A 144,179-nucleotide genomic window follows, 5' to 3' on the forward strand; every position below is an offset into this window, starting at 1 on the left:
ACTCACCTGGGATATTTCAGAGGACTTAAGGCCTCTCTGAAATGAGCAGAACATGGACTACGTTAATCACAAAACTGCATCGAAGTTGCATCAATGTGTCTTGGGAGAAGGGCACCCAAACCAGGTCAGCGATAGCTCCAGAGAGTATTTCCCCTCTGAGAACCCCCAGGTGGAAGCACCTCCCTCCATCTTTTAATTAATGCACTAAAGATCTCGTTAGCACATTACTTAACCTGGGCAGCTCCCTACTCAGGGTGCTGCCCTCTGTCCATCCTACTCCTTGGAGCCAGTGCTCCCTGAGCACAGAAGCACAGGTGGCTTGTGGGGAGGAACCGCAGAAGGAGAGTTTTTATCCAGACACCTCAAATAAAGCACTTTTGTCTCAACAAGTCCAAGTTCTCCATCTAAACTGTTTCAGTAGAAAAGTCACGACTACCTCCAGGCACGCTGCCGTTAGAAGTCAGATGTTTTAATAAATTGCATTGCAGAGAGAAAGGTCCAGCTTCAAAGGTACTTGGCAGGTAATTCGGACTGAAAAATCCCCCTCTGCGACTTACCCAGGCTTTCTTCCAGCTGCTGGAGCCATGAAAAAGTAAAATCCAGGCCCCGGGGCAATAACGGCTGAGCCAGTTTGATGCAGAGCACCTGGGTCCAACTCCACCTTTCCCCACTGCCCTCACTATGCGTGCATTGACCCAGCTGGCATTGCCTGCCCTAGTTTCCACCAAACCCCAGCTCACCATAACTGGGAACAAGCAGTGCTAATTAAAGCAGAAAGAAGATCCTCTAAGGATTGAAGCATACCCCTCTTCCTAATTATTTAGACAAGCTCTGTAAAGAGAAATCTGTTAGAGGCTGTTAATTCAAGGATGCTATCCTTGGCTCAGGCTGTCGATAAATCAGAAGTTATTAAGGGCCCTGAGAGCATTCTGGCAGAGCAGCACCATACAGATGCCCTATTCTTACATCTTCCCCCAGCTCCTTGGTTTTAGTCACTGATAGAAATAGGCTAAGAGATCAGGTGGAGCTTTTATCCAACCAGATACACACTTACATGGTTTTGATTTTTTGTTTTTTAACTTGGCTAATATTTTGCACAGATGTTTTGCAGGGAAGATGAAAGAGAAGCTGTGGATGCCCCATCCCTGGAAGCACTCAAAGCCAGGCTGGATGGGGCCCTGGGCAGCCGGATCTGGTAGGGGCAGCCCTGCCCATGGCACAGGGTGGGGTGGGCTTTCGGGTCCCTTCCAGCCCAAGCCATTCTGCGATTCTATGATTCTAAGTATGCAGATCCAAGGAAGACAAGGAGTTGTCATAGGCAGAGTCTTCCTCATTGTTTCCACTTCCTAGAGCTCAGTGCGTGCTGTGGTGAGCAGGGGAGAACTGGTGGTGACATACTCTGGCTGATGCGGTGACTGTAAGAGCCGTTTGTTTGCTCGAGGAGTTCTTGAAGACCTGGAAAACCTTAACCCCAGCGCACAAGCAGCACTACAAATAAGTTCATCTACTTCAGGGCACTGAGTGGCTTTTAAAGCAACAGTTAACACAGCAGATAGATGACTTTTTTGTAAACTAAAAAGCAATTAATAATAGCAATTTACCCACATCCCTCCCTCATTGAAGCCTAATACTTCAACGCTCCTGCAATTACTTCTCTAGATGAGTTCTAGGGGCCTTGGCAATTGCTGCTGCTGCTGCTTCACTTTTGTGCCCTAGGAGCATCAGCTCAGCTGTGCAAACTCCATCTGAGTCCATTTAACAAACTGCATGAATCAGAGCCCTGAAATAAAGCCCAATTAGCAACGAGAGCAAAGGGAATATTGATCCACTTAAAACCTTTTAGACATTTCCCAGCTCTCAGAATCTGCTTGGTTGCTCATAGCTGTAGCAGGCACTGTAGCCTCCCTTTCATGAGCTTGCTGGGATTATGGTCCAATTGAGCTCTGATTGCAGAGATCAGCTGACATGGGCCTCAGGGTACGAGGAGTGCCCCCACATAACCCTTCCCACACATGCTCACAGCTTCTGGGATGGCTTTTATCTAATTCAGTTGAAACATCTACAGCAGCTCTTGCTTCTGCTCCGAGCAACACGAAAAGCCTTTGAGGTTATCCAGGCCATTCTATCAACGCTGTGTAGGGCACCAGGCTTTGCAGTAGCTGGACAACAGCATCACCATGTGCAGCACACACACAGAAGGGTCTCCTGAGCTCTGCTAACTCCAGATGTTCATAGTACATTGCAGTACAAAGAGCCCCTGTGGTAATGAAGCACACATTATTCAAATGAGGCATTTGATTAAGACTTTCAAGGAGCGTGCATTAAAATATATGAGGAATATATGGCATCTAATCCAAAATACAGGGCTCAGCATCAGACGATTTCTCAATTTCTTCACCAGGGGGAAGGGAGCTCTCCCCCCACAGACTGCCCTATCTCACCCAGTTACGCAGCTGCCCTGGGGCTGGCAGGAGGAATTAGGGGGCAAAACACCAAACGTCCTCTTGTAAGGCTCTTCTGAAATATTTTGCATGAAATACCTGCAGATGACCCTCACCAGAGGGAAAGCAAATGCGAGGTGCTTCCCAGAAACTGAGATCCCCTCTTGTAGGACGAAGGATCTGTGCTTCAGCTGAGGCCCAGCACTTGCAGACAGCTGACAAACACCCATCAAGAAAGTTTAGAGCAAGCCTAGGTGACGTCTGACAGGTTAAATATTGCTAATGAGCATCAGGTGTTTGCAGGGGAAAATGGCTCCTCATCTCAGATATGGTAATTACTGTAAAGATCTATTTAGCATTTAGATTGCTGAGGGGAAAAGGAGCTTGGAGCAGCTGATTCCCTTGGAAAGTGCTCCAGTGCTAAGTGGGGCTCCTTGAGCACTGCTTTCATCTGCAGAGACAGAAAGCAGACGTGATGCTTCAGTGCGGGATAATGAGAAGGACTTTGACATCATTTGGTTGTCCTTGTCAACAGCATTATTGCCTGCAGCCTCTAGCTAAAAAACACGCACAACAAACCTCACACAACAGCACTGAAGAGAATTAGAACCCTAAATATGGGCCTCGCTGCAGTGAAGCCTCGAGAGGATTTGTGGAAGAACCATCCCAAACATCTACACCATACCCTCACCTGAGGATCAGAGCCCTTTGCTTGCGCTTGCAGACCCAGCCACATCGCAGTGCATGTTCTCTCCAGTGGGCATCTATGGCTGCAGCACTCCGTCAGTGTAGAGAGGCCCTTGGGGTCAGTGACCCCATGGTGTTTGGTTCACGCTCACAAATCCAAGTGTCCCCGGGCAGTCCACTGCCCAGCACGCCATGGCAGCGACTGCTGCCAAGCACAGCCCTGCCGTGGGCAGCGGTGAGCAGCGCTGCTCTATCAGTTTCCATGGAAATGGCAGCCAGAGCAGCTGGTTTCCACCAAAATCATATTAAAACACAATTTTGTCCCAAGTGGATTATTTTGTTATCTTTTCTCTCATTCTTCCTTTTGTACTATGCAGTACACAGATGACGTTGGACCTGTTTTAATGACTTGGATTTGTTAAGCAGAATTTCCGCCGAGATGTCAAGCAGAAGCCACTGTTTCCATTTGGATGGGATGTCCCTGACACAGAGAACACTCACCCAGTGCCATTTGTGCCATTTCCAGCACCCCCTGGCTCTGCCCTGCTTTTGATCACTGTTCAGGCACCAGTGGGATCTAAGCAGAAGGGGCAGCACCTCCAGCCATGCACAGGCAGAGATCTCCACAGTTCTCCAAGACTCCATTGCTGCTGTGTAAAATGCTCACAAGTAAGGAGCTAAGCCCCTTGCAGGGCGGGAGATACACAAACTCTTTCACTGGGAACCTCCAAATTGGCACCGTTGGCTGTTTTTGTCCATTTGTTTCAGGGTGCAGGCAGGTTTTACCAGCCCACTTGCAATCACAGCACCTGAGCCCTGCAGCACAGTGCTAGCAAGCTGTTCTGCTCCCTCCCCTGGAGCTGTAGGCAACAGAAAGGCCTTTGGGAAGTTTATAAGGAGCAGGAAAGCCAATAGCATGGAGAGATCAAGAAAGGGAGTAAGGGAAGAATTAACATCCCCCACGCAAAAGGCTGGGGCACAGCTGGGAACATAAACCTGGTAAGAGACAGGGACCAGGCATGAGAAGGTGGGGGGGGCTCTTCTTCAACGGGAAGCCAGGGGAGCAAGAACAGGCTGACACACGCTTGTCTCAAAGTGGGTTTTATTCCAGGCATTAGACAGATTCTGGAACATGCTTTCTTCAAGAAAAGGAAAAACAAATCTGGGTTCCACATGAATTACATCTGGCAAAGTGCAACTTACAACTGAGTGGAGGAAAATAAACCTTCTGAATTGATTTCTGTACAACAGCAGCTTCAGCTCCTCTTAAAGAAACCACTGGTTGGTAGCACATGAAGTCACGCTGGGCGATCTGAAACAGTACCAGCTTTCTCATTACCAATGCAAACCTCTGTCTTCACAGTCTCAGGCCCATTTAAAAGAAACAGGAAAACAAGGGCAAGCAGCTGCTGATCTGAGTGTCAGAGATACAAACCACCAGGCTGAACCTGAGGGCTCCGCCAGTTTTCTTCCAAAAACCCTACTGGAGTCATTCCAAACTGCTGGTCCTTGGGGGAAAAGCACAATGACATTCCTCCTCCTTCCCTTCCCTGCTAGGGAAGTGGAAAGAAAACCAGCAATGAGTATGGTCGGCCTTTGTTTATCATGAGGAGAAGTTTAGTTGCCCCCCTTTAAAAGTAGCCTTTTGTAATGCATCTACTTCTCAGCAATTGCTAGGAGTCCTAGGACCTGGAAAAGGTGACATAGGAGAGGCCTACAGGAAGGCCCCTTGGGCTGCGCCTTGGCTGGCAGCAGAGAACAGCAGCAGGGAGGTGACCGTCGGATAAAATGTCCAAAACCTGGTAGATTTGAGGCTCTGGGAGCCCCTATGTCCAGGGACAATTTTAGTTACTGGTATCTAGCACCTGCCCAGCCTTTCCTCTTTCTTCCCCAGGCCAGAGCACTTAAATGAAAGCATCCAGTCCTCTCCTGTCCCAGCCCGCAGCCCCACATGGATGCCAGCTCGCTCAGCCAGGTGGAGAGCAGCAATGAGAGGTGCAAACCAACACAACCAGCCCAGGTACCGCTGCCCAGGGAGCTATCAGGAACCTGGATCAGCACTGGAGCCAAGCACGAAGTCAGGGCAGCAGCCCGCATGCCTTTGTCTGAATCTAACCGGAGCCCTTTGAAGCAGGGCTGGCCTGGAGCTTGCAGGCTGTACATAAGCAGAGATCCTGCGGTCTGCAGCAGAATTGTTTGCCGAGGAGCCAGGACCTGGTCCCAGTCTGGTTATGAAGAAGGAACTGCAAGAAAGCTGCACACATACAGTGGAATAAAGAAGGAAGGAAGAAGTACCTGCTGGAGGAGTGAACATACCATTAGCTGCAACCCAAGCTACTGGAGAGTGAGATGGGGGAAGATCAAATAGTTCACCTAGGATACATTTTGATGAAAATAACTGATCATGTAGCACTTAACTGTACACAGAGCTCACATACGATACCTGCTCAATGGCTTTTCACCTGTCTTTGCATCATTTTTTTTCAAGCCAGGTGTCTGAGAACTTGACCATTCATGTCTTCTACTGCCTAATGCTGTTTTCTGGAAGTAGCATAGTTCTGGTTTAAAAATGCAGTTGTTAGTAGGATAGCTTCTCTTCCCCTAATGGGTCTGTTGGCCTTTCCTCTTTCCTTTCCTCCTCCTTTGTTTGCTCTTTCTTGCTTCTTAAAGTTGTGGCCTCAGTGGTTTGGGCCCGAAAGCATCTCCACAGGGAAAGAGAAGTCTCTGCAGTCAGTATCCCTGCTCCCACACACAAATGCAGCTGCAGCATGCCGCAAGCTCAGGGCCAAAGGAACTACCTCCTGAGCGTTCCCCATGCAGGCAGGTCATTCAGCCAGCTAACCGGTGTCAAGATGCTGAGCTGATGTCAAAGTGGAGGAGGAAACGGGAAAAATACTCCTGGCACCTGACTGACGTCATTTTCTAAATAAAAGAACAACTGAGAAGAGAAAAAAAAATCCTTCGGTTCTCACACAAGCATTTCTGAGCACATGCAAACATATGTATGAAGAACAGTACCTGTTCTTCTGTCAACTGTTTGGGGTAATACCAAACTACAAGAAAGAATTAGAAAGGGATACAAACATGATCAAAATGCTGTTGTTCAGAATGCAAACGATCCTCCTCTTCTTCTTTTATACCTGACTAGAAAGGACACAGATAAACAAACATATTCTGAAGATGGCCCCTGTATGGCCCTTGGAGGATGGAGGTTTGGCTTACAAAACTGAGCTCCAAAGCAATGTTGTGGAGATTTATTTATTTGTATCCCATTCTTTGCATTGGTAGGCATCCCAGCTGAATGGTAACTGGGAACAGGAGTGGGATGTGAGCTAGACACACCACTGCCATCAGTATTTCTAGCATACAGAGGAGAGACCTCACAGGGCAGACCTATACTGTGGCAGTATTTGTGCAGAGGCAGTTTCAGCTTCACCAACCAACCTCACAGGGTACCCCCTGGGAGGAAATCCAGGCCTTGCAAATGGAACAGCTCTGGGTCTTTTCGGCTCCTCTTCCAGAGAGAGGGGGAAAAGCAAGCGGACAAAAGGGCTGGATGGCTTGTCACACAGGGCCATCCCCCACAAGGACCACACATTGCCTTTGGTGTGAGGTGCTGTGGGCAGAAAAAGCAGTCAGGGAACAGCCCTGGCTTGCCTGGTATCCCAGAACACCAGTACACATTCTGACCATCAAGGGGCAGCTCCTCAGGAGTGTGGTGCCCCCAGCCCAGGTCCTGCTGGGTTCAGAGAGGCAGGGCTGGTCTGCCACCCATAGAAAACTGGAAGCAAGAATTCAGCAGGGAATAGTCCCCTCCAAAATCCCTGGTTATGCTGCTAAAACAGGCTGGCCCTTTTCCAGCTGGCTGGTCAGCCTTGTGTCCCATTTCCCAAGCTCAGCGCATCCGGCTGAAGGGCAGCTGCTGATGGTAGAGGAAGGTGCAGGCCTTCCACAGAGATATAACAAACCTCCCCCAGGGCCTGCTAGTTCCTTCCCTGCACCTCCACTCATCACAACGGCTCCTCTTCTGGCCAGTCCTCACTGCGGCACGCCAGCACACATGCACGAATGATGCAGGATGTTAAAGTGAAATGCCAGGGAAGACAAAGAGCTACCCATGTTTGTACAAGCATTGTCCAAGCTGTTGGACTGAAGGTCATGGACCTTGGACACAGAGAAAGGACCAGAAAGGAGGAGAGCTGCAAGACAGTTCTGGTCACTTCGAGTATTAGGCTAGGTGCTCTCCCCTCTCTGGGTACCGTTGTACATGGACATCAGCTGCAAAGGAGAACTTAAAACAACAGATGGCTGATTTCAACAACTCTCCAAATTCCTCTCTCACCCACAGCTTCTTCTCTAAAAGCTCAAAAACACCAAGTGCTCAGCTGAAATGGTGGCTTGCTGATGGGCACAATGAAAACATTTAGTGTCAGACAAACAAAACCATTCCTCTCTGTTCCCAAAGTCTCATGCACAAAGAAACAAGGAGATCTCTGTGCTACCATCATGTTGCTTGCAGCAGCTCCCACTGTTGGCCGGGTACATCTGCTTGGCAAGGGTTGGTCACCACTCTCCCAGTCTGGTTTTCCAGGCAGAGACCACTGACAAAATGCTGAATGAAACTGCCTTTCATCTTCCACTTCTGTGAGGAGAGAAGAAGTACACTGTTACTTCCTCTTCATTAGGTAACCGTGCATTCATGCTAAAAGAGCATAAACCTCAAGTACACCTCAACAAGTAGGGAAACTGGAAAATCTGGATATTGGCAGCATCTCCAAAGCACTGCTTTCTTGTATTAATAATATCTCGAGTTTGAGTTCATCTGGTTTATGGGACCAGATATACAGAAGCATCTAGAAGGCAGACAACACAAAATAATCAATTAGTGGCATTTCCTAAAGCATATCATATTCACAATTTCCCTGCTGTTCTTTGCCCTGCATCTCTAGGCACCAAGACCACTTTGAAAACCTGAAACCCTTCTACAGTTTCTTTCCAATGCACAGAAAGCAAACCATCCACAGAAAGCAAAAATCACACTTCTTGCTGTTTCACTAGATTGTATCTCTCCTCTCTTCAAATCCAAGATTTTAATCAGAAATACACTGAAAACTCATCACACCTTTGCATCCTCATCAGCTCATTCTTCATATTATCATCTGCCCTGCAAACATTTCTGCTTGTAAGTACCCATCCAACAGCTGCTCAGCACATACCACTTTGCTTTCTGCAGTGCTGTCCTCTGGGTCTGTTCCCATCAGAGCATTTCCGCATGGTCCCCCACACAACCCTTTCCTGAAGACCTACTTTCTTTGTGCTGCTTTCCAGGAAACAAAACGTATCTCCTAACCTTGCATTGCCAATTCTGCTGGGAAAAGGCAGTACCCTCCATCTCTGCTGGAAGAACCAGGACCACTGTGGCTAATAGCATAGAGAAAAACAATAGAAATGAGTCTGTGGACTTGGGATCTCCCACGTGAGGCTGTGCCATTTCCCTCCAGTGGGGCACAGCTAGGACCAGCAGGTTATTGGATTGCGAGCTATAGGCTCCTGGCATTTTTCCCATCACTCAGTCACAGGTGACTCGGTCAGTCAGCAGCTGAGGGGTATTGTGAGGATGTTTTGGCTGACTCCTGTGACTGATGAAGATAAAAAAAAAAAACACCTTGGCAGCAGTGGCGGACCTGAAGTTTGTTGCAGAAATGCTACACAAAAAAGAGCAAAAAAAGTCCTGTGATATCCGGACAATGTCAAAACCTACTGACATTTCAATTCCTGGCTAAGTAATGCAGCAAGCAGCTTAGATTGCCACATGCTGTGTGTTTTAAGACAACCAGGTATGTTCACAAATTGCTGGCAGCTCCCCTTTTGATCTGCGCGCTGGTCCAGCTTCTTGGAGGGCAGGGCAGTTGCAAATCCCAGAGAAATGTCACTTCTGTATCACATATTATTTAATCTTGAAAAAGGAACATGTGGAAGATCACTTTGCCATGGCTGCTAGCCCTGAATGATAAGATACTACTAAAGGAGAATCGTTTGTACAGCAGGAAGAAGCTGATTTTAACAGGCATACAGAGGTAGTGATGATGCAGAGGAAGACCCAAAACAGTCTGTGCTCACAGAGGAGCCTGCAATACCCTCACCAGCTGCTGTGTCCCAGTGTCTACACAGATCCCAGAGCCATCTGGCTTTCATATGGCAGAAGTTTCCCTGCAAGGAGCTGAGGAAGAGTTAATACCATAAAGCAACATGCTGCCTAGTGGGTGTTCTCTCTGTGCAATGCCACCCTGCCCATCACCATTTTCCAGGGTCACAGACGCCTCTGTAAAGAACCTTTTGCCCTTCTCCAACTCCCTGCTTCAAAGTGTACCTACTGTGCTGAGGGAAACTCTTCCTTGCCCTCCATCCTCATCCCTGCCTCTGTAGTTTTACAGTAGGCACTTTTTTCTTCTTTCTCCTAGCCACACAGGAGAAACCTGGCAGCACTGGGAGACTCTCACATGTTGTTCCTCCAGATCAGAGACCCGCTGCTGTGTGATCTCTCCACGCTGAGCAGGCACCCTCTGTGCTGCCTGCAGGTAGAGTCTACAGCAACAGACACAGCAAGACACCAGCAAATACCCAACAGAGCACAATTTCAGCTGCTAATGAACTATACCAAATCAATCAGCTTCTAGTGAGTAGCACAGTTCCAGTCATCCTAGGTCCTTCTGTTTCAGCAGAGGGTGGTAAGGATGGGGAAGAGGGGACAAACACTGAGAAGATGGCAGAGTTGAATGTGAGCCTCATCCAGGCTCTGGCAGGTGCCATGCACGAAGCTATTATAAAGCATACTGACAGTCAAAGCTAAAGTAGGTCTCCTTCATTTCTCATAGGTGGTATTTTCAAAATGATGGACTCTGCCCACTCTGCTTAGAAACTGTTTTGCGCAAGAGCTGACCCCAGGGGGACATATTTCACCTCACACTCTTAAGGAAGACGGGCAGTAGGAATGGGTGGAAACAGGAGATTAGTTGTTTGCCTCTCCCCTTCAGTCCCCTCAGAGCTGGGCACCGAAGTCTAAATTAGTCAGCTAGTGATATACTTATGGAGAGGCCCTAAGCACAGCCACTTTCTGGGAGGGCTCAGTTTTCTCCAAAGGCCACAGACGGAGCCTGGACAGCTAGCTTATAAATTGCAGTGATGGTCTCCATCTTTAGGGAAAATGGGAAGAAGTATAAACAATAGTTAATTCCTGCATACACAGCCAAACATTACAGGGAGTCTTTTCTCCTCTTATCCACAGATGGCTTTGACTGGCCTGTACTTGGACCAAGGGAAGCTCTTGGGAGAGCTGGGAAAAGTTTTGGCTTGAAAATATTCCTCAGTCTCCTTTTTGATTGAAAAATTGTCCCTCTCTCTGCTCTCCCTACTTTCTGTAAAGTTCCTTGAGCATGTTGGATAGAAGCATTCCGTGCACAGTCACTAAGAGAAAAGCCAGAAACAGCAAGTTCTCACCCACCAGTCAGTGAAATACAGCCCAATACATAGAGGAGATGAAAGTGTTTACAGTGGTGTAATTTCTCACGATAATCAAAAGTTTTTTTAACCCACAGCAGTCCAATCAGTCCAAGGTTTATTTCAAATTCCTGACAACAGCCATGTAACCCTGGAAATGTACTGGAGTTGACCAAGCTCAGGAAACACAGCTGGGAAGAGCAGATGTTGCTGATTAGGACTGAGATGCCTCAGACAGAAACGTACGGAGAACCAATAACTGAATGTATTTGCAGAGCCATGGGCAACCCGAAGCTGGTGCTGAAGACAACAAACTAATTTTTAAAACATGTGAGCAGAGAGAGTATGATAAAAAAGCTCATGCCAGCATCCAGAACGTACTATCTCCAACTTTGAGCTCTTAAATTTGCATAACTGAGAGAAAATCTTGTTTCCTGAAAATTGCTTTCAAGCTACGGCATATTGCAAGGAACATTTTATCTCCTTATTATCATGAAGTTGCTGAGTAAGTTGCTTCCAGAACAGAAGGTCTTCACTCCTCTTCTCTGAAAGTCTGTGTAAAGCTGCATTTGTTTGCACCCAGGTAATAGGAGACACGGAGAAGCAAGGTGGGAAAAATTTCCCAATCATGTTGAAAGGTACACAGCACTTCACATCCTGGGTGTCTCACCAGAAAATTGAACATCCTTATGTTCAGGCAGGGGTCGCATTACTTCAGCATGTTTTCACGAAATATGGCTGTTTAATAAGGTCTCTCAGAATGCTTCTTGTCCTGTTGGGAAATACCATGCCAATGTTTCTCATTTTTATTCCGTTGTTTTAGTGTCTGACTCTCACTTTGCCTTCTATTTGTCCTCACCATAATGCAAATTAAAATACCACTCCCACCGTCAGTCAGAGCCAAAACAAAAGCAAAAGGCAATAATTTACTGTGCATTCAAGTAAAAAAATGCCATTCTCCAGATAATATTATGGATGACATCCATCTGCTTTGAAATCTAGTTCTGATTATGCACAATAGCTCTTGGCTGGTCTTGTGCTAGCAGTGCCGGCTGTTGCTGCTGAATGATCAACAGGATCGTGGCGCCAAATAGGTTTTGTTGCTAGTTTCTTTCAGTCCAAGGAAGGAGCCTAACAGAATCAAAAATCATCTACATTTGGAGCAGTGTCTATAGCATCATTCTGCCTGTAAGGCTGTAGAGTTATTTTGAGGTAATAACCTACAGATACAGTTCATAATACTTTAAAGCCTTTAAAGCCTCTGCTAGAGAACTATATACGTCAGATGGACATGAGATTGTTGTTAGCGCTCAAGAAAAAACAACAAAATTCTCTTCCCTGTGGACAGGCTTAATGTACAACAGCTGTGTAGCATGGGCACAGATTCAGTACGTTTGAGAGCAGAAAGCAGTATTAGGAGCTCTATGGTGCTGTTGTAAAGATCTAAACAACCTACTATGGTGACACCAACAAACAAAGCTATCACTTGTCCTACCTTTCGTCATAGATCTTGGCTTCTGAGTGACTCAGCCATAAACATGACATCTAAATCCAGGAAAGCTTGAATGCCTTCCACCAACAACCTCTGATGACAGTGACATCAGAGATGATCAAATCTGAGCTTTCATCATGCTGCCATCTCCTCCTGGGATAACACATATATGCTCGCTCTCTTCCACTTAGGGTTCCCTCTTGCCACTTCCACTTCTCTGAGGTAGCTCAGCTCCTTTCCTTGATCCACAGTCAGTGATTTTCTGAGAAGTTGGCTTGAACTCAGGAACGGCTACACCTATGTGTAGTTTGAAAAGACTGCTATGCCCCCAACACTGACACCTCACACCCGTGGGGACACAGCCACGCTGTAAACCAGGGGAATTTGTTTCATTTAGCACTTTGAAGTTTCCATAGTCGTTGATGTCACCCTGAAATTGAACTTTGTAAATACTGCGAGCTGGGCTTGGGTGACATGCTAGGCAGGGTTCTGTAAGCTGCCAGCTCAGGAAGAACAAACTCCCTGTCTTGCCTCTTTGTAGCCAGAATCCTGCCTTGCTAACCCACATGCCCCCTGTACAAGCCATTAGTTTCACCTCCCACTCTAGATGGTAGTTGGCAAAGAAAGTCAGTTCCCAAAATGAGCAGAGAGCATTGCATTAGATGCATGTGGTCCTCCTAGAAGTGAGGCAGAGGACAGAGAATGCATCAGTTTGCAAAGATGACTGGTTTCTAACTAATTAAAATCCAGTATCAGTATTAACAGTTATTTCTGTTGTGTTTATGGAAGAAAGATACCATAGCAACATTCCCTAAGAATGCAACAAACCTGAGCACAGTATGTGGATCTGGCTTTCTAAGCAGAAATCTGAAATGGGATTTTCTGACTTCCAAAGCAACCCCAAAATTTCAGAGCATGTTAACCCTAATTAGATTAAAAATTCACATGCTGTTCTTCCACTTCATCCCCACCTCATCTGTTCAGCCACAGCAGGATTTGGAATGGCAGCTGTGATTCAAATCAGTCTCTAATTGTTTGAAATGCTTAAACAAAATCCTTGCTTACAGTCAGTTGGTTAAATCATCTGCTAGGTCAAGTCCTTGATTTAAGTGCAGTTTGTTCACATAAGGTAATGGCAAACAACAGATCACATCCTTAAGAGTGCATGCATGTCTTTATAATGAGCCTGTATATAATCAACACACCAAGGCTCCATAAATCCTACACTCCAGCAGCAGAATGAACCTGCATGTATTAATGTGAATTAATCTCTCTTCTGGCTAACAGGGCCTGGACTCCACATCTCTCCAGGGGGCCCTTGTCCTTCCATGACACAGGAGGTGGGGAAAGAGCTGATTTTGGCAGCTGCTAGAGTCCTCTTTGCTGCCAGGGAGGAAAATGCTGCAAGGCACCTAAGAGGAAGCTAAGTGACCTAATTACATAGCAAGAGGGCGAATGGTTATCAACAAGAAAAAAGGAATAAGGAGCAAGCAAGCACAGCCCACCTAGGATATCCTTGCAAGGCTAATCCAAACTAAGAGTCTTCCCATTATATTCATGCTGACAACTCTTCAAGACCTTTCTGTATTAACCAGATCTCCAGGGGAAGGTCTACACAGGCATTCCACTCATGGGCAAGACTGGATTTCAGTGCTTTCTTTCAGGAAGAACTAAAATCAGAAATTACATACAGCATTAAAAAATACGGACAAAAGAGATGCTGCTGAAGACTAGTAGCAAGCTGAGCAGTCTCCTATTTTTGGGTTACCAAAACAATAGGTGTGTTGGAAAACACAGAGCCAGAATAGCCCTATACGATGGAGAATTTGTTCTCTCTTGGTGTAGAGGGAAGCATAAAACTGGGGATGAAGCAAGCCCTGTCCATTCACTGTCTGCCAGTGCTGTGTTTTCACATGTTGCGTTTTGACCAGTTCTGATAAAAAGGCATATAATATATCTGTGAGAGCAACCTGCCCATCTCAGACACAGTCTCTTACCTTGTACTGTAAGGCAAAATGCATTAGGTGTCCTGACAGATCAGAGATGCACACCTGCATTTTGTTGGGAACACTGCAAAGCCAACACTGCTGCTGTGTATTTTTCCAGAACGTACATTGTTTTATGCTAGTTGATATTTCTCAAATGAGTTGCACACACTCAGTTTTAAATGTCTGTTCACACATCCAAAGAAAGCACAAAGAACACAGTTCTCTCACTTCTAAATGGATAATGCCCTCATTAATATGCTTTAACATTTGATTATCCCTGAAGTAGCTGGGCAGTTGACCAGCCGATCTTTGAAGGGCATTTCCAACTGGACTATTCTATTCTATTAAGTGAGCAAACAAATGATAACAAACCCTGCTGTTATGATACTCTTTTCTCAGGTCTCTCAAAGTGTTTGCTGCTTATCTACCCCACCCCGATGCTGTGCTTCATCTATGAACTGACCTTCCAGAATATGAATGTATCCACGGAGTGAGGTGGGTGCCACTGGGCTGGAGCTAACCACAACACGAACAGCCCAGGCAGGGCAGATAACCACACACTGGTGTAGTCTGCACTCTCTCTTTGGTCACAGCTAATCTCATACATCCAAGCTTATGAAGCACACCAGTGAGGGAAATGCAGAGATGGCAGGGACTTTGACACACTTTGATAGTACTGGATTTGCACCTGCAGGATGCACTGATGTAGGAACACTGGTATGTGACAATGAAGGGATTAACAAAGGTGCACAGTTACCTGTCTGCCATCTTTTTGATTGCAGGCTTCCAGTGTGATTTGAGAGCCAGTAGAAAAGGAGGTAATGGAAAGACACTTGTCTTGCTGTCTAATTAGAGGGTCACTGAATACCCATTCCTTTGGCATAAGAAAAAGAAAAAGAAAGGTTCCATTATGATCACAATGGTGACAAAATGAGGGAGAAGGTTTTTTTCCGTTAGTACAAAAATCTGAATATTTTTCTTCAACACTTATCAAAGCTCCCTGGGAAGACTAAGGCTGAAGTCCTCACCTGATCAGAAGTTTATGCTCTGGCTTGACACACCATGACTATTTCAAAACCTACAGCCGGCTTCTCTGACCTTCTGAGCCGTTTGATTAACCTTGGATCCCTTGCAACTCCACACTCTGCAGCTTTAGAGAGTCAAGCCTACATAGCATGGAAGACACCAGCCTCCTGATTAACATGATGTGCAACAACTTCTGCATATTTTACATGACAAATATGTTCTCTAATGGGTAACTGAGACCTATACATTATCAAATGAAGCAAAACACGTGCAAACGTATCCATGGGCTAACAAATATCACCAGCACACATAAAGCTCAGACTTCATTTTTCCCTTCTCTCACTTGATGGACACTTGACCCAATCAAATACTCTTACTATATATTCCCCAAAGAAGAAACACAAAATGCAGTACGTTTCGGAGATTTTAAACAGTAATGACATGGAACAATGAGTAAGATTAAATGGCATGTTGAACGCTGGCTGCAAACTAGTTTCCAACAGTTAACAGATGTGAATATGTATTTTCTGGCATAAAATATCCTGCTGTGACACTTATCTTTCTCAAGCTGCTTCTCTGCTGCTTAGACTACCAAAAGAAGAGACTGAGCATAAATCCTCAGCTGATATAAACCAGCACAGTTCCACTGATAGTGGAGCTGCACCAAATTACTGCAGCTGAGGACTCGTCTATTTAAATTCTGCTTGGGCACTACACTGAAACACATCTGCAAAACGGCGCAGTTCAAACCATCTGCAGCTACAGCTGAAGTGGTGGACTAAGGAACACTTCTGACCCTGAGGAAATCTCTTAGACCACATGCCTGGGTACCAGCCAAGTACACCCCAGGACTGGTTCTCATTGGAACGTCATAGCCTCAAGGGCTGGAGATGAAGCAGAGCATACCCAAGCCATGGCCTGACTGGTGATTGCCACGTGAAACCCTGGCCATGAGTTTACTGTACAGACTAGTCACGCCTCTGAGCATTCAAGTGTTACCTGTTGCCTCTGAGTGATGAAATCCTTCCTACCCTGTGCCTAACTGCTGGGTCTGTTGAGACAGCAGAGCTCTGAGATGGCCACAGCTTCCTTTCCTGTTTACTACTAAAATCACTGATAGGGCCAAATTCTTCCTTTATTCACTTCTGCACAAATCCAAAAAGGCCAGAGATGTCTTTTCAGTCACTGGTAATAAAGAGGGCAGAAGAAGGAGCAAAGCACCAAGATGAAGCCCACCTTACCTGTGTGACAGGTGGATTGTTCACTGTTCCTTTACAGTTTCCAATGCCAGCCAATGTATTCCCTGTGGTATCCTGTGCCCAAGACTCCAGACAATTTCCTCCTTGTCTAATTATCCCTGGAATCAAGTCTTTTTCAGGAACCCTTGAAGTAAAACAACAGCTGTAAGGAACTTAATAAACAGAGAAGTCCAAAGCACTTACTTATAAGAGCATAGCTGGCCCCTATCTGAAATACAGCCCCCTCTAACCACAAAGGAGAACAGAGGAAGACTTTTTCCAAGCATTTTTTTTTTTTTTTTTTGCCTGCTGCTGCCACAGCTCGCTGTGAACCACCTCCCAAATCCAGGGAATTTTAGAAACTGAGGATCGACTCACTTCAGCTCAGGGTAGACTTTCTCCAGATACCACTGGAAGGATTTACAGTTCAGTTTGCGGCGCAGCTCCACTCGGTCTGCAATACTGGAAACACAGACAGGTTGTTGCAGATAAGGTAGTGAACAGGAGGAAGGAGGGCAATCAAGAGCAGACAAGAAGTTTGAGGGGGACAGTATAGTTTTCCCCCCTTGCTCATTCTCCCACCTAGTTGTTACTGGGTTCAGAGTACTAGCAGTGACCTGAGGTGAAGAAGAATAGGCAGGCAAGAGGAGAACATTGAAAAGAAACAAACAAATGCCTTAGGAGAGCAATTCTTCCACTTCCTATGGTTCAGAAAGATGCTAGAGTCTAGGTTTTACAGTGTTAAAATAACACAGTGCAATAAAAGTACTGCAAGACCAAGAAAGCATTTCAGCCTCTGGGTGCCCCTGTAGAAGCATCCCACAAAACTTACACAACCATCAGCTCCAGAAAAGGCCTAGAAAGCATTTCCCTATGGTATACACAGCTGGTTCATCTCTGTGGCTGCCAGAAGTAAGGGAGCATGGCAGCAGCTGTAGTCTCAGGTTAGACTGCAAACCTAAAAACCATAATGATTTCTTCTTGGGCAGTTTTGAGAAAGAAGGTAAGAGGAAATTAACTCAGCACCCTGTAACTGCCTGCTGTAGCAGCCCTCCCAGCTCTGACCTCCTTGGCTTTGGATGGCTGAAGGACTTTGCTTGAGCAGTCCCACTGAGCAGTGACGTTAGGGACTCTCCTCTGCAAGCTACGCTACTACAACTGTGTCTTGGAAAGGACTTTCAAATGTACACAAGTTCCTTGACATCCTCACCCCACAGAGGCCACTTACTATCCGTATCTCAGGAGAATTTATGTGGATCTTACAGCTGCATCAAAATTGTGGGGAAAGAAGGTCAATTTTTGGACCTTTTGATGGTGTCAGAGACATCTGCATTCTAAATCTAGATACGGTCACAGGGCTGTTACTACAGGTCAAGAAATCATCCAAAAATTGAAAACCAACAGCTCTGCCTCAGCTCTTATTCAGCCATTGCTGTCATGAAAGCTGGTAAGAAATACATGCAAACAAGAACTGCAGATTTAGGCCCTAAGACAGAGTAGGAATATATTCAAGTTCAATATGCAATATTTCAGGTTCTTTTATGAGTAGGAACATTGCTTGCTGTTTGGCCCCAGTCCGGCTGCTGCAGTCAATACAAAGACAGAAAAATTAGGTAGGTAAAGCTATTATCGTGGCCATAGCAGGATGTACAATGAAGAGACTGTGTGGGCCAGACCAAACCTGCTTGTCACCACATAAGTAGTAGATGTATCATTATCCAGTGCATGTAGTTACATATCTGAGGAGCAATCAAATTGGCCAAGTTCTTAAGCTGATATAACAGTCACTTATTCACAGGGGATACAACACAGATACACACCCCTTCCAGGATGTTTTTTACATTCACGTGGAAATCATAGGGGTTTGATACCACAGAGAACCAGCTCTCCTCTCATCCCAAATTTTGGTGCCCACTGATTTTTGGGTCACAAAGAACTCTAAAAAGCCCGTAACAGATTGCCTTAGGTGGCCTGCAAATAACTTTACTAGGGTGCTGCAAGAAACACAGTTCTGTACTGAAGTGGGCTTAGAAGGTGCAGCCTTCTGCACTTCTGTCCAGTCTTACAAACTGAGTAAATCACTTTGTTTACTCATCAGCAAAGAGGAGAGTGCACCAGGCAGCAACCTGCCCTGTGTGCCAACTAGCTTTGCTTGGCGCTGGATTCTGCGTGTGCACATGATCAAGCTCTAGTAACTGCATAGCTCACATTTCCAGAGCACATGCATGCTGTATTAGAAAATATTCTTACCTCCTTAAAAAGTCTGGCATTTTAATTTCATTACAGATCACTTTGGCCTTCTCCTAACAAATGGTTTATGCAGGGCTACTAATTCACTTCATTTTCCCCCCAGAAGTAAACCTGTTAGTCAGACACTTGAGCTGTAACATTCCTGGCAAGCCAGCAATTCAGAACATCTCCGTTTCTCTTTCCCACATTTAGAAGATCCAATAGCTATTTCTTGCTAGCAAGTAGCTTACTAGAATCCTCCTAGTGAGGTTTGGGAGCAGATTACCTTCCATATGACTTGCCAATGGCTGATGGCCGGGCTTCATAGTAATACTGCTTGTACTCATCCATCCACACCTCCGCTGTGCGCTTAGTGTTCCTACATGGGAAGAAAGGAATGCTTTGCTGAATGCTGCTGGAGAACCTGCCCTCCTGTCAAACAAGCACTAGGTGGGCAGACCCAGGGCCTGTCTGCCAGGAGGGTGTTGGGAATAGCACCAGACACAAAATAAAGTGGGCACCACAGCCAGATTTAGACTGAATGTGTTAACTCTACAAAGCCTTGTGGGGATGCTACAGTTTAGAACATAAAAATAAAAAAATGAAAACCACAACAAAACAGACAGAGTTTACCATGATTTCTTTCACATACGTTCTCACAGCAGAAGTAACTGGTCTGACTGTCACCTTTCTCCAGACTAGAGTGTTACCATGGAATAACTCCACTTACAAAGCATCTCCAGTTATGACCTGATCCAACCCTCCTGCAGAAAGCAGGACTAACTTCAGGCTAGGTCACACTGCTCAAAACCTTGCCTGAATGAGTTCTGAAATTTCCAAGATCAGAGATATCACCACCTCTCTGGGGCTCTGCACCAGTACTTAACTGGTCTCATCTTTCTTCTCTTTCCCCTCTGTCCTGCAGTGGAAGTTGTCCTCAGGGCTCATCTCAGTGCACACACAGCTCAGTAGGATCTCTGGACTCAAAAGCAGCTCAGAGAACTGAGCTGATACTCAGGCATTTGTCACTGGGTGGTATCCAGAAATGGCCAGGGTCTCTCCCTGGGGCAGTGCTCCCCAACTCCATTGGACAACAAAGAAAAACAAGATGCAGTAATACAAACAACAGAGAACGGAACATTGTGCATAGACCAACAGCAACTCATCTTCCCCTTGCTAACAGATGCTCAGCCACAAGTCTGTGATCAGGGAGAAAGACAATAAAGAATTCAGGCTGATTTAGAGATGCCCAACATCAAGGCGATCTGGTTGTTACCACCTACTTTATGTAAGTCAGTGCATTGCCTTCAGGGAAGTCATAGGGATGGCGCTTCCTGAACACATGTCCCACTCGACTGCAGGGAACAATCTCCAAACTGCCACCACACATCCACACTCGAAAAGAGAGCTCTGGAAGAGACCCAAGAGTCACACAGTTGAAGCCAGATAGCAGCATTTTCAAAAAGAATAACCTCAGCAGTGTGCCTGAAATCCTTGCCCCTCTGCTCTAGATGTATTTACTGCAAAGCAAAACCAGAAAAAGCGATGCTGCAGTGAGAGAGGAAAAATCTCTCTGCCCTTTGTTAAAACAGAGGCAACTCCAGTCCTAGCCTTCTCCAATCCCATTCTGCTCCTTGGTCCCCTTAGCATTTCAGTGAGACACCTTTCCATTTGACCAGATCATAGCAGCTGTCTAGAGGCTTTCAGGACAGCATTCGGTAACAGATTGAGATCACCCCCACACCCACCTTGCTTTGGACTTCTCTAACTCACCCACCCTGAACACAGATGGAAGAAAAATAAATGGAGAATTTGCTATACGAAGAGAAGGAGCTATAGAGACAAAGGAGAAAGAATAAAAAAAAGATGAAGGCATAGGAAGCAAGTCCTCTCCCCCATACCTCCAGCTACATCACCTGAAGTACCACCTGAAAGCAGAGTACCTTGAACACTTCTTGGACACGACCTGCACTTGTCCTCTCCACATCAGATAGGGTGAAAAGAGTACAGCTGAGGAGACCAGCATACGTACAGGCAAACACATCACCCTAACCTGGGCTCCAGAGCTCCCTGCAGACTGAGTGTCACAAGCCAAGAAGCCCCTCTGCTTCTGCTGCTGGCATCTCCCCAGCATCCAGCAATGGTAGTGTATCTTGTTATCCACCCCACAATATTTCATTGCTCTTGTTCTGCTTGGCTACGTTAAAAATAAAAATTGGATGACTGGGTTGTAGTTTGCTACCAGTTGCCCCTGCTGGGGGAGGTACTGAGAGCAAAGTTCCATCTAATAATGTAACCATAAATACGTGGAGAGAACACTGTTTCTTGAAGAAATTCAGCTGGCCCTGAAGCTAAATTCAACTTTTTTTTTTTTAAAGAATTAGAAGAACATCGAGCTTTCGCATACAGGGTCTTACTTGCATCACAGAAAAGATATGACCTCATTCAGGCTTATGGGTCTGTCCCCACAAGTTTAATCACTGCCATACCAAAGGGGCTTTCTGCTTGTGTTTCATGTGTCGGTGAGAAGAGAAAGAAGATAGAAAATGGAAATTAGCTGGATAATTGGTTGGGACTTCAGATCAATTCTCTGCCAAAAGAGCTTCAGGCTGCATAGACTGATTACTTAAAAGCGTTACCCACTTGGGGTCTCCCTGCCTGAATTATGGAGCTCTGATGTTTAGAAACTAAAAAAGAAACAGTGCATCCAGATCTAATGGCTATTTCAAAGCGTGCACACATGCTAACATCATCCCACCCTTCACCTTCCTCCATAGCTTTCCTATACAGCTCCTGGGAAAGGTTGTTCAAATAGCGTGGTGGATTTCTTGTCTGGCTGTTTGGTGGTTGGTTGTGGGATTTTTTTTTTTGGAGAGGAGGAGGGGATGGTGTATTTAATCTAACTTCTAAGCAATTAGACTGTAGTTTGTGTCATTCCTTACTAGCTGCAGTTTCTCCCTCAATCTTTCCTACAGCTTTGAAGAGAGGAAAGACAAAAAACCAAAAAAATAACAAACAAACACCACCACAAAAAAAAAAAAAAAAACAAGACATAAGTTTCTATCTGCTGTTGTGTCCAGCTGGCACTTGCTCTCCTCAAATGAGGATCTGATTCATTCTGGCCTATAACAAAAACCAAATTCTCAAGCTAGCATGTTTTACTTAAAGCAATGTCCATTTCCCAAGAAGAATCCTCATGCCGTATTCATATCTTAGGCACACACACAGACTTCGCATGACCAGGTTTGCAAATGGTAATTCTTTAACAAAGGGGAGAAAGGATGCAGATTTTTGGCACAAAATAGAAAATGGAGATCAAGCATAACATATTAAGGACTTTCATCCACTTTTTGATGAATAACATGAGAATTTCTTGCTACGTATTTTCCAGCACCTGACCTTGCCCATACATGCTTTAAATGATTTTACTGCTGTGGCTTTTCCCTGTAATAGTTGAAAAAAGTTCTTACCTGCCCACATCCAGCTGGAAGAACACTCTGGCAGCTGACAAGCACTACCTGACCATTTCTGTGTACCTGCTGCTCCAGCTCTGTGCCCTTTGAAACCTTCTCTTACATTGTTTCCTCGCAGGAAAAAAAACATTTCAAAGAAAAAGTTTCTTGAAAATGGCCTTTGTGGCCATTCTCACCCACCCAGATTAGTCAGAGCTACTCTCTCAGCTCACCCAGCAAAAGGTGACCTTATGCAAACAATTGCTTTCCACTCAAAATTGCAATGCGTAGTAAAAAGCATTTCAGAACATAATCAACATTTTTCCTTGATCATGAAAACTAGATTTCAATTAAGTATGGAAAACATTTCTTTCAGAATGGAAATTGAACACACTAAATACTTTTTCAAGGAAAGTGAACTTTTTGTTGTCAAATTGTCAGTCTCAGCTCACCTGCTACGTAAGAGAAACAAGCTGAATGTAGAAGCCACTGATGGAATCATTGCCTCATATTATGCTGAAAAGCTGAACAAATGTTAGCTCTGGGGAAAAAAAAAAAGTAAAATATTTTCCCATTGCCATCATCACACTGTCACTGTAGCAATGCATCTCAGGGATGAACCCCATTATGCAGAGCGCTGTGCACTTAGCCTTGCTTTTGTAAAAGAAGAGTCAAGGTGCAGGATAAGAGACAAGTGATGAGGGACAACAAACTTAATGGAAACTGCACAAGGCACAACAGGCAAGCCCTGCATGCTCAGCCCAATCCCACACAGCCTGGCCCAGCCATTGGCAGGCTTTGTAAGAGTGGTTTGAAGGAGGAGAATGAAGCAGTTCTGCTGAGGTTTTCATCATCTCTATGTGCAAGAAAAGTTGTGGGTGTGCAGGTAATTTACTGCCACTTACGGCAGAGAGCTCTGCTTTAGCATCATCTATGGACATATGCACCAAACAATGGTGTTAGGCTCCCTGATGGGCAGCAGCACACAGTGAAAAGCCTAAATAAGTATTCTTTCACCATCTTTGGGGTTTTCAGCTTTTACACAGGTGAAGCTCAGAGGCTGGCTCTGTAGCTGGTGGTGGCAGGGAGATGAGTTCAGCCATACAGAGGAGTCCAAGGGACACAGGAAAGGGGATCCCCAAGCCTAGGTAAATGCTTCCTTTTACTTCCACCTACGGTTCTCTGCTGATGTAATTAGCACTGCTCAGATCCTAATGCATCCTAGTCCTAATCCTGAGATCCCAGGGCCGAGCATCTCCTTTTAATACCGTGACTACCTTCAAATTGAAGTAGGACCTCAGTAAAGTGAGAACACAAGCACTCGCTATTAGATATTTTGTTTAAAAAAGTAGTACCTTGATGCTGTTACCATCAAACATCTTATTTCTGGGCTTCAGAGAGCATTTCAGAAAAGGGCAGCTGCCCTAGCTGTGTTCAGAGAAATAAGTTTCTTCTTCCTATTTATTTCTTCCTAACTGTCCACTCAGGTGCTGGAAAATACCATGTAAATTCTTCTTTAAAGGGATTTATTTACACATTTGCAGTATTTATAGAAGCTGTGGAAACAGAATACGTGTTTTGTTGGCATCAGCAAGAGAAAAGTCTATTTGACTGAAGGATAGAGAAAGGCTTTTGACACTTCAGCTCCACCTACATCATTTATAAACAAATGTCCCAAATGCTCAAGGTCTCCATGAACCTCTTTTCAATGTTGTTCTTCCTTTTGTCACCAATCCCCAGTGACACAGACTGTCACACGAAGGACTGAAGGAATATTCTCCAAAAATAAGCAATACTTTAAATATCAGGAGAGGGTTTTTTAATTATTATTCTTTTCTTAACTTGTTTGTACTGTAGAAGCACGCATACAATACTGCATTTGTATATGACAGTGATAGCCCTGATATCAAAGAGCATCCGTTTACTTTGCGCAAAACTGACATAAAATTCTGACCCACATGATGATAGCCTGACCATGTTTGTAATATCGACATGCAGATCTTGAAAGAAGAGCTCTGCTAATTGGTGAATACTGGGAAATGGTTCTGCATTAGTATGTCGTTTCCCTGACATGCTAAGCTTACCAAAATTTTCTCCTCCCCAGATGTCCATTTGAGTATCATATCTTCCCAGGTGGTTAAACCAGGATTTGTTAATCACAAAGATGCCTCCTGCTATGACAGGGGTTCTGGAAAAGAAAGCACAAGCCCATATTAAATAAGCTCACATACTTGTGTGCATGGAGCACCACCATCTTCATTTTAGAGGGGGGACAATTTGTCCAGGCCTGACAAATCATCTCTCATTCAAAACAGGAAAACAGAAGTCTGCTGATCACGTTCCTGCTCTGCTGAGATGCCCCTCACTAGATCCTCCGTCTTCTTTTAGACTGTGCTGCAAGTGCTACATAAATAATGCTGTCTTTTGCATTTATACAAATACACACAGCATGAAGGAATGAAAGAGGGACTGTCTAATGGCAGCATTCACCAACTAGACATGGCGTGAGTGGCTTTGCTGCGTGTACTGCTGGCTACTTCTTGAGTGTGAAACAGACGCTCACAAATGATGTAAAGGAATAAAAAGATACTTCTGTTACAAACACAGAGTTGTCTGCCTATTCAGACAAGCACTGTGACTTTTCATACCAGGATTTTTCTGTGTTCTACATTCCTCAGAGCCACATACATAGCAACAAGGCTGGCAATAACCACTGCAGTCAACGCAATCTGCTTTGTGCGTGGACACACTTATTTAGGAGAGAAGGTTAATTCTGTGCTCAAATTACTAGGTGAGATTAAGCTCCTAGCTCTGCTTTACATTTCCAGAGGTGATTGTTTAGCTGCTTCTTTCCTTAATTCCTCACCTAGAGACAGAAGTAATTAAAAACCTCCAAAAAAGATTTCTGGAGGCATTTGGAGTGTTGAGAGAAACCATAAAAACAAATACAGAACAGGAAGAGGTGACTTGTCGAGACAGCACAGCTACAAGCCAATGACAGTATATAGCTGCTATTCATATAATACTCAGGGAGCAATACTCGAAGAATTAGGGTATCACTGCATTACAAGATTTCTTCAGAAATAACATGAAAAGTTTGCCCTTATCACGTAAAAACTGTGATATCTTGTCCCCAGTAAGACAGCCCTTTGCACTCCTTGCAAAGGCTCAGTAAAGGCATTTGGAGGACTGCACGCAGTCCATCAGAGATAGCTATACCTTATAGACTGAGTTGGGTCTGTTCTGGACATCTTCTGCTCTATAGGAATCTGCTCCCACTTAAAGTGAAGGCTCCAGTCAAATCCTGAGAAGAAAAGAAACATGCCAGACAGGTTTTGTTCTGGGCTTTCTACTAGCTTCAGCCCCCACCTCTACATCACAGGCTACAGCCACTTTCCTTCCTCAATGCCCCTTGCAGTCTAGCCAAAATGGTAAGAGTTTATCTTAATGTATCCAAGCAGTCACTAATTTTGTCTTGGCATCCTCATTCCTCAGCAGTACAGGTCTCTGCTCAATTCCACTCTACCTCCGCAGGAGAGCGTTGTCAGTGTGACATGTACAAATTAGGGTTGTTGCATTTTGGCCAGCCTGTTTTACACTTCCCTGTCTGCCAGTTACTTGGCTTTCAGCAAAACACTTTGTGGAATGTAATGTATTCTGGGAACAAAGGCTTGCAGATCATTTTAACTATTTTAACATCTGAGCCTACTGTTCATTTATAATTGGCCTGTGGTGGAGAGCTGAGCACATCACAGACACTAGCTCTATACCACTGTTGAGGCTAGCCACAGATGAGTAGCCTTCAGTGAGCAAGCAGTGCAGCAGTGAAACACAGCTACCTACATTTCCTCTTGCCACAACAGAAGGAGAAAGGCAGCAGACACTATAGGAACAGCCTTAATGGGGTTCAGCTGCTAGGAGAGAGGTGGTTTTCAGGAGAGGCCTGGCAGATAGAAGCAACTGAAGTGGCTGTCAGACTCCAATATACATGCAGCATAGGGACTGGTTGAAAAACAGACTCACACAAGGTAGGAGCTTTGTCTCTGGACTCTAAGCTGAAAGCAATCCTTGCCTGGGAAAGCTAGCGGAGAAGTAGACAGGATGAGGGCACAGCTCTTCCTCATGAGCCCTAGGCGGTGAGTACGTGCTACCTGAATCACTACCAGGAGGTGAATTGTTCTCAGGTCCAAAAAAGTACATAAGGAAGGTCAGGTACCCTCTGAATCCTTATCTGTGGTGGCATGCACGTACATGCAGCTTCCCAGGGAATGCAAAGGTTCATATTCAAGCAGTGTCCAAAAATATGCAGCCCACAAGATGTTGCAGAACCAGAATACTGCCATAGTACTTTAATGTCATATGGAGCGGGCAAAGCCTGGCAATGTTGTGCCCATGCAGAATTTAATCTCCTCTTCATTATTTTAACGGGTCTTTCCCAAGGAGCGAACTACATCACACAGAAACAGCGCAAGATGCCAGACGGACCACAAGGAAGACACAAAGAGAGAAGAGTTCGTAGAAGTGGCTTTCACCTATTTTATTTGCTATCACCCTTCTTCCCTTACTGGGTAAGAGTAAACTGTAAAGAGTGATCTCCCTGGTTTATGAATGTGAAAGCACAGATGTGTTTCACATCTGGCTGCTTGGCCTGAGTGCCACAGCCCAAAAATTCTGCTGTTCACTTGCTGACAGGAGGTGAAGTGGCCAGAGTACACACTGATATGCTTTATCAGTTAGCTAAGCCCCGAAACTGCAAAATACCACAATACTGATGCAAGCTCAAAAACAAAACAGTATTTGGGCTTTATTTCAACTCTGCAAAATATCTGACTTAGCAATTTGCAGGAAAAGGAGGACAGAAACCCCATTAGGAAAGAGCATCACTATTTTCTTTTAAAGCTGAAGGGGACATCAATTATTTTTTAAGCACCATCTCTCAGGCCTAACTAACGCAAGCCATTCATTATACCCACCTCCCCTCAGATCTGCTGATGCTGCCAGGTAGGCAAAATTATCCAGGCTGATAACATCAATGATTGGACTCACCACTCGGGTATAATCCTGAAAGGGACAGAGAAAAGGGAAAAATAAAAGCAGTCAGGTTTTTCTCAAGGGTCTGGAAAAGCTGCCAGAGATCATAAAAAACAAAGCTGCAGATGTAGCATGCAAATTTTTATTTGGCTTTTCCAGTATAGTTCTGACAGCCGAGCAGTGATTGATGTACACTATGTCCAAATGGAGATGGCTGGGTATTAGCCAAGTGTACACCATGGATAAAGAGAATGAGGCAAGGGACCCACGTACCCAGAAGTGCTGCCAAGAAACAGCTCTATTTCCTGCCCAAGACACAGGACATGAATCATTGTCCCAAAGGTTTTGTACTTGTTGTTGATATCTATTGATTTCTGCTCAGCCATCCTTGCATTAACTCATTGTAATCAGACCAGAAACAATCACAAACTGAAAAAAAAATAATAATATCTTAATATTAAGGAATTAGGATACTCTACTGGCTGCAAGGGTAGTTTTACTTTGCAATCTTTTTAATAAACTGAACTTGAGATTGTAACAAGCTTTCACCACAGCACTGAAGAAAGTCTTTTTGATAGATGAAATCTAAGATGAAACAGAGAGCTGGTAATGCCAAAACCAGCATCTTGCTATCACCTGACAGCCTCCACAACCTTCCTACCTAACCTCCATTTTGTGCCTTGCAGTAGCTCTTCCTGCTTGGCTAGCAGGGCACAACCAGCAAAAGCCTGCTGTTCATGCATATTCCCCTTAGCACATTGTCAACAGCACAAGGAGTATAACAGTAAGGCCTGAGCCCTGCCCTTGAACCCACCCTGGCAGCACAGCTCTCCAGCCACTGCTCCACCCAGCCAACACTAGGATTGGGATGGGGAAGACTGAAACCCAAACCAGTACTCAGACCAGCAATGTAGGAAGTCTGCGATAGGCCAATCTGAAATCTGCTCACTAAATAAAGCTGGAGTCAGCACCCAAGCTTTTGCAACTTAGTGAGGTCCTTGCTGCTTAGGAACCCCATGATGCTATAGCTTGACTTAGAGGGCAGAAGAAAATATTTATGCACTTCCAAGATAGAGGATTTACTGAGCAGGACTAAAAAGTGAAATCTTTTAAGTCATCATTCCTCGAGTTTCACCTTCTTCTGCTTTAAGCCAGGCATGGATACGAGTCAGCATTAAAGCCTCAAACTCCTTTTCCTGGAGCTCATTACTCCACAGGATCTGCTATTTCAAAGGAGGGGAACAATCCCAGCTCCTTGCAAGTAGGGCTAAGTCTTCTTGCAAGCAGGGCTAACACTTCTCTCCTTGTCTCTCTCATTTGCTCTTGCAGCAGAGCTATGTCTTCCCCTCCAGTCCTATGGTGCTATCAGGGTGACAGTCCAGACTCACGCCAATCCTTTCTGAACTGAACCAGCAAAGGGACATCCCTGCATCCACAGGCAGCTCTTCTGTGCTGGGAAGCTGCCTACATGCAGGTGGTTTGTGTTGGCACCTCAACAGGAGCACTAATGGAAGAAAAGTTTTGGCAGTGACAAGACAGAGGGGAAGGTCCAGCAGCAAGGGAGATGGCAGCCACGGAAAAGTTGCACAGTGTGTGCTGAAGTGGCTATCCTACGTACAGGCAGAAAGGAAGCACAACACCTGCAGGACAGCTGTGGTACAAGTTGGTGGTTCAATTATTCACCACTGCATCCCATCACTCAGCACCTGCTGCCCTGCTCTTTTGGCAGGAAAATGCGAGAAGCCCATCAGGGATCAGTTGCCCATCTAGCTCAGGCCATACCTTCCTCTGCAACAGCCTGCTTGAGAAAGGGACAATCTGGGAAGGCTCTGTCCTTGCTGGCACTGCTCATGGCACCCGAGGGCACAGGATTCATCAGTCCCAGATGTGCTAGCCCTGGCTAGCTCAGATGGGGGACATGGCGCTCACCTCTTTCACTCTCTGAAGCATGGGCTGCAGCCACTCACTGTTGACTTCACAGTGACTGTCCAAGAAGGTGAGGATGTCAGCAGTGGCCACTTCTGCTCCTCGCACCCGAGAACGAATCAGCCCTGCAATGGAGAAAGGACAGCAGAAGAAGAGAAAGAAGGTTAGAAAGGTAAACAGCTGAGCCTCCTTCAGAAACTAAAATACTTGCATGAGAAGACCAGGTGCTTCTCCAATATGACACTTCTGTCAGGAGCAGAGAGCAGCTTTGGCAGGGCAGTCCCTGGGGGCCACATCAAATCTGAGCCCTCCCAGCACACAAAGAATGACCTCATCTGCTGCTTCTGTTCATGCCACTGAACTCTCACCTGGTTCCCTTTCCCTCCAGCCCTTCTCACAGGTACCTTGCAGCTGCCTGGGCCATAGCTGCTCAGTGTCTCTCCATCAGAACACCCTGCTGCCTCTCTCACCACTTCCATAGGAACACAGTCTATTCCCTCACTGCCTTTCTTCCTTCTTATCTATTCCCTTTTCTTCTGTACTCTGCCCTGTGGTCAGAGGTGCTGCTTTGGCTCTCAGATATCTCCATACTTTCTTACAGACCGTGCTGCAATCTGAGATGACTTTCATGCATTGAACAGTGGCTCCCATCTCCCCTTTCAGACCCTTGCTCCAGGCCCACTGTACACTGACAGCTTTAGAAATTAACCTGAAGACAGGACTTCCATCTGCACCTATATTTATAAGGATCTTAAAAAGCAGTCCTTGTTCTAGCCAGCTCCTCTGGACAGCACTCTTATTATTTAAACTATGAATTGAGAGCCCTGAAGACTGAGAATTGATAAGCCAGGTCCTCTATTCATGGAGCCTCCACGTTAGGACACCAAGCCCATATACTGATAAAAACAAACCATAATGGTAAGAAACAACATGTACGCAGCTGGCAGGCAAACAGGGCCATGTGGGAAAATTCACGAAATCTTTGTACCTAAAAAGCTTCCGCACTCACCTTCTCGACGGATGTTTCGTAGACACTTGACCCTGGGGATCTTGGTAAGGAGCTGGCAGTCCTCAGCTTCAGAAGGCAAAAAACATTTGGTACACATACATGAATTATTTGGCTTCAATAGAGAACTCCAATTAACTGTTCTCTTGTACGGTTTTCTTGTACAGGGGAATTTCTGCTTTCACTTAATATCAGTCTGATGGCCCCAGTCCTCCTGTTTGAAGGACACACAGAAGAGCACTGCTTGCCCACTGCCCACCTCAGACAGCTGCGCCTGTGCCTCATGACACTCCGGCAGGCCAGGCCTCTGCCCTCCCACACTTGGCATTTCACAAGAATAATGGGACATGTGCTGGCAACGTGGCACTGAGCGGATGGCTTTGATGAAACAGAGGGACCACAGGGAGCCAGAGCTGCAAACTGCAGAAGTGCCAAGTAAAAGAGAATCCTGTCATATAAAATGATTTCATCCATTTCCTTTGCCCTCCGCGGCTCATTTGGGCATTTCCCAACATTTGTTCTTTGGGCAGTTTCTGCTTGATTTTATTTAATATAAGCCACGGAGAGTTGATCTGCTTCCCTGGAGGCAACATTACACTAATGCAGGGATGTCTAACTGAGAGCTTTGCTGGCAGCTCGCCAGGAGCTTGTGCCATCCCTCATTTCCTTTGCTCAGGGAACACGATGGAGAACAACAGCTACTGGGTCCAGCCCAGCCATATGAATGAGCACCGGATCACACAGGATGCCACGGGCTAGGCTGCCTACAAACTGCACTCTCTTTACTCCCATCCTAGCAGAGGTCACAGAAGTAACTTTCTAACACATGCTATTTTCCCTCGCTCCACAATAATGTCTTGTTTCTTCATTTAGTCCCTGTTCCTCTTTGTGTCTCACATCCTCTCTTTCCCACTGTCATCCTTCCACAGATGTGGCACTCTGGGGAGAATGCAAAGGCCATCAGCCAAAGTGCATCTCCTGGCATGCGCCTGCAGGGGCATTTCCATTCTCAACGATACATGCATGCAATCTGAAATACTGCTCTTGTGTGGGCACTTTGGCAGCTGCTGCACTATCCAAGTGAAGTGGCAGGTGCTTTCAGTTAAAGCCTATCGAGGTTTTGCTGGACATCTGCTACAAGGGAAAGCATCACTCAGCTTGGCTAAGCCACAGTTTCAAGTAAGTACAAGAATCCATATCAAGTCACTTACTCTGCAGGAGTGGGGCATATCACCCTGAGTGTAACTGCTTGCCAGCATCAATGGACTCCCTGTATCTTCGCAAAAACTGAGGCAGATGTTAAAACTAAGAGTCAGTCCTCCAACTGGTACTAAAGTGGCCCTGTACAGATTTCTCAGTAGAGCAGCTATAGAACCAGATATCTGCTTGCCACAAAGAAAAATATAGAACTGCTATATCCTATACCTAAGAGCCTAAATGGCAGTTTGTGGCTGAGCCCTGTGCAGTAATGGCACCAGAGATCCATTAGTGTTGATCTGGAACACTTTGGACACTGACACTGTACTGGAACTTTCAGGTGCTGAATGTGAGACACTAGGACTCTCTGTTAGACATGTTCAGAAACACCCAGCTCCAATAGTTGGGTGCAGCTCAGTCCTTATCCAAATAAGAGTCTGAGGCCCTCAGAGGCTTTAATACCTAATCTCACTATCCACCTCTACCATGCACATATTTAAACTATGCAGAGAAATACCACCTCCCTTTTCCTTCTGTCTTGCAAAGAGACATGACGGAATCTCTGTGAAAGAAGAGAATAAACAAAGCAACCACAAAGAGGGAGAACAGAAGGAGAAAAAAACAAATGCAAGTGAAATAGGTCCATACTTACGATCTGAGCTGAAGTCATCTACCAAAATAATTTCCTGGATCAGGTTGGGTGGGGTGCGGTTCAGGACACTGCAGGGATCCAGAGAAGAAAAAGATGATCTTTGTGAGTTGCCATAATAATGACAACAGTAGGACTGACACAAGTCTGCTGTGCTATGCTTTACAGCAGGAACATCAAACTAAGTAATGTGGAAGAGGTAACCCAGCTCTTTGTACAAAGGTCCATCAGAAGCTGAACTGCAAGCAGAAACATCCCAGAAAGCTAGGGTATCTCAATCAAACCTGAGAAGGACCCCATAGCTAGAAAGATGGTTGTAGGGTCTCACTGGAAGCATCTAGCAAAGGATGCTGCAGCATGCTGTCTGCCTCCTGAGAGGCAAAGAGGAGAGCATCACCAGCCCTGAGGCAGCCAGGAAGCCATTCCTATCTGCTAGACTCTGGGCAAAGCTCATCACTGCCGGAAAGTAGAAAGAGAGCTGCCACTTTTCCCAGCAAGGAGCGCTCTCAGTGTTTTCTCACTGATTCCCTTCTTTAGGAAGAAAGCAATTTTTTTCAGCAATATTCTGGACTTGTTTTGGTTTGTTTTTCCTCTTCTTTTGATTGTTATTTGTCTTTCTTTCAAACCATCCACGACGCTTGCTGAGAGCACACACTTCTCCCTTGGGCTAGGATCCACTGTAGCCTGTAATACTCCCAGAGCTGCAATTGGCTTGTGTCTGCAAGACGCAGGCTTTCACAAACAAGGAAGGAGGATAAGAGCTTATGCTCTCCACAGATGTCAATACATTCTGGTACTCTTGAGTTACAGCAGCTTCCTTCTGACCTTGTTGTTCCTTTCATTTGTTTTAAAATACTTGAATTAATTTTCTGTAAACTTTTTCAAGCTCCTCCCCTGGCTTTACTACAACTACACAGTATATTCCCTCTTTAAGCCTCATTTTGCAAACACACAGGCAGGTCCTTATTGCCTTTAATAAGATTGCTCATATACTGAACATCTCTCACACTTGAGCACACCAGTGAAGAGGACAGTTATAAAAACTTCAGCCTTAAAAACCAGAAGTAAACTCTGTCCTCCTGGTTCTATCATTTTAGTGGCACTTGTTCTTCTAATGTTGAGCAATTTGGGACAAAGCATTGGTTAAATAATTTGGGTTTTCCTATTCTGTTCAACTGGTTTTGTTTTTTGTTTGTATTGCTTGTTTTTTTGTTTTGTTTTGCTTTATACAGGAAACACAACAAGAGTAATCCCATACTCCCAGGAGTAGCCTACTAAGGCTACAGAGAAAGAAATTACTGTATGGTAATTAGCATCACCAGTGGCTTTGCATACAGAGCCCAAGTTTCCTTAGTTTTCTGCTGTCTCACACTGCAAAATCATGTCTGCTCTGCTGCTTGGTATCACATCCTACTCCATTTCAGGTTAATGCTGATTCATACATCAAGAGTATTTGTATTTTGAGCTTACACATCCCTAGATGACTGAGCTTGCATTTCTCAAAGTTGAATCTCATTTGCTGCTCTTGGCTCATACTCCTCTGGATCCTTTAACATTGCATAATGGGATGGAAGGTGGGGTTATGTTCCTTCTTGCGTTTATGATTGCCTCTTCTCCCAGAATAGCCATTATCTGCATATTTTACAGACAAAGTTGCCTTGCACTGAAATTCTTGTTCATGCAGACTTAATGCAAAACATTAACAATCCTGACTGGCCACATCCTGCAACATAACTGCTGTAAAATGGTATTCTACACATTCTCTCGCTAACCTATTGGCAATACTCACATTTTCTCTGCAAGTTTCAGGTCTTCCAACTCAAAACAACTGGGAAAAAGCCAATACACTTTGTTCTCTCTTCCTCAGTTGTTCACTGATTCCCCCAGTAGAGAGGAAATATTCTTGAGAAGTTCACTACTTATTGTTCAATGCCTAGTTCTGCTCTCAGCTCTGCAATAATTTGCTGTGGATCCTTGGAAAAGGTACTTAATCTTTTTTGTACTTTGTCTTGCCTGTCTCTTTAACAAGAAACACAGCAATCCCAGTATTTCACTTCAGTGAGGTACAAAGACCAGCACAACAATTGATTACTCTTAGGCTCAGAATGTATTATTAGGATTCCAAAATCCAAATGATGATCTCTCTTTTACAGCAGAAACAGACTATTCCCCTCATCTCAAGGATACCTTACCCTCCTTCTTCTTTTCTCATAGCTTTCTTCTTTCAGTGTCAGCGTCCTTACTTTGCCCCATGACACTACTTCAACACTGCCAAGAGCTTCCCTTCTCTGCTGATCTATCCATCTCTCATCAGTTCACAGACACCATCTCTTTTTTTTTCTTTTTTCTTCTCTGAAATTATCTCCTCTGTTTACGGTTATCAAACCTCCTCTGCTTTAAAGTAAAGGCTAGTAGCTAATGTTTGGCTTTGTGCCACTGCAAATTCTGTAGAACCCAAGAATTCAGCCTTTGGGATCACTCACCAAACGGATAAATCAGGAACATTTCTGACATTTGATATAAGCAAGGAGTAAATCAGGTGCACTGAGTGTAAACCTCCGGCAAGGTTTACACTCTTCAAGGAAGTCTCCAGTCCTAGCCAGAGGTCTGGTAGAAACTAAATGACTTTCAAGGTCTCTTCCAACCCAAGACATTCTAAAGGCCATCCAGCCCACTATTTGCAGCTGACTTCAGCCAGTTCCTCAGAGGGCTGCTTCTGTGGCAGCACGATTGTAGGGTTGAACAGCTAGGTCCACTTTTCAGGGTCTTTTCTGGGGACTCTGAGTTGCAGAACATCACATCCAAGAGACTGGTGAGACCACTTCTTGAGTGCTGTGCTCAGTTTCGGGCTTCCCAGGGTAAGAAAAACAAGAACATGCTGAAGCATGGCTAGCAAAGGATGGCTAAGATGAGTAAAGGACTTGAGCATCACATGTATGAGATGAGGTTAGATGAGATGAGAATGTTTAGCCTTGAGAAGAGAACACTCAAAGATGTTGCAGAGTCACTATCCCTGGAGATACTCAGACTGGACATAGACCTCAGCAACCTACTCAAGCTGCCCTGCTTTGAGCAAGCCTGCATTGGCAACATTCACCTGCTCATCAGTACACATAACCTACAGAGGATTTGGATGTAAATTCCTATATTTATGGGTTACTGCTGTTTTGAATATCACCTTATCTACGTTTTATTATCATAGTATCTTCTATTTGATTGGCTGCCTTGAGATTTTCTTAAGGATCACACTACCACAGCTTCTGAGCACCTAACCATTTATTGTCTGACCTATGATATAATCAGCTGAAATCTCCCACTGTTGTCCTACTAGCAGCACTGTAGTTCCAAACAAACGTGGTCATTTTCTGAATAGTGGCTCTGTAGGGCTAATTTTATGGTTCAAATGAAAAGAAAATGATAAGAAGTAAAAAGGCAAAATGTGTTAATGCAATATATACAGGACTCTGGAAATACAGTAGCACCAAACCTAGCAGACAAACCCAGCCTTCTAACCATGAGGCCAGCTAGGAAAAGCCTCTTATTTTTTCACAAAGTACATTTCTCTAAGCCCATAGGACCTGACAGGAGAAGAAGCAATGATGATGAATAATACATTCCTGTTAGTGATACCATGAGTTCAACCTTCTACCTGAGCAATTCAATCTCTTTTCAGCTTTCACAAGCTGTTCCTGGACTTGCTTGCAGACTTCAGGGACCATTTGAACAAAGGCTTGATAACTCAGAGGGCAAAGGGCATTTCTTATGTAAAAAGGAAAAGGAAAAGAGCCTCTTCAGATTCTGCAGGGATGATGGGGAGGAGAAGGAGCAGCTGAGCATTGCTTTGTGGTACAGATAATTGCATGCTTTCTTCTGCTTGGGGATGAGACTCTGTGTCACCATTTACCTGATAGATTTGGCTACTGCTGATACTCAGACATCAGGAGCTACTGGCACAAGATAGCAAGTGTCTTGTACGTACAACAAGGTCTGTGTGCAAAGCCTCAGGGAAGACCTGGTGAGCCATTAGGTTCAGATGCTTTTTTAACAGCTTTCTGCTTGAAAGACTGGGCACTGCTCTCACCAGGACAGCCCCACCTACTGAAACACATATCCTAGCGGGGGACAAGCTGCATATTTCTGTTTACGAAACACAGTCCCTCCCATCCACCCCCTTCCCTCAGCTACATCTATAAGCCCACCGTGTCCCCCTCTGGTTCCCTCTATCTTCCAAGCCAAGCTCATACTGACTACTCCCCAACGGTGGAGGCAGGCCCGACAGCCCCTTTCCTGCTGCTAATGATCCCATCACAAGAACAATACAGCAGCTATCTGCAGATACTCTCTGTGAAGATACACCCACATCACCAATCCAAGTCCCAGACCCATCCTCATGGGTCATCTCTAGGACAGATCACAAAGTGTATGGGGGATGTCCACTCACCTTGCTTGCCTAACCACTGGAAAATGTCTAATCTCACAATGGTGCTCTCTCAGGAACCAGCCCCCCTTGCTGAACTCACCTCTTCACTGTGCGGAGCAGTGTGGAACGGGCCTCGTTGTGGAAGGTGATGATGAGGCTGGTAGATGGCAGGTCTGTATCATAGCGTACAGAAGTGCACCTGCAACACAGAAGAGCAGAAGTATGAGCCAAACACTTTCCACCAGCAGCTGCTGGGGCAAAGTGTCTACAACTTTCAGAGAAGAGAAATAACATGCTAAAAGCAGAAACAGCACAGTGGAGCTGCAGCAAGGAAAGCCTCAGCAGCCCCTGTACTACGGACCCCAGAGCTTGAAAAGAACTGCGCCTGTTCAAAGGCAAAAGCTTTAGACTCCAGTACCTAAACTCATAATGCTGCATGCATTACAGAGGAGAACACATGACCTTCCTGTGGAACAAATGTTCAACACTGTGGATTCTAGCCAATGAATCTGCCTGTGTTTCATGTAAACTCCAGTTTCTTCGTGCACAGGACGTGCACATGCTAAGAATGCATGAAGCTGGTAGATTCAGGCATCAGATCAAATTCTTTGGATGCTGGGCTTTACAGGAAGGGAAAACACTATTTAGCACTGTGATCCGCCTCAGGGAGCTGCTGAGTTTCCTCAGCTTCTCTTCTGAACATAAATACTTCAGCTAGCAACAGAAAGTAATTCTCCTGTCTTCCCATCTCACTTTGTAACGTTAGGTATGTATATTCATCCACACACTCAGAATGCAGAATCAGCTTGCACCAAGACTGCTTATACCCTGTGGACAAGCATTCTGGGGAACAACTCAAGGCTATGAATCTTGGATCCAATTCTGGCAGGTGCTAGAAATGGCAGATTTGAACATGTGTGCTCCTCTAGAATTGTGACTTATTTTTATTTTTAACTACTCAAGGCCATGCTTAGACTAGATACATCATTGGACAGAATACAATTTATTTCTTGAAGCCACTTGTACTTCTACATTTACTTACTATTCTTCTTTGGCTGTTACTAAACTGTAACTATTTTTTATCATCATGCTCAATTCTGCTAGTTTAAAACCATTCTAAACTATTGTTATTTTCCATTGTAATGTTTAGTTAAGGGGACAACTACTTCTTACATCAATTTTCAAGCATATAAAGAAATCCTGACAATAACTAAAGTGAAAAGCTTGAGACCAGACATGAGACATACCACGTTTATTATTGTTTCAAAATAACTCCATGACTTAATGAATGTAAAATGTATTAAGTCACCAGCAAGTAGAAAAACAAGATATCGGCGTACATGTTGTTTGAGAAAGACTTTCCAAGATCTCAGCATTATTAGAGCATCACAGAGGACAAAGATGAAGTTTGTGCTTGTAAGCTGGGTCTGCCTTTGCTTTGGATCAAAAACCAGCTAGCTACATGCTCAGTTCGAACTAGCTTGAAGGATGTAAACTCTAGTATGCCCTATCTATGCTTTGGTGCCTGAGGAAAAATACAGCAGTGACCTATCCATCCCTGACTCCTTGAACTGAGCCAGAACCATTTGTGACTGAAGGGCAGACTTTCTCAAACCACATCTAGCTTGTACCAGCAGAAATAAGTCCTTATGTTAAGCTGTCATCACAGCAACCATTCCAATATTGCTATGTGACATAGTACTCAAACACAACACCCTCATTCTCAAACTGAACCCCCTGCAAATAGGAGGAGCATGATAACAGGTCTAACTGCTCTGATAATATGCTTCTTAGGGAGTCCCCATTGCTAAAGGGAATCTTTGTAATGCTGAGGCCTGAAGTGGCCATATATTTGCAGGGAACAATATATATATGTCTTTAGACTGAAGTGCACAGGTAGGGCTTTTCACAAAAAGCATCCTCTGCATGCTACCACAGATCACAAATCAAAATAAATAATTTATCTTTGAAGGGAGCAGGTTTTAGACCAGAACATGACAGCAGATTAACAGAAAACAGCAATTCCGCATGGCACGGGAACTGTCTGTAATAGAGGACATGCACCACTGCCTCTGAGTCACTAGCAAGCCAACCCTGAATACTGCAATGGGGAATAGAAGCACAAGACTTTCATCTACAACCAAGGTCCCAGCCGCTTCCATTCGTAAAGCACCCTGGTGGCTGTCAGGGCTGGCAGGATCACAAAGCTCCATGTCTTCTGACATCCTTTTTGCAGTTTCAGTCAAGCTAGATGTCTGGTTTCCCCTTCCCAGCAGTTAAGAGGTGTTGCTTTGCAATGCTACCTCTAGGTTTCAAACAGACACCAGTGCTTCAGACATAGTTACTTTGCTTCTATTTTTTCTTCTTTGAAGTAGGCTGCTTTTTCTGCACTATTCTATTACTATCAAACCTATCATCTTCAAGGTACAATGTTATCTTTCTGTACTACAGAAAGAACAAAATAATTACCTGGGCACCAGTAGTAACTTACAGATGAGCTTAGTCAGCAGAATAAATTCACACCCAGTGAAACAAGGACAGAACAAGGAGCACTTTGCAAGCCATGAAATATTCACTGTCTGAACATGAAAAACTCATCACTTTCATCCCCACCTCAGCAGTGTTCATCCAAACCATAACACTCAGCCTAGAAAGAACACACCAAATGAGATTTAGACAGCCAGTTCACAGCAGGTGAGAAACACCAAAGTAAAGCAGAGCTGCAACAGCTGAATACCTTGCAGATAGGACAGAGGCTCACTGAGAATCATAGAATCATAGAATTAGCTAGGTTGGAAAAGACCTACAGGATCATCCAGTCCAACCATCCACCTACCACCAATAACCCCACTAAACCATGTCTCTCAACACTGTACCTAAATGTTTCTTGAACACCTCCAGGGACAGCAACTCCACAACCTCCCTGGGCAGCCCATTCCAGCGCCTGACCACTCTTTCAGAAAAGTAGTACTTCCTAATGTCCAGCCTAAATCTCCCCTGGCTGGACAAGAGAAGCCCTCAGTGTGGGGGAATTTACGCAAAAAACAGCTTCCAGATGAGCAATTTGAGCTGCAGTGCAGGCAATGGAGGTGCTGTGCTGAAACCCAAAAGCTGAAATAACAGGATGGTGTTCGGACCTGGGAGAAGATATGCTAGAACGGCAACAAACTGAGACTGAACTAGCCAGGGGTCTTTGCACATTTGAGACCTTTCCAGATTAACCATGAAACAAAGTAACAGACAGACCTTGGAGAAGAAAAACTAAAATCATCCATTGTTAACAAGGCAGAACACAAGGCGGCTCTGGACTCCCCACAGCAAGCAGCAGCCATGGCTTGGGGCAAGGGTTGCACAGTACCTGTAGTGCCTGGTGTCCCGTATGGGCCGGTCGCTGCTGAGTTTGTCACTCTCTAGCTGATTAAAAGCATGCTGGCGGTAGGGGTCTTCTCCAGCCTTCAGCAGCTTTGAGGACAGATAAGCCTTCTCATCAAAAGCCCTCCTGCTGTTCTTCTCTCCTTGGGGAGCCCTTGTCATCTAGAGGAGAGATAAGCATCAAGGAGAGCAGCTGATTGACTTTTCAACACACCTTAACACATTCAGATGTATGCACTAAGGGAAGGGAGGCCATTTGTGACACAGCTGGAAGTGGGACAGGTATGGGGGAAGGCAGGACAGGCAAGAGCTTGGAAAGGAAAGCAAGAAGTCTTACAGACGTCATGTTACAACTGCCTTCTCCAAGGAAAATTGCAGGCCTTGCTATCCCTTGCAAACTAGCTTAGGTTGAAAGTTGTTTTTCTGCTAGCTCAGGCAGAGACAAATTCTCTGCAGCACTTGTTACACAGAACATGCAGAGATTGAGGGATTTGGAAGCTCCTCCAGACAGCACAAGTTTGAGAGCAGCCACCAGCCAATGTGGCTGAAACAGTATTTTGAGGAAAAACATTTTCAGCTTTTCATCGATCATTATTACATACAAACACTGTCACAGTTGACTCAGCAGGTTCCCCGCTGTGCCTCACCATCCAGTTTCACAGAAGCCCACAGTAAAGCTGAAAACCGCTTTACTGTATGACCATCCCCAGTCCCACACACAAGCTAAAACAACTGAGCTATCCCTCTCCATTCTCTACAGGCTTCTTAACTTTCCCTTCCCAGGTCACAGAGTTGGTGCAATGCCAGCACTTGAGGACCATTCACTAGGTCCCCTGGTAGGGAAGCTGGGATAATTTACACAACAAAAGTAATTTAACAGTCTATGGTAGCAGTTTGATAGATGAAATCATGAGGAAGCCACAAAACGCTTCCAGTCTCGTATGAAGGTGTGTTGGAGCTCCCTAAAACTGCTGGAAGAGGCAGACTCTGGCATATCTGCAACTCACAGGAAGTGGCAGACCAATCTCCGGATCTCAAGATCCCTCTGTTTAAAACAGTTTGGATATCCTCTAGTATTAGGTTTGATCACGCTTCTCCCTCTGCTATATGGCTACTTTCAAGAGTTTCAGAGGGCAAGAGACCACAGGCTGGTCACCAGTATCACACAGCAGTTCACTTAATCCACCTTAATAGGGTGGAAAATAACTCAAGAGACACAGCACATGGCAAATTCCAAAAGCAGCGGAGTGTTTTGAAGTAAAAATGTCTCTGCACTTGCCTCTGAGAAGGGCTGTTCTGCAATTCAGACAACTCCAAGGACTGTCCATGGACAGTTGAATAAGATGACAGTAAATGGAATTCAGTGTAGGCAAGTGCAAGGTAATGAACATTAGAAGAAACAAATTCAACTACTCACGCACACTGATGAACTGCAAACAGACCATGACCGCTCGTGTTACAGACCTGAGCAACCCCATGGACAGCTCAGCAAACCCCAGCAATCAGTCTGCAGAGGTGGAAGATAGGGCAAGCAGAGCAGACTAAGAACAGGATGGAGAAAACTATCATGAACACTGCCATACAAAATCAATGACAACTCAGCACTTGTGGCCAGAGCACAGATTTTTGTCAAGCCACTCTCTGGAAAGAAATGATTAGGGAAGGAAGAGAAACTAAAGGTTAGGATTGTTCAGTTTGGAGAGAAGATGAATGAAGTGAGGGGAAAAATAGGATAGAAGGTCCATAAAATTATGCCTACTATAGCCAAGGTCAACCTGATGCTCCAATTTCCCTTTCTTATCATAAAAGAATGAAGAAAATGTCTTGGCACAGGAAATAAAGCTGCACTACTTTTGGCACCAAGCAACACATTCAATCACTGCACAATCAAGCTGCTGCATATGGATTTACTCTGGTTTAGGTTCAGGCACGCTTTAGCAGACAACCCGCCTCTCTTCCACTGCTGCAGACACTCACTGGAGATGCTGACCCCTGCCCCCCCTGCCTCTTGGTCTCTCCCTTCAGGTTGTATTTTCAGCACAAGCAGGAAGATAATTACTTCAGTTCCTTCAAAAGCTGAAATGTTCTCATCTTTTAATTTATACTAAAAGTTAGGTCAATCATAGCTTCTATTTCTCTTTCTCAATGTAGGAAGCAACACTGATGTGAAACTAAAGCCCAGCTAACCCTGCGCCTTTAAATATTTCTGCGGTCACTCACTGAACCTTTACTACTTATCTCTGTCTCCCCAGGCCCTGGAAAAGCAACAGCTGGGTTTGGTTTATACTGCCACGAACGTTGCACAAAATGCTGGTAGCAGCTGCAAGCCTTCAGGAGCCATTTTGTCACAGCACTGGGAGGGCTCCCCAGGGCAGCAGGGCAGCACCACGCACCTCCCTTGGGCACGGTCCATGGCCATGCTGCGCTGTGGGCCCGTGGGAGGCACAAGCAGGTCCATCGGTGCCCTCAGGGCCATGACACATTGACACTTGTACTATTACGGCTAATTCATCTAGCTAGCATAGTTCTGACATTACCTTTCTCAAATTTGATGTGTCAGTAAAGAGTGCTGGGAAACAGGGGTCGGTTAAGAACACTTCCCATTTTTATCTTGACTGGTAACTCTTTATACTCTCTTTAAATGGGGAAGGAAGGTAGGTTTAGGGGATAATAGCTTAGACAGCGTAGCTTCAGTGTCCAGAAAGACACTGCAATGCCTAATCAAACAACTGATCTGCATGCACCAAGATAACAGGGTGACAAATGGCAGCAGACTGAGATTTGGTAGGACCACATCACATCAGAACGATCTTGTTTTCTCCTGTGATAGAGTAAGCAGTCTTATGGGTGTGAATAAGCAGAAGATGTGACTTTGGTAAGGATTTTGATATGGTCTTATAAGATAACATTAGCAAGACAGAGAAATAACAGCCTTGATGGAAGCCATCATCAGAGCTCAATTGCCAGCTGTTCACTGCCAGAGCAGGGGGGCAATGGCATGCACAGGTGTCAGGGGTTTGTTCTGGATCCAGAGCGATTAAGAATTCTCACAAATGGCTTGGATCTTGAGATCAAATAGGTTTATCAAACCCAAGGGAAATCCAGCAAAGGTGTCAGACACACCAGGAAGCCAGATTAGAACTGAAAATTATCTCAACTTATGTTTGTCTGAAAACAATACGTGAAACTCAATAAAGGCAAACCTCTACAGTTCGGCAGGACAAAACACAGAGGAAACATCAAGAGTTCCTCAGAAATTACAACTCATTACGAACAAAGCAAAAGCAAAGTTTAATACGGAGAGGACAACAAACACTATCCTGGAGTTGTGTCAAAACAGTTACAAAAAAGCCTAGCAAAATGAACACAAAGCTTATCTTTAGAGGATTGACTTGCTTTCCTTCCCTAGAATATAGTAGCTTGACTGCAGGACATTTATCACTATTAATTCAAGACATACTTGACAGGAGCAGCACAGGCTCTCCATGAAATAATAGACAGCCCTCCACAAATTCCTCTGAGGTGGGCAGACTGACATCAACCCCCCTGCTTCCTCTCCCTTCATGTTAACTTCTCTCACTTCAGGAAAACGTTAATGTAAGCATACATGAGCTTCAGGTATGTTAAAAGCACGCTATGTACAGCTGAGTGCTAAGTTAAGGTTTTTACAAAATCAACTGGACAGCTCATTGCCACAAGCTATATGGCTACACACCCCAGATCCCCATGCTTGAGGCTGAAACTACGAATGGGAGTTATGGGAGCAGGATAGCCGTTTCTTCTGACTGATGCTCTGTGACAGACCAAAAAAAAAATTATCGCTACATTAATGCAGAAGGTTAACAGGCACTGGAAAATTGAGCGTCTAGACTAGGGATTAGCAAAGTAGCTTGCACAAACTAAGGTTTGACCCAAACATTGCTGCAACCTCCAATACAACTCACATACCAAAATTTCAGGAAACAGTGTAAACATTCTAGTCTCATTTCACCATTTCTCTTTCATACATATACTTTTTCCTGTCAGGGACAGACTGGACCTAGTTGCTCTTCTGATGCTGAAAGTACACTGTAACTTGAATTTTGAGATGGTTCAAGGGACCAGCAACTGTTCAAGCAGTGAAACGAATACCATAAGCAGGGTATTAAGGGAAAGGAATTAATGCCATGCACGTCTGTGGCAATTTGAGGGCCTCATTTCTCAACTAGCACAGTGATACACCTGTAGGCCTCTCAGTTCTAAGACAGCAAGGCTGTAATATAAACAGCACCATTCACCTATGTGCATTGTCGCTGTCTGCCACCAGATACAAACACACCCCTTCCAACACTGAGAAAATAACCACTAAAACCAGAGCAGTTTGGGAACTTAGGTTCCCAAGATTTTTATTTTATTATTATTATTTTGCAACAGTAGGCTTTGCTAAATTCAAAAAGGATAACCATATTCCACAGGCCAAAAGGAATCATTACTCATCAGGAGTAAGGTCTGCAAACCTCTCAAAAGTAACTATAATTAATCATTTTACAGTTACTGTGAAGTTAGCCAACAGCAGTATTATACGACAGGATGTGTACTTTGCAGCTCTTACATATCTTTCTGGAAACAGAGAAGGCCCCAGAGAAATGTCATAGCAGCTTTCCAGCATTTAAAGGAGACCTACAGAAAAGATAGGAGATGCTCTTTATCAGGGAGCCTAGTGACAGGACAAGGGGTAACGCCTTTAAACTAAAAGGGTAGAATTAGATTAGTCATTCAAGAAGAAATTGTGAGGCACTGGCACAGCTGCCCTGAGAAGCTGCGGATGCCGCCCCATCCCTGGAGGCATTCAAGACCAGGTTGGACAGAGACCTGGGAAGCCTGATCCAATGGAAAGTGTCCCTGCCTGTGGCACGTGGTTGTAACCAGATAGGCTTTAAGGTGACTTGGAGATGACATAGATGGACTCTGAATGACACAGCGTTCAGAAAGGGACTGCATGACTGGCAGCTGCAGCAGCTCCTAAGAAATTCCCAGGAGATCGTACTTGCCAGGGAGCAAGCTACTGTTGACGGGCTGAAACTACAAGATGTCTCAAGTGCCTATTGCCAGAGGCAGCTGTTTTAGAGGGGGTGTTGCATTCCCAGAGAGCGTTGATGAATCCCAGCATGCACATAGCTGTTATGCCTCATGGAATAACCAATATAATTCTCTGAAAAAATTGCACAAAATACTTTAAGAGAAGAGGCTATGCCTAGCAGCAGTAGAGCCTATATTATTAATGCCTTGTTTAACTGTGTAAAGCATTTTAAATGTGGTTTGGGAACACGCTCTTAAAGAACTTCTGTTATGAAATGTTAATAGAAGTGACCACAATTAAATAGACCCATCTCTTTTTTTTTTTTTTTTGCAAAGTACAATTGCTGACAGAGTAGCTCAGAAATTGACTTGAATGTTTTGTTTGTATATTGCACAAACTGGATTAACACAATGGAAGAAAGTAAAGCAATTTGAATTGATCAGCTCCCACACCAGCAAACTGGTCACAAGAGATTTTCTACTGGCATCAGCTCTGGACTATCTTGAGGCCTGCTGCCTTTTCCAAACTAGGCTGGAGGACTAGTGGCAGGTCCCCAGCAGAACCTATTTTCAATGCCTTCTTTAAAGAAGCTGTGGCCAATAAGCTGCAGTTGCCAGCTCATGGGTACTCTTCAGGACTGTGACAAACACAGCTGTAGCCTCTTAGTACTCTAACCCAAGGGACAGTGGGAGTAAAAAGCATGAAAAGTCTGCTGAGGCTTTCTTTTCAATGCTGTGAATTGCCCAAGATGCCTCTGCATCTCCCTATTCTTTTTCACTGCTTCCTGGTATTTATTCCTTTTGTACACGCAGAGGCCATTCTCTGCTCTACTATTCTGGTTTAGCTCTGAGAAGCTCTTTCTCTGTCCCCATTTTCACAGACAGAAAGTCATGGGATTCCGTCAAGCATTTCTGACTGTTTTTCTCTCCTTCCCTCAGCTTCACCAGACATTGAGCTGTTGACATAAAGAGTGTCCTCAAGCATCTGGCTTGAAAACATGGAAATCCTGTACGAGGCCAGAAAGGAGAAATAAATATTTTTCTGTTTGGTTTCCGCAGCAACCTTCTTCCCACACCCATCACTTTTTGGGCACTGCTCTCACAGCTCCCTTCAACAGAGGCACAAGATGGCAGAACATTTTCCATGGTAATACCTTCAGTCTGGAAGCAGTGATCATCACATCCTCATATGGTGTCTGTCACAATCAGCTGGATGTTTTAAGTTACTGGTGTAAAGGATTTAAAAATGGGATGATGCTGACTTGCAGGTCACAGCAGTGGGTTGACAGACAAGGACTGACCACTACATTTCAAACAAACTTGCCATGGTTTGTCCTACCACAGTTCTAGTTCTTTGCTTTCATGTCTAAGAACTGACAACCCTGCTTTCAAGGCAGCTATGTGACCTCTACCTAATGATCCTATTAGGCATCTTGATAGTGACTCTGCAGAGGAATGTTCTTATGATATTTCATCCTGACCTTGCATGTCCTCACCTACAGGACAGCGGAATGCCTCCAGAAAGAACACCTTCATCACTTTGCCTAGGTCCCAACAGGTATGCAAAGCAGCATGGGATAACACCTGGATGACTGCCAGAAGTAACACAGCACACAAACAACAGTACTAAAGCACACAGACTACATTCATTTTGCAGACAGCAGCCAAAAGAGTCCAAGGTACTTACTGCCATGCTGGTTATGAGCTCAGCATCGCACTGCACGTAAACAAGTCATTTCCACATGCAGTGACTGGCCTCAATATGACCTAAACCTCACTCCATCCCCATGTAAATTAACAGTCCATGCATAAATCACGACACCCATGGCTTTCCTTCTGGATACAGTCCACAGTCTGCATGTGCCCTGATGTACATTCATTGTAAAATGGACACCTGAGAAGATGGAACTTATTTTACCCTCATATGACAAGTGCATGATGTTGACAGTTATGCTCTGCTGCCGTCCAAGACAGATTTTTCCCTACATTTAATAGGAAGTGACCTTTATAAAGCACATCCATCTTTGACCCAGATATGCAATTCTTGAACAGGTCTTGAAGCAGTTAGCATAAACTGGATCCTGCAAAACTTTCTGGCCCATCTGACCAGAAGGAAGAACTGGAGAGGGGGACTTCATGTCCTGGGGCACCCTTCTAGTTTTTTGTTTTTGGGAGTGTTATGTAAAGCAACAGTGGAGGCCAAAAGCACTTCAAAGAATGATGCCTGAGGGCACTCTCTTCCAAACAGCTCTGAGGAAATAAAGCTGCTCAGAACCATGGAAGTCCAGACCTCAGATGACGTGAGGCAGCTGCCAGTGCCTATTTCTTCTCTGAGTTTGAAGTCTAATGCACACAGATGTCCATTATGCAAAACTTTTAAAATTATGCAACAATTTTTAGTTTTAATATATTCATGGCATTCGTACGCATTGAATTTATATAAACACCCATATGTCCAGACATACATACATCTGGCTTAGCATTCACTCAATCTTCATCTCATTCCCTGGAGTAGAGCCATTTTTTTTCCCTATTTGGTTAATTTTGTTGTAACAGGAACACCACCATCTTAGCTGATAGAAATCCTTTACTCTTCTACATTTCTCTCTAGGAAAAGAACAATACGAAGAAAACCCTAAAAAACTGAGTGAGGGAAAAGCCTTCAAAATGACTAAGAACCATCATGAGAGAGGAGAGTGGGGTTTGTGAGGATGTTTTTCCCAGCAAACAGCTCGTTCCCCAAACACACCTATTTCCATCCATAAATAACTATGATAACATCTGGTGTCAGGGAAAAGACAGACATGACAGCACACTCTCTGAATACATCAAGGACTAGGCAGTTGGTACTGGCACCCCTACCAGAACAACAGCATTGTCAGAGATTCCACTGGGTAGCTGGGGACATGGTGGCTCTGGGAATGAAGGTTTTGTACAGAAAAGTAATGGTGACACAGATACAAAGCTGTCTAATTTCTGACAACTGTTTAGCATCACCTCCTTAGCAAAAGCCATCTAGGCTTCTCATTGCATATGGGAGTGCTGCTTCGCATTCCTACACATACATCGTTTGTAAAAAAGGTACTATAGGTTGTTGTATTTGTTATTCTCAAAAAGCATCCCTGTCTTTGTAGACATATAAACACCTTAAGAATGCCCCGGTGTCCAAAAAATTTTGAATTATTAAAACAAAGAAGTAGCAGCATTTTGTTACTTGTTGAAGTGTTAGATGCTCTGAGGACACTTAGTCAGTACCTGAACTCAAATTTAAAGCATCTCACTCTATATCAAGACATAGACAATGTCCTCTTGGTTATCTGCTAGCATCTATGAGGCCAAAAAGACAGTTCAAATGGGAGTGGGCTAGGTCTTCATTAAATGCTTCAGCCAAATGAAGTTTCCCTACGCCCACTCCCCCACCTTTGCTGTCTGCTCAGATGCGTGTGCCTCCTGTGCTGATGCACTAATCTATTCCCTTTGAACTCAAGTGACCTACATTCAGCCTTTTTCTTCCACTGAATTACTGCTGTCTGAAGCGACAGATGCAGTCACACATATTTTCGTAGTGGAGAAAGCAACTTCAGACCTGCTAAGCTGGCGACGAGGGGCAGCACTGCGCTTCTCCCCGGGCCAACGGAAGGCAGAAGTCAAGTGGCATGGAGAAAAGGAGGCTGAAAATAGGCAGTTGAAATGCTAAAGAAAACTAACCTCCCCCAAATCCAAGTCAGGATACTACTTTTTTTTTTTTTTTTTTTTAATTGCTGCATACTTCAAAACAAAGGGGAAATAAAGCTACAGTAGCCCCTAGCCCTCCACAAAGAACATACAGCACAGAATATGGACAACGTTTAAGAATATAGCCTACATTTACATACTATTTTTCTGAAAAGCTGTGTGAAGAAGTTTCCCCAACAGTAGTGAAACCAAGGATTTAACTATTAAGAAAAGATAAATAAACATCAGAAAGCTTCCACAACTAAGCAAACAATATTGCTTCCCTGAAACATCCTAGTCTCAACTCCTGCAGTTGCTGCGTGCTTCTTGCTAATGTAGACAGCAGTGAACTAATTACTTAAGAGATGAGCAGAAGTCAGCAAGCACTGCTCACTCAACGCATTAAAAGATTTAATTATATTAATCTTGGGGCTCATTTTCTTTACGTTCAAGATCATGCTGTAAGAGCTTTTTGCTAAAGCTAGAGAAAGGAAGGTGAAGTGCTTTAATCATTCATCCTCAAGAGTCACAGCTTTAAAACTGGAATTGGAAGACTAAAAATAAAATAGAGTGGCTTTGCAACTGGCCAACATTCACACACTGGAGAAGTGCTGTATCATGTACAACTGAGACAGGAAGACAAGGGGACGGTCTGATACCAAGCCCCTCAGCAGGAGATAGAAACTTCTCCCACTGCATTTCTGTCAGTGGATCTTGCTCATTCACAGTTTTGAACATTATCCAGTTCAGAAACAACTCTCTCCTCTCCCCACTTTAAATCAACTCTGAGAGAGACCTTGTGACATACAGCCTCTGAGATAGCTGTAGTCCCATAGACTCAGCCAGATGGAGACTGGCCTTGCGGAGCAGCTCTCCTGCCTTTGTGCTGCCTAGGGTACCAACCTGGTCCTGTAGGCTGGCCCTTAGCCCTGCTCCATTCAATTAGAAACTGCACGGAGCTCATCTTCCCAGGAAATAACATCTGGGGAGGACACGACCTTGAGGAACTGAGTAATTTACCATAATGCTCCACACAGCTCCTCATATTAGCTTTTGAGCATCGCACAGAAAGGCTCTTGGCAGGACCTGATGGTTGGGAGCTAGCCGAGCCCATTATTAAAATGCAACTTGTCTGTAAACCAACAACACAACTGGCATTTTACAGTCACCTAGTATAACTTTACATACCACTGGCCTGGTTTCTTAGGGAAGTTCACAAATGACCTTCAGCTCACAAGGCAAAGACTTGTATTTTGGAGGTTCAAATGTAAGACCTGTCATCAGGGACCAATACTAATGCTCTTTCTATAGTGACAGTGGAGATGGTGTATATGCATCCATGATTTATTATAAAAATTAGTCCTCCTGCACAAGGCAGTTCACTCGGATGCGTTCCCTGCCATATATTCAGCTCAGTAGCATGCAATAGGTTTCTAATAATGGAAAAACTCATTCTCTGTCAGTGAAGATTTGAGAGTATCGGGTCATTGACATTTTGTTTAGAAGCCAGAAGAAATCCAATTTAATTGATTGATTAATTTTTCAGTTACTGCATTACCCCAATTCCAGAGCTCAGCAATCAATTTGAGCTGACAAGACCCTCACAGCCGTGCTCCACTCCTGCTTGGGTCTCCATCTACAAAGACATTAAATTCACCTCCCCAGTAGCAAATTTAATCAAGGATGGTGCATACCAATGAAAAATCATGCAATGGGCTCAAATATGCCTGTCAAATATGAAAAACCTGTGCTATACCATCCAGGCCTCTGTCACTCTAGACTTCCATCACATTACTAATAGCAGCCTCCTCAGCAGCCTGCTTTTTAATCATTGTCAACCAGGAAAGAGTTGGGTATATAAGGAAGCAGACACCACAAAAAAAACCACACATCTGAGTCTCAAAATACTCTGGACAGGTTATGGCCAAACAATCATTCATGGAAACCCACCGCTCCCTCATGCACCAAGCCCCACAGTCTCTCACATGGCCACTTGCCTCATTCTGCAGGTGCAAACTGCATCCAAAAAACCTCAGTGATTGCTACGTGACCACTGAGGGTCTTTAAAATCCATTACAGCATCAATCCCCATCCAATATAAACAGCTCTAATCTTGTTATGCTTGAATGTTTGTGGTCAGCAAAAACACAGCTACACCAAAATCTTGGCCCACAGCTGGTTTTTGGCTTGGCTAAATGATAGGTCTGATTGGGCAGATTTTGAGAGCTGGTATTTTTGAGTTCATTTATTAAAAAATAAGTCTATCATTTTTCTCCACTTATTCCACTAGGGAGTTTTTGCCCAAATGTCATTTGCAGCAGGTTCTCAGGAGGCCTGCAGTCAGGTGTCACTTCCTCCACACAGCCAAGAGCATTCCTGAGAGCCTCTCCCTGCTATGGCTGTTGAGCTCCATTCACTTCTTTGGAGAGTGTGATCCTCTAGCCACCTCCCATTGCCTAGGAGCACAGGCAGGTGCATTTTTCATCACTCAAATTCATTTCACCAAGGAGATGCACAGCTCCAAAAAGCCCCCAGCACTGTGACAGTCAAGGAATCTTGCCTAGGTTTTCATCAGCCTTCCTAAATATGAAGGGAAAAGAAAAAGTATATACATATAATCCTATCATCCATTCCATGAAAATCACAGGGTTACTCATGAGGATAAGCTCTGCTTTCTCCTTGCCAGTTTTTCAGAAGGCAGCACAAAGCAGAGATGCTTTGTTCACACTCAGAAGAACGCAGCATAAAATGTCATAAATTACCACTGAAATCCTGGTGACAAAATTAATTCCCACTGAAATCCTGGTGACAAAATTCCCAGTCACATCAGCAAGATAGGATTTCAGCCACAATACTACAAATAAACAGAGAGAAATGTACACTTTACTGATCAAGGCACCAGTTTTCTGCTACATTTGCCCTGAAAAGGGATTGTGTTTAGAAAGAATCCTAAATTATACATTGTTAAATCGCCTTCATTACAGAGATGACAAGTAATGTATAAATGCCTAGCTGGAAGTTGTGGTGGTAAGCTAAAGGGTAAATGCAAAACAGTTTGTTAGATACACAGAGCCTTCTAACACGACTCATTTTCTCCCAAATAGAAAAAGACAGAAGACGTTCCTCACAGGTCCAGTTCACTCCTGTTGGGTTTAGTTTTTCTGGCTCCAAAAGGGATTGTGGAGATGAACAAACATGAACAAAGGAAACTTGCTGACAGCTTTGTTCAAAGCAAGTTCAAACAAATAATTCATAAAGCAAACAGTAGAGCTGTGGTTACAAGCGTAGGGATACACAGCACTAAAGTTTTCACATTAAAAAAACAGAAAACCAATGATCAAAATACTTGAAAGAACAGTTAGAGAAGGAACAAGATGAGAGAGGTCTATCCTTTAATGAGAAAAGAAGAGCAAGAAAAAGATTAGATTGCAAGTCTACATTACAGTCTGCAATAAGCATTTCTTACCACACTTGGTTGGGTGTAAAAGACATTCTAAATAACAACCCTGAACATAGCAGGATGATGGACCGACAGCATCCAGCCCATCCATTCACCCACATATCCTAGCTCAGGTAGTCTAGGGCTAACGCTGCTGAAGGAGTCTGAATAGCAACACACCCAAGTCCAACAGAGAGCAGAACTCCTTAGCAGAATAGCACCTACTGGTGCTTGGTAGTTCAAAATGAGGTTTTGTGGGGGTTTTTTTGGTGATTTCTGATCAGCACAGAGGGTAGCTGCCACTGAAATGGCTGCAGCCACAGGGTGTGAGCGAGAGCACACACAGCAGCTCTCATACCCACCGACTGACACACACGCTAGTCAGGATTCAGCTAAGTGCCAGGACAGGATTTTTCAGTTTTTCCTCCCTGATCAACAGAGGCTAAAGCAACAAGAGCTGCTCCGGCTCTCTGAAGCCAGTGATGAGAAATGTACTGAAATTCTACAGGAACACATCCTTCAGCATCTATCTACCTTATGTGAAGGGCACTTCACCGTCTGTCAACACATGCACTACTTCTTGTAGCTCCCTCCCTTACGCCTCCTCCCCAAACCAATATTAAAAGGGATATTGGAAGTTGCAGAGTCAAACGTTCAGCACAAAGGGCAATTCTGAATTACAAGCCTCAGCACAAAGCTAGTTCTGCCGTGCACATCCAATATAAGCATGAAGTGGCATGGCTGCACATAATGATACACCAACCGGTGCACTGATGCATGAGACAGAGCTCCCTGGAGTTCAGATACCACAATCCCTTCCCTTTTCTCCACAACCGCATGCAAAGTAGAATGGAAACAAGCAGCATGCCAGAAGCATCCAGACCACATCCCTGATGACTTAGTAGTTCCTACTCATTTGACACCAGAGATGGTATTTGGGATGAATCAGCCTGCGACTTGTGCCTTGAGGGAGCTGGAGCAGCAGCAAACACAGAACTCATTGCATGGCAAGAGGCAGCATCCCTCCACACGCACACTGTGCCATGCTCCTTTCAGGAGCATCCCCCAGGGAAGGCTGAGAGAAATGAGACCTGTTTTCCTAGGCAGCATTTTGAAGCTATACCACTGCTTGGCTAGTGCTTCTTCTTCAAAAGCCAGGCCTTCTCAAGACAGATTTTCCTCTCCTAACATCAGCCTCCACAAATACAGTGGGGCTGTCATGTACCATCATAACTGCCCTGGTGGAAATCCTGTCTCTTTCTCTCCTGTCCTATTGCCTGCTCCTGCTGTACTTTTTGGTGATGTTTGTGGAGGGGAAGATGCAAATGCACTAGGGGTTCTTTGGAAGAATTTGCTCCACCTCAGCCAGAAACTCAAATCTCTCTGCTGTTGGCACCTCTTCTCCTGTTTCACTGATTTTAAAGGGACAAATGTTGCCCATAAGAGCGAAAACAGAAAACAAAGCATGAAAGCAAAGAAAAACCCAGAACCACACCATGCCTGGAGAGAAGCTGAGCTCCCTTTGCATTCCCCCAGGCCTTGAAGTCAGGCTTGCCACCAAATTGAGTATAATCTGAACCTAGGTCTTCTCCACAAATCTGATGAGGCCAAGGGGTTCCTAAACTCAAGACAGAGGATATTCCAATACCCATCCCCTGGTTACCCATTTCTGCTGTACCAGTGCTGTGAAGTGCACTTTTCCCTTTATCACCCAGGGATACCCACCCAGGTGGGTAATGAACAGGCAGCCACAGACATGCACCAACTGCTCCCAACCTTCCTCAGGTGTGGGAAACAGTAGCTCTCCTAGCTGGAAAGATCCCAAGGTATCATCAGCCTGCTGCTGTTTTCCTTCACAGCACTATATTCTGCCTCTGGCTGATGATGCAACCACCAGGGCAGAGGCTATAACGCCTGAGCTCATAACTGATACAGGCCTGCTTTTCAGCTGTTTGTTACCATAGCAATACCATAGGAATTTTTAGTTTGTTTTGTTACCTTTGTTCATTGTTTGTTGCTTTTTTTTTTTTTAAGCTATGTTCTCATCCGTAGCAAACAGAGGCAGTTCCCATGTGTGAGAACGAAATTAACGCTTGCAGAGCGTTGCAGAGGCGGCACGGCCTGCTGACTGGGAGCAGGGCACAGGCCTCAGCCCCTGCCTCATGCCCCACTGCGACTGGGTGAGCACCTGCACCTGCACCCAGCTCAGCGTCACAGCCTGCCCACGCTGCCATGCCTCCTCACCAAGCTCGTGCCAACCTCTCCCAGGATGATCAGCAAACTGCTTTGAGTTTGCAGCTTCTCCCCTAAATAGCTTGGCCAAAACCAGCTAACAAAACCAGCACAGATAAAGTAGAGGCTTCTCCTTCATTACTAGAGTCTACTTCAAGGGTATAGGAGTGACCTACAGAAGAGGACATACAACCACTTTAAGGGTATTTTCCAGAATTGCCATACCAACATACGTTGGTTAACAGCATGGTTTTCAATGTATTTTTTGTGAGCTACTCCAAAAGACCCACCAAAGATTAAAAATGCTGACTGCCAGAAATTCATCCCCAGCTTTCCTACTAAGTATAACGGTGGTCATGTCCAGATTGAAGGAAACCCAAGGGAAAACCCTTCCAGAAGGGAAGAAAAAAAAAAAAAAGAAAAAAAAAAAAGACCCAAACTCTTGGTCCATTCAGGCAATTCTGGAAAGCTGCCCCTTTAGCAAACAATGTTCAGTGGAGCAGAAGAGCTTAACTGCTATTCTCCAATGGACAGTGCGCTGCTAAGCTAAACTACAGAAAACCATCTCACAGGATCAGGTCTTTGTAATGTGTGTTCATTATAAAAAGGTGCAATTTTTGAACAGCTGTCCTGTGATTTGCTAGAACTCACCACTTCTGCATGCTGGTTTGCTGTGGATAAATGCCTGGCACTTTTCTTGCAAATGAAGAGTCAGTCCTTAAACACAAGCAGTAGAGGTCTGTACTGCAATGCTAGAGGTCAGGGGTTGATACAGATCTGTCAGTCATGCAGAACAATAGAATAATTCCATTAAACAAGAGCAGGAAGGTATCTTTCAAAAGCCCTATTGATCTTTAATCACAGATTAGTGAAGAAATCACGTTTCCCTTTAGAGAAAGGGATCTTCCTCACCAAAAGTGTAATTGCAGTGTGCGATGGAGTGCTCCCAAAGTGACTGCCTTGCAGAGAAACAATTGACACAGACCATGTGCAGCAGCAACAGTAATGCAACAGCAATTTCTCTCTCTGCATTAACCAGTGTTACACAGTTCAAATCCTACTGTGTAAAGTCTGAGACATGAGAGGTTCTGTTTTCTCTTGATACCTCAAAGAGGCTCATTAACCAGGGAACATCTAACAATCTCATGGGTTCAGGTACTAAAATTTGACTTAGCTGTCACAAGTATGTGTTCACTTACTACACCTGCAATGGAGTTGAAAGAACTTCACTGTTCTTCGTTGGTAGAGCCTCTGCTCAGATCTAGGTTGTTGGTGGGAACACCCAGCTGCCCCGTGGGGTGGCTGAGGGCCAGCGGTTGTGAGGGGACCAGCCCACATGCTCCATGGTTCTGGGAAACAGGGCCTACGCAACTACAGATGCCATGAAACTCAGCTTGCAGCCAAATAGGAATAAAACCCTGCAGTTCCAACTCCTGGTCCCTCCAGCTCAACCATGAGAGTGCTCTTCCATCTCTGATTCCCCAGACCTACAGCAATAGCATCAAGACAGCCATTCAATCATGCCACAGCATGCCAAGTAGTTTAGGGTTTTACCAATAATGATCCAATTTCATATTTACCTGTAGGCTTGTATCAAGCAGTTCCAAAGGTTAAGCACGCTCTATATGCATAAGATGACACAGAGGGATGCAGAGCTGAATCCTGAGAACTTGGCCTGCCTTCTGTCTTCTAGAAATGGATGGGGAAAAAAGCCAGGGCAGTTTGCATCACTAAAGCAGCTTTGCAAGAGGTAGCAGATAGTGAAAGTTTCCTCTGAGTAGCTGCACAAATAGGGAATCCAATACTTGGTTGTGTTACCAGCTCAGACGTCACATCTCATTAAAGAGGGCCCTACCTACTGCAAGTCAATGCTGCCCTACTGACTTCATCAAAGATGCCATCCCCTTTTGGGCAATCCTCAGACAGGAGGCGGCTGCAACCTGGCCTGGTTCCATTTCTGGGACACTCCCAGAAAAGGAGAAACCTAAGAGTAACGAAGACAACTTGGTCCCAGGAGCCACCAACCACCAGCCCTTTCTGAAGGACTCGGGTACTTGTAAAGTAAAAGTATCCAACGTCATCTTCTGCTCAGCAAGGAGAGAATAGTGCCAACAAATCTCCCATGTCAGACAGACCGATTTAGTTTAGTCTCTTAGTTCAGACAGTTATTTCCATTTCCTTGGTAGGTACCATGAGGCATCCCTCTGACCTCCTGTGGTTTTGCTCAGGAGGTCAAACAGCTTGTCACTTCTTCTGTACCACTCCATAGACCAGTAAAAAAAACATGAGGTCTCTTTGGATCACTAACTGAAATAAACCAGGAAAATGCTTATTTTCAGAGATGATGGAATTCCTCTGTACTGAATAAAAGTCTCCAGAAGTTGTCACAATTACAATATCATTACAGTATGCACTCACAGCTGGGCTGCAACATAAACCTCAAGCCTGCCAATATACACACATACAAATCTCCTAGGCAAATCATTCAGAAACCATGCACGTAGTTTCTGCATGAGAGGACACAAAAATGAGAGGAGCAACAGATGAAAAAGATGGCAGCCAGCCTACTGCCTGTAGCATATGCACAGGCATTTTTGACATCTCACCTACAGTCACTCCAAAGGTGGATAATTTTGATATTTTTATTTTTAAAATCATTTTCCTTTTAAAGAAATATCCTTTCATGGTACATTCCACTTTGCTGCTGCTTTTACAAAGAGGCCTGGACTTTATATCACTAGCCAGCAATCTTGTTCAATTATTCTGCTACAGACATACAATTTCTGGCAAGAAGTAAACTTGGCTAGTAAGATGCCCATACAGAGATGGGCATCTGAAAAAGTTTAGAGATTTTGTAGGTTAGCAAAGCAGTTGACTTTCAGACAAACCAGCAATGCTCGTAGTTTGCAGGAAGGGTCAGCCTGTACTACCTCCTGGCAGCAAATGGAGACATGCTTTCACATACTTCCCGAAATAACCACAAAGCAATTCATTCTCTCTGCCCCTTTGTGCTCCACATTCTCAATCTGTAGATTTGGAGCAGTGCTGCTGACATGAGGCTGCAAGGTTAAGCCTTCAGTGGCTTCAGCAGTATTGAACAATATTACACAACTTTTCTACCAACAAAAGAAAGGATCACCAACACTGAAGTCTTGCAGATTATTACTTTTTTTTTTGGACCAATGGGTTCTAGGGGGTTGAGGATGAGTCTCAGGTTACTCTGCTCAAAACAAACCCACCACCTGCTACTCCTTTTCCATTCAGCCTACAAAGACCATGCACAACCATCTGACCTGCTATCAGTGGCAGCAACGACGCAAGCTAGCATCAGTGCCCTCAATACTGGTGCCTCCATAACACAACGCTTTGCACTGCACTCAGCTCCACACCATGCTCTTCTCTCCACAGCTGGGACAGGGCAGTCATACCCACAGCAATATACTTACTCCATGCCATCAGGTCAGTGAGCACAGCAGGGGTTCAGGCTGCAGCAGAAGCATGAGCAGCTTTTGGTGGAAACGCTGCCCTGATTTAAATCCATTCTCTCCCTAAGCACAAGGAAAGGTGCGTATAGTAGGGTAGTACTGCTCAGGCCACAGATGCCAACAGTTTGCCATGCACACCAGCCTGGGATCTAGTGGGGACTGCATCCTCCTGTCTATCCCTTTCCTTCTCCTGACTAAGACCAGTTCCACTTTTGGTTATCATCCCACTGCTCTGCAAACAGAGGAATCTCTTCAAGCCACTAGGACTCAACTACTCAAAGACTGATTAATACCTTGGGAGATGTACCCAGGGACAAGGAAACGCAAGCATCATTGGTGAACAGATGAAGGGCATATCCCAAGAGCCAGCTGGTAAGGATAACTTTACCCATGTTTCTTGACGCCTCAGGCACCACTTCTGCTGGCAGCTACGAAAATCTGGAGGAATAGCACAGCCTATGATAACCTGCAGAGCAAAAGATAACAATAGCACATTCATAGAGCAAGAGCAGCAGTAAGCAGTGTTCCCAGGCTTTTGAATAAAATATTCTTGCTTCTTTCAGAAAGCTATGAGCTGTCCATTCCTTCTTCCAGCTGAATGTCCCAAGCAAGATCTTTCAGAGGATATGATCAGTCATGTTCCACAGGACTGCATCAATGTCTTGCAGAGCTCTTAAGCAGTGATTAGCATCTCCTTTCCACCCCAGCTGAAAGGGACCTGCAGAGCAGGATGCAGCTGCAGGCAGACCTGGAAGCAGGTGCTTTTTAATGAGCCCCCATCTGAGATTTGCAAATCTCAAACCCCAAGCACTTACTTTAATTAACTGCTTCCATTCACTATAAGGATACAAAAGACTTTTTATAAATGAAAATATTGTCCTATAATTAAAAGCAGATAAGAGTGTTCTCTGCCCAGCAACAGTCATTTTAAACTCATTTTTGTGCTTTTTAAAGCCAGTAAAACAATTTTACATTGCTCACGTCTTACAAAAGAAGCTTTTCTAGACAAGAGTTCCATCAATTAGTCATCAGTGCTGTACATGGTTTTCACAGAGAGGAATCCAATAAGCTACGTATTGTCAGAAGTTCTGGTCCTTTCCAAACTGCTAGGCTGCAACTCTTGTCCTCAGACACAGGTCAGAAAGACCAACATGTCTGGGCGCTTGAACAAGCTGGACACACAAAAAACTGCACAGAAACTGTTCTGGGGGCTTTTCTGTTCAGAAAATGCATCACCACCCACAGGCCAGCAAATCTTAAACACTCCAGTCTTTCCTTTTCTGATTTCTTGGCACTATACACTTGAGAACAAGGAGAGGCAGAAATGCTTGTCCTAAACTCCCTCATTCAGAGATATTGCTTTAAATTACAACTTAGCATCCACTAAACTTGAGAAATCTCAGAAAAAACATTCCAGGGACAACCTTCCATCAAGACTCTTTTGGCAGAGGACGCAATTCCATCTTAACTCATGGCAGGAGAGCACAGAGCCCAAGAAGAGGAAGAAAAATACTTTCTCAACACTTGAATCCCAAAGGAGAAGTACAAGAATCATGCAGAGAACACCTGCGGTAAGGCACTCACTGAAGAGCACATGGACAAATACTCTCTGATACCACAGATCACCCAGAGAACAGAAAAAGCTGAAGATCACAGCCTTTGCTTTCAGGAAGAGCCTAGGAGACCTTGAGTACGCTGCAGGGGCACCCAAAGCTCTTGTGGTGAAAGTGAAGTTAAAAGAGGACTTAAGAGTTGTCCCTGTGAGAGCTTGCGTGCTCCCCCTTGCTGGGAGGCAGGGAAGGAAGCAGCTCTCCTCAGCGATCTGTTTGCACCATGGCAGGTACCGGGGGAAGGAAGAAAGCTGTCAAAGCAGCTAAAATAAACCTTCCGCTGAGAAGATGGATGTTGTTACTGGCGATAAATAAATAAACAAAAGTCCAACCCTCCCCAGTGATTTAATTGTTCTGGCTAGCTAGGAGGGGAGCCCTGCTGCACCCCACTGGCAAGCATTTCAAATCACGCTTATGTGCTTTGGAGCCAGTGAGCTGCTCCTGCATTACTCTCTGCGAAAGACACGTGCCCTTCAAAACCTGAATGTAAGTAATCCTTGGCACTGGAAGCTGGGTTTCACATAGAAGAATCCAATAAGCAATTTTAATCTCTGATTCCTTAGCTCTGTGCACGACTTTCTGAGCCTCCTCTCCTCCAGACAGCTGGAATGGCACCACCTGGCCAGCTGAACCAGAGGGAATGGGGGGACAGAAGCAGGGCGCAAGATCCACTTGTGCCACAAACTATGCTGTTAATCGTGAAATTGCCTTAGTAAATCTCTTCACCCTATCCCTTCCTTCACTAGCAGCAGTATGGGAGATGAGAACACAGATGTTTTAGGAGAGGGCTGCTACTACAGATTTAAACATGGCATGATTTTCTCCTTTTATCACTGCAGATCTAGAAGCTTTGGAATATGTAAGTTTCAGGCATCTCCTGATCAGCAGAGAGCAAGCCTTGTGGAGCTACCTCCATGCAAAGTCAGCAATTCATTAAGTAATTAAGAACACAATAGTGACAGCACAGCAATATCACATGGAACTCGATCCCTGTCTGCAGACATTTCACATGAACAGTAAACAACAACAGACATTTCTGCTGATGTAATTAATCTATCCCCTACTATATTAATGAGACAAAGACACGCATTTTATGATGAATTCTTCTAATTAAGAACCCCATGCAAATAGCACGCATCTCACCCCAGGGACTTTATCTCAGCCAAGAACCCAGCTCAAGGATAGAACTCGGCTGGGCGGCTAGGTGAGCACAAATCACAGTGACACGTCCTTCTGCAAGGCAGAAGCCAATGAACCATCCCTGGACAGCTCTTTGCTGTTTGCTTCATTCAAGTCACTCATTAGGAGGGCTCTCACCTCGCAGCACGCAAGCTGTCACACTTGTCAGCAGAGACCTGAGTGTTCTCGATGCTACATTCCAAAGATACATCAGGAAGAGAAGCACCATCCCCACAGGTGGAAGCATCCTGGCACTGTACATCAGTTGGGTACATTTGTGTATTTTGCTTAACCCACCACCCCTTCCCACAAATGATCCACGGCTATTCACACATTCCCTGAAGCCCCAGGGAAGGGATGTCAGTCAAGTGTCCGGTGTGAAGGATGTTCACAGCGCAAGTCAGAGCCTGAGCAATCAGTGTAAATCAAGACTTTAACCTTTCTGAGCCTCACATTCTTGATCTGCAAAATATGCTCAAGGGCCTTCCAGAAATGTGTTAAGTGAAGTGCACCAGACAGATATGTCGATACAAAAATATACTTATTACCAAAAATAACAACTGACGCATCTTGGTCTTATTGTCTCTAGACTGTTTCCCTGGTAAAAATAAATAAATAAATGAATAAAGGGTAAAACAGATGCTGCTACAAATCTGTTTAATATAGAAATACACATTTGCTTTCAGCCTGCACACCCCTATTAGATAGATCCTTGGGCTCGTGCAATATCTAACTCCCAACTAATGTAACATTATATGCTAAGACATAAGCATAGCAGCCAGTATCCCAGCTCCTAGTGCAGAAAGCAGCACTTGCTGTTTACTGACCTGCAGAAAGAAATCTGGCTGCCTAGCAGCTGAATCAGATGGCAAGAGCCTCTTTCCCAGGCAACAAAGAAAATATTCAAGAAAAATCATCCTCTACCCACTACTCTCTGCAGTATTACCATTAGGCCAGCCATAACATATAGTCAGGTCTCTTGGTCATTTAACACAACAGAAAGGGCTCCTGTGACCACGTTTCCCCTGCCTGACTGGGGACAGCCTGTTGGGTTAGCTGTGGAGGAGCAGACAGCAGTCCTCTCCTCCCACATCTCACATCTTCCAACAAGGGAATGTGGCTTCTACAGCAAGAGCAGCCAGCTCCAGCCCAGTGATTCTCTATGATCCCAGCATCTTTAGGTTTCAGAGCATTCAATCTGGCTCAGTACAAACACCGGAGCGTTGCAAAACCAGCACATTACATTGTCAATCCCTGTGAAAGGATTCCAGAGACTAGACTTTGTTGGCCTGAACCCAGTGCTGCTGCCATCCTCTCTTCTCTCCCCCAGCAAGTGAAGACTCTTGGTTGAAGTTTGCAGCCCATAAACTACAGGTGCTAAGAGCTGAGCACTGGTTTCTCCTAAACACTGCACACACAGCTGCTGGCAGCTATGAGCAGCCCTTGCGGGGTGGCACCTTGCTGCTGCTGCTGCAACGGGCAGGTCACCCAGCTCACAGCAGAGCTCAGGGCCCGCACTGCCCAGTCTACGTTAGTTACAAACCTCTCTTGACAAGAGTTGGGGTGCAGTAGCAGTTGTACTGCATTCAGACTACTGCACTGGGGGAAGTAACAATAATCAGCTGAACCCATCCCTGCAAAATTCTGCTCCTGCAAAAATGAATGCTGCAATTTGCATTTGGCTATGAATAACTTGCGGCAAAAAAGCTATATGCCCAGTCACAGCGGGCTGCCCATTATACCTCATGCCTTGTGTCACCAGACAGGAGTAAGTATGCAGGATTCACAGCGCTGTTATCGATCTGCTTAAAGAACTCATTGGCACAGCAAAAAATGAGAACCACAAGTGCCAGGAGCATGTTCCCAGATGAACGCACTTTTTTCTACAGTGAGCCACTGGTCTGAGGCACTGGTTACGGATGTCACTTTACATTAAGACCAACAAAAGATGAGGAGGCTCACTTCATGAGGGCAAAGCACAGGATTTAACTCTCCGAAGGTGGAGCTGAGAGTGCAGTAGGAGCCCCACAGCTGAGGCAGCCCCCGAGCCCTGTGCCAGCAGCCAGTTTAATCATTAACATTGTCACACAGAGGAACCATTTCTAAGCTTTCCAGCCTGTCTCCCCATTTTAGCAGCTTATTCTCAAATGCTCCTTCCCTCAGATGAACAGCAGAGAGAAACACAACCTGAGTTGGCACGTGGAATAATTGAGGGGGTAGAACATCCCTGACCCACCCCCTATCACAGGCAGAATTTATTTCTACCAAGCCACCACAGCCCCCGCAGGGTATGGATCACAGAATCGCAGAACCATTAAGGTTGGAAAAGACCACTAAGACCATCTAGTCTAACCACTAACCCATCACCACCATACCACTTAAGCACGTCCCCAGGTGCCCCATCTCTGTGCTTCTTGAATGAGGCCTCCACCACCACCTCCCTGGGCAGCCTGTTCCAATCACATCAGGCTGTAGGTGACCAGGTTGTAACTGGCCTCAGAAATGACAGGCAAGTCCCGATACACTGCCAAGGCAAAAGGTGAAGCCCAAGCAAGAGCAAGGTGCAGGCAGCTACAACAGCAGGACAACCTGAATGTTAATTGCCTCTGGGTAGCGGCCTGAATCCGCTACCAACATCCTTCAGTCCATGTCAGCACACCAGACATTATCCAAGCTCTCCTGACTTCACTAGTATTTTAACTGAAGTTAATTACCAGAGGCCAGCAGATTGAATAATGAATGTAGTCTTTCTTTCCCTTCTTTCAGCAAAGATTGAGGCTTAACCTCAACTCTACATCAGGTAAGCTCATCTCCAAGTCTCTCATCTCCCACCTGAGCAAATCTTCCCCATCTCCTGCTGAGCAGTCCCACCTGACCTGCCCCACAGCAGGTGTGATCCCTCACTGCAGGATGCTGAGCCCACATGGCTCCCAAAGTGCCGTTCACCAGCTGACGTGCAGCAACTGAAGTCCATCCCAGTGTAGCTACATCAGATACTCTCGCTGACAACAGCGTGGGAATTTACCTTGGGAAGAAAAATACTGAACTGGTAACTTACAGCAAGTCCTGATCTAACAGAAGCATCTTCCATTCAGATTCAAAACTGGAAAGCTAAGAATTCCCTCTAATGATTCAACACAACCTTCTGGCAACATGCTTGCTGACAGTCCTTGCCACGGAGCGGTGACAACCACAATTAACGCTTCGCACAGGGCTGGCAAGTTAAATATAGCAGCGGGAGGTGTGTTCCTGGCAGAATTATAACCATGGTAGTGGAAAGCGAGACAAAAAGATTAATGATGGAAGGCGGATCCCCAAAGCTTACTTACTCTTAATGAATGTGTCACAAGACTCGGTTGAGCAAATTCCTGGACTTTTAACAAACGCTGTGCACTGCATTATTTCCTGGTTTCTCGGATTCACTGCTACATAAACACAGGAGTTCAAACAGTCACCCTGCACGTCTGCTCGCTAGCACTGTTTCATTTACAATTCAGATGTTACAGCTTTAGATTCTGCTGAAGTGCAGCTGAAGGAACCAGGCACATCTGCGTACCGAGTTTTCTGAACACACAACACAGAGCAGCACCGAGTGCCTCTGGCACGCTCATGAGCTCAAATAACGCCTCACAGGAGTCTCAGGGTACTGGAGGCACAGAACAGCAGCAAGGGGGCCCTTCCTACCCTACAGCCGTTGGTCCTGCCAGCCACCCTCTAGGAGCATCTAATCCTCCACACATGGTACAGGAACACAGTGCCAGGGAGCTGACACAACCACACAGGTCCTAGAGCAACTCCTGCAGATCCCAGAGGGACAGGGGCACGAGAGCTGAGGGAGAGCTTCCTAACCCTTCTTCAGTGCTCATAGCAATACTAATGCCCATTAATCCACCCCTGTTAGGGTGCCCCTTAGGAGAGACTATGCAGAAGCAGAAGACAGACACAGATCTGATCCCCCTCAACTCCACAGTTACAATCCTCCAACTAAAAAGAAAGAAGAGGAAAAATGAGTCTGGCTGTGACAGGTTGGGAGGACTAAATCCCTGTTATCTAGGACACCAAGATGGAAAGGTCTCAGCTGCACACACATCCCACGCCTCTGGTGATGCCCCTGCAGAAAAGCGTCCCTACAAATCTCCCCGCAGGAGACTGACAGCTGGTGAGCCAGCTGCCCGGGGCTGCCGGCAGCAAGAGGGCTCTGTGTAGGGGCACTGCCACGCTGAGACCAACGTGCTTCAAAGCCCGGGGTGCAGGGGGCAGCAGGGCAGGAGCAGTGCTCGCCACAAAGTAGAGCTGCGCAACCCAGGGGCTAAACAGCTGCAGAGAGTATGTCTCACAGCCTGTGTACCATACGCTCCGCCACAGACAGTCATTTCCTTCTTCACACCAGGTTACCCTTCAACTCCAGCACACCTGTACTGAAGGCAAGGCTTTGAGCCTCCAAAAATTAAAAGTAATTCACAATTAACATTTTTAATAATGCTAGAAACTAAGTGATGCAAGGTGATCAGCAGATTTTCCCTCCTACCCAACGTGACTCAATCCATGTCCTGCACTGCAAGGACAGCATTGTTCATTGCCACTTGAACCACCTCCTCCTGGCCCACCTGGCATCGCAGCATGGGATGTGTGCCTGTTCCAGAACCTGACATGAGCCAGCAGGTCTGTCTTTGCACCTCTTTCACACGCTGCCAAGAGCGGCTTTTGATACATGCTGGGGAAACCCTCTGAGGCGAGACCTTCCTCTGAGCACCTCTCCTTCTCCCAGTGGACCCTTTGTGCTGACCACAGCTAGTTCGGAAGGAGCACTGATTTCCTCACCCTTCCTCAAGTTACTCAGCTGGCACAGTCTGAAAGACTGGAAACACACACCCAGCAGGCACAGCACAGCAGCTGGGCATCCCAGGGCACGGCACGGCCACACATGGACCACCCAAACACAGAGCGGATGCAGACAGGCACAGCTTTGCTCAGATCCGCTCCAACAGGTGCTGAGACTCGGTACCTCTGTGCTGGGCAAATGAGGTTATTCCCTATCTCTCTGCAGCACGAGCACATCACTGAGCACCAGGAGCCTGCAGTCAGCACTTGAAAAATTCACATTTCCCAACTTCGATACTTCACTATTAATTTTTACATTTGGGAAATTACTTTGGAAGTCTACCTGGGGAACATTTTTAAGACTGAATTCTGTGGGTTTGATGGCTCCCACTTGCACCACCCCGTGTCACTGTTCCCAGACTCAGAGACAAACTCAGGAGTTAGCCAAAGAGCTGCACAAAGGCGCAGCATGGAATTACTGAGCACCACGCTGTGGCACTAGATTCTTCATTCAGGGCACCCATCGGTGGCACGGCTGCTACTGGAGCTCCCGTGCTGCCCATCAACAATTAGATCTGCCAGCTGGGTTACACTAACAATATTACTGCAAACCATTTCTTTTATTTCACTTTTCAATGCCCCACACAGGCCCACAGGGACACGTTAAATACAATTGTTTTCTGCTATTCAGGCAAATGGCATTCCCGCATTTCAGAGATAAACATCATAAATAAAATATGAAGCTGCCGAACTGTCACTGAGCATCACTCCAGCAGTGACATCCCCAGGGAAGCAGTCACGCAGCGATCCCTTCCCAGGGCGCTCACCTGCTGCCACAGCTGAGATCCCACAGAGAAGCACTGCAGAGCCTGAAGTGATACTTTATTCTTCACATCAGGAGAGAATAATTAAGAGAACCACATCTCGCTTCAAGCCCAGAACGTACTTCAGCTTTTTAAAGCCGTGCAATTCACTGTAATTTGCCCAGGATCCGAAATGTCACGGTGCAGACACAAGAGTAGAACTCGTGGACTCGCTCATCCAAGAGATGCGATTAATTTTTTCCCCCAGAAAGAGAGGCAGCCAATTGCAGAGAATTGCAGAAATAATTTTCCAGAGAGCCATAAGTCACATGAGTCAGCCCTACTCACAGTGAGCCCAGGCCTGGGCTCCAGATCATCGCTCACGGGGAGCAGAGGAGACCGGGAGCCAGCCGAAGGTTGTGGAAGGCCAAGGGACTCAGCAGCACGCAGGGGATGCGCACGCTCCTCTTACACAACGCTGCCATCATTTATTAGCTCAAGTCTCTCGGCTTCCCCGGGGCCGAGGGCCTTGCACAGGACAGCCGTTGGGAGCGGCACGTTCCCTGGGTCGGATGGGAGCAGAAGGCAGCGCCGCAGCCTCGGCAGACGGGGGTGGGACGGGCACTGAGAGCTGCCTTGCACGGCGGGCAGAACCCGTCCCGGCGCCTCGGGGCCTCGCTGGATGCCAGCCCCGCGGGGCAGCGCTGCCCCGGCACGCGAGACAGAAGCCCAGACACCGCAGGACCCCGCGGCCGCACTTCTGCGCAAGCAGAAAGATGCGGGTCAGGAGATGACATCGCCACCGCACCGTGCTGCCGTCGGGCACGGCAGGAAAGGGCCCCACAGCACAGCCCCTGCCTGCCAGCGCCTCGTGGGCACCCAGCTACAGGGAGGGACGGGAGGAAAAGGATGAGAATTTCCCCCCGCTAAGCGGTTCCAGAGTGGGCCCGGCCGGGACGCGCGCTGGGATGTGGAGCTCCGCTGCCCGGCGCTGCAGCTCGCGCCGTGCTGAGCCGCCAGCACGCAGCGCCTGCACGGGCAGCGCGGCACCCAGCGCGGCAGGGCACGCGGCTCCGTAACACACCGCAGCCCTGGGAGAGCGAGTAGAGCAAGTGCAACAGAAAGCCCAGACGACAGAAGGGTATGCGGGAAAATAAAGGTGCCGGAGCGGCACGCTCCAGAAGAGCGGGGCTAGGGGCAGCGCCCGGCAGGCAGCGGCGCTCAGCCCTCCGCTCGCTCAGCTTCGCCCGGCAGCGGGACAGCCCGTCCCGGCCGGCTGCACGGAGCTGGGGGCGCCGCGTGCATCCGCACGGCTGCTCCGGGCTGCGACGCGCGGCAGGTAACACCCGCGCCGTGCCGGGAGCCTCGGCTCAGGGAGACTTAGGAGTTTCCGCATCGGCCGGGAACGGCTCCGCCGGGCCGCTTCTGCCCCGGGGGAACGCGAGCCCGGAGCTCCCGGCCGCCCCAACCGGGGGCGCGGCACGCGCCCCTCCGCGAGCACCGCTCCGCTCCCCGAAGCCGCCCGTCCCGCTCCCCGCTGCCATGGTTACGGCAAGGAAGCCGGAATCGATCCGAAGAGCCCCGACTCCCCCCGCCCGCCCCGCTCAGACACTCACGCCGAGGGGCACGGCGCTCTCCTCCCGCCGCCCCGCAGCCCGCTGCCCGCCGCGGCCGCTACCGCCGGCGGCCGCCGAGCGCGGCTTGCCGTCCTGCCATAAGTAGTAGAAAGTGCCCAGGATCCAGGCGGCCGTCAGGATGGCGATGGCATTAGCCCTGATCCTCCTCATGCCGAGCGCCCCGCAGGAGCCGGGCCGCGCCGCCGGGCGAGGGCGGCTGCGGGCGGAGGAAGGCGGCGGCGGCGCGGAGCTCCCCCCGCGCGCTGCGATGGAGCCGCCCCGGCCCGCCGGGTCCTAGCGCCGCGCCCCGCCCTCCCGCGCCCGCCCCGCGCGGGTCCTGCACGCGCCGAGTTCTGCGGGAGGCGCGCGGTTCCTTCGCGGCGGCGGCGGCGTCCTGCGAGGGGCGCTGCGGGAACGCGGTCGCTCAGCCGTGCCTGAAGCGGGAGGAAGCCCCCAGCAGACGTGCTACCCGGCAAGGTGCCCGCCTCGAGCGTGGCTGTGCTGTAAGCGGCGACGCCGCCTGTAGATAGCGGAGGCGGCCGCGCCCGCAGCAGCCCGGCAGAGGTCTCGGTGCCGCCTCTGACGCAGGCGTACGATGAATATCGACGGCGATATCGTTGCGCTGCTGACTTTCGCAAAAGCGTCGGCCAATTCAATAAACGCCCCGTTTCCTGACACGGGTGACCCGAGAAACATAACTATAATAAACGAAACAAATTAAGATTGTGCGAAGCTCACGGCGGCGCTGCGGGGCTGTTACCAGCATCGCCGCCGGGGTCAGCTGTTACTCCCGCGCTGGAGATGTTCAGCCTTACTTTGCGACGGACGCGGCAGAGGTGTGGGCAGTGGGGTGACACATCCGCATTTGCCCGAAACGTGAACGTAAGGTCTGCCTGGACTCCAGAAGCGGTTTAAAGAAAGTCACGCAGAGTTTAGCTAACAGTGTTTGAAGAAAACCCAGCACTGGGGCTCGGGCTGGAGCGGGTCCCTCCACGCCGAGGAGTGCAGCTGCACCCTTGCCAGGCAGAGGTTCCGTCTTCCCAGGCTGCTCCAACCCAGCAGCAGAACTTTCTTAGAAAAGCCTCTGCGGCAGCTCCTAGCTATGCCCTATGGGTGAAAACCAGCCCCAGCTCAGCCTCTGGCGAGGCCCCAGCCTCTCGCAAGGCTGCTCCTAGGGAGCTCCTGCATGGGCAAAGCTGGATAACAGGGAGAAGAGGGCAAAACATCCCTCGGTGGCTGTCTCTGAGCTTGCTGCCACCAGCGACTCCGTCCTCCCGCTCCGCTCCCTCCGTGGGCTGGACACATTCTCGCTGGCAAAGCTCCTGCCCCCTCTGAGCAGGGACAGCACTTCCAGGTGCTCAGTTAGGGGGGTAGACAGGTCAAGGTGATTCACCTACAGAAGGACTCTGAGCTCAGCCCTGACTTCAGCTCAGGAAACTCCTGGAAAATGGAGAAGGGTGAAGAGGTGTTGTTCATCCCACTGGGCACAAAGAGCCTCAGAGTCCTTCCTCTATCGCGGATGTGAAAGGCACCTCTGGAGGTCTGACCACAGCACCTCATGTGCTCTTCACCCAGAGCCACGCCATTCCTCCATCAGCCTTCAGACACGTCACCCCCACTGCACAGCCAAGGCAGCAGCATTACTCGTCTGAACCAGCCAGATTCCTAAACTGCCCCAAACACTCTCCTCATCTGAAAGAGCTTTCTCATGCTGGTCAGGGGGCATGTGTGTGGGTGTGTGGGTGTGTTTCAGACAACCAGCGCTGCTGTGCCCCGCATCACCTGTCCCCCTGCACATCCTTGGCCTCGGTCACCACCACAAACACGTCAGGCGTGCCAGAGGTCTGACGGCTCGTCTTAAACACGGCCTGGAGCCACTCGTCCCCACAGGCACCATAAACAGCCCAGACAAACTGTGCCCCCGGGAGTGGCTCCATCCTTAATTTATTCTGCTGCCCGGTCAGAAGCGGCACAGGGGACGGATGGTTTCTGCATTTAACAGAAGATGCGCTACCTAGGATGGTGCACATGCCAGTGAAGGACAGAAATACCTCCTGGCCTTTGGTTTCTGGCTGATGTCCAAGCAGCGTGGGGGCAGAGGGCAATGACCCAGGGGAAAGAGCGTACAGTTAGCTGGGAACTGGGATTTGAACTGCTTTGTATTAAATTGTACTGTTAAACGTTCTTGTAAGTGCTACTTAAGGTCACTGTGACCTTAGCTATCTTCACGAACCTTTTTCTTAATGAAAAAGAGAACAGAGAAATTCCCAATCAGATGTAATTAACAGTTCTACAATGCACTTGTGCTTCTCAAGAGAAGCTGAGGTTAGCTGAGGACTAACCTTGGCCAGAGCATCTCCTCTGGCAGTCTGAAGGGGCCCAGCAAGTCTTCAGAGCCAGGGACCTGGGACTCGGTACACCCCCTCGGGAGGAGGCGCTGTTAACCCTCTCTGAGCCAGGTAACCCATCCGCCCACCACTGCGGGAACAGCACAGCTGCAGGGCTGGCCACAGCCTCGGAGAAGACAGCGGTCTTACCTTCACCATTGTTCCTCAAGGCTGCTTTAGCGAAGTCAAGGCAGAATGAGGCACAGAAAAACGCCATAGAGTCATTTATAAGTAGTGAGATCTCTACGGTGTAAAAAGAATAAATATTTAAGTACAAATAGCTATATATCAATACAGGTCATTAAACTAGAAGATCCACTAACAATCAGCCTGACCAGCTTTACAAGTGACCTAAGTTTTCGTTCTCCCTTCTGCTGTTCTTACCATCTTTTCTCATTCCTGACCACGTGCTTCCCTTACTTGCTGTATCTTAATTTTTTCTAGGACAGGGATTTATTTCCCACCTTTATGGTAAAGCATGTAACTCTTTTATTGTGCTCAGAATCAATTAGCAATGAAATCCTTTTATTACAATCTGATGACTATTTGCTCTCCTTTATTGGCAGCACATCGCAGCTCTGACTGTGACCTGAACAGCAATTTAATCCTCATAGAAATTCTATGCTTTTAAGGCTCAATACAGCTATCAGGTTGGTGCTCATAACAGCCCTTTTAGCTGCAGAGCAGAAGCAGCTTGCAGTGCTCATCTGGCAAAATGATGAAGTTCCAGTCTCCCGCTACAGAAGAATTCCAGACAAAAACATTGCAGTCTGGGAAGAAACCTGTGAAAAATATCCTACCCAGTTTCTCACGCATCCCGTAAGAGCGGCTTCTACCAGCAAACTGGGTTCAAGTCGAGTGCACTGAAATATGCTTAATTTTCCTTAGAGCCACAGCAACGTACTTATTTTTGAAGCTCCATCACTCGAAATAACCTAGACAATTAACTGAAAACTTTTCAAAACATTTCAGTCCTGGCACTGAGCATGAGAAAGCCCAGGCTGAGGGGAGGCTGGGAATGGGAGCCGTGGACCTGGCAGCCCAAGAGGCACTGCAGTGCCCCAGGCTTTGGCCAGCCAGGGTCCGGACCATGTCCAGGAGGGAACTGGAGCATGAAGAAGCCAAGAAAAATATTGGAATCCAAAGGACATCAGGAGCAATTGCCCATCGTGTTAGGCTAGGAAAAAAAAAAAAACAACAGAGAAACCCGAGGTTCTTGTGCTTTCCAGCTGCCTGAGCTCACAGGCAGAAGGATTTGCAGATGGAGTCTGCATGGAGCCCTCGCAGAAACCAGCCCAAGGTCACCACCTCTACTTGGTATCTCCACATTGCTGGCTCTTTCTGAGTCCTGGGGCAGGCAGATGGGGCTCTCTGAGTTTCAGATCAGGTCCCACAGAGCAAAGTGAGTTTTGGAGGTGCAAACCCGGGGACAGAGATTTCCTCTGAAGCTCTTCAAGTGCTGGTGTCTGAGGAGACAGCGCCATCAAGAGCACACCTGACATTAGGGGTTATCTATTAAAAAACATCCCAAAGAGCTGCTAGAAAAGGTAGCATTTCTACCTGCTATTCCCTATAGGATCTGTTAATGGACCTGCAGTCTATAGCCTTCTGCATCTGTTGGCAGCAGAAAGAAACTCTGCATTTAAAAAAAAATGACCCCTTGTTTTTGCCCCTAATTACCTCCAGTACCTGAATGTGAGGGTTGGCAACAGGGAGCTGCCACTGCAGGAGCACAGCAGCCAGAAATGGAGTGAGAAACAGGGAAGCTGCTTAAGCCACCATGTACAGAAGCGATACGATTTCATTTGAGAGCCTGTGTGTCTGCAGAGATTCTCAGCGCATCAAGGCAGCTTCTTCAGGTGCAGAGATACATCATCACTTGTGCAAATGCGTTTCACACACTCAGATCCATTTTTCAGGCTAATTGGAGCTTCCAGCAGACACTGACTGAATCTTCTGCTGCTGGCTGAGGACAAGGAGACCTCTCCCACAGGAGCTCAGAACTAGCACGAGCCTGACCGTTTCTGTTTGAAGGTCACAGCAAGATGAAAGGAATGTGCCATCTCCAGCAAATATGTATAATCGCTTGTGCATGCAATTCCTCTACAAATATGTCCACTGCAATGTACTTTTCTCCATGAGACAAAGATGAAAGAGGTGACAGTCATAATCACACTGCTTAATGGAACACCGAAGAACATTTACGTGTTATTTCAGCACAGTGAAGCCCACACAGACAAAAGCAGCCATATCAGTAGCCCCCTGTCCCGGGTTTCACAGCTCCATGCAGAGCTTTGTGCAGCCTCAGCCTCCCAGGAGGCACAGTGCCATCCATCAGCGTGACACCAACCTTTAATGCTCCATAGCCTCGCTCTTACTGCTTCAAGCTCAGACTCCTCTGTCACAGCACTTCAACCACACACCGAGCTCTCACACACCACGACCCTGCCTGGCAGCCCCGATCCCATTCCTCCATGGTTGGGAGGAGCTCATACCCTACCCAGCACCTCTGTGCAGAGACACATGGCTGCAGGGAGCTACGACTGCCTGAAAGGAGGTTGTAGCAAGGTGGGGGTCGATCTCTTCTCCCAAGGACGAGAGGTAATGACATTAAGTTGAGCCAGGGGAAGTTCAGTTTGGATATTAGGAAAAAATTATTCTCAGAAAGAGTGGTAATGCACTGGCACAGGCTGCCCAGTGAGGCGGGGGAGTCACTGTCCCTGGAGGTTTTCAAGAACCGTGTGGATATGGCACTGAGGGACACGGTTAGTGGCATGGTGGGGATGGCTGATGGTTCGACTAGAAAATTTTAGAGGACTTTTCCAACCTTAATGATTCTGTGAAAAGGTCAATTCCCCGGACACAAAGGAAACACAGCAGAAGGAAGGCAAAGCTCCAATGGCAAGCTGAGGAGAGCAACCAGAGAATGGAAGGGGACACCAGGTTGTCTTTATGCCCTCCTAAAGGGAGAAGTTCTATGGGAAGCAGCTGTGGCTGAGGACAGGTGTCCTGTAGGGGCATTTGGGCTCTGCTGAGTTTGGAAGGATGGATTTGCTTTGATGGGTTTCCAGCCCTCAGAGACCGATGCATCTCCACAGAGATAACGTAGGACAAAGTGTATTTCATCTGGTTTATTTTTTATTTTATTTTCTGCTCTCCCAGTATCAAATCCCACATCCATCTCCAAAGGCTGCCATGCAGTTCCCCTGCACTGGGGCTCGCTCTGTCTGGAGATGGGCAGCTGCTCAGACCATGGTGGCAATGGCTCCACTTTCCCAGCTCCAGTCCCTTTGACACCGCCCTCACCCTATCACCAAAAGAGGACTTTGAAGCTTAACTTTAAAATTCAATTCCCAAGTGCAGGTTTTCCAGCTGTTCCTCCTCTCTGTGTCACCCCCAGGGCATTTCTTCCTCTCCCAGTGTTTGGAGTGAGACCAAGTTCTGGATTTGGTTTGTTGTACAAGAGGGAGATCTGATTTCACTGAACTCCACTTTTCCAGGGGAAAGTCGCATTTCACCTCTCCCAGCTGGGGCAGAACACAGTGCAGCTAACAATTTTCAGGGAATGACCTGAGACTAAGCAAGCCCTTGTAATGCTTGCAAGGGAAAACCTGCTTCTCCTTCTTAGAGGATATAAACAACAATGTTTGTCAGAAAGGAGACGTGGAAAAATACTGAGAAAAAATGAAATGCTGTTATTTCCAAGGAGTGGGAAAGGAGATCTGTTCTGTTTCTCAGAAATTCCCAGCTGCTTTCTAGGGATCCAAGCTTTCAGAAAAGAGCCTTGTGACACTCTGCAGGACCAGTGTTCTCCACAGGAGCTATATGAAGGAGCAGCAAAGCATTTCTTATATTGATAGCATGTGCTTTGGGTCTCCATGACGAGAAAGCCATGGGGAGCAGGAGCAAAAGGCTGAACCACGAGGACAGTGGTGACTGCAGTGAGGAGGAGGAGCTCAGCCCCAAGGACTGGCCTCCTGCTCCTTGGTTCCTGAGGCAGATGGCCCACCCTGATGTGGTGGCACTCCAGCACCCAGTTCCTCTGCAGGTTCCTGTGTCCAAGGCAGTGCATGAATGCATCCAGCCAAGAGCCTGTGGCAGGGATATAAATTTAATGCCTTTTATTCCCTGTTTTCAGAAAATAAACATATTTACTCACTGCATGTTTTCACTGCTGACAGAAAGAGGAGCTTGTTGATACACAAGCAACACTGCTTTAATATACTGACAGCATTAAAGCAGTACAACTCCCTCAGGATGGACACAGCTGCTGGATCTGAGGTGTTTATAGCACTGCAGCACCAGGGGAATGAGCTATAACCACATAACAGCCTCTCTACCAACCCTGCCCCTCTCTTCCCTGCCCCTGATAAGCAAAGTCTATCAAAAAATCCACCCCCAATCAAAATAATAATTAGCAGCATGTAAACAAGATCTAAACACAGTTTCAGCAGAGGCGACAAAGCCCTGGATTTCTTCTGTGTCCCCTTTACGTCATCTCTGAAGGGCAGCAAGGCCAGCACACTCATGGAGAGGGAGTTTCTATCCCTCTACTGCACACTGTAACTGGGAATTGAGATCACATCTCCCTGACACCATTCCCCAACACCTTTGGATGTCATTATCACCACAATTCACCAGCAAACTTAGGAAGGAGGACAGAAAAGCATGCTGGAGCAGAAAAGTGAGATTCTGCATTAAATGTCAACATGGGTTTTTCCTGTAACTCTGAACATGCATTCACATCCTTTCGCCAAGACCATTCATCTCAGATCTGCAGAGTCTGGCTACGTTTCTCAGTGATAGGAGACTTGCTGAAAAGCACGCCTCTCCCCAGCTCCTCTCAAACTCACACAAGTAATAGCACTCAATTTTCTGCCATCTCTGAAAACATGAAGTGTGAAATGCAAACTGTCCAGAGAGGACGGAGCTCTCACCGCTGACTGTAACGGTCAGAGAAATTACCCTGAACCAACCAGATCTGGGCTTCCATGAAGCACAGCACTCTCACAGCCCCATCCTCGCCCTCACGGATGGTTTGGGGCACCATTCCTGTCTGCCCTGTACACAGCACCACGCTGCTTTGGAAATCCCCTTTTGTTGTGTTCTCCAGGCTTCACCCTTCATCTTTCTTCAAGGTAAAAGCACAGCCTTGGAGGGACAGGAGTGGAACTATCACCCTGGTTTTACTGGCATCCATTTCCCATCTTTATTCTGGCACAATTCCTTGCCCAGTAGTTGCGTTTCATTTGCATGTTAAAAAAAAAACAAAAAACAAAAACCATATACATCCATATACCAACAACAGGGATTTGCAGGAGAATAAGGCTGTTGAGGTTACTTAGTCCATGTCCTCCCCTAAATAAAGTTCTGAGGCTTAAAAAATGAGCATTTATCTAGCAAGAAAGTTCATCAGGGCTGAAGGTCCAGTTTCTTCTCAAGGGAGTGGGATTTTTGGAAAGGCACTAAGCTGCATTTTTCAAAGAACTCCTTTGGCTCAGAGGTTTTTTTCTTAATTTTTTTTTTTTTTTTGGCAGAGTCTGGAGGAGCAAAGTGTGGTGCTAAAACACTGCGAGGAGTGAAGGGGAAGAGCGCATGCCAAGGTCACATCTGCAGCAGCAGCAATGGCAGCTGCCCAACAGCAATATTAATCCTCCGTCTGATACAGGATACACACACAGACACTTAAGAGCAACAAAAATCCACATTGATTAGAGCAGTCCACAGAGGAGAGCTGCGTGGCTGTGGTGGCAGTGGGTGACTGAAGGGCACAGAGTGAGGGTGGGAGCAGGGTGCCTGCCTGTAGCAGCAATATTCTCAGCTTTATCACTCCCAGGTTTGGCAGTGGGCATTGCAGATGGCTTGCAGCCGGGGAGCTGCTCAGATCCCTCCTTGGGAGGAAGCGGTGCGACCTGTACCAAGAAGCAACGGGCACCAGGAGGACTGAAGGGGACTATTTCAAGTGAGTGAAATGAAGACAATCTACTTTTGTTGCTGTTTTTAAAGCACAGTAGGCATCAGCTCTTCCACCTCTCTGCTGGTACTCACCGCTCCTCCTGGCTTCTCTGTCCAAAGCTGCTGCAGCACTTGTACGCTGCTGGGGGCAAGGGCACCTCCCAGCAACTGCCTGCGAGCTGGAAACCTCGAAAGAAGCGGAGCAGAACTGGAACACAAGGAGATAACGGAGCCCGAGCCCCTTCAGGGGGCAGAGAAACAACTACTCGGGTGTCTGCGAGGGTTTAATGCTCAGCACCATCTAGTGGTCATCAGCTGCGGCTGTCACACACGGAACGCCACAAACAGGGCCTGTTTGATTTATGGCACTTTTCTTCTCCAGAACCAATTTGTCAAGAGACGTGCAGCCCAGCCTGACATTTTCCAGGGCTCTGTAAGGACTGCTCAAGTTCTAATCTCATTGCTTGGGCTGACTTGCTTCCTCATGAGGAGGAGATGTTTTTCCTAAGGGAAAATATCTGTAAAATAGAGGCAGTCTTTTAAGATATCAGCAGAACGATTTGAGATATGCAGCTGAACGACATCCAGTATTGCCGCCATTTATCACAGGGGAGCCAGAGGGGGAAAAAGAGAGCATAATGCTGTAAAACATATGGAAAACATTATCCAAATAGCACAAATACGACATAAAGCCACACATACAAACAGAGCTCAGATTGGGCTCTCCATAGCCCTTGCTAGACAAAGCAGAAATTTAATGAATTTTAATTCACAGTGCATTTAAAGGAGGTCCCACTCTCATTATCTCAGCCTGCCATCAGCAGAGTCCCTTTGCTTTTATTTACAGCTGAACATCCTGGATGAAGCTGGAGAACAGAGGAAAAAGGGAGAGCAACTGACAGATCTCCACTGATGCAAAGTACTGTTCAGCATTTCCCAAAGGGTGATCCAACAGAAAAGACGTGCTGTTAATGAGCATGAAATGGGTACACGTCAGAGCCCCACAGAGCACACCACAATGCAGAACAGCTTAGAGAAACACTTTTTGTGGAGGGGGCCTGGACACGCAGCTCTTCCCTTAAGCCTACAGGTCCACCTCAGCCTTTCTGCCATACTTGCCCCATTGGCGCTGAGATGCGTAAAAGTCTTCTCTCTTTTCCTCCTTCATCACCACACAAACTTCCCATTTTTAAGCAAAGAAAGATAGAAGCCATATTTTATATCATCTAGAGCTGGAGCTTTCCTGTACAAGGAAATGGCGTGTTGTTATAAGAAGATGACATCGCCATTTTACAGTAAAGCCTCAGCCCTATTTTATGTTTTTTCAGTCTTCTTTGCTTCCCCTGTCTCGGAAATGGAATTCATCGTTCCATCCACACCTTTTTGGCTTTTCTTTTTTTCCCCTCACTAAACTTAACCATATTGGCTCTCTTGTGTTACCCATTCTACCCATAAGAGCATATAACACAACAGTCTTGCTCCTGGGCTAATACAAGAGGGCAAGCTGCGTCTCCCTGGGAAACTCCCAGAGGAAGCAGGATAAGTCTTCTTTGCACTTCCCTCAAAATGCCTCCCTCTCCTCCAGAGCAATGTACCCAAGGCGGGGAAAAGCCCTTATATTACATACATAAGGCAACACAAATGTCAGAAAGGACTTTAAATGGCCTTTATTCCCCAAGAACCAAAGGATATTGGGAAGTGGGGGGAGAACGTGACAGCCTGCAACAGACCATGGGAATGAGGAAGGCCATTAGGGACAGGTGTGAACTACTGTAGCATTACCCCACGAAAGATGCACCAGCCTGCACATCTGTGAAGTCACCTTTAGGATTGCTGTTGTTTTGCTTCTTGGAAAGCAGTCCTCCTGGAGGCCTAAAGGAAGGAGGAGGAGATCCAGGAGCAGTAATGGAACCTGACCCGCTGGTTCAGACCAGAGGTGCCTCTCCATCAGCACACCGCATGCCACTGAGGGCAGTGGTGGCTCCTTGTCCTCTGCCTGTGCAAAGTCCCAGTCCCCAGATGCATTTAAACCCAGGACCAGGGCAGTGAGGTACCTCTCAAAGGTTACCATATTGCCTTTACAGGGGGGCAAAAAACCAGTAAAATCTGTAAAATGAAATAAAACCTATTATAGAGAGTGCAGAGTTCACTTCCTCTCCAGGGAGCCAGAGCAATAGAAATGCAAGAGGAAGACAGCTTCATCCCCAGCATTAATGAGTAATGAACAGAGGAAGCGCAAGGAGCCCACAGGGATGTTGCCTTAGCCCTGTCAGTCATGGAGGGTGACAGCTGAGACCTTTAAAAGCTGTCATAGGAAATCGAGGCACTCCAAATGCCAAGCCTGTCAGCAGCATAATTAACATGTCATGTGTGGTCTGTTTGCAAGTGCAGCACTTACTGCAGCTCCAGCTCCAGGCTGTGGAAAATGCTGCTCGCCTGGCACTTCTTGGCCCATGAAATTATGCCAAAGTCACTGCACAGCCAAGACAAGGCAAACAGTAGTGTTTGGGAAGACAGAAATCAGTTTGTACCCCATGTAGCAAGGCAAACCAACACACCAAAGGTGCTGTTGTTCCTGCAGCTCCAGAGGAGCATCTCTGGAAACAGAAACCAGAGACATGCTCACAAAAGTGCTGAGTAAGCCATAAATGCCAGAGTAGCAAGAAAGAGCTCAAGGTTTCCCAGCAGCATTACAAACACTGAAGTTATTTTGTCGTTATTCCCTGGAGTGGCAACATTTTTGGGGTAAGCCCATTGAATTGTACGAACAAGAGGAAGAAGGCTGTAGCCTGGTGGTCCTCCTCTTTGTCACTCCCCTTCCCCATGGCACAGCCTAGCCTCAAGCTAGGTTTGAATCTAAACCTAAACAAGAAGGTTTGCATCTAAAACTGCTCCAAGAGGTCTTGGAGCAAGGGCTTCTAGAGGGTTCTCAGCAGTTTTGGCATCCCAAGTTGGCCACTTCTGACAGCCAATTTTACAACAGCAGCAGATCTTGTACAGCAGCAGCACCTGAACAGCTTCAAACACTGCTGAACTGGAGGGGGTGTCTGGGCTCAGAGAACAGCAACTTGCCTCCATGCAGGAGAGCAGCCATGAGGTCCTACCTATGAGGAGGAAAGAAAAAAATAACTTGTAACATACCTCAACTTTACAGATTTTTTTTTTTTACTGAATGTTATGTTTTCCTGAGGTGAACATGTTTCCAGATTTGAAATGATACCTTAACACTTTGCTTTGCCAGAATAAAACCTGACTTTCTTTCAAGCCTTCCTCAGGTCTCGCACAGACCAGAAGGAATCCGACAGGTGCCCCAAGCAGACCCATCTCACAAGGACAAAGCGCTTGAAAGGGAAAGGATGGAGGCAACACCTGCGGAGAACTCATAAACCAGGCAGGTGTGAGGACTGCAGCAGCTGGAGGATCCTCCCCACTAACCTGCAGGTAGCAAGTGAGAGGTTAAAAAGAAACAATCCTCCATTTCTGGCAACGTACCTCAGGCAAACTTCAGATGATAGATCCAGGTGATACTGTAAGGAATGACAAAGATGGGGTAAGACACGCTGGAAGAAGAGAAAAAGCAAGCATGCGAAAAAGGAAAAAAAAGAGCTAGACTAGCGGTGAGTCTGGTAAAAGAGCAGATTTATACTGAATGTAACAATTAGCAATGAAGATGCATACAGAATTTTTATCTGTAGACTGCCTTTGTCTTCTTCTGACCATTGTACATTCCAGAGTCCAATCAACTCCACGAGGAGGAAACAGATGTTTGTGTATTCTGATAATACTTCAAGTAATCAGTATGCTCTGATTCTCCCAGTAGGACCCCTGCTAGCCTGTAAACCAACAAAGCCCAGCAAGTGCCCTTGGTAACCATAAGCAAAATCTACTGAATAGTAAAAAGCGAATGTTCTATTAAAAGGCAGAAAATTTTAAATCACAATCATGTAAAAGTAAGCTATTTCTACACAATAAATATACCATTTCTCCCTTCTTTCAGGTTGATTTAAAATCACACAAGTTAAGGATACCTCACAAACAGCAATGAGGAATCTTAGTTAAGAATATATTTTGCAAGGAAGCTTTCCTTGCAAACTCCTATTTCTGAAGTGATTTGAAACGAAAATGTTCTTTTGAGATACCAAATTACTCAAAGTCAGGGGACCCATAGCTGACAGCTGAAAGGGGTTTTCTGAGCCACGCAATGAGCTCTCACTGCCCGAAGTCAGCAGAGATAGGAAATTACACTATCTGAACATGTCCTCAAAATGCTTTGGAGAGATACAGTTATACCCAAGCTGCTGCTGTAGACAGGACGGTCTTGCTGAGATTACCATCAGCTACGTGAATGAGCACAGAAACAGTACACCTTTGGATAGATCTGCCAAGGGTGAAGGAAAGGTATGAAATTTCCCTTATAATGAGACTGGTCTCATTTGCAGTTCTGTGATAAGAAATATTTATCATGAATCTTTGATTCCTTTTGCCCAGGCTGCTACTGCAGCTCCTCCAGGATGGCATAAACACGCCACTTCTCCATGGCTCTTTATCTTAAACAGGCTCTGCTACAGGGGTGCTTTTCACCCCTGGCCTGCGAAATTTCTTGAATTATCTGATAGTGGAGACTTCCCACCATAAACACAGCAAGTCCAGGATTCTGTCCCAAAGCTATTATGAAATATGCATCAACTGCGCTACACATAGCATGAAGTATGCCAAGGGTCATACTGAAACTTCTTTACAGAGGCTTACAGAAGTTGAGCACAGTTTCATTCAGAAGTACAATAATCTCATGCAATCAAAATCACCAAAACTGATTTCAAAGAAAGGGGTATTTATTTTTATAAAGTTGTATTTTAGCTAAGGTCTAACCCCAGGCAAAAACCACAAATATTTAAGAAAGTCAAGACAGTAGCACATTTTTAATAACAACAATAATAATTAGCACACGCTGCCTTAAGTTTTCAAAGAATTTTACAAAAACCTTAATTAATTAATCCTCACAACACCCTTGTGAGATAGGTAAGTACTATTAGTCTCATTTTAGAGACAGGGAAACAGGCATGAAGAGAGTATGACCAGATCATCACCACAAATCAAATCCAAGAAGAGAACACCTGAATTTCTAGTTTCCTGCCACACATGATCTGACTTCTTAAAAAAAAAATGCTGGTCTTTAAATAAAGTTTGTTTCTTATTCCTTTTAAGACACTTGGTTGAGTTTCACTCTAATGTGAAATGGTACCTGCCAAGAGCTACTCACGATAAACAAGTAGAATTGGGAAAAAACACTTTTTACAGACTCTGTGCTGCTGGAAGCTCTTTTAAAGAAAGGCTCAACATAGATGCTTCCACACTGCCAGTGTCAAACAGTATCACTTCTCCTCAGGCAACAGGAAATTCACTGAGGCCTACTGCAATGCCACAAAAACTGCAGAATCTGGAAAAAAAAAATCAAAAAAGTAAGGTTTCTTTGCTACTTCCAAACAAGGAATTTCTCTCTAGTGGGGCATCTTCTCCAGGAAGAACTCATGTGAGTACAACTGCACTGAAAACAAAGAAAGATTTATTATCGGGAGATGCTGGTGGTGCAGCCAAGGTGCACATCTACTTCTTGAACACCTGGAAATGTTCACATATTGTGCTCTATGTTAAAAGAGAGGGTCTGGAGGCACCAGACATCCCAGGGATAGAAAATAACTCCCAATAATCAATTAGAGCAGAAAAAAACCCTTAGCATATCATTCCTGCACTGAACTAGCCAGTGACAGTCTAGAATTAAAAATTCCAAGCCACCTGATAAAATTCAAGTCAGCGGATTAACTCTTTGTCAAATGCCAACTCTGGCAGACCCACTGCTGCCTGTTCACAAAGCCAGGCTTTCATGTTAGTGGAGAAACAAATAAAAATAGTCTTTCCACCTTCAGTTACATACATCCATTAGACACTATCTTAAGTCCAGGAAGTTAGTTTCACGACAGCTCGATCTGAAGATCCTCCCCATACTTTCGGATCAGCTTTGTGTGGTTGTGGTCCACTGACCACTGCTCTGGGAGGTGTTTGGGCTGCATGCTGTCCAAGAAATGCTGCCGCCAGCGTCTCTCCAACTGCATAAGGGAGCGCAGGCCTCCTTTAGCACAACACTGTACCACCTTCAGTCCATGTGGCATGTAGCTCTCATTGCAGATCCTGCCAGGACAAAAGCAGAGTTTATTTTCACACAAGCCCACTGTCAGACTCCAGACTCATCTGAAAGGAACAGCAAGATGCTGAAGGTCCCTTCAGCTGCAGGGTTTAATTACAGCCACACGGTAAGCTAACCAGGAGGAGACCCAGGAGGGAGAATTAAACTTTGCTTCAGTGCCAGACTGCTTTCTGGAACACAGCTACAGTGGGAAGTCCGGTTCTTTGAAATGAGAAAGCGTTATTCTTTTATAGCAATACTAAATAAAGCTCTCAAGGCCCATTACAAGCTCCTCAGGAGACAGACTGCAAATTTCCAAGGCAAGAACAATATGCTGCTCCAGAGCCTCAATCCTGCCCATTGGATTCCTTGCCTGGATATGCACTGAGATGTAACATTGTCACATAACAACAGTGAGCTTAACAAGGAGAAAATACCTTCATGCAGTGAGAGACCAGATACTAGTTAAAAGGTATCTGGCAAGGCTGAGAGAAAGAGGAGGAGAGGAGACTTCTGGTATGAAGTCTTTCAGTCTCCCACTCTGATGTGCTCTTGAAAAGGAGCAGAAAACAGTGGAAGGGAAGAGGGGGTGAGTAAGAACAGAAGGAGATTTCTGGAAAATAAATGGAAAGAGGAAAAAAAAAACAAAAAACCAAGGGCTGCAGTCCATATACCACTGCCAGGGTTGGGGGAGAAGACTGTCAAACAAAAACACAGGAAGAAATCCAGGGTGCATCTGTCTACTTAGAGACTCATACAGTACAGACAATTATCTTCTTCCTCTCCTTGATTTCCAGTTAAGTTTATCGGAGTACTATAAATCCAGACTCTACAGGTTTATACAAGTGATAAACTTGTGTTTTTAGAGGCTTATTTTTCCTGTGCAGAACAACAACTAGTCTCAAATTCAGAAATTACTTAACTTGATATAATTTTATTGAAGGTATATCATATCCCAAGGAGACCAGCAACGAGTCTCAACTTTTTTTCATTTAAAGGCTTAGAGGGAAAACGTCAGCATGTATGAACATCAGCTCTGCAAATGTTGCTGGATTTTAATTTGTTTTACTCCATTCATATTTACCCAAAGCTCTTTGCGTTGACTTCCTTTCTTTGAATTTACATGCTAACATAAATGACTAAAATGTTACATCTACAGTTGGGTTTGTTATACCTGGTTTCCAGACCAGCTGCTTCCTGCAGCATCTCTGGGGTCACCGCTTCTGTGTTAAAGAAGTCCTTGATGCCTTGCAGGAGTTCTGCCTTTCGAGGGTCGGGCAGACTATCTGCATTCAGCAGGGCTCGGGCCCCGGAGCGCACCTGCCTGCGCAGAGGGTCCTCCAGCAGACGCACCCCTTCCTCAGAGCCAATGGGAGCACCAAACTCCTCAGCCAGCCGCTGCTTGAGATGGTTGTCGTAGTAATTGGAGATGGCATGGCAGGAGGTGCAGAGAAGGAGCACGTCATGGGAGTTGTGGTCCTTCATCTGAATGGGGAAGTGCCTTCGGTACTCATGAGGAACAATGTTCTTCCTGGAGATGAAGCAGACGGTTCACTACCTTTGCCTGGAGCTGCTACTCCCTAGTTCCTCCTCTGGCCCACAAAAGTACAACTAACAATACTGTAGTTGCACTAAAGTACAACTAATACTATAGGTCAGGATAACAAAGATCACCAGAGTCACAATTCAATGCACTAAGAGGATCCGCAACTCCTTACTTGTATTTCTCTCCACAGGTTTTCTGCATATCTCCATTTTTTCCCGTTGTGACCTCACAGACTTAAGTCACCTAAGCCTTTCAAAAATTTAAGGATCAAGTACTAGAAGGAATAGTATATTTATTTTCAGAACACGATGCCATGGGAACAGCATGCGTTCACATACTGCTGCCCCCTGTAATTAAAATTGCAAGACATACATGTTCTCTCCACGGGCCAGTTCCTCCCTCAGTAAGAAGAATGAAAGTTAGCCTGTTCAGTGCCAAATTTACCCAGATGCAATTGATCATGGAGCATTCAAACAGCAATAGACCATCCAGGATGTGAATAAACACAATGTTTCAGGTAACTAACTGCTGGATGCCAAACTAGATGTAGACTTCAGTCCTGTTTTAAAAGATGCATTTTTCTCTTATCCTACTATGCAACTCACCGGATATAGGACTCCCGTTTGCCACATACAACACACAGGTTCTCTTTAACCATCAGATAATAATCAACTTCAGACTCAGGACGTCCAGAAGGCTCAAACCGCAGCTTCACAACAAATGGGTCTGTGCTAACTAGATCTGAAAGAGTAAAGACAAAGAGAGAACATTCACGACAAATTTGTATTTAAATCTAGGATAATGATGCTCGAACAAAGGAGACATTCAGAGCAGCATTTCCAATAAAAAGGGTACCAAAAATTCATGCCTTGTGAAAGAAATGCAGTACAAAAAAGCTGTATTTCAAGCACCAGCTGGAAAAATTGTATGCTCACCTCCAATCCCCTTGTCCAGATACCACTGGGCTTTCTTGCGATCACAAGTGCACAAGGGCTGTCCATCTGGCGCATGCAGGAAGCAGTTGTCATACAGTGGAGATTTTCTGTAAACAAGTACAGCATTCCAGAGACTATAATAGCACAGAGTTCTCTATAGTGATGTGTTCCATACTGCAACTCATGCAGGCACCTCCAAATCAAGCATCAGCTGCCTAAGCCCATACTTCTACATCTGAACAAGATGACTTGTTTAAAACTTAGTGTGAATAGCAATTACTTCATTATCCCAAGAGCAATGTTAAAAAAAAAAATAACACTCTTGGAGCACTGGGAATTCACACAATATTTGTTCAGTTCACTGTATATTCACTCAGCAGAGCTCTGTCAACTAAAAAAAAAAAATTGATATGCAATCTAGCTAAAGGATTTCTGCTGATGTCCATGAGGGTGGGTGGCAAAAACAACAATAATGACACGGGAGGAATCTTTCCACAGCACATCAACAGTTCAGCTCAATCACCATCATAATGGGAGTACATTCAAACTAAATATGCTTACAGAAAGGAAGAGAAGAAAACAACTTTTGAAATCACACCCAATCTTACCACAAAACCAGTGTGCTGGAGATACTATAAAAAACGAGTCTACAGATCTCTCATGAAATCAACCACGGTTAAAAATAATAAATAAATAAATAAGCAAACATAGCAAGATCTCAGTCTAGCTTGGAATGCAATTTTGTTTAAATTTTAATCCTCCCATGAGGTGCAGTCCTTGCATTTTCTATGACATAGGTTCCAAGTTAAAAAAAAATCTGAAGGGACTTAATGTGTACAACACAATATTGCTAATGACTGATAAAGAAATCAGTATTACTGACTACATTACGTCTCCATTGCAATTCCAGTAAACTTGAAAAGGAGAAAACAAATACTGAAATGAATGTTTTTTTCTTCCCAAATAAAGGTAGTCACAGAAAATTTTAGTTCCTACATCCATGTGATTCATTTTATTAGAGTGCATCTAAACAAAATCAAACATGCTAGTTCTCCATGTCTCCTACTGCACTAAGAGACCTTGAAGAGACCTCTCCTACTCGTTTTATTTAAAAACAACTGAATAGCAAAAGGCCATAGGAATTTAGGATTTGCCCTACAAAAGAGCCTACTGGTTGGGGATCATAAATACAGCAACAGCTACTTCTGCAAGCACAAAGTAGAATCATCCCCTCCTCTCTCCCTGGCCCACGCAGAAGTGCAACACTTTGACACTGCTACAGATGGTCCTTCCCGCGTTGCCTGGCACCTCGTATCATCTTTCAGGTCTGCTCAGTCTCTCGACACCTCTGAACTGGAGCAGCTTATGAGACAGACCCTGTTCACAAGATCTGCTCTACCCAGTTGCCACCTTTTCCCTGGAGGAGAGAGGGCACAGCTGCTGGGCAGTAAATGTCACCTGAGCAGCCAGCTCCCTCCTGCTGAGACTCTGCTCCTGAGCTAATGCCTCCATGTTATAAGGAAAGGTAAAAACCAAAGATATCCTCTCAATCTTTTCATGACCTAATACAGATCTGAGTGCTCCTGCCAATTTTCAATAGAGGGAAGCTGGGAAACCAGAAATAGGATCTGGTCCTCATGACTGTTGGGACCTGTGTTTCCCTCCCTAGCTTGGACTGTCCACTTTATTTAACGAGTAGAGCAGGAAGTATCAATCAGTTTTCAGCTGTTGTTCAAGGAGTAAAATTTACTTAAAGACTTACCTTGCAGAATATCCCACGCCCAGAGGCTTTCGCTTCTGCCTCCGAGGATCTCTCACTTGCTGACTGCCAGAAGAATGGACGTTCACCAAAGATTTCCGATTCTTTGCTTTCTGAGGAGAGCGTGTCTCTCCACTCTTCTCCTCCCCTGTGCTGCCACATTTTCTTCCTTTAAATGGGACATCCACCAAGCCTTGGCATTTACTCAATATTTTTTCCCAAACAGAAAGAGAGTTTTCACCTTCAGATGTAGCAGGGAGGCAGGCAAATCCCAGCAAATGGAGGAACAGAGCCACTGAGACCTGGGCATCCCTAGCAGCATAGAGAACCTGCAGAAAAGCATAGACATTGACATACTGGCAAAAGGCAAACACTCTAAAGCACCATCAGTCTTTAATACTAGATCCATCAAAGCAAGGAGATGGATTGATTTCTCAATCTTCTCTTGATTTCTCTTCAAAACCCACACAAAGCTCTGGCAGTTAAGTGACACTTTCATACCACCACCTAGGCCACATTTTAGGGTCAGTCAGACCTGAAATGCTCACAGGTGCTCCCGCACACTATCTGCTAACATTCAACGTGATTATTTGTCCTGTCACTCCCTCTACTGGTCACTGATTTTGGAGACATCTGCGGCATGACTGAAGAAAGTGAGCAATTAGAGAAACCATAATAGCATAAGGATGGTGAGCATGGCTTTGGTTTTCAGCATTTCTTTGATATTGCACTGACTGCTATATATTGGAGGAAAAAAAAAAAAAAAAAGAGTGAGGATTTGGGTGCACAAATACTCCCAGGGATCTTGCCTTAAAGATCTTCAAGAGTTGAGTTAAAAGAAAGCAAGGGTCAAGAATCTACTGAGAATTACAGAAAATCACCTTCATGGAAAAGGAGGGAAACTCAGACAGAGAGTCCATAACTGACTTCAGATCACAGATACACAGAAGCTATTGAGGAATAACTCAAAGGCGGCACAGATCTCCATATTACAATGCCTCTCTTCTCATAAAAAGGTTCCTTTTCCTCCCAAAACACTAAGTTAAAGTGGAAGACACACCTGATCCTGTGTCAGTTCTTCTGCCTCCCAGTTGCTGCAACGCATATGAGGAGACTTGTCAAGCGGGCAGTTCAGGACTTTCTCAGCTAAAGACTTAAGGCTAAGGCAGTTGTGAAGTAGATCCTTCCTTCAGTTTTAACAAAGAAAGTGAAACAAACATATTAAGAAAAAAAATAAACACTCATGCAAATTCAGATGGCCTCACGCAGCCTGATTCTGCCAGAACACAGTGCACTTGATGCATGACTCCCACTCAAACAGCATACAGCTAGCTGCCTGTCAGTTTTACAAGCCCTCTCCCTCCCCCTCCACTAAAATTGCCAAATCTAAGATGGACGTTATCTAGTGTCTGCAATATGCAAAACAGGCAAGGCTGGGAGCTGGTAACATTTAAGGTTGAAGTATTTTGCTCTGAACTACCTGCTTCCAAAAGAGAGAGATCTGGCATTGAGTGATGGACTGTCCGCCCCAGGGATTCATAGGCTGCTTAACAAACAGCCAGGCCTGGAGAAATTTTTTGAGGAGCACAAGAGCCAGGAGTGGCTCAAAAGGAATCCTGGCCTCTAGGGACAAGAAGTCCATCCTCTGCAATAAAAAGGCACCACCAGGTCAGCAAAATCATGCCCCACCTCACTAACACCACATATATACCAAACATGAAGAACATTCAAAGTAAAACATTTTATTTTAGGAGGGATGAGGAATGACATCACAACTGTAACCTATAAATGGAAGCACTGTTGTTACAAAATAATATTAAAACTAGTCTTAGTCACTTTTCAAGAAATCCTGTCTTTCAGCAGTTCCACTTATGAGCCACTTGCATATTTACCTCATACCAGTAGGCAGTGTACTCAACATCTGTTTACACGGTGATCACTCTGCCTGCATTATATCACAGCACTTGGACTTTATACAGGCTGAAGCATGATACTCAGAAGAGCCTTTATGGGTATTACATGAGAAGACTGACACGATTGACATTCATGAAGATTTCCTTTTCTTTCAGACCACAGAATACAAGCATGATGTGTTCTTGGGATGCTGCTGTCAATGCTCATGCTCTCTAAGAGAGCATACCACCCTGAGAACTCCAGACCTACCTGCCTGGCATCATCCAGCACACGGAAACTACCCTTTAGACATTTAAACAATCCAAACGATGCACTAGAAAAATCTGCCTCTATCTTCAGACACTTACCGCTGCCTCATGGCTAAATACCGGAGATCCACACTCCCTTTGACTGGAAGGCTATAATCCTGAAGTAACTTGCAAGCATCTTCCCAGCATCCTACTCCTACTTTCAATACAGCATCATTTGCCATGATGTCCAGCAGGGTCTTAGGGACAGGCTGTCCACTGGCAACAAGCTTGGGCAACCGAACGAGAATGCAAAGGCCACTGGAAGAAGCCATCTGTAGGAGGGATACGGGATTTGCTTTTCCCTCCACAGATACCTGAAAGAAAGACAAAAATCACAGGCTGGGTTTCAGCATTACTGGCAATACTACTGCTGGAACAAATTACAGAAGAGACCACCAAAGACAGTAAACACTATGACTCTTGACTATGCAGTCAAGAGTTGTTACGCATCTAATTTTTTTCCCCTGAACATTATGTTATCTGTCCCACAGCAGCTACTTCTTGCCACACTCCTACAAGAGAAATTTCCCTCCCCTAACCCTTACCCCCCATAGCTGAGCTGGCAGAAGAGAGCAGACACATTCCTTAATCCCCGTCAGCACAAAGCCACCCACTATGTAAATGCTTATGGCAAACACATTGTTTTACTGCGGTTATAGTACTGAATGTGGTGTGAATAAATTTCCAGCCAGAAATAATGGCTAAGTCGAGCTTTATAAATGACTCCAAATCTGCGTTGAGAGCTCACACAGGCAAGCGCACAAGTGGAATCAGAGCCCTGCTCTCTGGGACAGCCAGGGAGCTCTAGCCACTATCAGCAGATAAGAAGATATCCTCTTCTGGTTTGTTATCTTTAAGAAATAGTTTCCCAGTACATAGCCGGACTTAAGGTAGCGTAAACACAAACCACTTTTAGAAAATCATATTTAGGGAGATATTACAACATCGAGCGCTTCCGAGCCATACAACTTGATAGTTTGGAACTAGATTTATTTCCGCACGTTTGGAACCAGATTTATCACACCAGTTCAGCAAACGAACACAACCAGCGAGTTAAAAACGTACCATCAGCAGACTTAAATGTGAGAACAATCACCGTTAGCGGGTACTTCGCTGGTGCCACGAGAGATAACAACAGTTTCAACAGTTGCCCAAGTCGTATCCATTCGGCAAGGAATGGATTCCACTCGCCCCTCCCTAGAGGATTTCCTGTGGCAATTTGCAACCGAAAGGAGAGGCGCTCCGATCACTCACCCACTCGCAGTCCATTCCAAGCACCGGCCACTTCTCCAGCTCCTTCTTCAGCAAAGGCTCCACCCTGTCCCACTCCTGCTGCTCCGACACGATCACTATGTCCGCGCCGAGGCTCCTCTCCACCCAGGAAAGGGTGGGGGATGTGAAGGGGGGAAGCGCTTCCCTGCCCCCCGCCTCGCTCGCTTTCCCCTCCGGCCGCTCCCCCGCCGCCTCCTCCCGCAGGCTCCCGCTGCGGGCTCTGCCCCTCCGGCGCTGGGCGGCCTTCCACAGGACCAGCCCCCCCGCGGCGATGCCCAGCAGGGCCGCCAGAGCCACGGGCACGGCCGCCTGCCTGGGCATTTTGTAACCCTTCGCTTCACCCTCTCGAAGCGGCGCGGTCGGGTTTTATCATGGCCTGCCAAGAGAAAGGAGAGAGGTGGGCGTCAGAGACGACGTAGTGACACGCGTGCCGAGCTCCGAGACGCGCCGCGGCACCCACGTCCGTAGCGGGACGAAGCGAGCTCCGTACGCGGGACGCATCCCGGCAGCAGCGAAGCCCCGCAGCCGCCGCTCAGCTCGGCAGGGCCGCAGCCGCTGCTCCGCCGGCTCCCCCCGCTGCGCTACGCTCGATTGCTCGGGGCTCCTCCAGGGACGCGTACCGCTACCCCTCGCTCCCGGCCGGGCCCCGCCACCGGGCCCCAGGCTCCCCGCCGGCCGGTCCGCTGCCTGCGTCTCCGCGGAACGACCGCCGCCAGCTGCAGGAACCCCCCGCGGGGCGGCCGCGGCGCACACCGGGACGCTTAGAGCGGCGGACGCTTCCTCTTCCCTGGAGCAGCGGGCGGCCCGTGGGCGCCGCCATATTGTACGGCAGCCGGCCGGGGCGGGGCGGCCTCAGGGCTCGGCGTGCCGCCGCCGCTGCTCTGAGCCTGCGGGCGCGGCCGTGGGGATGGCGGCCCGTGCCGGGCGGGAGGGCTGCGGGGCAGCGGCGGGCTACGCCGCTGGGGGAAGCGGAGCGGTAGCGAGGAACAGGAAGCGGCGGGGAGAAGGGAGGAACAAAGGCAGGATGGGAAATAAAAAGGGGAGCGTCGCGTACTCTGCAGCGAGTATTAGACAGGTGGAAAGCTGGAGGGAAACAAAAGGGAAAGCCACGTGGAGAGGGATAAGGGTTTAGTAGAGGAATCGTTCCTGTCAAAGTTTGGGAGAAGCACGTGTGGGGAACAGCAGAGACATGATGCCGGCCTGGCACACGAGAGCGGCTGCAGTTGCTGGGGACTGTCACCATCCTTGAGGCCTTGATGACAGCAGACAAGTTCCCAGCCCCAATCCCGTGGGAGCTCAGAGGTACCAGAGTGCCTCATTCCTTCACATTTCTCCACAGTTTCCCATGTTTCCAAATGTTTGTGCTGACAGACTCCCAGCTATTTGCATCTGCACAAAGGAGACACCAAAGCCACAGGAAATACTGCTTCCAATGGCTCTGACTCCATGTCAAACTCCATTTCTTAAAGCTCCCTAGCAGCTGGCATTTAGCAGAGTGCTGCGGCACAGGGGCTGTCCCCAGGGGAAGCGCAGATGGAGCAGTGCTCAGTGTGGGGCAGATCCATCACAGCCTGAGCTGCTGCTTGCTCTGGGAAACGGGGCCAAGCCCAGCACAGCGAGGTGGTGTCAGAGCTCACAGCTGATAGGATCACCTCGGGAAATTTGTTTTCTATTGAATTGCCTGGTTTGAACATAAAAATCCTTTTAACTGAAAGTAACAGCTCCTCCGTACTATCTTTCTGCAAAGCCCCACAGTCTTGCTCTATGGGGGAAAAAAAATTGTCTTCATTTTTGTATTTATCCACCAAGGCCTAGAGAGCAGTGCAGCCTTCCAGGCTGCAGTGACTGCCACCTGGTTCTCTCATCCCCACAAAGAAGAGGGGCTTCTCCCTCATGGCCATACCTGGGCCATGGCTTATACAACCACCCTCCGCCAGCCAGTGTAGCAGACACAGCTGGGAGCTGAAATGCGGGTCACAGGGCAGGAGCCTGCTACTCTGAGGCCTATCACGTGATTCAGCATACAGGCAGGAGAACAAGCTGGAGTAGCCTGCCTGTAACGAAGATTTCCCACAGTTAGGTGGGGACATTCTCCTGCCTTTCCTTTCCTTCCTCCCTCTTCATTCTCCTGCCTTCCCCAGAGCATGTACTGCTTTGTTTTACAGGGTCATCATCACCTAGTGCAGACCTGGAGCACCATTTGGATATTACCATGATTCCTGTTAAACCTGACTGACTGCTCCCTGCTCCATTGCTCCAGCATCAGCATTCCTTAATGGCAAGAGCATAGATTGAGGGAATTGAGCTGGAGCTGTAAAGTAGTCCAGAGAAGAAAGCTAACATCTGGGGTCACTACACAATTATTTCAGAGACCATGTAATTAAGAGCAAGGGACAGGGGAGAAGACTCCTCTGTGACTGCACTGCAGAACCCAGCTACCCTGTTAGGAGGGGACAGGGTATCTGTAAGAACTCTATCAGAGACTCAGGAACTTATAATAGCCACCAAATCTGAACAAATCTCCAAAGTTTATTACAAATGTGCCATTGCAAATAAACTGACATCCACCCAGAAATCTGAAGTAGACCAGTCTTTCCTTTTACAAAGTGTTTACTTTAGTTTCTAAGGTAATAGGAGTTTTGTGTGAAATCATAAAGGGGGGAAAATAAAATACCCTAGCATTTATCACACAATGAAAGTCCCGTGGAGAAGATACAATCTAACATAGCTTTTGAACAATAATGGGATTGTATCTTCGGCTGCATCTAAAGCCTTTGTTCTTCATGGTATCACTGACATCAACAGAGTCCTGTAAACCACAAGTCTCTTTAAGAGCTTGTCTTAGTACCTACATACTTGATTTATTCAAGTATAAATGTTAAATTAAAAATAAATGAAAGTAGCTGATGCATGTGTGTGCTCTGGTAGAAAAAAAAAAACTTCCCAAAGCCTGATGGGGACATTGCTGAAGACAAGAAGGCAACCAAGTGAGTAAACACCAACTACTGGCATAACCTTACTTATAGGAAATCTGTTGCAGCTGATAACTGAAGCTTTTACATGGTAAACAGCAAGATTTACTTTTCCTTCTCTTCCTGGAACCTGATCTGAGATCTTTGCAGAGATTTCTGTCAGAAGACTCATTTTTAGCCTGATTTCCTAAGGAAGCCTGTTGGCACTTCTGCCTGTGGATCCCCTTTCTTCCTCCCTTTCCTTGGAAAAAAAAAAAAAAAAAAAAAAAAAGCACGTCTAAGCCATTGCCCAATTCTATCTAAATTTGTACAAAGAGATAGAGCTTTCAAAGGTAACTGCTGTGAAACGCAAAGCCGAGTCAATGAGATAGACCCTAACAAAATTGCCACTGATAAAATGGCAAGCATGCGCAGACACTGCTTAATATACATCAGAGAATCCACACAGCAGTGCCACATCAGGACAAGTCCATAGGAAACCAGGCTTCACTTGTTCTGCTGATCACAGAAAAAAAAAATATTTTTATAATCCCATTAGCTCATCCTTTAACAGAGGGAAGAGTAGAGTAAATGACTCAGTGTTCAAAGGAAAATCAATGATAGTGGAATATCAAAGGAAAGAGGCTCCAGTCAAGACTTAAATTGCTGTTAGCAGACAATGAGTAGAGAGCTGCATGTAGTCCCCACTAGCTCATTAATAACACTCCATTTGGGGCCCCATCCAAAGCTACATAAGAAAGCCAAACTCACATTTCAACTCCTAATGTCATTTATCTTCCTCGTGTAGATGCTACTAACCCCATGACTACATATTCAAACAAGTCATTCTGAGCAGGATTTGTTTTAATAAGGCTGGTATCAGGGAAGTAGTAGGACCACTTCTTTTGTCAAAAGTCAGAATGAGATCAGGTTAAAATCAGCTGTCAAGCCACATCCTAAAGGCTGTTTCACAATGCAACAAGGTAGATGGAATCTTTAGCCCCTGGTTGAAAAAACAATTCTGCTTCCCTCTTTTACCTGTAGCCTTCCTTCTGCTGCCTCACTTCTACAAACACTGGTGCCAGTTTGATTCAAGGAATTTAGTGAACAGAAAGCTAACAGCAAAAAATAGAGTTTTCTTGTGGTTTAACTCCTTGGACTGCTCAACATAGAGCCAGATCTCAGAGAAACTACATCCTAAGCCAAAAGATGAATCAGCTGCAACTCAGTGCAGGAATCTGCCGGAGTTTGCATGTTTTGCAAAGAATCTGGTCTGCTCTCAGAGGTGTGAGCTGCCAGATTGATCCCATGAGGATGAGTTGTATTAACATGAATCATCAACAACATATTTGTTCATTAATTGCCAACTCTTTCACTGCATACGTAGGAATAGAGAGAGGAATTTCACAGTTCCGTTTCTTGAAGAGCTGATCAACTTACCTCGGTGGCTGAGTTCCAGAAGATGCAGTAAGTTGGCCTCAGCTCATGGTTGCTGGGAAGGTGATATCCCCTATATATCCCAGAACTCTGCTCCCAGCTACACACTCCTGACTGGCCTGTGCTGATTTTGGCACTCAACAGGACACTTCCATGAGCCAAACGAACTCTGCAAAGTGGTAGACAAACAGGTCCAATGAGTAGCAGCATCAGTACAAAGCCAGGAAAAGAAAATCCTCCTTACAGAAGCTACAAGTCATTAAATTGGCTCAGCTGCATGTTAAAGTTACATCTTTAGCTAAACAGCCCCAAGGGGTGACGTTTGGGAGAATGGTGCTTGTTCTTCCCACCTTTCAGCTCTGTGAAATGAATGAATAAGCAAAAGGAGAAAATCCCAGAAGCTATCTAAATTTCTGCTAGAGGGAATAAACTCAATAAGCTAATTTATTAAAAAAAAAAAACTGTTATGGATAAAATATGACATCATCTTCTTGACTCGCTCTCCTTTTCCTTCTATCGCCCCATACCTCCCAGCACTCGAAAAAAAAATAAAAATAAAAAAATCAAGCCTGTTCTCAATAAATAAAAGCCTTTACCCTGCCCCATCTCCCTCTCTGCCTGTCTCTCCGATGCAATCGTAGACTGTTCCATAGACAGCTAACTACCAGTAACTTCTCCATTTCCACTGTGGACTAACCAAAGTCATTCAAAGGCTCAGCAGAGCTCAGAAAAATGTATTTAAACCTCACTGTCTTTGACCTGACACAATTAAGCATGCTTCATTTTAAATCTTATTTTACCTATTTAGCCTTCCTTTCAAGTGTTCTTAGACAGATTCTCCTCATGCTGCGTCACAGAGCTGTGTCCTTGGTCTTCTGCTTTTATCCTCCCACGTTTTTTAAGAGTTATCTTGTCTGAAATACAAGTACCATCTCTATGCAGATGATTTACAGATCTGCTCCTTTCCCCAGAGTCATCTATCCAAACTCAAATCATAGCCATTTTCTCTCTTCTGTGGATGACTAGCTTTCTGTAGCTCAGCAAAACTAGAGCATGGTTCTTGCTCTTCCCTGAATGTCCTCTTCTTTGTGCGTATCTGTGGATAACACCACCAGTCTACCATCCATTTCAAGTTTCTGTGTCAACTTCTAGCTCTGGCTGAGAACTCTCTGTAGATCCTAGCAACCAGGGTATGCCTAAATTTAGACTTCTGCTACAAGGCATTTGTAAGACAAGGTCCTTTGATCCATCCACACAACCAAGACCTTTGCTTAGGTCTTTTTCTCCCATTCCTGAATTGCTCCAAACACCTTTCCCTCTAGCATTAACCAGCGCAGCCCATAACACAACAGCCTTTAACTGTTGTAAATGCCATGATTGGACAGTACAGTAAAGCTGACTATAGTCCTCCCATTAACGATCAAATACACCACAGCCATCAAATAGAAACCACTAATGCAATTTTAACTCATTCTGCCAATTTAAATTTCATCAGTAGAAATGTCGATGGGATAATTTTGTACCAGCAGACATTCAAACAACAACAGGTATTGTTAGTCCCTGCAGAGGCAGAGGAAGGACTGTAGAATGGGCACAAACTGATGTGAGAACAATGTGACATCATGGCTATACCTGGTCTGGACTATTTTAGCAGTGCTGGGAGATCTGACTGTACACAGGCCTAGAATTAGCAACCCTGAAACCACAGCCTAAGATTATTTATGTAGATAATTACTCTGACCACATCACTTCTCCGTTGGAAGCATTCTGATAGTTCCTTGTTCTGTATTGCATCAAACATTATTTACTCATCTACATTTCCAAAAGCCTCTACAGAAAGTCACTCCCTGTTCATTATCTCCCATTTCCTTTTCAGTTAGCTCCTCCTTTGTATTGTCCACTTGTTAAAGATACAATCAAAACATTTTTATGCTTTATTTCGTGCTGCTTCTGAGGCATGGAGACTACAAACATCCTACAAAATTCAGCTGCTTAAGCAGTGAGTACAAACAAACGCTGAACTATCCTGCCAAATCTGCAGTCTGGCCCAACTTAGGCCAGTTTGGCCCACAGTATTCAAACAGTCCCAGTACAGCTCCCTACGTGAAAATATGTCCCACAAAATAGTAATCTGTGGAAGCTGAGTTGGTTTGACTGTCCATACCTCAGTTCCATTCCAGGCTGCAGAATTTTCTCACTGAGCTGGAAAAAGGCACTTCATTGATGCCACTCCAGCATGATTCAGACCTATTGTGTGTGCGTTCTGATGAGATTTCAGCATTCAGGCACTAACACAGCAACATGTTATTTTCAGAGAAAAGTATTACCACAGTACAGGTAACAGTGATTTTCTTAAGTGTTAAATATTTTCAAAATTAATTCAAACAAGGGAATCAGAATGCAATGCAAAAGAAATGCTTACCAGCACAGTTTTAATCTACATGGTCTTGAAAGAATATTGTATTTAGCAAAAAAGGCAGGCAATCTGCTACTGGTTATCTTTCAAATTCTGACAACACGATAACTTCTTTCTGACTGCTTAAAAATGTGATTAAAAAAGCTCGGTGAAACCTTTCCTGAAAATCCTGGCAATGGAGTTTTAGGAAGTAATTTTATTTATTTACATCTGACCATGCAAGTACACAGCCTTCCTAGAGACTAGATTCAGTACATGGAGGAAAACCTCTGGAGATTTTATTATGCTGTATCACAAATGAAAGGTTCTTACATCTATTTATTTCAGTATAGAAACAAAAAATATCCGACCTACCCAATACTTCAGGAAAGGAGAGAAAACGAACCACATGTGACAGAAGTGACAGCCACATTACGTAATGTATTTCTGGAAAGCTCTCAGATCATACAGTGATGCAAGCTGCATGGGAACTACAGAGGAGAGAATGGAATACAAACTGCTGGAGTCAGTTCAGAGTCTATAGGTAGAAAAATACAATATCACTAACCTATGCTGGGAATTTAGAAATAAACAACAGTTTCTGATGTAATTGTAATGCTGTCGAATTTCATAGCATGCAAGGAAAAGAGCAACAAAGTAGGATTTATACCAGTACAATTCACCTGTGTCTGCAGCTAGGGTAATAAACACAAATCACAATAGACAGGGCCCCTGCCTCTCTACACCAAGGCTTGCTACGCACTTTACCTTGCAATAGCTGGCTCTCCACAGCTGGAACTGAGCTGCTCAGTTGCAGGAAAGATTAAGTGTTCTTGGTTTCCACTTCCATATAAACTTTGTTAACCATCATCCCAACAGAAAACATTTAATAGACTGTATCTGGATATTCCCCTTTTATTATTGTTGTATCTTTAATGAACCTTTAAGTTCTGATCTTTATACCTATTGATATCACACATGGAGAAGCTGAAATATAAGAGGTGTTCAGTAATTTTTAAACTTTCATTAGAAGACAAAAATTTGTTACTTTGTTTTGCTATATGTTAAAAGTAAGGTGATAGTGATGCTAACTAAACAGCATGGCTTACAGGTGTTTTTTTCTGTAGTCCTAACAAAGGAGAATCCCAAGCACTCCACTTTCTCTAGTGAAATCACTTAAGCCCCTGTTGAGAACCTGCCCCTGAACATGGCAGCAGCCCAGCAGCACCAGGTGCTGCTGCCACACCACAGTTTGCGTCAGGAAGAGGTTTGGTTTGTTTGTTTTAAAGTTTGGGGACTCACAGTTCTCAGTCAGCACAGTACCGCACAGGGCAGGCCAGGACTGTCAGGCCTCACCTTCCCAAACCACAGCTTCCCTAGGTGCCAGTTCGCAGGCACCTGTGGGGAAATCGAGACCTCAGAGTTTCGTGCTGTGTGACTATGTACCTCGTGTGTAGGGGCCTGTGGGCCACACCTCACAGCAGCCACTTACTAGGTGATGCTCCCGTTGCCCTCACTTAACATCAGGGGTTAAACATGGAGGGCACAGTCCTGTCTTCACAGGAGGAAGGACAGAGTTTTTCCTCACAAAAACACAGGTGAGGGTGTCATGAACCAATGAAGAACAACATGGCTCAGTTCCACCTGTTTAACCAGCTGCCTTTTAGGGTTCTGCTGTTGCTGAAGAGAACGAGATTCACCGGTGTTTCCTCTAGAGCAGAGTCCTGAGTGCATGAACAAAGGGCATCCTCCTCTCCTCAGCACCATTTGAGCGAGGTGGGGGGGGGCAGAGAGGGCAAGCAGCCAGACCACGTAGAGCCCTACAAAAACTTAAAATCAGTAAGTTCCTGCAGACACACTGCTGGAAATCTCACAGAAGTTGCTCAAGGTTAGGGGAGGACGAAGCCTAGTGCCAGGAGCACACTTTCTCCTCACGCCCCTCCGGCTCCTGCTCGGCCATGCCTCGGTTTCCCCCTCGAGCCGGCAGCTCGGAGCAGGCGGACGGGGCAGCTCCTCGCCTCCTCCGGCCGGGCCGGCTTCCAGAAGGGATGCGGTGGGGAGTAGAACTTAAAACAAGGAGAGGGGAGCGCCACAATGAGCGACCCGGGGCCGTGCCCGTCCGCGGCGGCACCTGCCCGTTGGCGGCGGGGAGTCCCGAGAGCTGCGAGTTTCTCGGCGCCCCCCCGCGCCGCTACGGAGTTAAAAACGGCGGCGCGACGTTAGAGCCGGGCCGGCGGCGGGGAGGCGCGGGCTGCAGCTGAGGATCAGCTGCTGAGGGGAGCGGGGAGGAGCCAGCGGGATCAGGAAGCGGCGGAGTGTCTAACACCTCTCTGCCATGGCTGGCTAAAGAAAAATCATCATAACCATAACAAGGGGGGAAGCGGGGGAGGGGAGGCGGCGGCGGCGGGGGAAGGGGCGGCGGGGAAGGAGCGGCGGGGAGCGGCGCGGCGGCAGCATGAAGAGGCGCGGCCGGGGGGGCAGCATGCGCTCCGTGGTGGGGTTCCTGTCCCAGCGGGGCTTGGAGGGGGACCCCCTGCTCACCCACGACTTCCAGCGGCGACGCCTGCGGGGCTGCAGAAACCTCTACAAGAAGGACCTCCTGGGCCACTTCGGCTGTGTCAATGCCATTGAATTCTCCAACAATGGAGGCCAGTGGCTGGTCTCAGGTAAAGCGGGCGCTCCCCGGTCCTCGCCCCTTTCCCACCGCCCCCTCCCCGCGAAGCATCCTCCTTCCCGGCCGCTCCCCTCGGCCCGGGGGGAGCCGCGGCGCCCGCAGCCGTGCCCGGAGCCGGCCCGGAACGGTGCTCCCCAAGTGGGGACCTAAAATGGTTGACAGGTTTTAAATTCTGCTGTTATTGCTGGGGAGGGGAGCTAGGGGGGCAGCCGTGGACAAAGTTTTTATGTGAGTGTTTCCAGGACGCTGGCGGGGGGGAGGCTGGGGGTTGCCCTTTTATTTGCTGAATCGTTTGGGTTCACCCCTTTTTATATTTATATATATATATATATATATACATATATATATATATTTGGGGAGGGGACACAAAACTGCGGAGGAAACCGAGTGACATTGGTCAGCACCCGCCCGGAGCAGGGTCAGCAGCGGTGGCCAGGGACTGCGGGGAGGGGGTGCAGCGGGGTTTGGGAACTGGCACCCCACACCTCCAACCTCCCCCCATCTTTTGGGGAAGGAGAGGAGCATTTATTTTGTTCGTCCTCCCTCCTTCCTCCCGTTCAGGGTGCTGGGGGCAGGGGGATTATTTTCGTGGTGATGTTTTCTTTTTGAGGAGGGGGGTTAGGGCTCTTCAGCAGCCCGCGGGGCTGGGGTTGGCGGGGAGGGGGATGCTGTCAGGTGAGGGCGGCGAGGGCTTGGCATCAGCTGTGGCACCGAGGGGGGAAGGCTCCGGGGCTCTGCACCCCGTTCCTCGCCGGGGCGGGGCTGCGGGGCTCAGCAGCCCCCAACCCGGCAGCGCTCGGCGCAGGTGCTTCTTCCTCCTTCCCCGCCTTCGGGCCCGCGGGGGTGACGGCGGAAAGCGGGCAACTTCAGGCCGGGGCCTGGCCGGGCACTGCAGGCCGCGCTCTCCTCGGGCGGCTCGCAGCGACAGGCCGGGGAATCGAGGGCCTATCCCGGCCTCGAGGGGCCGTCGCGCTCCCCTGGGGGACCCCGCCTCGACCGGGGCAAAGCCCCTCGGGGCTGCCGGCCCGGCTGAGGCCGCTGCCGTCGCGGTGTCCGTTGCAGGCCGCGGGGGAGCCCGTCGCCTTCGGGGGAAGGGGGCGGAGGAAGCCCCCCCCACCCCCTCCCCCCGTGCCCGGGGCCTGCCCGCCCTCCCGCGGCCTAGGCCCGCCGCTCGCTGCCGTGCGGGGGGACGGCTTCGGGGAATCGCCCGGCTCTTGGGCGTGAGGCCTCGGCAGCTTTGTTAGGAGCGGTTTCTCCCTCTGAGTGACGGCCTCGGGCAGCTGCCCAGGCGTCCCGGTGTTCCTCAGACTCCTGTGGGTGGGCTGCGAGCAGCAGCAGGGCTGGGCGAATTGGTAAGGGCATGGCTGCGGGCTGTGCACTGCCTCATCTGTGTCTGTTGGGCAGGGCGGCATCTGTCGCACAAAGGTAGCAGTGATGGCTCCGGGAGTAACGTCGGGATTAGCAAAAAGTTAGTGTGGCTGTTATCAGCAAGGGTGAAATGGAATCACCAAAGTATACCCCTGTGTAGTCAAACTGACATACTGACATACTAAGACCTTCCTCAGTTTAACTTTTTTAACTGAAAAACTTTGGAGTCCAGTGACTTTTGGAATAAGCATTACTCTTGGGGAATCTTGTATCCAGTTGTGTTCACAACTTTTAAAGTATGCATCCATTTGTCATGTGGATGTATGTATGCACTCTTTTGTGTTGGGGGAGTAGTGATTCATCTAAAGCTCTCAGATGTGCTAGATCTGGCATACTGGTTTGTACTGGTCCTTCTCCAGCAGCAGGCAGAGCTATGCATTTCTGTTGTAAAGTGCTATGAAGAGCACATATCTTGTTCCTGTTTATTTTACATAATAGGTGGTAGAAAGGCCATCAGAGTTTTCAGTTCTTGGTCAGGAAAGCCTCGGGAGACACTTCAAGGCTTGTCATATATCACTGATGCACTTAGCTATATTGACATCCATCCTTTATGTAGAAGCAAACAAAGTTGAGGGCTGGAAGGGACTTCAGTAACTAGTTTTGTCCAACTGCCTGAGTCAAAATAGGTGCAGGAAGAGATTGGAGGTATTTTTCCCATTGGGTGGATATGTGAAGAAGCGATGATGAAAGGAAGACTTTCAAACCATGTCCAGTTCTCTTTTTTTTTTTTAACTTCTTTAAAGGTTCATATTGTTTATAGGAAGTAGACGTTTCCCTCAGTGTATAGGAGATGGTACCCTTCTAAATTCATAAGATGACTAAGTAGTGAGTAAATGTTCTTAAAAAAAAATAAATAAAAGGAGGGCTAGATGAATGAGGAGAGGATGCTTAAGTTACTTGTGTTAGCAGTGCACAAATTTGGGGTAATTGAGAGCAGACTACCTTAAGCCTGACCTTGCACTGGTGCCCTGAGAAAATGAAAGGTTCTAATTACAGTAACTGTTTTTGACAAAGTTTTGCCTTATCTGTGACCACAAGATCTAGAATGCTTTATGTGACTTAGCAAAAACAGGCAGGTGCTTTGTTCATCATTCAGGAATAAAAAAATGCAAAAGACTTGTGGATACTCTTAAATTTTGTGCTGTTATTAGTAGAGGCCTTGTTTATATTACACTCAAAACACTACTTTTTAGGGTCACGCTTAATTGTGAAATGCTGAGAAACGGCAAAAACAATGAGAAGGGGAGCTCAGAAGGAAGATAAAGGAGGGATATAAGCTGCCTGTAATCTGAAGATTTTGTAGAAGTGTTGCTTCAAAAGACTTCCAAATGTAGATAAAGCCTTAGAATAGATGGCATGTGGGTCTGTCCTCCCCCAAAATAGTCAGTGTGCTGAGGTAAGGATGAGATGTTAGATACTTCCATCTGCGCTTGTAGCAGCTAAGAGAGTTAACAGGGATATTGGAGTGTGTGAAAAGGAAGAATGCAAGCAGTCTTCTCCGTTGTTCAGTTTTAAGTAATATGTATATTCTCAACATTGAGGAATCTGCCTCAGCTAATTGACTTGTTAACAGCTTAGACCTCATTGGAACTGTTTTAAAAAAGTACAGTGCATTCATACTGGCTCTACTGATTCCATTTAAATGCTAGCCGGCATCCAAGTTAGTGCTGTTCTCATCTGTATTGGCTGGAATGCTTTTCTTGAGTATGTGTCCCACTTTTTTTTTTCTTTTGGTCATATCTCCCAGAAGCAAGTCTGTAAGGCTAATGATTACTGTTTCCGTAAACACTTCAAGCTGCTTAAATGGAGTTTACATTACAGATAGTTTTCCTGTTAGGATTTTGGAGTGAACTTCAGTGACAAGCTTCAGCAAGCCTTTTGGAAGCATGTCTAGAAGTTCTTGGTATCCTAACCTCGCTAAATCTTGTATTAGCGATTACACATTTAATAGTAACTAATTTTGTTCCTAACTGTGGTTTTGAGTGGCACTGTATCTGTTGCTTTGTTTGCAATATTCCTATGCTCTATATGCATTTGGCCATTTTGGACGCTATAAAAAAGTTTAGGTCAGCAAATTAGATGGGATCTGCTGGTCTGTGGGCTTTTGCTCTGCCTGCATGGAACTTAACAGTCTCACTTTAGGGAGGGAGAGAAAGAGAAACACTAATGTTCCAGGGCTGGAGTGCTATAAGAAGGGACAGGCATAAGGAAATGAATTTAAGAGAAATGAAAAGAGGAAGTGGATACTCAGGAGACAATGTAACAAGTAGAAAAGACCTATCTGTAGAATGACAGGAGGGAGGAAGACAGCTCTATGTAAAAGAAATGTGTAGCTGAGGCTGAAATTGTTAAAACTAGCTGCTGGATGGAGTTGAAAGATTTAATTGGACGCAATGTCTCATTGCAACTTTTTATGTACTAAGTGGTGGGATTTTTTTTTTTTTGCTAACTGTTTGAGAAATACATGACTGTCAGCACATGGAAATTAAATTCACTATGCGATGATAAGCAGCTGACTTCTTCCCTCAGATATGCCAAGCATCTCCTTCTGCAATTTAACTTAAAAATCATATTTATTTAGTCTGTCTAATAAGCTTGCTTTCCCTCATCCTCATGTTTGGTGGATTAGTCTTTCTATTTGTTTATCTGACTGTCATTTTTCATGTGTGCTATCTCTCAGAAACATAAGTATCTTTATCAGAACCTCCTCTACACCCTTCCCCCCCCCCCCCCCCAAAGTGTACTTTTAAGATAACCCCTTGGAAATGCTGTAATCTGAGGCTCATTTAATCCATGCATATGTTCTTTTTCTCTCTCTCCACCTCTTTTTTTTTTTTTCCTCTTGACAGATAATGTAGAAGTTAACAGCTTCTCCATGATCGTAAATTTGTAGAGTTGCAAGCAAGTGCTGGTAGTTCATCTGTCATTTGGTTGCCAGGTAAATCCAAAGGAACATGAGCCTAATAGTGCAGACACAAAGGTAGAGGAATATTACTTCCGAATGAAGGAAGTTGTGCATCAAGTATGTTTTAAATAGAGGTGTTCCTGATCTTAGCCTTTTTATATAGAGTTCTGAATGAGGAGGAGTCTTAGGTCCAGTTACTGTATAATTAATGTCTGAAAAATTTAAAAAAAAAAAAAAAAGAAGTTGTACTTGGAAAGGTGGCAGTAGTTTCAGAGGATAGGAGTTGAATTCAAAATTAAGATGTTACCTGGAGAAAAATGGCATGCAGCTTGATAGGGGCCTGTGCAGAATATTTCAAAATGGTCAACTCTGTAGCTACACCATGGAGACTTGGCAGTGGTCATGCAGAAGAGAATCCAAATGTGATGGAAGACTGCAGTGTAACTAATGCTAGATACAATAAAGCATGTGAAGTAATCGTTCTGCTCTGTTTGGCCCTGATGGGGCCTCAGTGCTCCATTTTGGGCACTGAATTTTAGGAAAGATGTGGCCTAATTAGAGAATATTCATAGGAGAGTGAGGAGGGTATGAATAGTGATCAGAGGTATAAGAAAATGTAAGCCTGGAAGAAAGGATTTTGTTCAATCTGCAGAAAGAGAAGCTGGGTAGAGAGGCAAGTCTTAAAACACGTAAAAGTACTTTATTTGTGGCTGCATGAAGCTGTAAATTTTTCTTTCTCTACTGGGAATAGGACAAAAACTCTGTCATGAGTTATAGAAAGGAAGAATTTAGGGTGTGGTTTGATCTTAATGTGCTGTAACTCATGTTCACATCCAGCAGGCCTTTTTTCCTCTCCCCTTCATCCTGTAGTTCATTCACTATTCTTCTCTCCCTTGTTTGTAATGTGGCACTTGTACAGCTTAAAGTCATAAACAAGTGTGACTGAAGTATCTGTACTGGGGAGGAATAGAGAGGTTGTTTGTCTGAGGGTTGGTTTTCCGTCAGGTCAGCTTGAAGGTGTTCACCTGCTGGCTGCATCACTGCTGCTTCTGAGGGAGGGAAAACAGCAGGGCGCACATGGCAAGGGGGAGTGGGATTATGTGCCGCGTCAAACTGCACCCTTGGGCTAGCTATTAGGATAATCTTCCTAATGGCAAGGATAATGAAGCACTGAAATAGGCTGCCTAAGGAGGGTGCTGAAGTCTACCTCAGTGGAGTTGGTGGTTATTGTTTTTTTTTTTTAAGAGCAAACTAAGCACATCTACTGGGTGTAATTCAGACAGTCTGCCATTTTGCCCATGATCAACAAAGCGATCAACTTCTTGAAATGCCTTCTCTACTTTCTGTCATTCTTGCAGCTTCTTGAGCAGATAAGCAATAAGCATAATCTTATGTTCCTATTTGGAAGTGTTGCCAACTTGCTGTGTAGGTTCTTCAGTGACTGGGCCTGAAGAGGCATACAGGAGAAAGAACTGTAATGGTCTTAAGCTTTGTCCACAACTGATAAGGTTAATGCACTTAAACTGCAGTTTAAGTCCTTAGTGGTATGATTTTTTTAAATACTTCTCCCTGCATGTGAGAGTTCAAGTGTGTTTCATGAGCTATGCAGGTCCTGTTAAGGCTAGGTTGGCTTTCAGAAGGGTATGTACTGGCTTCCTTCAAACTTTTGAGGAGAACTGTACTAAATCAGTTCAGGTAGACCACTATGGGAATAGAATTCTCTTCCAGAGTTAATTGTGTGTTAATTTACTGATTGCCTGTTCTGAAGATGGCCAGATCAGGGAATGTTTTAGGGAAGAACTAGCCCAAAAGGGGGGCAAAATTGGAATGCTTTGGTTTTGGAACCGCGAAGGCAGTGAAATGTTTGTACTTAAATGTATGCCATGCTAACTCATTTGGGATCTGTTTGGTTATTTAAAGTAGACATATTCTACTTACGTTGTGTCTATGCTACTTAAAAACAACCAACCACCACCACCATGTTCTTTTGGAGTGTAGTTCTTACTTTTATTCCCCCAAACTCTTGGGGTATACAGTAAGCACAAACCATTCCGAAGTGCGCAAACAGAGAAGGGGTTTTAGTTATTCTCTGAGGTCCTCTTCAGGTCGACAGGAACCAGAAGATTGTCAAGGGAGAACACAGTGCGTACTTACTTAGGAGTCTATTTCAGGATATCTGTCCCAAGATTTGAAATGAAATCTTTATTTTTAGCTATGTTGTGCATCCTCTGGTTAGCATTCCTTGATCCTGCCTGTGTCTCATCAAGCCAGGAAACCCTAAGCATTAACAAAGTATCCCAGTGATTTGGGGTAGGAGAACAAATGTGTATTTGTCCTTCATTCACATATTCTGGTTATTTATCTATTTTTAAAATTATAACTGCAATACTCCTCTACATAGAGAGTAACGTGGAAAGGCGATAATTTTTCCAGCCTTGCCGACCACAAATATTTCTTTGGCTTGAGTTATCTTCCTGTCTGACTTCCATTTTACATGTAGAAGCAGGTATGATCTATAACGAACGCAGAAGCACTTGGCTAATTAAGTCTTTTAAAATACGATTCCTTTATGAGAAGTGGCTGTGGAATGACATTCTAAGCAGGGTCACGCAAACGTTCACTTTTCAAATCGTCATTCACACGGTCCTGAACAGGAGCACTGATGTAAGAAGAAAGCCAAGCTTTTCCCACTTTGTGGATGTCAAACTTTCTTACTTCTGATGCTCTGATAGTAACATTGTCCCAGGTAACTTTCACAGTTCAAATTATTCGGGATTTCAATGAGCAACTATGTGGCTCAGTAGGAGAGAGCTTCCAATATGCTATTAACTGTTTGGCTTAGGAGTGCTAAAGGATCAAGAAACCCATAAAATAGTCTTTTGTTTGTACCCACACCTACAAATACTTGCAAATTTTCTTCATTAGCAAACTTTTGAACTTTGTTCAAATGTTATTAATGGTATCATAAGGTAAGAAAGCAATGCTGCTGCACACCTGAAAGTGATTGCCACTATCATTCTAAACTTGTAGGTAGGTTGCATTCAAATTCTGTACAGTTAAATATATTGAAATAATATCCTCTTGAAAATCAGTGCTAACGCTTTTTAGGAGCCTCTTGCATCTCCACTTAGCTTTCTTAGCAGAAGTCTGAAACACTTACATTCTTTGAAACTTTCCAAAAGGTAGTTTTCAGACCGTGTGACATCAGGAGCACAAAACTTACAGACTCGCGGATAAGTGGGACTTGATTTCTGGAAAATCCCCACCATGAGCTTGGTGCTAAGGTGCTTTCCAGTGATGCCGTATATCTAGGTTTTTTGAATGTGTAGTAAACCTGTTGCTATTGGTGTATGCTCACTATCATGTAGTTATGCACAGTCACTCTCATTTGGAGAGTGTTGCAGAGTCGTCACAATTTTGCACAGTGGTTCTGGTGCTTTTGGAAAGTGTGGAATGGCTTGTGCTTTGCATCTTGCAGAATTGGTGCATGTGCACAATAAGTCCACCATTAATTGAAGTTATCTTAATTAATCTCCATTCACTGACCAACTGTACAGAGCAAATGCTGTAGGCATAAAGTTTCCCGTGCTTTGAGAACTTACGTTCCATAATGCGCATGCACTTTGTGTCTGATGAATCATAGTTCCTTTCTACAGAGCCATCTCCTTCCATGTCTTAACATTTTCTTTTCTGTCTCCTTGTGTACCTGTCTTTGTGTGCCTCCTTTCTTCCCTTCCTCGTTTTCTCTATCAGATCTTTTTTTCTGGTGGAACTGGCCTGCAGTCCGAAGTATTTCTGGAATAGCTGAACTGAAGGCAGAAGGCAACGCACTTCCAACTCAGTTAACATTAGCATTTTATTAAGCTTTTTCATCTTACCAGAGTATGAGGGAAATAAAACTGAGTCATGAAACAAGCGTGTGCAAGATGATATGTAGGTGGAGAAGGGGCAGAATTGCCTGAGTGTGGAGAACATTCAAGCTGTTGAGCAGTGGAACATGTGCCACAGAAGGGCAAACATAATTCTTAGATTATACTACAGATAATTCTGTAGTAGTGAGGCTCTTTGCCTTGTGGAACTCTAGGTGTTTGGGAGCAGAGATTCATTAGGGAGAGTTGTTTCTTATCGGGAGCCATAGGCATCAAGCACTAAAGAATAGGAACTTTTTTATTTAAGTTATGACAACTTTGATCAAGGCTAAAGACTTTTCTGCACAGGCTGCAATTTCTCCCCTCTCCTATTGTTCTGTATGTTTATTGAAAACCACAGCACTGGTTGTTCTCAGTGGGGATCTTCATTGTTTTTGTTTATATCTGGACTAGGGAGGTAGCAAAAGTGAATAAGAGTTTGCTGCTGTAGTGAGGTTCCTAAGTAGCTGTGCTATTGGGTAGGAAGATGTATGGTCTTAAAACAGTGGTTTAGCAAATTGGCTTGCTATGGTAACAATAAAACTGTTATGTTTTGCTCTGAAATGTCTTTTGCAAAAGTCTTGAAAGACAGTAGATGCAGTCTGGTAGAAGTAATGTTTGTTTCCTAGCCTTAAATGTTGCTTAAGTTGTTTGTCAGGTGGTGATAACATTAAGACCTGGCTGTTGGCAGCTTCAGAAAGTGACCACTTTGAGTGTGGCAGTCTCTTCTTTATTTTAGAGTGACTGAAGTGGCCATGTATTTCACCGGTCATCTGTTCTGTGTCCACTTGCTATTAGCTCATCTGCAGTCAGTGGAGTGCAAGTAAATGCTTTCTTTCCTGTTTCTAGACAGAAAGGAATCTAAGCTCATATCGGTTTAGATTACCATAAATTATGAGTTTTTCTGGAGCTGACACGTTTGACTCTTGTTCTCATTAATTATCAAATTCATTACAAATCTTTTTATGATGTATTACTTGTTTGCACTGTGAAGTACCAGTTGAGGAGGAAGAGCACACAATATTAATTTTCATGGAGCATGGATAAATGTTACATGCAGCTGTACTGTCTATCAAAGTGATTGTCATAAAATCTCTTAGGAGACTTAAAGGCTGAGAGACTGTTAACTTAAGGGATATTTGATATAACTCAGTTCAGCGGAAAAAGATCCTAATAGCATCATATGGTGTGAAACTTAAAGAAATCTGAATAATGGTAGTGATGAGTTCTGTTTATGCATTTACCTCTTTGTGAAGTAAAACAGAACAATTTCAGTTTCCTTTTGTCTTTGTTTTGTGACTTTTTCCTTCAGGGTGGGAACTCAGAAGGCACTGAGGTTATGTTTTTAATTGTGCAAAGAAGCAGTAAAATGTTTCAAGTGAAACAAGCAAGTTTCAATAGTGGCACTTTTAACTTGTGATGCCATTCATTCATTTATTATTAAAAGGCAGGTAACAAAAATATTTTGTATCTTTATTTGAATTTTACAGGGTATCCAAAATTGATGTTGAGAACAATCAAATACAATAGAATCTTTGATTTTTCACTTCCTAATAAGCTGTTCCTTAATGCAATTAAAGCATGAACATTGTCTAATACTTTTTTTTTTGTTTCTGTTTACCAGATAGAGAAGGAGCCACTTTAATGTATTTCTGTGTGAAGTTCTGAACTGAGAATTTGTCTTTTACAGTGAGGGTGACAAGGCACTTGCACAGGTTGCCCAGAGAGGCGGTGGAAGCCCTGTCCCTGGAGACATTCAGGGCCAGGCTGGACCAAGCTCTGAGCACCCTGATCTAGATGTAGGTGTCCATGTTCATTGCAGGGGGGTTGGACTAGGTGGCCTTTAAAGGTCCCTTCCAACTCGAAAGATTCTACGGTTCTAACTGTAACTAGGCAAACTATTAGAAAAAGCACAGAAAGGTATGAAATGAGAGATTTGAACTTCTTCAGTTGTCCTCTTTGTCAGGAGTTCACCTCAAAAATGTCTGTCTTAACCATTACAGATCTAGAAGTATGACATAACTTGGCATACTTAAGATTCCTGAATGCTTTGATAAAATCTTCTTATGGCCCTTTGTCAGACCCGTAACTAACCTATGTGATGGGGACTTTTAAAAAAAACTGTTAGTGGAGATAAAGTTGTTGGTTAGAGAAGGGAAAAAAATGCCTGTTTCATGAGTAACTTAAGCAGTGCTGACAACAAGAGGTTGGTATGGAAGCATTCTGCCAACATGCATATGTTAATTTGGCATGTAATTCATCTACAGCTTGCTACGGAATTTTACATGCCAGTAAAATCCCAAGTCTCCAGGTTGCTAGAGCTTGTCAGTATATATTGGCAGAATAGCAGCTTTTCATTCCAAACTTCCTGCTGATTTCTCTGCTATCATTAATATTAATTGAATACCTTACTGCGTGGTGTCTTTATGTAAATGCTTAGATATCCAAACCATTATGAGATATGACAATTTTTTTAATGCTAATTAGGGTTTCTTCCGTGAGTAACTGTGAAATTAAATAACTTGTCTGTCATCAATTTACATGTGACTCAAGCAGTAATGTGAGTTTCCTTCCTCTCCTCTAGGAGGTGATGACCGCCGGGTCTTACTTTGGCATATGGAAGAAGCCATCCACTCAAGAGTCAAACCAGTTCAGCTGAAAGGGGAACATCACTCTAATATCTTCTGCCTAGCTTTCAACAGTGGCAATACAAAAGTGTTCTCTGGAGGTAAGGAGGAGCACCCTGATTTCACTGGAGTCTGCATTGTAGTTACCTTAGAGTAGATGCCGTAAGTGAGATCCTGCCCCATAGGGAAGGACTTTTCTGTAATCCCCTAGAGTTCTGGAAGCTGATGTTAGTCGTCAGGTGAAGGTTCTTCAGGAACAGGGAGTTCTTTAGGTAGCACAGCATTCTCAACGTCATTATGTTTCTCTTTTTTTTCCAAATCCTGTTGTAAGGGCATTTTGTCACAAACTGTCTTGAGAATCCTGGGTCCTGTCTTACACCTGCTTGTGCTGAAGGTTGTGAAACATCATCTTTGTTGCTCCTTAATTGTGCTCAGAGCAGATCTCACATCCTGTCTGACACTCCAGCTTGATACTTAAAAAAAACTCTGCTGCTACTGATTATAATGTGCCCTTAGCTGGCTATTGCCCTCTGTCTGTGGGTCACTTTTTGTCAGATCTCATTTCAGTCCCTACTGGGTAAGTGTCTGCCCTTGAGATTTGCTGGCACATTAAAGTCTAAGTGACTTGGTGTGACCACATTTTAGCAGGAAGTTTAATTCAGTCTTTAATATAAGGAAAGTAGATGTGTATTTGTTCTAGGGTCCCTAGAATTTAGGTTCTTTTTGCCTCTCGTTGCTTGATATTTTTTTTTAAATGTTGAGGTAGGAAGAAGAGTTGAAATGAGAGGAAAAGGAGAGGCATTTATATACTTAAGACTGTCAAAATGCAGTCAGCATCCTTTTCTACTGTAGTTCACTTCTCTGACATCATTACTGAAGGAATAGAGATTTTTATCTTCTATCAGTATGTCTGTTAAAGTATAGCTAGACTTATTTTCAGATATTATCAGGCCAGAGCATTTCACTGCCTCTTTGTTACCATGATTTTTGAACTGCAAATCAGTGCCTTAAATTGGTTCTAAGGACATGTAAATGGTGGAAACTTCCCATGCTTTAATGTGTTAAAACCACAGGGCCCCTTAGAGGGGAAGAGGAAAAGGTGAGAGGAAGAGAACATACCAAAGCTTAAGATAGTGTCAAATTTCAGGAATGAAATGAGTCAGATATACTGGAAGTTGAGGTAGAGAGGACCCCAGTAATGTTGAATACTGACATCTGTCTTCTGATTCTTGAGACTGCTGTTTATTTTATTGAAAGAAACAGCAGTCAACACCATCCTCAGATGAGTGCTTCTGTTTGAGGCCTGCAGTTATTGCAATGAAATATTGCTAGAGGCTGTTTTACTTTAGTTTGAATTTAGACAAATGGAATCTTATGTGAATATTCAAGAGATTAACTGACAGATGAACAGTGATAAATCTTGCTGGAGCAACTGTGATGATACTTTCCCATTTCTAACTCAACCCTTTCTCCACTGATCCATGCTGTCAGACACCACTACCACTGCTGTTAAGACCTGTAGTTATATGTAATCAATGATACAAATCTATATTATTGCTAAGATGCCAGTTAGATGAGCTGTGACAGCTGAGCCACAGACAAACTGGCTGTTCTCTTCTCTTTCTGCTTCTCCACATACACACGCTCCACCTCTGCCAGAAATTATTTCCATTGGAGGAGTCAGGAACTCTTTCAGCTGCTCCATCAAGATTCACAGAGCTCATCTGCCAGGGCTGCGAGTCTGACTCGGATCCTCTGTAAAGAGTTGCTTTGCATGGCCTACATGTACCATCTGTTATCTCTCTGTCAGTAAAATGGGGCTAACTATTTATTCACTCAACAATGTTGATTTTTAAAAGGCCTGAAAGAAGTGCGGGTTCCAGGATCTGTTGATTCCCCCCTCTTCTGTAAGTTACTGAAGTTGGAGTTGGAATACAACTTCCATGATTTGAATACTACAAAAAATTAGAAATTAAAATATAGAAACTAGCATGAAGGGCACATAACTTCATTCATTTTGTAAATAATATTGCCAATAACTAATAGCTTAGAATCTGAGGACTTTTCTGTCAAAAATCTCATGACAGCAAAGGAGAAAAGATTTTCCTCTTCTGTATAAATTGAATTCCATCCAAGGAATTTCAAACCTCCTTACTTTGAAGAAGTGCCTGTGTAGCACGCACAGCTTTAGGCTGTTTCAAAAATGGAAGGCAGGAACTGAATAGATAGTAGTTGTATGTAATCTCAGGAGAAAAAGATACCAAGGAAATTCCTGTCTGTTCTTGATCCGTAAACACCAGGAGCAGAGAAACATGAGAAGTGAAAGATCTACTCTTGTTAAACTGCTTGGAATTTTTATTTTAATCCTAGGTATATGCAAAATTGAGGTTACAGGGAACTGAATTTTTCTCCAGAGGCCTGTTATGACAGCTTAGGCCACCTTAACTGTGCTCCTCTGTATGTGGTCCGCACTATTTCTTCCTCATAAGCATAATTGAAAGAACTGGCAGATACTTCCTGTTTTTTCAATCATTTTAACTACCGTTATCAAAAGCAAAGGTAATATAGGGCAGAGTTGCATATAAAATTACAAGGGAAACTTCTTAACTGGAGGAACTAGCCTACGTTTTTCACTGATGAAATACATAGACATTAGTGTAGTTTTACTAGGTATGAACTTTGCCTGTAACATATAATGGACAGTTTCCACTGCAATTAATGGTTAAAGGACATTTATCCATAAGTGACTCATTTTTTATACCATAGAAAAGGTGAGCTACTGCATAAGTCCATGGCTGGTGCAGTTTAGCCAGGGCCTGTACAAACAGCAAGTAGGTATAGAAAAGTCTGATGCCTCATTAGTCACAGAGAAACTTTCTCATATTTCTTCTGTTCTGAAGGAATAAATGGGAAGATATATGGGATGAATGGAAATTGAGTCATATGAACACTTAAAAATCGTAACAGATAAAATCTTGCTCCTTCTGAACCTCTGATTTAATGTACACTGGAAAAGCTTCACAACTTGATATCACAACTACAAAGATACACTGAGTATAAAAACATGACTGAGGGCCTGCTGGTTTTTTTTGTTTGGTTGGTTTTGTTTTTATTCTTCTGGATAAGATACATGTTTCCTTAAATATTGTTAAACAGGAGGTGCCAAATTAGGTAAATTAATATTCAGTGAAGAAAATGGGGGGAAAAATGTATTTAGTTGCTATACCTTGAAAAACAGCAGAAGCCAGTGGAATTACTTTGTAGCTGTGGTCTTATTCTGCATGCATGTGTCTAGTTTCCATTGTATTCAGTGGATGCAATCAAAGAAAACTGACATGATTGTCTGCATACTTGGCTTGGTTTTTGTTAATACAAAAGAAATTACAATTCACGCTGTCACATTTGTGCCTTCTCAAAGGTTGCCAAACTCTGAAGGCTGGCAGCATGAGCTGGCATCGTTTGACATGTGAGCCCAATGCATTTTGCTTATGGCACCTTTTTGCACCCTCCATTACCTTCTTAGGAAGCATTCTCTGAGCAGCGAGAAAGGTGCATTCAAAGGCGAGAGTTAAAGGTGTTCTGCTGCCTTGTAGTATATTCTTCTCTTTACTGCAGATGCCCTACTCGAGCTCAAAATGAGTGAAGAATGGTCAGTAGCACAGTACAGTAGAAGTATTTGTTAAACTGTAGAAAATGGAATGGATTGGTGCATTTGATAATGACTGGAAATGTCGTATGGAGCTTTTCATGAAACTGAGCACAGGGCTGACCACTTGGCAACAGCACTGGTCTTTTCTGTGCTTTGGTTTTTATTTCAAAATAGAAAAAATAAATTAAAATTCCTGTTTTTTATTTTTCTCACCCTAATGTTTTTTAAGCACTGGAATGTGATGTTAAACATTTATATTTGTCTTTATAGGCAATGATGAGCAAGTTATACTCCATGATGTTGAAAGGTAAACACAGTTCTTGCTTTTATTGCTTCATGAGCTTCTCATTGGAGGCATTTTTTTGGTTGTTGTTTTAATTTAATGGTCTGAGAGAAGAGCATAGTTTTGATTTAATCCTGAAACATGCTTTTTATTTATCTACACTCATATCTGGAATAAGGTGTTCCTCATTTATTTAAGTACTTCATTACTTCATTTCTGCATCATTTTGACTTTGGGAAGGAGAGTGATTGTCAAATACATGTGCTCTCCTACAAGCAGCATAGTATGTTATACGTAGATTCAGAGCCAGATTATTCTGGCATATGTACAAATATTCTGACACATACAGTTTTTTTTTTGTGCTGTGGTGTTTTGTTTGTTTTGTCCCTCCCCCCCCCCCCAAAAAAAAAAAAAACCCAAAACCTACAAAAAAACATCAGCCAACAAAAAAAAAAAAAAAAAAACCAACACCTGAAAACAGTTGAAGGTTGAGCCTTGATTACTCAAGATTAGGCTTATTTTTTGAAGCAGAAAATCTGTAAGTTAAAACTTTGGTCTGTACTCATAACGTCTGTAGATTTAAGCATGACCATTTAAGTAACATGAACTCAAGAAAATCAAGTATAAAGCAAAAGAACAGGGAGAGAAATACAAGAGCAGAGAAATATAAAACTTTAAATCTTTTTAAATTTCTTAAATCCTGGTTAACATAATCTGGACATATTTCTTGCTCGGTATGTCCAAAGTCAGTGCACATCTGCTTTCCATCACACATGGTGTCTACTTCTTTTATAAATACTGGGTGAGAGTTGGGCAAAAGTAACTTTGCCTTGCTCTTCTAGTGCTTTCTCAGTAATACTGTTTTATCTACTTGTCAGTAGGTGGCTGTGTTTGTTTTAATTAAATCTAGAAATGTCAGAATTTTAGATGCTGATGTTTGTTGTGTGTTGTGACTTTTCAAGCTTCTACAAGAACTTTGTTGTTGACAATTTTATATAGAAAATATTCGTTCTACTCTTGCTTAGATGCTAAAACAAGTCTTTTTTCTTTATTTTTATGTATATTTAATGTGCTTTTGTTATCAATTTGTTGTCATTGTTTTGTTTTTTTTCTGTGGCTGTGCTAAGTCTTGGTCTAATCTAATATATAGTTCTTCCCTTTAAAGCTGTTTGCATGATCTTCTGAATGGAAGGAATCTTTATTAGTCTGACACTAATTCTAATTGAATTTTCCAGAAAGCTACTCTGTCATCTTGAGTTATAGCGGTATATATACTTAATCCATCAACTGCTTTTTCATTCTTTTGAATGGCTGTTAATGTTTTTCTGGGCTTTTTGTTAATTGCCCATGAAACAAAATTAGATCTCTCACCAAGAGGAGCAATTTACCATATTGGCAAAACACTGATTTTTTTACATGGTATCACTTTGGTGGAGTTTCCAACAGATGTAGAGATTCTGTACAAAGTGTATTTCCTAAAGAATATTCCCCTGTGCTGTGACTGAAACTTAGACACTTGGATGACTTACTTTTTTTGTATTTGTTTCTGCTTTTTCTATATGGGATAAAAAAGTAGATCTGTTTTATCCCGTAGAACCAAGTAAACCTATCTGAAGAGCCAGCTGGAAAGTTGCTCTTCTGTGAGTTTCAGCTGAACTTTTGGGTGATACCGAAGCCTGCATTAATGAACCTACGTCTGTCTTGTTTTCCTTACTGTCTGAGCACTATAACTTGGTCCTCAGGTCCTCAGACCTCTTTCCTATTACCTCCTCCCAAGAATAATCATCGCATGACATCTTTGCTGCTCTGTGTGGTTTTTCATTGTGGCAGTTGTTGTTTTTTTTTGTTTGGCTTACCCCCAGTTAAGCGCAAGGATCTTTTTATAAAGATAAATGTACCTTGCAACTATTACCACATAAGTAAAACTGTAAATACTTTTTTTTCCTGAAACAATTGCAAAAGGAGGGATGATGGTGTGTCTTTCTTCCAGCACTGAGACCTTGGATGTGTTTGCCCATGAAGATGCAGTGTACGGCCTTTCAGTGAGCCCAGTTAATGATAACATCTTTGCCAGTTCGTCGGATGATGGCCGTGTTCTTATCTGGGACATCCGAGAGTCTTCCCATGGAGGTGAGATATTCAGACGGAAGGATCATTGATGTGGAAGGAACCTGGGATATGGGCAAGGCAGGGAAGGCAAAAGCTGTGTTTAGCTGGATTATCAAAGCAGGGAATGTTGGAGAAAGGTGAAAATAATGGATAATTCTTGTGACCAGTTTTAGGCAGGCTGTGTTTTTTACAGTTCGATGTTACTGTCCTAAATGACTTCATTAAGTACCTGCCTATAGCAAAGGGTAGGGTAGAACTTGGTTTGGAATAGGTTTTAACTTGAGTTAATGAAACAGTGTTTCTTCAATAGAAAACATCTTGCGAAACTTGAAACCAATTAGGAATGTGGGTTAGGTGTTTGTTTTAGAACGCTGTTTTTGTATATAGCCTGGGATAAAAATTTTTTGGAAGTTTAGGAAGCTGCTATTTTGATTTGAAAAACTTTCCAAAGCTAATTATAGATTTCCCCATGACACTAGTAATTGTTTTTGTGTGTTCTCTGATTCTCCTGTGATGTGTAGTCAAAATGTGACAGCAAAATCAGTTTATCTGGCAAAAAAAAAAAAAAATTCCTGCATTTATGTGGAAATGTAGAGCCCTTATGACATAATAACTAAGAAGCTAATTTTTTTTTAGTTCAACCTTAGTTTTCTAAAACAAAACTGAATACTGTTAATTTATATAGCAAGCCTGCAGCTTCTCAAAACACGTAACAATCTGGATGTTAGTGGTTTGCTGTTTTTTGTTTTTGTTTTTCTCCTGAAGAATCTCAATTTAGATCTGTATTTACATAATTTTGGAGTGGAATACTTCAGTATTCAAATATGTCAGTAAATTAAGTTATGTATTCACCTCTTCCTAAAGAACACAAAACTGATAATTTAAAACTGCAGGCATACAGTGTCTGGTTCCCTTCCATCATAGCTAAAATCGAGTTGCATTTCTTTTGTAAGATCACTAAACACAGTTGCCTCGGTTCATAGGTTCTGTTGGTCTTGCAGGAAAGTTTGTGGCAATTTGTATGCATTACTTAATGAGTCAGTCTTGCTGTTTAGCTGAACTAGTTTTTTTCCACACCTTGTGAGTTTGCTAACATCTTGAGATTGTAATTCTTCCCTTTTTGCCTAGGAAGTGAAAGCTGAAACAATATACTTTCTAGTCCCGTAGCAGTCTTCTAGTCCTTGTGACATGAGTAGCTCTTTAATGAACAAGCACAAGCAGAACTAGGTCTTCCTTGATAAGCCTTAGCAGAGTACTCACAATAGGTTGCTTACTGATGCTCTCCCTACACTGGGTGTATTGCCTCTGTATAAATAAAAAATTAAATATAATAGCATTACATCTAATTTTCTAAGTCTTACCGTGAATTCCAATTCTGTTGTGCAGTTGCAATACCCTTTTATCTCTGTCCCCTCTGCTAATTTTATTAATGCTTCTGAAAAACAGCTACACACTCAGGTATGGGACATTAAATAAGAATGTCCTCAATGTTTCTTCTCTGGATCATTCTCTGAAACTTGCTAGCAACTTTCGTCTTGCTCAGAAATCCCTCACTATTGCAGTGAAGTGTTGTCTTCCCTTCAGCCAGTTGCTTACCCACCACAGAACTCCTTTTGCTAATCCCAACTGCCTGTAGCTAAACTTATATCACCACATGTGAAATGTAGTCTTGACTAGAACTACCACATTTTCCCTAAGTAAAAGGTTACTTACTTTTTCAAAGGAAGAGATTAATTAGTGTGATGTGACTGTTCTAACTTTGATAAATCCAAGTCTCTTGTTTCAATGCTATTTTTCTATTTTCATAATATCCAAGTGATCAGACCAAGCACTTACTATGGCTTCCAAATTAGAAATGCCAAAGTGTTACTTATTGCTTTCTCCTGAGTTCTGCACCATAAAGATCTGTTAGGAGAGCTGCCTGTTGCTGACAGTTGGTGGAAGTGGACGCTGCTTGAATTCACCTGTATGAAACTGTTCAGTATTATAAGCTAATGCCCGATCTCATCTAAGTTTTTGGAATTGTATGAAATGATGTTTGCCCTACTTTGTTACAATTAAACCTTGCTACTGCTTTACTGTTGCTGAGACTTTAAATGAAAATTCTGCAGCAGTAGAAAATGGAGTGAATTAAGTTTAGCTGTGGTACATTTGGGGTTCTTTGAAGTAGTGTCTTAGGTTCTTTGAACCCCCCCCTGTTTTTCATTAAAGTGGCTTAGTGCCTCATTAGTTTGGCTGCTATAATATCTCTTTAATTTGTCAGGCTGAAAAGCATCTTTTGATATGTTAGAACACCTCTGTGGTTCCAGGCTATTTGAAATACAGGTGTGAAGGTGTAAGAGAGCATAAGGTGAGGATGGAGGCAGGACTGTCTCAGTTGTTTGATATGCAGTAGTTTCAGGAGTCAGGGTATTTTGGAGGATTGTCTGAAACATGTCTTAATGAGAGATCTGAGTAAAGAAAATGATGCCTTTGGAGGTGCTCGTGGGGCTAAAAGTGCCTGCACACAGTAACCCAAATAAGGGCAATAACTGTCTCCTAACCACGTGACCAACACAGTGGTTGCATCAAACAGTGAAATGGAGAAGACTGGCATAATCTTATTTCTTAGCTGAGTGAAAGTATGGCAGTATGCCACGGATGTATACAACAGAGACTTAAGCTACGCCTAAGGCTATAAAGCTAGCAGAAGGATACAGAGAAGGATGACCAAGTCAAGGCTTTTTCTCACTCTTTGCGGAGGCAGCATTTTGGTGGAATGAATATGGCGGAGTAGCAAGCCAAGCACAGTCTTGTTACCCTAATCAAGCTGAGAGGAAAGAATCTGGATAAGCATGTTTTTAACTCTGTATGTGAACAGCAAACTCACTTATTAATGTTTTTATGTTAGAGGAGCTCCTTCTCTTCTTGCATACTTATACAGTTGCTGAATAATACTTTAGAAAGGCCTCTCTTTCCTCAGGGATGGCAACTTGCTTTTAGAGTGTAGCTCCATACAACTTATCTCACTTTTTGTAGTGGTATTCTCCAGTGTAAGCAATTGCTACTGTGTTTATGGTTTGGGTGATCATCAATGGCTGTGGAGGCTTCCAGACGTACGTGGTCTTTGCTAGGAAACTTTCAGAAGTCCCCCATATGGTCCTTCTTAGATGACCACGTGGTCATCAACCTTAAGACTCAACTGCTTTCTCTTTGTATGTCTTGTTTTTTATCTCTCATAAAATTTCATAAGCAAAATGATGCCTTGAAATCCAGTATGAGCCTTTCCATACAAGTACAAAGTTAATGTACATGTGGGTGGATTTTAAAACCTCAGTTTTTATACTGCTTTGGATTTGTCAGCTTTAGAAATTGCTTGAACACGTCTCTATATCTTCAGATCTTGTTGTGCTGTTTCCATGTTGAGCTGCCAAGCTCATTGCATCGAACAGTTGTATGCTTTGTTTGTTCTTATGTCTGAAATCACAACTTTTTCAACAGAGCCCTTCTGCTTGGCACACTACCCATCAGCCTTTCACAGTGTGATGTTTAATCCAGTAGAACCCAGATTACTGGCTACTGCCAACTCTAAGGAGGGTGTGGGACTCTGGGATATTCGTAGACCTCAGAGGTAAGTTTTGGCTGTCCTTCCTTTAGACTGTGTAATCTTTTTCTCTTGAGAAGTGATGCCACTGTTTTTAAGTTGGAGCATATGATAGTAAGAAAAAGATGCAGGATATAGTTAACAGCAATGTTAGTAATGGTGAATTAAATTATTTTACATAAATGTCTTTCTTTATGCATACTATCTAATATGATTCCAAGTGGGGCTAGATCTTCAGTGTTAAGTGATATTTTGGAAAACCACCTGCCCTTATCTCTGCAGGATTAACTCAGGCTGTTGTAAAGTTCTTGTCATTATGTATAGTATTGGCTTGCTAAGAATGGAAGAAACCGTGGTGGGGCACTACGTGGCTTACAGTTTGGTTTTTTCGTACCCAGCTATATTGTCAGAGGCTGGAACTAGGGATGTTGGATAAGTCAGCCTTTTGCACAGCTTTTAAGAGTTTTATATGACTTCTAAGACACCTGGATAATCAGTTTGGCTGCATAGGATTTTAAACAAATTTACATCTAAAAAGAATAAGTTTACAGTATGAAGTGTGGTTAGACTGGGTTCTAAAATGGACTTTGCAATGTCTGATACCAGAGTTTGGTATTTGTTTTAAGCAAATAATCTTTTTTTTTTCTTTAAAAAGATATTTATTTTTACAACTTCTATGTTTGCAAGCTCCTGGTTACAGATGGAAACACAGAATAATTGCAGAGAAGTGAAAAGAAAGTAAAACTGTAGGTTTTTTTACAATACAGTAGGCTCAACTATTTAAAATCTTCTGTAGAATACACCTGACTCTGTTTATCAGCAAACTTCTTGGAATATCTCGAAGATGTGTATCACTAAAAATACTTCTTCTTGAGTTTGTCCTGTATAGACAGAAAAAGCAATATCATATGGAGTTAGTTATAACTGGCTTTAAAGAAATTCCAAAATGTTTAGACATTCATTACAACAGCATCCAGATAATGGTTTCAGGGGATTTTATTATTCCTAAATTGTAAACATTAATGGTTTGAGTTGAGTTTTGTTTGTAAACTTGAATCAAAACTTGCTTGCTGGTGGCTCTAAAACTCTCTCATTTGTAAACTTTGCCAGTGGTCCTGGTACCAGCTGTTATGCATTCTGCTATTGCATTTAAGTTGGATTAAAATAACTAGAAGGAGAGTGCCAGATGTAGCCAAATATAAAATAATTATGACATAAGTGAATTGCTAATGCTTATTGGCAAGTAGTTTGAATTTCTTCAGGTTTAGCACGTGTACAAAGGACTTGTTAACCTCTGAAAAATCTGAATTCTGCTGCTGTTTCTTTGAATGATGAAGGGGGTGGTGAAAGTTTGCCTTAAGTTATAACTTCAGGCTGAAGGCTTTGAATAAATTAAATGGGTGGAAGTTTGTATGCGTATGTTTGATGGACAAGAACTACTTTCTTCTGGGTCTTAATCTGATCAAATTAAATCTTTCCAATTAAAAATCTAAGTGTTGGTAGCGAAACATCGTACCTTGTAATAACTGTGCTGAGGTTCCTGTGTGGGTAGGTCATGCTGCTTTTTCCATGTTTAGGGGAATGTTTGCAATACCTCATTTTACAGGTGGACACACATGACATGCAGCTGATCCTTAAGCACTGAATTGATAGCGTTTTTACCTGCAAGTATGTGTAGTCCCTTCTGTCTAATAGGCACAATACCTGCAGCCTGCTCCCTTCTATAGGGCTGAGAAACTGGAAAAAGTAGTAAGTGGCAACCTGCCTCTCTTACAGTAAGTAATATTTGGGGTCTCAGACTTGGATTGAGCAAGCTGTAAATGAATGCAAGTGAAAACAGTTTACTTTCAGCTGTCGTCCTCTTGGATGGGCTCAGCTTTCCTCCTTTTCATGACCAGAGATATGCCCAAAACATGTTGAAAAGGGTATTTTTGGTGGTAGAAAAGAAAATGGCCTATGGCACTCTGCTGTCACTACAATTTGATTCTAAGAAACTTTCAGGAAAGGAGGAATCTTTGGAGTGAGCTGTCCTTGTTATGTTGGTTTGCTGCCAAAGCCAAGTCCTCAGATTTAACTAAATCAAACTATCTGCAGATGTAGTTTACTAATCATGGAACTTTGATTTGTAACATATTTGGGGCCAATTCACTTTGTCTTATAAGGAAACAATTTTACTAATGTATAGATCAGTTAAGATGTAATCCTCATTCCAAACATAACGACAAATGGAAGCCAAAATTCAGATTTTTGTTGGCAGCTCTTGATTTATTACCATCTCTTCTAGGGGAAAATATACTGTGAACTTAATTATATTTAGAAGTAAATAAAATACTATCAAGAGTGAAGTAACCCACATGGTGCTGTAAGTACTCGAGGTAGACTTTACATAGAACTGAAGTTGCTACGTGAGTCAATTTTCTTCTATTTTCTCTATATGTGGTAATACTAAAAGATACAGAATGTAATTTCAGGTAAGATACGTTCCAAAAACCTTCTGACAAATAAGAAATTTTATAGGGAAAAGGGGCTAAACAGCCCTGAAGTTCTCTGTAATCTCAGAATAAACAGGAAGCTGCTTGTGTAAGTGCATGCCAGAACACTAGTACAGCAAGAAGGGTTACTGCATCAGCTGCTTTTCTCATTGTCAAGAGTCTGCTAATGGTAGAAATTCTTCTCTATTTTGTTGTTTTATACAAGTGTCTAAGAAAATGTAATGCTATGTGAGGTGTGGGAAGGAAGAGAGGAATACAGACATTGTTGATGTGTGATATAGAAGTACTAGCTTGCTGGGATTGTTGTAGAGTAGTATGTAATTATAGTTATAAAATTGCTAGATAGGCTTATGCCTTCCCATGACTACCTTTTTTTTTTTATTCCATTTCTGTGCATGAGGAGTATTTGTGAGGACTGTTTTATGCCCTAAGTTGTTAAGGGAACTTTCCTTTTTGTTGCTGCTGTTGATATAATGGGAATTCTTCAGTCCTCTCGTTCCACCTGTGGTTCTAGCAGAAATGGCTAGGTCAGGTAAACTTCAGATGTTTTGTCATAGTGTATAGTAGTGTGGTTATGATCTGAGGCTAAATGGATAGAAAGGGAAAGTAATGAATGTGCTTGTAGAGACTCGCTGTGCATTGCCAAAATAGTAACTTCCAGTGGGTTATGCCTTTGTGCAGCATTCTGCTACAGGAAAAGTGAAATCACTGTAAGTAGTTTATAATTTTGTGCTAATAAAGCAGTTTGTGTAAACTGATGATGCAGCTCTTGTTTCCCAAAAGTACTGTTCAATTTTCTGTCAAATATCAGATGGAAGCAGAGTTAAATTGATATGTGCACTACTTGGTTTCTTCCTAACTGGGGACTGTTCTGGGGAATCCTGCTGTTTCTACCCTGCAAAATCCAGAAAGCAAGTGAAAAGCTTAGAATTCCAAGTACCTTGCAATACTCTTCACCTAAGACGTACTACAGCCGACAGCAGTGGTGCAATAATACTCCTTGCAGATATACGTGGGGTTTGATGATCCCACAAGATTCAGCTGGCCTACGCTCATTTGAATGGGATCGGGCTTTATGCGAAACTTCTGTCTTTAATCAGCAGAGGCTCCTCAAGCGAGGTATAGTTTGTTCACCTTGATATGATGCACTGTCAAAAAAAGGATGATTTGCTGTTATCTTTGTAACTTATTGTGGTTGTTGGTGAAATATGGCTGCTTGACTGTGCAGTTTTAAACTAATAGCTCTGAATTTTCAGAGATTGAATTTAATTGTTTCTGAAAGTCATCCGTTTTGGAGGCTTAGTTTGGTCTAAATGCTTCACCATCTTACTCTAATTAGTGCTTTTGAAAAATTAAGATTTAGAGTGTCTTAAAGGCAGACATCTTTAATGTTTTTCTTGTTTTCAATCCAGAGGAGTAAAAGTCCTCTTAAAGAACTTTGAGCTCATAGTTTCTTGTAGTTTGTAGAACCAGGTATGCATACTGATGACTCAATTTATACAACTACTGACAATATAATCACATTCTAATGACTTTCTCTGCAACTGCAGCGGTAGGATTGTGCACCTGGAAGTGATGATTTCTCTTCTCCACTTAATGTAACCAAAATTAAAATAACATCCACAAATAACCCCTTGATGCCACATGGATGGAATTGCAATATACATAGGTCACTCTGAAAGTAATGCCTCCTATTTATTTCCACAGAGACTACCACAGCTATGAAGAGCATGATAACGCTGTTCAATAGGGCAAATTCTCAGCTACAAAACACTGATTTTCAACGTAGTCACCACCATTAGCTAGTAATGGAATATTGGTGTGAAGGTTCAATCTCTACTGCCATACCACCAACATCTGCCTCTGAGCTCATGGGCCAAACGTAATAAAATAGGACGCATTACTTTCAGAGCAGCCCTCGTAACCAGTTAGCAGCATTGCTCCGAAGAATGTCACCTCAAAAATCCTGCTGATAAAACCCTCTTCTCATTTGTATTCCTCTTTCTCCTTTCTGACTGAATATAAATGCAAGAGTAATCACAACTCTGTGCTGAACAGGTCTCTATGATATCACTATTTCCAAGGATCTTCTTTTCAGTTCCTTTGTTTGCTTATTAGGAAAGGTAATGGTATGTTAAAATTGGCAAGTTGATAGTGTTCTGTGGTGACAGGAAATCTTGAAGGGAGCAGTTAGGTTAGAGAATTCAAATGCAGATGCTGCTGTTAGGAATCAGGGAGCTGCATCTACTTATTTATCCTCAAAATCAGAGCATTTTACTCTTCAAAATAAACGGCTCTTTTCCATTTGAGTTACAGCAGAAATTGTTGTCTTGCCTGCTGCTGCATGCCTTCAGCCCCTGAATACCTCTACAAATTACAGTCTTTTTAGGGTTAAGGAACAAAGAAATCCTGATAGAGAGTAGAGTTTATTCAAGTATTATAAAATTGGTTAACTTTCTGATGGGAACCTGCAAGTGGTTTGTGTTCTACTGTAGTGAAGAAGAGAACTGAAAAGTCAGTTTTTCTGACTTTTGGTATATATGAGGAAATTTAGGGTCAGCTGCACAGCTCTGAACCGTGAAAAGTTTAGTTCACTTCAAAAAAAAAAAAATCCTGATTTGATAAATCTTACTGCCTGAGACAGGTTAATTTTGCTTTTCCCCGAAGTTCACTCACAGCTTGGTGTCTCTTCTTCTGTCTCAGGTAATCTTAGTGCAACAGCTGAGTGTCTTGCCATCCCTGCACCGACATTAGTAGGATCTGAATGTGGTGGGCTGGCTCATCAAAGACAGCCTGTGAAGCACCTTAAAACAGAACTCTTGGAATTCCAGCATGATTTTGAGTTGACTGATTTTGGAAATACTATTTTTCTTAAGAGTGCTAGTCTTGCTGTTTATTCATTTGCATGTTAAACTGCAACCAGCTACTGAGCTTAAAGATGTTCATAATTAGTGAAGCTGTTGTAAGGCACTCACACCACTAGATGGGGCCTAGAAGCTGTGCTTTTTTTAGAGAGGCAAAAAAAAACAAACCATAAAAATACATTGTGGATACGTATTGTTACAGAGTTGCTGTGGTCAACACAGCAAGTCAGTTTACATATGTATTTCAAGCAACAATGTTACTGGAGATATTTTTTTGTTACTCCTGTGTCCTTTTTTTTTTCCGCATAGCCCCATGACCATCTGTCTTCTTTCTGGAATCAAGGCCGTGTGGTTTTTTGTTGTTGGTTTTTTTTTTTTTTGTACCCCACTGTCCCTGCAGGAAGGGCCCAATGATTAGCAGAGGTGATGGGAAAGAGTATTCTTTCTTCTGTGCTAATAGCTTTATTAGGTTAAAATGCAAAAGACTTCTGTGTGCGGAGGAATACAGAATCTCTCTGTACCCGTATTAATCTAGGGATGTAGAAGTCTTGCAAATGGTACTGATGTATAACTGGAAAAGGCAGATGAACTTTACAAGTCCTTTGTTAGGTATGAAAAAGAAGTAATAGCTCTTGGAACTACAGGCAATTATAAAATAGTTCTTTGGAGTTTAGTTAGATACACATCAAGCAGACCACCTTTGCAGAAGAGGGCTGAGTAGTACCTACAAACAGAGGCTGGTGGTGGTTGTGTTGGGTGGGAGTACAAGAAGGAGGGAAGAAAGGGAGGCGATGGGTATTTGCAGTTCTGCCTGTGCCACAGGTGGTATTTTCAGCCTGTGGAACAGAGAAGAGTTTTGGGAACTTGTGTAGTGGCGGGGAAGATATTAAAGGTTATAAAATCATCATCATAATTGAGTCCATAGATATAGATCTCCAACAGCTGGCAGTTCTAGTTTCCAGGCTCATACCTGGTCCTGATATTATTTGACTCTTTAAAGATGATGCCAGAAGAACAAAGATAGCAGTTATTTTCTGAGGAATGTTCCTGTATGTGCAGAGTGTTGTTAGCCTTTCTAGCTTACCTTCTGGAGCTCGCTGTAACAAGTAGCTGTCACCTAGCTTTACCTGTGTGCTGCCAAGATGTCTGGTATGTTGACTGAAATATACTGAGCTTCTGGAATCACAAATGTGCGATTCAGTTGTTGGTTGTGCTACAGGAGATGTTAATCCAGGGGTAGCCATGAGCATTGCTTCTGACAATGAATTTAGCAAGGTTTGGGGTTGTTCAGAGGTTAAAATTGATGGAGTGGGAATTCTCTTTCAAAGTGGCATCTTTGGTTGCAATTGTTTTATCCTTACAGATTTTTTATAAGAGGAAATACATGATCTTGCAGGAGTGGGATGACAAGAATTTGTGGAGGTTTAAGGTTTTCTTTGGACTGTTTTGCATTTTGACCCTGCATGTAAAGGGAGGAAGCCTGTGATGCTGCTAATCAGCTGTAATCCCAAAGCCCCTGTGCATTGGAGAAGGATTCCTCTCTATCGCTGAATCTCCAGCTACCTGTTAGAATTATTTCAGTGCAGTAATAATTTGCTGTGTGTTGCTGTTTTGAGACCTCTGCTAGTCCTGCTCTGAGCAGAGCACTGTATTAATGAGTGGAGGAATAATGTGTGTTTCTTGACAACCATTTTTCCTTGTCAAGCTTAACAATTAATTTATTTCCCTTCTCGGTTAAAACATTTTGTTAGGAATTTTGATTAATGCTGTACTGCCTAAAGCAACTATTTAGCTAGGTTACAACATCCATTTTAAATTCTCTTTAGACACTTACTAGTACAGATCAACCGTACCACCTCAAATAGTTAAATAGTTATTTATCCTCTCTCACAGTTCAGAAAATAGAACTCATCTGCATTTGTAGAATCCTAGTCTGATTTGTTTCTATGTTACTAAGGCAGCTCAACTGATTTTTGTGTCTCAGCCTGGAATTTGAAGATCTCCTGACCAGCTCCAATTTAGCGTATTTGTCCCAAATGACACAGAAAGTAAACTTAGATTTCTCCCCCCCCCCACCCTTCATTTGTTTTCTGTTATTTCTTTAACATTTCATTTTGATATAGAAAGTGAATTTATCATTGATGAAGGTTGTGAAGAATTATCCTTTTAGGGATGTCTTTGGAATGTGTTGAAGGAACCATTGAAAGGTAATGGTATGGGGGGTATTTTAGCGGGATGATTTTTGGATTTGTTTTCCTCATGGCAAGCATAAATAAATCTCCGAACTATTTGCCACAGATTTTAGGCAAAATCAGATGACAAACTCACTTTTCTAGGAGGGGGGCAGTGAAGAAAAAAGCGAGAACTTTCAAATAAACCTTTCAGACTTTGTAGAAAGAGAGATGGTTACAATAATTAAAGCTTTATACAAGTGATATCTCTGCTGAGCAGATCACTTTCCTGCACTTGCGCTCTTTGTGGTTGCTGCTTTGAGTCAGTAGAATTTTTGACTACCATTTAATGTCCTCAGATTTGTTGATCGGCTTGAGTTTTGGAGTACAAACATTCAATTTTTTTTTAAGAGTAGTTGCTTGTAGATCAACTTTAAATTCTTTGGTGTTGTTCTCAGACAGTTTCTCACGCAATCTATAGTTGGTTCTGCAAGGTGCTATTTCTGAACAGGGTGAGTAATAGTCTGTAGAATTCAGAGATCAGAAAAAGAGAAGAATTATGAGATGATTGAGATTGCTTGTGATATTGGACAGTTGTTCTTTGTGTTGTCCATTTTCTTGTTTTTAATCTAAATGTTATTTTTTCTTTTCTTGCAAAACTATTTCCCTACTAGATCTCACTTATTACTTAAATTATAGTAACACCTAGATAATTCAAGTGGCATGAGAATAGGGCACTCGTGTGACTGCTGACTCAGATCCGCAGTGAGGGCAAGGGTAGGCTGGTGAGAATGTTTGCGAACAGGTCTGTAATAAGACTAAAACACTAAATAGAGCTGTAGGAGGATGGGAAATACTCAAACAAGCAAGTTGTTGTTGTCCTATCCTAATGAATGCTTAATTGCTATAATAGCCTTAAGCCCTTAAAGGATAAAAGTAATACAGATGAGGGGGAGAGTACGCTTTATGCCTGTGCTCTGTCAGCCTATTGAAAATAATGAAATTCTGCAGGTTGTGGGGTTTTGTTTGTCTGTTTTTGTGAATGAAGGTGGATTAAAGGAAAACAGTGCTTTCTGGAGAATTACCTAAGACCACTGGTGAACCAATGTTAGCGTTCAGCTGCTCAACTAGATCATAAGGGTTAAACCACACAAGCATTTGCTGTTACAAGGTCTGGCTGCTCTGAATACGTAAATATGGTGATGTCTGATGTTCATTAGGTTCCAGATTCAGAAGTCAATTATCAGATAAGAATCTCCCTTATTTAAAAATAATAATTACTATTGCTCTCTTGGCTTGAAGAGAAAGGTCAAGCTTCTGTTCACTTTAGGGTTTGCCAAGCACAAAAGTTTATTAATGTTGGAGATTCCTTTTTTATATTAATTTACATCTTCCTGAGCCTAACAGAAAAGATTAGAAAGAATGACATGTTCTTGAACATACAGGATCTTCACCCTGAATTCCCTACCTTTCCAATCTTGGTGGATGCATGTGATTTTACTTGTGGGTACTCTTTGAAGATAAGCCCCTCCTTTGTCCACCAATGTGGTCACTCTATTGTAGATGGCCACCAGATTGGTCAGGCATGATCTGCACCTGGTGAAGCCATGCTGGTTGCCTCGGATTGGGCTCTTCCTAAGTGTTGCCCCAGATTAAATAAGAACTATGTGGGTTCCTAGACAGACAGACACACACACACACACACACACACACACACACACACACACACACACACACACACACACACACACACACACACACACACACTTTCTTTCTTGCAAATAAAAATCCAAACCTTTCTGCATTTACTTCAAGACTCAGTCTGCCAAGTTTTTTTTTTTAAGTTAGAAGTTCCTCAATTTAGTGGTTACAGAAATGCTGACAAACACAGTTGTGTGTAATCATACGTATTAGTTACAAGCATTCAACGCATTTTTTCCTTTTAAGGTCATTATTTCATTAAGTTAGCTTCACACACTGCTGTTTATGAACCAACACTTTCTCCCTTCCTTCCTTCCTTCCTTCTCCCTCTTAAATTATTTTATTTCCCAAGGACAGTGTCTGTACTGCAGTTCATTGTTGCATTTACATGCATCTTTTATTTTAATTCTACCTGGACACTGATCTCCTTTCAATTCTAATGGCCAATGTCTGTCAAACCAATTCTTGAATAGTCTGTGTTAAGCTTATGTTACCAGTCAGGCAACTGACCTTCCAAAAGAGGATTAAACAATCTTTTTTTAAAGATGGCGGGGGGCGGGGGGGAGGGAGAGGAGGAGAGGGAAATGCTTGTTTCAGGTATAGTCTTTTCCTGCAGATAAATGTTTAAGTGATGCAAATTCTGACTGCAGTGAGACTGCTTCTTCCCTTGCCCCACAGGCTGCCAGTAGAAATGGATTTATTTACATTACTGGTGCAACTCTTGGATTGAAAGCCTTCCATTCTTTGGCTGAGCTGGTGTTTAGTTAACACTTGAGTGCTGCCTGTATGCAGCATATCCAACTGTGGAAATGACCGCATTGCATACAACTGTCCATTCTCTCCCTCCTCAGCCTCTCTCCAGCACCAACACGTGTTTGGATTGTAATGTTCCATCTGTGGACTAAATCACAGAAAATGACTTGTTAAAAAATTTGAAAGCGTGTGTGTCTCTTTCCCTGTTGCTTCCCGAGCTGGTAGGCAAACATCAACATTTCACAGCTACCTGGGCAGGCCAAATTTGGAAGCAGTCTAATGCAGGGAGAAGCCTGGGAGCAGTGCGTGAAGGTGGTGCCTGTGGCACAGAGTGGGTGCTGCCCATCTTGCTCAGACATGCCCTTTGAGGATTGCCCTCAGACTTCTCAGCAGCTGTCCCGGTCTGAGTCTTTAGGATGAGTGTATCGCTTTTAGTCTGACATATCAGATAAGGTTTTTTTTTGTAACTGCAAGAAGTTGTTGATTTTTGACATTTCTTTGTTGGAACATGAAATAAAGAGCAGGCAGAAGTGGCAGTTTAACATGAGCAATATGTCCAAGCATGTCTACAGTGCCCCACGTAGACCTAACTGAAAAAAATCCTGGAGTAACACTGACTAAAGGTATGAAGCAGCATCGTGATGCCATCTGAGAAGTGTGGGCAGTCATTTTACCAGTGAATATGCTGAGTGCACCTTCTTGTTCTTCTCCCTACTGCTCCCCCAACAAAGAGCTGCCTTGGTTCTGGTTTTGATTCATTGCAGATTGTAGAGAATCTCGACTGAGGCATCCTCTTGAGTATTAATAAGTATTAGTAACAGTTTTAATACTGTAAAAATAACATAACTTCCCCCAGCTTCATTCTTGGAGATGGTGATGGCTTTTTCCTGCAGTTTTGACAGAGACAAAATATGCTAGAAGATGTCTTAGGAATTTTTTTTTTTCTAAAGCCAATATGGCTGTTCTGTAATCAACTGAATTTATAATGGAAGATCATTAGGGCCTCTGTTCTAAATACTTAACGTGTGTGCTGCCTAGAGCAAGATATGGAGGCAAGGAGATTTCACACATCTTATGACCTCAATTTGTGAGCTGGGCTCCTAGCTTTCCCACCAGTACAGACCCAGGAGTTATTCTCTCCATCATACTTCTAACCACATCTCTCAGACATTCTCTCTTAAGATTAGAGATTGAGTGAATACTTCTGCTATGTTTTGGTCAGGAAGTGGATGTTTGGGGGGGAGGTTGGTGTCATTTTTTCTCTTTATCCTCACCTAACTACTTACTGCCTCTATTTCATAGCTTGTTAAAAGTAAATGCTTTAATGAGCTCTGGTTGAAAAGCTGAGTTACAGACAGGCAGACAGGAGCAAGCAGACCACAGCAGGTTGGGAGAAACAGAAAGCTCTTGTGCTCAGTGCAGGAAAAAAAAGAGATTTTAGGGGCAGAAGTGAGACAAGTGGAGAAAGTCATCAGTGTGTCACTCTTGTATGCGAATGGTAAATGCCTGTTTTAGCACTTCTTTCTCTAGCAGCTAAACTTAGCCCACAGTCTTTTTTTAATCTGTGTTTTTATTTATTTTTTCTTTGAAACAAATGTGGTCAAAGACAGCACAAATTATTTCTGTTACAAGTGTGGCTGAACTGTGTGAAGTAGGCAAAACTACCAGGCCTTTGAGGGGTCTCAAGTGTGTACAGCTTCTTAATACTAGACTTGTATTTGTATATGATCATAATTTCTTAAGTTCTACCCTTTCTTCAGTTAATTTCAGAAATATAGTGTTCTTTTGGAGGTTTATTTCATGAAAGTTACTGAAACAGGATACAAAATTCTGCTTCAGGAAGTGTTTTATTTGATAGCTTTGGCTGCTGTAGGAGCCTAATAAAAATATCTGTATGCAGAATGGAAGCTAGTTTAATATTACACTACTATTACTATAAAATATAATCTCAAAATATTTCAGACCAGAAATAATAATAGTAACCGTGGCAACTTTGCTTAGAGATTTGGAAGGATGGGGTATCTGGTAGGCTTGCTCGCTTGCCTGAGCTGCAGTTTGGGCTGAGAAAGAGAAATGGTGATGAGGAAAAGGGCTTGGGTTTGGTCTTAAGATGCAGGTCAGTGCTGCACCAACTCTGGCTGGTGCACGTACATTGTGGTGTTCTCCTGTGATGGAGAACTCAATTTTATAGAAAAATTGATGTTTCTTAACCAAGAATGTGTGGGCTTTTTAATTCTGCTGTATTTTTGTTTTTATTTTTGCAATGCTGCTGACTTCTTTTTAAGAAACTACAGTTTCTAGTATTTTCCATTATTTTCTAATGTTATTCTAATATTTTTCTATTACTTTCTCGTGTTTTCATTAAAATCCATAAATGCCACTAAAAGAAACTCAGCAACTTTACCTAGGAGAAAGGGAATGCACAAGTGAGAGGGCAGGACTCTTCCTGATGATACAGACATTCACAATAGATCCTCTTTAAATATATTAATTCCACACCTGGTGCCTAAATGGCAAAGCTAGTTGCTGTTGAGAATAATTTCTGTACGTACTAGAACTAACAGGTAAGAGGCACTTGAAACTTTACAGGTTAACTGCTTTTCTATGCATTGGAAGCTGCTTGGGAATGCTGTCAGAATTGCACAAAGTTGATCTAAATCTGCTGCCACTAATGAGGTGTTCTCAGCTCATTGTTTGCTGATGCTCATGCTCATAGGGCCGTAGGGAAAGCTTGTACAGAGGACAATGTCTGGCTGTACCTTCCGTCTCCCTAAAATCAGTTTGACCAGATTGAAGCATAGGTGCTAGTATCAGTATGAGACAGAACAGTCTGGAGACAGAAGGGAGATGCTCACAGCCTGTTTCTGCCTCAGTGGGCATGTGTGTGCTTAGCTGGAGTCTGAGTGGACACAATTCCCTGGTGTGACTGCCATGTGTAGCAGGCCTACTTGCTCTCATCTCAGGTTCTTGCCTTTGTATGACTTTTCCCCTGGAGCAATATGAGCTTTTGTGTGCTCAGCAGGAAAGGGGAAATGAGTGGGATCAAAACTTTACTCTGTTTCTTTGTATGGTTGCTTTCTACTTAAATCAGTTCCTTGGTGTGGTTTGCTCCACACCAAGGAGGTGAAGGTGTCATCTGCTGTGTCATCAGTGGGCTGATGAGAAGTGGTGGTGAAGCTGAAAATGAAGCTAGGTGAGCTGATTGATGGGATGAGATAGCTTGCTGTCACCAAGTGAGGGCTGTCTTTCTCTACTAACGGACAACTGGCTTTGCCCCTTCTCTTAGCCACCTACTCAGGTACTTGTTAGGCTCTTTGGTATGCTGGCACAAACCAGCTGTCCAACAGGAAAAGCTATTGGCCTTTTTTCCTGTGTTACTGAGCTGACTTAGCTCATGGAAATGTGTCCAGTGGCACAGATAAGTGCCAGAAGCAAGTGGCTGTTGTTAGGGCTTAAGAGGAGGGGAGTAAAATGAGCAGACAAACCAGCACAGCTGTCCTATGTTTTGTCTTTTACATTTTACTTGAACAATTGTAGCAGAAATGCTGAGTCAAGGTTTGAACCAGTGATGGAGCACTGTGGGAAGGCAGGGCCAACCCAGGGGAGCTCAGGTGCAAGCAATGTGCCTGAGTGACCAGAAGGGCTGGGGCCAGGATCCACCCCTTCCCAGACCTCATTTAAGGGTTGCAGGGGAGGCAAGGGTATCTTGCTGGAGATCCCTGCTGAGTGAATTGGATCTGTTCAGCTTTGAGGAAAAAAAGACTCCAAGATGATCTTATTAATGTTTATAAATATCTTAAGTGTTGGAGTCAGAGAGACATGGCTAACCTCTTCTCAGTGGTCTGTGGGGACAAGACAAGGGGAAACAGCCATAAACTTGAGCATTTGAAGTTCCACACCAATACGTGGAGGAACTTCTTCACACTAAGAATGACGGAGCACTGGAACAGGCTGCCCGGAGAGGTTGTGGATTCTCCTTCTCTGGAGATATTCAAGACCTGCCTGGATGCCTGCCTTGTGCAGCATGCTGTAGGGGGCCTGCTTTGCAGGGGGGTTGGACTCTATGGTCTCTAGAGGTCCCTTCCAGCCCCTGCAATTCTGTGATTCTTCCAAGGGTAAGACTCTGCATTTGGGCTTATCCTCTTGCTGCAGCCTAGGACTTTGCTACCCTGCTATTATTGCTGTGCTTTCCATTGCATTATAGCATTACAACCAGGCTTCCACGTGTCCCAAATCTGTGTTCATCAGAAGTTAACTACGTCTCCCTGCTCAAAACAAGACAGTAAAATGTTAAGTACTTTTGTTGCCCTGCTTTTGAAACTCTTTTTTCAAAAGGTGACTTCTAGTTCTTTTGTAACCGCTCTGGCTTTGACTGTTGAGTTCACAAAGTGTGTGTGCAGAAGCAGTGTCTTTCTAGTGCGTTTGTTAGGAGGAGTCTAGCATCCTGTTTTAACTCTGGCTTATTACGAACAATAGTTTTTTCAGCTTTACAGTATCTCATGTAATGATGCACGCTTCAACCTGTGTGGAATGTGCCTTCTCATAAAAGCAGAGTGACTCATTTTTCACAAATGTTGAGGCAGAAGTCTACATCAGAAAACATTATGTATTAAAACCAGTGAATGACCATTCTTCTAGAATCTACAGCTGATGTTCTGACATGCCTTGTCTGGTCCGGAAGGTGTGTAAAAGTCACAGCTCCTAATATACAAGATTTGATAAAGATTGCTCAGAACCTGGTAACAAAAAAATCCGGTCTCAGTACACCTTAAGGAAGTTTCGGTGATCTGTGGAGAAAAAAAACAAACCACAAACTGACAAGGAAAATATCTTCCTTCTTTGTCTCCCTCTCCATACACGTAATGATTTTGAGTACAAGGATTGAATATGTCTTTGGGAAGAGATTCTATGCAATGCAAGCCGAATTTCAGACATACTTTGATTATTGTTAACTTCCTGGATGGGACAAATTCCATATTCTGTTACGGTTTTAAAGAGAGAGTTTAAAAAACTGACTCTTAATTTTTGTCTTGTATATGTCAGTAAGAACTGATACAGGCAGTCCAGTTCTGGTCACATAGCCTTATATGGAATAAGGAAACCAGCTATTTCAACCATGTGAGATTTTTAGGTAATAGTGTCATGTATTAGCATAATTATCCTGCCTATTTGTACACGAAGCAAGGCTGAGATTAGCTAAGTGTCTTATTTTAGCATTTTTGGTAATAATTTGTTAGTAACGTGGCTTTTTTTCAGCTGGAACTGATTTTATAGTTCAAACATCTTCTGAAGCTCTGTAGAGATCTAAATAGAAGTGGAAGTGAGATAATAGTCAGAGAATCTGCAGTTGGGGAAAATACCATGTAGTGCCCAAGTGGAGGGAGAAAGGAAAGTTTGACTTGGCTGGATTAGGGCATCATCTGAACACAAAGAGCAGGAGCAGATGTCCCAGAAGTACAAAAATGGCTGTTTAAGGCTTATGGTTACTCTGGGAGACTTTGCTCCCATGCAGGAAATGTATTTAGTACTGTTCACAACCTTCAACTTCAGTTTTCTGGAGACTTTATAAGTCTTAGCATTTTGAAAGTTTGTCATTCAGGCTTTGAATTAGATTTGTTCAGGAACTGATGTTTTGTAGCAGAAGCTACACAAGATTAGAGTTTATGGGGCCTGTTTTTTTGAAATGACTCAGGGAAGTGAGAGAATTCTGTCTATAAGCAGCTCAGTTCATATGTGCGGCACATCTCACTTGTTTCCTCTCTTTTTTCCCAGTTCATTACTGCGCTATGGTGGAAACCTCTCTCTTCAGAGTGCCATGAGTGTCCGGTTCAACAGCAATGGAACACAGCTGCTGGCATTGCGTCGGCGCCTGCCCCCTGTCCTCTATGACATCCATTGCCGACTGCCTGTCTTCCAGTTTGACAACCAGGGGTACTTTAACTCATGTACCATGAAGAGTTGCTGTTTTGCCGGTGATCGGGATCAGGTAATAAGCAATGCTCTCCTGACTCCACAGAGCTTCCGGGAGTGTTTGAAAACACCTTTGTAGGGGTTGTTTGTTGTTTATTTGGTGGTTTTTGTTTGTTTGCTTGTTCCAGTTGATAAAACAGGAGGCAGAACATACACTGAATATGATTTTAGAACCATGACTGGGCAATACCATCCACGTATGATAGGGAAGTGTATTACTTTCATTTCAGTATGGCTTTTGAGTGCAGTAGAGACGATCCCACCAAAATGTAAATACTATGAATTTTTAAAATCCTTAATTCTTCTTTCAAATTCCCTTATTTTTCTATACTGCTGGATCAGATCATAGATCTTTATTGTTCAGTGTTCTGCAAGAGGTGATGGTGGGGGGTTATGAAGGAATGGTTTATTCCTCTACTGAGGCAGGACTCTGTCCCTACTAATAGGTCATGCATAAAGTGACTAACAGCAGTTTATGTATTTCTCGGGCTGAACATTGTCCTTGGACAGCTGTATTTAATAATCACTAGTGATGTTTGGGGACAGAAGATTTATTTTCAAAACACAATACTGCAAAACTAAGATCTGAATACTTCTTTGCTGTCATCAATAGAAGTCCTGCAGTCATTAATTCTGTTGCTGCTGCAGGAGGCAGAGTTGAGCTTTTCTTTCACATAAGTAGAAAACACATTTGCGTCACTGAACTTACATTGTCACAAATGGGTATGGGAAGTCTTTGTGTTGCATGCTGCTTCTGAGTTTTACATGGATTTTGGCAGGAGAATGAAAATGCAATACTGAAACCATCTTAAAAAAAAAGAGAGATTTACTGTAAAGAATGATAAATGTGTATTGTTGCAGGGGAAAAAAAGAGTTGATGATTTGGAGTCCACTGTTTAGTAAGCCTAAAGATGACACTGTTTTCTCCTTTGTAAGTCAGAGTAAGCTGGTGTACACTCTGACAAATAATTTAGGTACCAGTCTGTTACTGAAGGTCTAGAAAAAAGCCTTAGTGTCTGTTTTGTTTAAGCTATTTTCTTATGAATACAGGGTTATTTATTTTAATAGGAAGAATATGGCTGTTAGGTTGATACTGTGCTTGGGGAGCCTGCGTTTTTGAAAAGCTTGATGTTCTTTTGGCTGGATGGACCTTAGTTTGGATAAGTAGCAGTACACAATGGTACTAATGAGTTGGAAATCAGAGCAAGTCCTTACTATTCCAGAGCAATCCCTTACAAGTGTTATAAGAAGCTAGTAAGAAAGATGAGATTTAATATGGAATATTAGAGAGGTGTGATCTGATATTTAGATACAGATTTGTAGCCATCATCCAATCGGAGCAATATAAAGATAATGAATTTGCAGGAAATACCAACGTGTGGGCCAATTGTATATGTCTGAACCTGTCCAGTAATGCTCAAATTCAGCTGGCTACATTTGTCAGCACTGTAGAGGTCCTTAGACGCTGTCCTTTACGCAGAACCCAATTCCATTTCCAGGTTTGTCTAGGAAGGAAAGTTAGATCTGGAGCCTACTGGAGATAGACAAGCTGAATAAGAAAAGAAAACAAAGCAATATTTTTTGAGATTAGTCCTTTTGTACAACTGGTGTGCGTCTGCTTTTTGGTCAATTTTGTGTAAATGAAATAACGCATACAAGAACTGTCCCCAAAATCGGAATTACCAATAACAATAAAAAATCTGTTTCCAATTTATTCTGGTTCCAGCCCCCTGACCCTCCTTTAATATTGCTGCCTTTTGCCTTAATAAAGAAAGCCTTTCATTCGAGATCCATGTCAAGTCCCTCCTGAGCTTCATAGAATTCCTTGCTTGTATTTCCGTGTCGGATCGAGTCTTAGTGTGGGCTAAGGTTCTTTGCGCAGGGGTCATTTGAATGGATGTAGGGATAAGAAAGTTGTGCTCAGATTATGAATGTCACTTGTGGTAGGAAAGATTGCTCAGAAACTTTCTCTTGTTGCACCTCCAATATTATCTGTTTTTGATTTTTCTTTTCATCTTTATTAAACTGATAATTCAATCTTTTTTTGAAGTTGACTTTAATATTTCATCCATTGTCTCTAGTAATTTAAAAATATGACTCTCCGTTGTTCAGGAACTATCGTGTGTTCTCTGAACAGTTAGTTCATCTGATAAAGTCGCATTTTGACTCTGTATTTTAACCTTAATGAGAAAAGGCATATCCTTAATTCACGAGTGCTTGACAGTCATGACAGGTACACAGCAGTTTGAATCAAGCTCTCCTGGCTTGCCACTCAAAAGGGGAGCCTGCATCTAGTAGATTTGCAGTGATTTGCATACCACCTGCATAGCACCCGTGATGCAAGTAGCTTGAAACCTCTTAACAATGAATGAAATACCATTAATACTTGAAGGAACAATTTATTCTATTATTATTTAAGTCTAAAGCAACACAGTCTGAAGTGCTTTAGATGGTTTTGAGTTTTTACAGGTATGGGGCAAGAGTACAGCACAAGCAAGGTAACAAAGGTCTCGGAAGATGAAGAGCGGATGAACAGCTTTGCTGCTTTTTGTGTCCTTGCATACTGTTGTTTTTCTCCAAAAGCATTATTGCCTTTGTCAAGTTGATTTGAATGCCAGTGAGTAATATATGCAAACATTTTTCCTAGTAATGCCCCAGTCTTGTTTATCCCTACTACCAAAGCATGAGAGGTGATGTTTATTTGGTGGTTTGTTTGCACCTGTTTATAATGGTCTTCATTTGCTTCACTCTCAACTCTGTCTTTTGTCTGTTATGAGTGCGATGACCTCATTCACATGCCACCAATTTTTCCTTTTATTTTTGTAGGAGAGCTCTGATGTTGGCAGATAAATGAGTTCAAAATTGCATGCTGTTGCTGTATCCAGGAGCTCACTTGAGTCATACAGCTGTGAAAAGAAGGGAGGATAAGATAGGCTAGATCATGTATGATGACCAGAGCATAATTTGACCATCCTTCTGGTACAGGCATCCAGGCCCAGATTCGTAAAGCCATTTGTTATTCATCGAACTCCCACTGATTTTACCCTACTGTACACAAGTGTTAGTTTACATACTAATCATAACACGTGTGAGAATTTCAAGTTGTGTCAGTAGGACTGGTGGGGAGCATCCATTCTACTTGTCAGCATCAGAATTTGGGAGACTTTATTTAGATAGTAAGGATTTTTAGTTGATAGACTGGTATGGAAAGTATCTTCCTGGGTCTGAGGATACAGGAAGTATTATGGAGCTTCAGGTACTCATGTATTTTTAAGTGTAGGAGCCATGTAATGATGAGGGGGAGAAAAAAAATTCCCTCAGAAAACCCCTCCAAACAAAAATAGACTAGAAGTTTTTCTTGCTCAATAACTGTTGTCTGTGTTACAGTGACAAATGCTATCATTTCACTGTGGTGTGTTTTTCTTGTTTTGTTTCTTACCTGTGCAGTTAATGTGGGACGCTCTAACACTTGTAGCTATAAAACTGTCTGCCTTTAAAAAGGTGGAGAGAAATAACTTATACCCTGTGAATCAAACACGGTCTTAACTCTGGCATGCCCTCAGACATTACATCACCACTCAGCCTTTTCTTTTGACATTATGCTGGTATAGGAGAGTTTCAGGAATGCACCACTCACGGCACTGCAGACTGCTCCAAACTCTATAAAGTTACAGCCTTCGTTATGTTCAAGACTGTGTACTAAATAGCCCTAGGTAGGAACAACACAGTTTTAACACAACACAATTATTACATGAATGTAACCCTTCCAAGGGCAGAATTGGCTGAATAGATTCCAGAGGACTTACATGGTTGCACACTGCTTTTCTAATGAAATATAACTTTTCTTTTGTATTCCTGTGTCATCTGATTTAAGGACCATTTATCTTTGGAAATAATACTTATCAATGTCTAGCTTGAAAAAGGGGAAATCCTTTCTCTAAAGAGTGCATTTTGTTTCCTACGCATAGAAGACTTCTTAATAAAGAGTAGCTTACTGCAGTCATTACTACTTAATATATATGCAAAGTAGTCAATGTATGAATATTTTGCTATCCTTGGATAAAAAGAAAATTTGTGTCTTAGTCTGTCAAGTTGGCATCTTTCAAGAATTAGCCATGAGGTGATATTTTGTTTTTACGTCATCTAATCAGCAGGTTAAATCACAGGTATATGCATAACATCACATACATATAAAATATGCACGAGTAATACATCTGGCTATGGATTTTTTTTAGTTATTCCCCATCACTTAGGGTGATTGACATTTGGGAGGCTCTTCAGAGTCTGGGCCTTGGCAGAAGGGGCTGGGAATTTCCTCTAGCTCTTCTGGTTCTGAACACCACCTCCTCTGTTCCCTGGGGCATCCTCCCAGCCCTACTTCCTCCCCCTCTTCTCCTTTGAATTCCCATAAGCCCTTGGTGGATGTACCTATACCTCTGAAGAGTAAGGCATGAACTCAAAGGGAACCATTCCAAAACTGAATTTTATAGCCCTAACTAGAAAAATGGAGGTCTGCAAGCATAGGTGCATCACGGGAGACATGCAGCTTAGTGTAGTACGGCTTCCAGGAATGGGGAGAGGAAAGGGAATGGAGAACGAGCAGAGTGCATGTTTAAAAATGGTGAGCAATAGGGACTACGCTGACAACGTTTCTTCCTGAGCTATGAAATAAGGCCACTCAGCCTTTTCTAGGTAGTGAAAAAGTGACTGTGAATTCTCGATCATGTTGATGAGTAGAATACTTGATTTAGTGTGTCTTTAAAAAAGGAATGTAGCAGATGGCTGAGAAGAGCAAAGCAGAGCAACTGGGGGACGAGCAGTTTCAGCCACCTATAGAAGAGTCCCCTTCATATGTTCAGATAATATTGTTGCTTTCTTTGGAATATAAAAAGAATATTTTCCTTACCCTGAAAATCCACAGTAAAAGTTTCAAAGTTGCTTTGGTTCATTAATAAAATCACTGTTATGGCCTTTCTGCATAGCAAAAAGGTAGCTGTAAAAAATGTTGATGGATTGTTCCCAGTGATGCTTCTGTAAGCATTTAGAGCTGCCCCTGACAGAGTTGGCTGCTCCTGAGACTAAGGATTAGAGAGTGGGAATACAAAATTTTGGCTTTGGACTTTATGTACTAGAAGCAGTTTGTATTTCTCCACTCTCCTGTGTCATGGCTTTTCTTTTTTCAGTTCATGAGATAGGTATGCTTCGCACTGAGGAACAAAGCTACTGTTGTAAAATGCTTTTGGATGTACCTGCCTGCTTCTCAGGCCAAGATGGAAATCTCTTAAGCTCTTGTTTGTGCCAGTTTGAACCCTCTTGAACAAGTCTCCAGAAGTGCAGGTCACAAGCTGCTCCCCAGGCTTGCGTGAAAGAAGATGGTTGTTCTCAAAGCAAATGTGTTTCTTAACACCACTGTGCTATGAAAACTAGTTGTAAGGTGGATCTTTCATTGTGTCGGACACTGCACAAAGGATAGGATTCACGTCTCAGGATTTAACACAAAGAAGACGATAAAAGAAACATATGATTCGGAAAATCGTTTACTTACTAAAAAGCATAAGTTTTCTGAAACACGCTTCAGTAGTAATTTTCCCAGTTATTTCTCTTCCTACTTTTAGACTTTGTCATTGAGACAGCAACAAGAGATGAACCACCTGCACTGGTGGTGGCTGTTCTTTGTGTCACCCCACCCTACCCCTTGGTCACCCCACCTGGGGGAAGGAATTTCGTAGCAGAGGACAGCGAGAGCTTCTGAGACAAGAAGAGGAAGCTGCTCTGCTGGGCTGTAGTGTGAGGGGACGCACCAGGCAATGTGACATCGGAAGGAGAGATCCTGTGTGGTACTTAGGCTCTGCTGGCCCCTGCCTGAACCCTGTGCAAGCTGGCTAAAATAAAGCCCATGAATTGTACTGACCCAGGCCACTACTGTGTTACGAGTGCTGTAAGGGGTGTAGGTGGGAGCATACCTATTGAGGAGGGCAGCAGATAATCATCAGAACAGCTCTTCAAGCCGTACTCAGTAGGAACTATATACTGTAAGCTTAGATTCATCAGCATAAAGAAACAGCCTGACACAAAGATCAGGGCATAAGAAGAGACAGAAATATTTAGTCAACTGGGTTTTGTTTACTTCATTGCTTGAGGAAAGGAAAAATGCTGTACATCTGCTTTGTGGGAAATCTTTTTTTCTTTTACCTCTGGAATTGCCCATTGCAGACAAATTGCATTATCTTGCTGGTGTGTGTGTGTGTGTGTGTGTGCACATCTTGTTGCTTTTTGAATAGAAGAAAGTGTTTTTCCTTCTTCATAGAATCATTTAGGTTGGAAGAAACATTCAAGATCTTTAAGTCCGACCGTCAACCATGTATGTGTCCTTAACTTTTTTTTCCTGATCAGTGGGCACACTTAAAAACAGAAAGATGATTTAAAAATAAATCTCCGGACTTTTGGCTTCCAGAAAAATGCAGACTTAGCACTAAATTCTATTCAAATTGTGAATTAGATATCAATCATTTAAAAAAAAAAAAAAAAAAAGGATTCTAGTCCTTTTGAGATGTCAATACTGCTCTATGCATCTTTCTTATTTATAAGACTCTTCTGCCCAAGAAGAAGCTATATTTCAAAGAAAAAAAAAAGGATTATCTTCATCAAACTTTTTCATCTAAATGTGTAATGTGTAGTGAGTTCTTTATTTCTGTTTGAGATCTGTAATACATGTACACATGATTATATGAGTTGGCCCTTTTTTTTTGTGTAGTTTGCTTTTTCATCCCCTTTGAAAGTCTCATGAGAAGTATATCATAGTGATTTCGTAGGCATTTGGTTTGGTTTAAGGATCAGTTTGTAACCTATTCTAGAGAACTTGATTTCTTTTTTTTTTTTTTTTTTGCCAAAGGAGGTTGTGGATGCCCCATCCCTGGAGACATTCAAGGCCAGGCTGGATGTGGCTCTGGGCAGCCTGGTCTGGTGGTTGGCAACCCTGCACACAGCAGGGGGATAAAAACTAGATGATTATTATGGTCCTTTTCAACCCAGGCCATTCTGTGATTCTATAATTTATTAGGGGTTTGGACTAGATGATCTCCAGAGGTCCCTTCCAATGCCTATGATTCTGTGAGTCTCCATTGGGGCTTCCTCTTGCTCTCAGTGGAGGTGTGACTATGGTACTGTCTTTTGCTCAGTGCCTGCTTACAAGATATCACCTGTGTGAATGTCTGTTTGTTTAAATAAGTTCATCATTCTAGGGCCTTTAGGTCTTCTATCAAAATTGAAACTGCCCCCAGTCTTTAAGGTTCTTAAAGTCAGATTGGTGCCTCAGAGCACAAAGTAGTACGAGTCCTGTTTCTTTAGGAAACCATTCTCCCTTGGAAAAAGTACTCCATTCTTATATTCTTCAAGTGCTGATTGCTATGAATTTTCATCTCCTGGATAAATAGTTAATGTTTTTTCAGACTTTGTGTCAAATCGGTGCACAGAGAATTTGTCCAAGTTATCTCTTACATTCAAGAGCAGTTAAAACTCAGCCTAGGAGACTTGCATCCCTGCAAGTACTATACTCCTGCAAGTACTGTAGGCAATATATGGAGGCCTGTACTTTCCGCTTCTTAAAGGGACTGTGCAAAGCACCGTCAGAACTCTTCAACTTTGGATGCCTCTGTACTTTTTCCTTAGCATGTGAACTTTGAAGTACTTAAAGACAATAGGGAACATCTCCCTAAAAGCCTGAGAAAAATTTTGTCTAATCTGGTATTTCATGCTGAAAGTTTTGTTGGCCCCATTGAGAAAGGGGTAGACATGCTCAAGTGAGTGAGAGTTGACATTTAGTCTCTTTCAGAGACTGACTTGTTGGTAAAATGGTGAGCAGCAGCATGGAATTAGAGTCTCTCAGACTTCTTGCTGTCTTTAGGATGAGTGACCCTAAGTTGGGCATCTGTAGACATATGGCTTTTTCAGTTTGGCATTTCCTGCTAGTTACTTAAAAATGTCGTTATCTTCTCTATACTGTTACCCATGGTCTCATTCATCCATATATAACGATATGGTGATTGCACATTTTTCTGTTGTGCATTTTAAGACAAGTTCTCCTAAGTTCTTCTTATTCTCTACTACATCAGTAAGCCCATTCCCAGAGATCCACTCATATTTTTGGAAAAATGATCCATGTCTCCTGGTCCATTGTGTAGGGCCAAAAGCTTAAAAATATCTCTGATGTTACTCACAAACAACGGAATTTTATGGAAACGGAAAACGTGGATGTTGCAAGGTATAGAATAAGGCTTGATTAAGATATAATTTTATTGAAATACTCCATATTCAGTAGTACTTGAGTAAATATAACCTGTGGGATTTTGAAAGCTTTCAGAACAGCAGTGGTAAGAATAAAAATAAATTCCCCAGAGCGCTAGTATTGCAAAATGCAATGCTAATGCTACTGT

General features: G+C 44.2%; 3 protein-coding genes and 1 long non-coding RNA gene across 10 annotated transcripts in view; 2 read left to right on the forward strand and 2 right to left on the reverse strand.

The window, feature by feature from the left end:
• Nucleotides 4,214-67,872, reverse strand: GALNT16 (polypeptide N-acetylgalactosaminyltransferase 16). 4 transcript variants are annotated; one of them, XM_021402593.1, is made up of 15 exons: nt 67,609-67,871; nt 39,638-39,813; nt 36,380-36,478; nt 31,863-31,930; nt 30,017-30,082; nt 29,011-29,132; nt 27,024-27,111; nt 25,270-25,354; nt 24,135-24,238; nt 19,882-20,008; nt 18,885-18,977; nt 16,748-16,831; nt 16,373-16,514; nt 14,863-14,979; nt 4,214-7,770 (listed from the first exon to the last, which is right to left on the reverse strand). In XM_021402593.1, the coding sequence occupies exons 1-15, from the start codon at nt 67,777-67,779 to the stop codon at nt 7,633-7,635; spliced, it is 1,680 nt and encodes a 559-aa protein (XP_021258268.1). In that variant the 5' UTR covers nt 67,780-67,871; the 3' UTR covers nt 4,214-7,632. The 4 variants fall into 4 exon arrangements, with proteins under 4 accessions (XP_021258268.1, XP_021258271.1, XP_021258269.1 ...); XM_021402596.1 differs by lacking the exon at nt 67,609-67,871 and adding an exon at nt 62,958-63,037; XM_021402594.1 differs by lacking the exon at nt 67,609-67,871 and adding an exon at nt 57,968-58,093.
• Nucleotides 80,762-94,637, reverse strand: EXD2 (exonuclease 3'-5' domain containing 2). Of its 3 annotated transcripts, none has more exons than XM_021401434.1 (9): nt 94,239-94,637; nt 89,830-90,223; nt 88,633-88,889; nt 87,432-87,558; nt 86,375-86,700; nt 84,613-84,719; nt 84,283-84,418; nt 83,306-83,662; nt 80,762-82,136 (listed from the first exon to the last, which is right to left on the reverse strand). In XM_021401434.1, exons 2-9 carry the CDS (start codon nt 90,166-90,168, stop codon nt 81,920-81,922), a joined length of 1,866 nt encoding a protein of 621 aa, XP_021257109.1. In that variant the 5' UTR covers nt 90,169-90,223; nt 94,239-94,637; the 3' UTR covers nt 80,762-81,919. The 3 variants fall into 3 exon arrangements, with proteins under 3 accessions (XP_021257109.1, XP_021257110.1, XP_021257107.1); XM_021401435.1 differs by lacking the exon at nt 94,239-94,637 and adding an exon at nt 90,308-90,446; XM_021401432.1 differs by lacking the exon at nt 94,239-94,637 and adding an exon at nt 90,468-90,609 and having other exon boundaries at nt 80,765-82,136.
• LOC110400987 lies at nt 90,797-92,431 on the forward strand. The gene is made up of 2 exons (XR_002440189.1): nt 90,797-91,927; nt 92,013-92,431. It is a non-coding gene; the product is annotated as an uncharacterized LOC110400987 (long non-coding RNA).
• The window catches only part of DCAF5 (DDB1 and CUL4 associated factor 5), a 69,858-nt gene continuing 23,337 nt past the window's right edge, over nt 97,659-144,179 (forward strand). The window contains exons 1-6 of one of the 2 annotated variants that reach the window (XM_021401430.1): nt 97,659-99,296; nt 110,130-110,273; nt 114,092-114,128; nt 116,095-116,234; nt 119,694-119,823; nt 135,550-135,763. In XM_021401430.1, coding sequence (XP_021257105.1) covers nt 99,086-99,296; nt 110,130-110,273; nt 114,092-114,128; nt 116,095-116,234; nt 119,694-119,823; nt 135,550-135,763 — 876 coding nt within the window. In that variant the 5' untranslated portion in view covers nt 97,659-99,085. Of the gene's footprint in view, nt 99,297-100,521; nt 100,657-110,129; nt 110,274-114,091; nt 114,129-116,094; nt 116,235-119,693; nt 119,824-135,549; nt 135,764-144,179 lie in introns of those variants that run through there. The other variant, XM_021401431.1, reaches the window with a different exon arrangement.

Source organism: Numida meleagris, chromosome 6 (genome assembly GCF_002078875.1).
Source record: "Numida meleagris isolate 19003 breed g44 Domestic line chromosome 6, NumMel1.0, whole genome shotgun sequence".
Lineage (NCBI taxonomy): Eukaryota > Metazoa > Chordata > Aves > Galliformes > Numididae > Numida > Numida meleagris.

Coding starts and splice junctions, on each gene's coding strand:
- GALNT16 (XM_021402593.1), bottom strand. CDS start 67,779: ATGAGGAGGATCAGGGCTAATGCCATCGCCATCCTGACGGCCGCCTGG. Junction 39,814..67,608: donor AGAGCGCCGTGCCCCTCGGC/GTGAGTGTCTGA, acceptor TCTCTCCTCTAG/ATGACAAGGGCTCCCCAAGG. Junction 16,832..18,884: donor ATTGGCAAGTCATATGGAAG/GTAATCTGCTCC, acceptor CTGTGTTTCCAG/TATTGCAGACCGAGTGGAGC.
- EXD2 (XM_021401434.1), bottom strand. CDS start 90,168: ATGCCCAGGCAGGCGGCCGTGCCCGTGGCTCTGGCGGCCCTGCTGGGC. Junction 84,720..86,374: donor GGCGTGGGATATTCTGCAAG/GTAAGTCTTTAA, acceptor ACTTGTTTACAG/AAAATCTCCACTGTATGACA. Junction 84,419..84,612: donor TCTGGACAAGGGGATTGGAG/GTGAGCATACAA, acceptor TTACTCTTTCAG/ATCTAGTTAGCACAGACCCA.